This window comes from Mya arenaria, chromosome 9 (genome assembly GCF_026914265.1).
Source record: "Mya arenaria isolate MELC-2E11 chromosome 9, ASM2691426v1".
Lineage (NCBI taxonomy): Eukaryota > Metazoa > Mollusca > Bivalvia > Myida > Myidae > Mya > Mya arenaria.
Genome location: NC_069130.1, coordinates 66,540,552 through 66,684,730, shown reverse-complemented (window position 1 = coordinate 66,684,730; position 144,179 = coordinate 66,540,552). Strand labels below are relative to the sequence as shown.

Below are 144,179 nucleotides of genomic sequence, written 5' to 3'. Positions count from 1 at the left end.
TCAAAGAAGCAATGAAGTTAATGACAATGCAGTGCGCGAATGTCGGTATGTCTTTCTGGATTTGGGTTCAAACAAAGGTGTGCAAGTTCGGAAATTATTTGAACCTAATCTTTATCCAAAGGCTTTAATAATCCCCGTATTCGACCGGGTTTTTGGAAATATCTTCGAAAGGCAAAAATATGCCTGTGCATTTGGCTTTGAAGCGAACCCGAGGCATATGAAAAGACTAAAATTTATTGAAGAGTCGTACAAAAACAAAGGCTTCCAAGTGGATTTTTACAACCTTGCTGTTTCAGATAGGGACAATGCCATAGTAACAATCTTTTCGGAAACAAACTTTAATCTGGATTGGGGAGCAGGAATTTTAGACCAAGCCATCAACAATAAGGCCAATATGACAAGGTATAAGGTACACACAGTGGATATAGTGAAATTCATCGTTGAAACAATAAATCCTTTGAAACCAAAAGCAGTTTTTATGAAGATGGACATTGAAGGCTCGGAGTTTTTGGTAGTGCCTCATATGATAAAGAATAAGGTTTTGTGCAAGGATATCATAACATCAGCGGGTATCGAAATCCACAAATGGGCAGGAAAACCACTGAATATGTCATTAGACATGAGAGAATTAGAGCATAATTTGAAACAACAGGAATGTGTTCCAACAAGTGTTATTCCGCTTGACGATGAAACATATAACATGGACGTAGCAATTAATCCGGATAGCTGATCAATTAACCACCTATCTGTATTATATGCATATACAATTTAGGGACGGATCCAGCATTTGAAATTAAATAATGGCATTTGTAATAACTTGTAGCCCAACACATGTGATCATTTGTTTATTAAATGTTTTTTTTTTATACTTTTGACAGAGATGAATAAAATTGAGAGTAAACTGACATTAAATAGGGGGAATATGGGGCGCAGTGTGGCGAGTGTGACCTTCCAGCAGAAATCGAAATAAATATGCTTTGGTTTAGACATTTTCTATTTCGATCTAACATTAACAATTAATTCAGTTCAACAAATTTTGAGCATAATCATAATTATTAAAGACCAAATATGTTAGGCAAAAAAACATGAGCTTTTCCAAAAAAACAAACATTTGTGTAGACAGAATTGAGAAGAAGGGTTTTAAGCTTATGTTTTGCATTTATTTCTGGATGTGGTCAAAGATATGTTTGTTTGTCAGATATGAGACTTCCATCGATCCAAAGTTTAATAGTTGAAGAGACAAATGACCAACGGAGGATAACTATCCAACTGGAATATTTTGTTGCACGTTATATTTTGGACAGGTGACGAAATAGTGGCAGGTATCCTTAATTTCACCGCATTGACAATAATGACTGTTTTTTTTATTTTTAGAATAGCTGTTTAATGAGATTACTACACTGCATATGCAACCTAGCATGATTAAAACAATATCTGCGGTCACCTTCCTAGTAGAAATCAAGAACATGTTTTATGTTCTTATTTAGTTTGTATCTAAAAGAAGGCACAGGAGGCGATGAACGAATTTCTTCCGGTATGGCTTTCCATGCGGATGAAGTTGATGGTAGAAATAAACTCGTTTACAACTGTAATTATATTAAATGTTCAGGTTAGCTGCATTTCAAAGAATGTACGAAGAAGAATCGGCAACTCTTGATGGAATCAGTGAAGTTAGATACGCTGGTGCTAGTGAGTGGAACATCTTGTAAAATACTTTATATTAGTAAAAGGTTTATGTTAATGTCGCCTTTCCTTAAGTAATTCGATTCCAGGTTCAACATAAAGATTAGTCAAAGATACTAGTCGCTTTACACCGGCTATAATTCTCGCCGCCTCATGTTGAACGATTTCTAAATCGTCCCAATCTGCTTGCGTTAGACTATCCCAGACTATATCGGTTTACTTCAACATAGCTTAAGAAATGTAAAATATATACTTTCATGCAACGTACAAAGAACGTATTGGAATGATCGTGTGTGGTAAATTCGCTGCCAAGCCGTCTGTTTCACGGATTATATACAATCGTGCCATTAACAGGTGCTGAAGATTAGACGCCGAAAAGTTTGAGTGTAACTTCAGAAATTTGAGTATTATTCATGAATTGCAAGAGGTGCAAAGGCATATTAGAGTTTCTACAGAAAAGAAACAACTTGGTTTTCATATGATTGAATGTAGCAAGTCATCTTTATGCCAACATATGCAAAGTTTAGGTAATCAGTAAGTTGCTGAGCAGGAAACACAGGGTACTCAACACTTAATTACAAGAGTGTATCATCTGCGATGAGTCGTATGTCTGATTGTACATCAAAACAAACAATTACATGGATGTAGATAAGAAAGAGCAAAGGCCCAAGAATTAAGCCTTGTGGGTCTACAGCTGGTATTGAACTTGTATCAGTCAATAAACAGACAGAACATTACGTTGTTATCGTTTACTGATATAATCACAGATCAATAACAAACAAGAACCGGTAATACCACGAAGTTTATTGATAAGACCTTCATGCCATACCCGATCAAAGGCTTTCAAATTATCACAAAATACTGCTCTTACTTCTTAACCTTTATCCAGATCGAGGCAAAAAGAATGATCGATTGATACGAGCTAGTTGACAGTGGAATCCTTAGAAACAAAACAAGTTTGAAATGATGTTAAATAGTCGTTTTGACGCAATACATTGAACATGTACGTAGGCAAAACAAATTCAAGAACCTTTCTTTCACCACTCAGAAGGGAAATAAGACAATAATTTTCTACATCTTGGCGATCGGACTTGTACCTTATAGACAAAAATCCATTGCCCCCAACCGCTACCCCCGCAAAGTCTATTTCGATAACTCCAAAGCTGACCATGGATATCAAATCTATACATAAAAAACTAGTATTTGTACAAGCTGACAAAGCAGCCAATAATGTAATCAGAGTTTGACGTTTATATTATGTTAATACCATAATTGAAGAGTTACAATCTTCAAGAACTTACATTTCTAGCCAACTCGATGAATAAAGTGTTATTAAAAATCATATTGATTCTAATGCTACATTTCTAATTTGGTTGAATGATGATCATGAAAACATTCACACTGGTTACCTAAAAGGCATACAAATACGTAAAAAATCACGATTTATTGTTAATTCCATTTCTTGTTCTACTAAACAGGTTATAATTTTACTAACATCCTGCTTAACTGCTATTAAGCTGCATGTGAAAAAATACTGTAGCAAGGTTAATGAGATTTTGGAATTTATCTCTTTTGGTCTATCAATAATTCTTAAGATTTAGTTATTGATTTTGAAAGAAGATGGTATAAGGTCCTATGGCTTAATACTTATGTCTTTTCAACGCTCTATACACCTGTTCCACAATCTTTTGTTACAAACAAATTGACTCCTCTTACCGAAAAAAAAACTTTTGCGAGGGAAAAAACTACTTATATGGCAGTTAATGTTATATTCATAATTTTATCGAATGAGTTAAAGCATGTCATTATGATGAATGTCATCTAAACACAGTTTTTTGACTTTTAAACATAATATGCATGCATTTGGTCTAGAAAATACTTGAACAAATGGCACGAGCATTGTAAACCTACATTGTTGACGACGAGTGTTAAATGTTATGAACTACTTGGGTTTCTATTCAAAACAGCTGTCAAGTGTATTTTACTCATAGTAGAAATTAGATTTACATTTTATTCATAAATGCATGCATGTATATATGCAAATACTCTATACACATATAATTGGAAAGGCAATAAATTTGAAAACAAAAACATGTTTATGGACGGAAAAAGAGCGTTACTGTTATATTAATGGAACAAAATACAATTGAATCAGAGCATTATATGTGTAAGTGACACAAAAGAGGCGAAAGCGTACACAAATAAAATGATATCAAATTAAAGCAACAATTCGGGAACCACTTTGCCAGGGTCTTTTCTGGAAGTTGTCAAATGGTCAAAGTAGTTTAACTAGTTTGCTATATTGTATATATGCAACTAAGCTTGGTCCTCTTCAATAATCGAAAGTGGAACGGTCGACGCATTACAATATGATAGAGTCAGAATAGCAAACCCAAATGCATACAAAAGCAGTGTCAGTAAACCAAATTCGAGCGCAAATAGCATGGCAGCATCCGGATATCACGCTCGAACGTTAACAACATGAGAGTCGGAGAAACCTTAGTAAAACGCATAAAATATGGCAGAGTCGGAAAATCACTATTAAAAGCATACAACATAAAATAGTCAGGAAAGCACGCTCGAACACATTGGCGGAGTCGGAAATTCACACTCAAACGGAAACAGAATGTACTCTAGTGTTTACGAACGAACAGAAAAGCGCGCTCGAACCCATACAACATAACAGACACGAGAAATCTAACTAAAATACAAACAACATGGCAGACTACAAAAGGACCATCCGAACGCATACAGTATAACTGATTCAAGATAGCTGACTTAAAAGCATACAATATAGCAGAAACAGGAAGGCCCATTCGAACGCATATAACATGGCAGTGTCGGAAAACCGGAAAAGCACACTCGAACGCATACAATATTGAAAAGTGAGGTAGGCCAACTCGAACGCATACAATATGGCAGATTCGGAAAAGCACTTTGGAACACACCCAACATGGCGACATCGGATAAGCACATTCGAACGCATACAACATGGCATACAACGCATATAAAATGGCAGCATCGGATAAGTGTGGTCGAACGCGAACCAAATAGCAGCGTCAGAACAGCACACTAAAACGCATACAAGTTGGTAAAAACTGAAAAAAAACTGAAAATAAAACACTCAAACGCATATGTTACCGGAGGTCTAGCTCGGGTTCGTATTATTGACAACGGGTTGCATGGACAAAGCGATTGCAATATATACGTATAATAAATAATTGAATACGATGCGTTATCGTCAAGTGTCAAGCATAGAATGGCACAGATCCACCCTAAACACGCTTGACCAACTGTAGTATTAAGGTGATAAGGTATAGGGTATAATACTGTTAATAACAATGGTATTTGCATGCAGGTATTTAGTGACAAAGTAAGTACTATACTACCTTAAATGAAACTACTTTGTATTATCGTAGCTTAACACCCCAGTTAACACAATGCTGTTCAGAACATTATAACGTATTAAATGTTGATTATGAATGAGGGAAATAATAACTCAAGAGACAATAAAATAGTTGTTTCTTTATTTCAACAGATACAAATAAGGGTTACATGAATCTCAATACACTCAAATAAAACACCCTGTGACACATACAACATTAAAACACGACAAAGCAGACCATATACATTATGACAGAGACATGAAAACACAGTCAAACTTATACAACATGACAAAGACTGGAAAGTGCATTCAATCGTATACAACACGACAAAGAATGGAAAACACACAAAATGACAGAGACTGGAAAACATGGCCAAATGTACACACTATGACAATGACTGGAAAGCACAGACAGAGGTATACAACATGACAAAGACTGTAAAAGCACAGTAAATTGTAAACAACATAACAGAGGCCGGAAAGCACAGACAAATGTATACAAAATAGCATTGACTGGAAAACACATTCAAATGCATGCAATATTACTCAGGCTGGACAAATAGTCAACTGTTTACCACATGACAGAGACTGAAAAGCACAGACAAACGTTAACATCATGGCAGAGACTGGAAAACACATACAAACGTATACATCATGACATAGACTGGAAATCAAACTCAAATATATACAACATGACAGTTACGGAAAAGCACACTCCAACGAATTAAACATGGGAGTGTCGGGTAAGCAAACTTGAATGCACACAGTCTTGTAGGGTCATGAAAGCAAGCTAAAGCGATAACAACATGACAGTCAGGAAATTGCCATCGAACGCAAACAACATGGCAGTGTTACGAAAGCACACTCAATTGCATACAACATGGCAGTGTCGAAAAGGCACATTCAAACGCATTTAACATGGTATATTAGGGAAAGCACACTCGAAAGAGTTTAACAAATCAAGAAAGCTAGCTCAAATGCATAGAACGTAGCAGACTCTGAAAAGCACTCGTGTACGCATACAACACTAGGGGGTCGGGAATGCATACTCGAACGCTTACAACATGTGAGAGTCGGGAAAACACACTCGAACGCATACATTATGATATTGTCAGAAAAGCACACTCAAACGCTGACAAAATTACAGACATAAAAAAACACCCGAAGTAATGTAACATGATAGAGTACGAAAGACACGCTCGAACGCATAACACATTTCATAGTCTGGAAAGCACACTCAAACGTATAGAACTGTACAGAGACCGGAAAAAACACTTAAAAACATGTAATACATACGCTGTGGTGGGCTACAAAACCATCTAAGGACGAAAATATTGGACAACAGTTAATTTCATTGCCCACAAAATGACGACTACACAATTCTCTTCTAAAGGCTACAATGAACTAATTTTACAAAAATGGGTTATAAACAACTAAACGATTGATAGTCCAATAAACTACCCCTCTGATATTTTGAAAATATCACTGTATAAATTAACTGAAAGTATAATTGTTTTCATTATTTGAAGATAGATAGCGTAAGACAAGAGCACATGGTAAGATAATTAAAGGAAACTACGTCGAACATTTGATACTGAGTCGTGTAATCATATTCTGTTTCTAAATGGCAAATATCGACTTCTTTCTACTGTATGCTCCATTTCAAGTTCTTCTTTACGCTACAGGTTAAGGAAGCGGACAATATTCTAAAAACATATCCAAAGTATGAATGCGCTTGTAGTTTAAACATATTTTATTGCATGACAATACATTTACACATTATATGATGATGATAACAACAAAAAAAACAGAAACAGTGCAATGTAACAAAGCTTACGTTTATAAAAAAAAGAACATGCAAAGGGATTGGGCCACGAGTTTTTCCAACATCAGTTATGGCCCTTTCCCAAAATGACACATGAAAATGATTACGTTGTCACATAAACTATGAAACCAAATGTAATATTTCATGCATTTATGTAATGTTCATATACATAGGAATAAGAATAATGTGTCAAATAACTACGATACAAAATAATTCTAATTAATAAATCGTGTAATGCAATAAATAATAACAGATAAAGTAGAAGTTAAGCTAAATGTAAGAAATAAAATTGAAGAGAGAGAGAGCTAGAGATAGATGGGAAAGAGAGGAGGAGTGATCCTTGTGCTTACTGTGGAGTGTGTAAGAAGCGATTACTGTACTTTATATAGTGGTGCACTTCCGTAAATATTACAACATTATAATCATTAGAGAGGTTAGAAGATCCGAAAAGTAGGTTGTTAGTGCTCAGTGAATGAAATTGTCTAGTGCTACGAAAATGTCTCTGCCTTTCGACTATAAATAGTGAGCAGTTAAAGAAGTTATGTTCGGCATTTTTTTTCAGTATTACAGTGACCACATAACGGAGAGTCTCTAAGGTGATTATTAAACAAATCTTAATTGAGATCATTGCAGTTATTTCTTATGCGTGCATGATAAACCGACCAGCGGCGTTCTCCACAGACAAATAACGATGGAACATCAGGCCCTTTAAACCTTTGTTGTAAATTGCGCTTGAAAGACGAGAGTGAAGGCGAGTGTCTTGTGTCTACATCGAGTTTATTTAACAATGAAATGGCAGAAGGAATTGTTAAACGACTGTAGATTTCTAATCTACTATTAAGTGTTACTAAATTTTCACTGTTTCGTAGATTATAAGGGTGAGAATCATTTACTGTCACTGGGTAGAGCTGCGATAGATAAGATGGAAGTTCTCCACTTTTATATTTATAGACTAGGATGAGTTTTTTCATTGTTCTTCTATCCGATAAGGAAATCCATCCAATCCATCCTTTAATCAAGTTTGCAATTGACACAGACCACGTAAGACCTGTAACAATTCTAGCTGCCTCATATTGAACTTTCTCGAGTGTTTCTTTTTCGTTTCTGTGTTGTTATAAGGGAGTGTTGTTGAATTAAATACAAGATGTGGGCGCGGTTTATTTGACAGTGCGCAAAACATAGCTTGAGTTTTTGATTGGTTGAATTGAACAAGCCATTGTTTTGACCAGTCAGGAATGGTTTGCATGTCAGCATTTATAGTATTCTCCATATATTCTGTGCTAGCTGACGAGACAGCAAGGAGACTATCATCTGCAAAAAGTCTAGTTGTACTTTGTAGTGCGTCCGCTATGTCATTAACCTTTATGAGAAAGAGTAGAGGGCCCAATACAGAGCCCTGTGGTACACCTGCTGTAATGGGTTTGAACTGGGAAAAGGATGTGCCAATGAACACTCGTTGACTTCGATTTTGTAAGTAATGGGATATCCAGTTGATTACATTACCGGTAATTTCATACTCTTTAAGTTTAAAAACAAGTCCGCGGTGCCAAACTCTATCAAATGCCTTGGATATATCACAGAAAACTAAGGTAGTTGCTAGTTTATCATCGAATGACTTGCTTATTTGCTTGTAGATATCAATAAGCTGATATGTTGTAGAATGGCCAGGTATAAATCCTGACTGTCTTTTGAAAATAAGATTGTTATGATGCATAAAGTTGTATGCGTGTTTGAAAACGATACGTTCCAAAATCTTTCCTACGCAACTAATCAGAGATATAGGTCTATAATTGGATAAACAGGTACTATCGCCTTTTTTGAATAGAGGCATAACGTTTGCGAGTTTCCATTTTGTGGTTAAGAACATTCAGTTAGAGATCTATTGAAGAAAATACAGAAAGGAGTGCATACTGATGATGGGGTTGCTTTTAGCATTTTGTGGCTTATTTCGTTTGGACCACTAGCTTTGTTAGAATCGAGGTTATCAATAACGTCTTTTATTTCGGTTTCGGTAACATATATATTACTAAGTTCGCTCTGTGTTTTTAGGTGAAACGTCGGAAAAATAACATTGAGATCGTCAACACTAGAGATAGAAACAAAATAATCGTTCAGGGAATCTGCTTTTTCCAAGTCAGTAAACGAATACAAATTATCTGGGTTGTGTAACGGAGGTATACTATTTCCATTGCTTGCATTCTTTTTCAGAAGCATTCGAACAGTTTTCCAATATAAACGCGGATTTGAAATATTAAACTCAACCATTGTATTTTTCAAGTTACTGTAAAATATTTCTTTTGCATGTTTTATCATATTATATAACTTTGTTCCTTATGTTCTTATATTCGGACCAATCGCCTGGGAGGTTCGATAAAGTGGCTTTTTTCTTTAGCTTATCACGCTTGTGTGATAGTTTTCTAATTTCTGAGTTGTAACAAGGTTTATCTAAATTTCGTATAGTTGCAAAGTAAGTTGGGATGCATCTTTCAGCTATTCTGATGAAAGTATTAGTGAACTCATTTGAGACTTCGTCAATACTTCCCTCGTTCAATATGCGCCAATCAGTGCTTGAAATGAGAGCGTTCATTTGGTTAAAATCCGCTTTTTTATAGTTCCATACCTTTCTTTTAATTGAAGAATTTGATACGAAATTACTTTTGATGAATGCGTATGTCGAAAAATGATCACTTATATGTGAAATAGTTTCAGAAACTCCTGTATTTAGGACACTAATATGTTCTGATACCGCGATAGGGTCTAATAAAGTACGAGAAGCATTTTTTACCTTAGTTGGCGTGTTTATGACATTATGTAAATTATTAAGTATCATATTATCTTTAAATTTGTGGTTTAAGGGGTTGAGCTGGTCTTCATTAATATCACCCAAAATAATAATATTCTCACACAAATCAGAAGCCTTTTCAAGGCAAATATTAACACGGTCCCTAAATTCAATTCTAAGATGAGGCTTGCGATATAATAAGCATATAAGGAAACATTCAGTCTTGTATCTAATTTCCACCCGTAGCGATTCGGGAAGATATAATTCTAAATCTAATCTACGCATAGGTCTAAAGGAAGCCGAAACATAAATTAAGAAACCGCCCGAATGGGAAGAATTGTCTTTTCAGAAGAGGAATTCATGATCATCAAGTTGTAGGAAATCATCATTAATATCAGGAGAAAGATGTGTCTCCGTGAAACACAAAATGTCAAAGTCTATAAGCTCATCTTTGATGTAATCTAACTTTGATCGAATACTTCTGATATTTTGGTGAAGAATTGAAAAGCATGTCGCCCGATCACCGTTAGGTGGGCTTGTATTGTTAATGGTAGTACAAAACTGAAAAAAAACTGCTAAACAAAAGTCCTAAACACTTGATAGCATCTGAAATAAATTTCCATTTTACTGAATATTGTAAAAGCTGGTGTAAAAGGGAAGGGGTTGAATTTAATTCCTTAATGCCATGGATGAATTATATATCGTCCCTAATAAACAAGAAAATGTAGTGTTTTTATCAATAATCTATTGGCCCTCATCCATACCCTCCCCCAAGTCTATTTCGATAACTCCAAAGCTGATCATGGATATTAAATCCCTACATAAAAACTGGTTTTCGTTACAGCTGACAAGGCAGCTAATAATCTAATCATAGTCTGACGTTTATGTTATGTATATACTATCATTGAAGAGTTACACTATTCTTGAACTTACGTTCCCAGCCAATTCAATGAACAAAGTGTTATTAAAAATTATATTGATTCTAATGTTAAATTTCAAGTTGTGCTGAATGATGATCATACAAACATTCCAACAATACACTGGTTACCTAAAATGCATGAAAAAAACGTATAAATCAAGATTTATAGTTAATTCCATTTCTTGTTCCATCAAACAGGTTTCGATTTTTACTTAAATCCTTCTTAACTGCGATTAAGATGCATGTGAAAAAATAAAGTATCAACATTATAAGGTTTCCGTGCCAAATACGTCTGACTTTCCAATGTTTTAAACATCTATTCCACAGTATATAATTACAAACAAATTGACTCCTCTCATCAAAGCAACGTTTGCTAGGGAGATAACTACTTATATGGCAGAAAATGACAAAAAAATTTTTTATAACAATGATTGCCAAGATAAATATCTCTATTTATATAAGCAAACAATAGGCATTCCAATGGTTGCTTCTTGCAGACCTCTTTTTATACTGCTATGAAAGTGAATATATGTTGAAAGTCTGGAGATCATGCACTGGTTAAAAAATTCAATAACACTTTTAGATATATTGACGATATTCTAAGTTTGGATAATACGGTATTTAATCGCAACTTAGTAAATGCAATAAAAAGCATTCTGATTAGATCTGCAACTCGAAGTAAGAGAAGATAAATTGAATATCAATCATTATGATAAACGTGATGATTTTAATTTTAAAATAATTAATTACCCTTCTTTAGGTGGAGATGTTCCTAGTTTAACATCATATGGTGGTTTTAATGCACAGTTGATAAGATTCGCTAGAATATGTACAGATGTCAAACGTTTCAGCTCTCTCAGTAAACTTATGTCTGGAAAACAAGAATTCAGATATCATAAATTAAGGATTACTTTCTCAAAATTTGTTTATGGTCATTATAATATTACATCGAATTACAAAAGTAGTCTGAAATAAGCTGATTGCTAATAGTATTTCTCATCCCAATTTTTATGGTGATGTTTAAAAGAAAATTCGTTAAATTGAAATGTTTTCAGAAGCTAGTTCGGCAGATAGACTTAATGACTTAATGAATTGCTTGGATTGATCTACTAGAAAGTCAACCTGTCTTTGTGTGTTTGCTAAGTCATGAACTGGGAAACTACTAATGACCTCTGCGCTGTTACAAGCTAGCTTGTGTAGGCGGAAATTGCCATTTTTCATGAGGTCATCTCATCTGTAGTTCTGCTCATAAGGACTACGGCTAAAGTAGGTAATGGCATCAGTCCGTCGTCTACGTCAAATTGTCAGAAACAAAACTCTTAACATCATTAGAACTACTGTGGACTGTATTTCTAAGACCGTAATTGGCTACAGATGGAGATGGCTTACGCCGAACACATGAATCCTGTATTCAATCATCTCATGTACACGACTGTTAACCTTATACCAAAAGAACCTTAAATATTCTTTCTCATCAACCATGAAGCAGTAAAACATCCTCTCGATGTCACCTGTGTCTACTACAACTTCTTTCCTGAAACGCAAAGAATACAAATTATTTGTAAGATTGGTTTCCGTCATATCGACGTCATTCAAAGACAAACCAGGGTATTTTGCCAAACTTTCAAAAACCCCACGAATCTGATGTGTTTTTTGTGGATGATACACGCCGAAAATAGGTAAGTACTAATGTTCACCGGTTGTCAAAGGTTAAGCTCAGCATGGCCGTTGTCAATAACACCCTTCACAAAGGTAACAAATTGATCTAGTTTCACTGGATTTTTCTTCAAAGACCAGTCCAACTTCTTGGCTCAATCAAAAACTTGCTGACGATTGCATGGTAACTTGGGACGAGGATCCTAAAAGGTAGTCGAGCCGACCAGTCTTATCTTTGACAGAAAGACTAATACCTTCCTGATCTGACCTCCTTTTGAATACACCAGCGCCACTGATCTTTTCAACTTAATGCAAACAGCCTCTAAAAGGTTTACATTTAATAAAAATTATACCACTAGGTAGCACAACAGTTTTGTTTACAGAAACTGTATCACCAAAATGTACCTTTCCAAGACAGGTTTCTTCAATGATGGCCCAGCCAAAACTCAAAGGCTGGGCGTAAGGAGAGTGTCTAGGCCCCAGTCTTTGGTCAAGAACATAATGTACCCCCAACACATTTCTACCTATCAACAAGGATATATCAGCTTAACCATCTAGCTCGGGAATACTGAATGCAATGTCTTGCATGTGCGAACAGTGAACTGCTTTTGTAGGGGTAGCTATCTCATGTATTTTGTTTGGAATGTCCTATTATTCTATGATGTTTGGTAACCTGTAAGAATATTTGCCACAATTAAATTGATTTACACAACGAGATCGTTTACTCTCTGGCCACTATGAACAATGAACCCGAACAATATTTCAAAGTGAACTCGAAATCTTTGACCTCTAACCCCAAGCAAAGACAAAAGTTCTGGTCTAATTAAATTAAAAGATTGATAATCTAACATACATAAAGAAGATATAATTTATAAACATAATTACACTATTTTGTAGAATCGGTAATAAAATGTTTGTAACAAATTGATATCAAATATATCTTTAGAATTATTGCCTATTCGGCAACTAATTTTGAGAAATAAACATGTTTGAAAATGACGTTTGATGAAGCTAAAATATCGTTTTTAATAGGAACATGAACAACAATTGGAATTGAATCTGTCACTAAAAAACTGTCCTAAAATAATACAACAGATAATTAACATTGCATGTTTAGAAATAACTGGAAATTTCAATTCTGTTTAAACTCATACAGCTTTCAACATACTCATAAAAGGAATGTATTAGGAAAACAGCTTTCGTATGTTTTACTACACAGGATATTGCAAGTAGACCAGTCTTGCTTATTGAATTCACACAGAGGTCACAATTGTGGTAAATGAATAACTACCAAAGTCAGCTATGAACCAATTTATATAAACAACTGGTCTAGTACTCCAATAACTGGCATAAATCCTCGTCAATTATCAACGATGTCAGGATGACGACATTGGTACATGTGGCATCTGTAGATTTATTTGAGGTACAACCTGCACAACCAGATGATCCTGTGCAGGCCTGTTTGTTTCTTAAGTAAGAACCGTCTTAACTGCATAAAGAAGAGTTACGGACGACCTTGCGTTTAACAATTCATTTGCTGCTAGAGTTTGGTTTATCATTATAGGCTGTAGTGTACTGTTGTCCACATTTCGATGGACGCTATTTTCTGTTCGGTAGAGATTTTAGGCGATGGTAATTTCAATGCATTTGAACTTTGGATTGAATTCAATCAATAGTGAACATCCGTTGCTGCCGTAAAGACCAGCTAAACAATTAATTCATGCAGACTTGTATATGGGATTTATTAGGCTTCTTCTGGAGTATATTTTAAGGGCTGGTATTTTGATGAAATCTGTATGAATAGCTTATAAGCTTTCTTTTCATATTTCCTTAAACTGTTGGTTCACACCGAGAAAAGCAATACAGTGATAACATAACGTTGATTAGTCTTCAGATAACATAACACATAAGTTGTGAACTGAAAAATAGAATTTGGAATCGGTATGAATACCAGTCCTTCCAGTACACATAAACATTTTACCCAATCCTATGTCACCGGGATGGTGTATAATACTACAACATCAGTATTTGGACTGTAGACTACTGTGCAATCAGAGCCTTTTTTCTTTGCATATGCTGCATGAATGATTATTCTTGTGTCTGCCTCTTCACGGTTGATTTTCAAGTATTTTATTTATTCACATAAATAATCGGTTCATAGGGGAGATTGATCCTCTATCCGCCACTGATAAATACGAATTTACTTCCTTTCAGTTCACGAGTTCTCAACAATATAGTCAATGTATTATGCAATGAATCGGTCCTTGTTCTTGCCTACTGGAAGAAAGGATTTACAATCTTTTGGTATGACATAATCCCTGTTAATATGCAATGCTGTTTTGTTGAACTATCACCACGCCCATTTCTTGCTTGTGTCTTGAAGCTGATGTTACTGTATCTGTAAACAACTGAATGTTTTTTACATTTGATAGGCTAGTAGCTTTTTTAAAGACTGTCAACATGTTTCATGAATACTTCTGATTTGTTTCGAAAGATAAGATGTTCAGAATTTGGCAAAAGAGACTGAACAAAAGCCATTCCATCAAATATCAATGTGTCTGCTTTGTGTATGTCAGTTATCTTCTCTGGTATAATAACCTCCATAGTTATAGTCATGAAGTCTGATTTTTTAACATTGTACTATTTTCGCTAAATTGGATTGTTGAAATAGGCCTGTATTCAAAGGCAAATACGCGTTCTGTTGGTGCTTTTTTGTCATTTACTTCAAGAAGTCTTCGAAACATTACTTCTCTATTTGTATTGTTTGTGCGTTTCACTTTCGTGTTTTTTCTTATTTTTTGCCATTTTCTTCACTTCGCTCCTGGTTATTGGAAGAAAAAATCCCATAACTGGTGTGTTTGAACCATCTAGTTTTGATATCAGTCTTACCGATACAAAAGCTTTCAACATTTTCTCTCCCTTATCGATGCAGCTCAACATATGTAGTTAAATTGCATATGTCGATTGCTGACATGTTGTCTTTGAGGTGCCTTCTTGGTATTGTATGGATCAACAGACGAACTGTCAATCATTGATTCATTTGTGTTCACGTTTCTATTATAGTTTTCTCGCTTAAGTGTCTGCATGATGTGTTTAATTCTTTCAATTTGATGACATATATTAGTTGAGAACCTGGATGCTAATGGCCATGGGGGGAACCATCGTGCCAAAGCACCATCTTTCATTGTTAGACCAATGATTTCGACTGTGCCCTTTAAAACCTTATTTCTGTAGCTTCCAGAATGTAATCCAGCCAGCCATCGTTGAATTTGCCACTCAACAATTGTTCTGTAAATTTGATAAGACCTGTAGAAATCCATCTTCCACCTCCCTTGATAGACTGATCATATTTAGAACTTGAACAGCCATGCACTTAGCGTTATTGCATGCATACATTACCCTTTTTAATTTGTATTCTTCTCTAAAAGGTTTTTATATGATATCTTTCAGTTATTTTTGCAAAAGTTTAAGTTTTAATTGTATTCTTTCAGGAATATTAACTTGATTAGACGTTAAGTCGAACCTATTTCTGCAGATATTTTAGATATAATGGGTATTACTCTTAGCACAAACATGTTTTCAATTATCATTTCGATGTATTAAACAACCGTTTTATGTGTTCTGACTTCATTGATTACTTTTCATAGTCAATATGAATAGCCATTGGGCTCTCTTCTGTGTTCCTTTAATTCCGCCACGACGAGATTCAAACCTTCTGCTATTTTGTTTGACTGAAAAGCCTGGTGGTCTGAAGCACGTGTAGTTAAATGTGCGCGGCTAGTTTCATCGTTAATTTTCATAGAGTTCATGACATTTCATACATTTCTTGATAAACACATGCGTAAATAAACCTTTACTACATAGAAGATCTTTAGTTAGTGAACACCGATTCGGTTTGTTAACATTTCGTTCGACATCATTTTTAGCAAAATATTAACATTTGTTATGTACTTGTTATTATCTGTACACAATAGTGTTACTTTGTATTTAATCATATTTATATATATATTTGTTTTTAAACTGAATCTTCCTAATCAAAGCCAACAGAACTTTCAACAAATCCACGGAATATAAGATTGTATCTCCATGACCTTGCTTCTAGGTCGATGGATTTGTAGGCTAACGTTTTTAAAACGTTCGTATGTGAATTTGTCGCACGAATCACTTGAATAAGTGTATCACTTACACTTGTAATGTTTTGTTAGAAGGAATGTAGTATAACACAACAACTATGGAATAAATTAAACAGTTTTATAGCTTTAATAAATTTCAAAGAAAATAACGCATATTATATATGAAGCCTTAATAGGGATAGTGAAAATCAAATACAATAACAATTGCAATTTTCTTATCATCTCATTGCAATTTACAAAAAGCTCATCCAAGTATAATTATTACACATTATTGTAACACAATGACCCTCGCCAATCTGCTAAGGTCATTACTCGTTTCTTTAGCTACTAAGCGGTCAAAATGCCATAGCGTTATTTTCATTTGAGCTTCATTACCGTTACCGGCAGGGACTAATAAGTTATCCTAAGAAATGATGAAACAGTTAATCTCTTTCTCATATGTTAATAACGGCCCTAAGGCTTGAATAATAATTACCAAATGATCTGCTTTCTGATAAACTCATATATTACTTGGTGCCGTCGAAGATCAATCAGCAACGGCCAAGGTTAACCGCTAATGGCTAATTTTATTACTGTCCAGAGATGAGCTTAATTACCTTGTTTACTAAAATCCTATCAAAGGGGTTTGGTCTAGTCCACTTTGACGTCACTAGATATATTGATTGACAAGCTCCTTTTTGTGGCGATAGCCAGTAAGAAAATTTGAGTATGGTCACGTGAGGTCAAATGTATCACCTGATATCGTTAAACTATTAAGGAAAATTAGGAAACACTTCTGAATGGTCAACTGCAATTTGGGTCTATTGCAAAATATAAAAACATTATCCGGAGCTTAAGTGGGGAGTTTGGAGTCTGCTTCTCGTTAGGATAGTCGAGAATGTAACTGGGTTTAAATCTTCAGGTCTACGGACCGATATCAGGCAGTCTGTCAGCTTAAGATCTCAGAATCAGCTTTGCTCTTCTTTAATAGATCAAATTAATTGGAACTAAGAAACAAATAATTGCTAACAATAAAACGTGTATCATCGGACGTGGTTGTTTTGATTTTATTACTATACGATTGTACGACTTAGTGTATAGGACGCGGTTTAATAGTGAGGGTGCTACAGGACTCAAATTGGTGGACTGGGACCAAGGATCGAAAACACAACGCGAAGGAAGGAGGGATAGACGAGGTTAGTCATTTTAACGTTTCCTTAAATTGGGCTTTACTAATGATATTTTATCCAAAGTTCTTTCTATTGTTATTAAGTATTTTTACAATGGCAGAGGAGTTTCAACAAATCAAGCAACATTTAATTATACAAATTATGCAGGCTCTGGATAGTTTGAATGGAAATTATTTCCGTAAAAGATATATCGGAATGTAGTCAAAACTTGAATGAGGGGTTATTGATCATTTAATTAAATAATGTTAACATTAGACATTTGTTCAAGTTCATATTTAGAAAGAAAAATCGTTAAATTTAGGAAATTCAAAATTTAACATTAGATGTTTAAGGGAACATAATTAATGTGAGTTTAGAGACCAAAAACCTATTCTAGTAGAAAACAACGCGGTCAATACAATAGAACGACATGTTATCAATCTAACGGGTGATCCTAATAGTCGTTATTTTTACAGAACACAAAATTTATCTTTTATTTAATTATATATACAATTCATCGTTGTTTTGTGATACAATTTCATAAACACATGGCAAGGAAAGAAAGGTTAAATGCGAAAGTGCAATATACATTTTGAAAATCAATAAAGTTGAATACATGTTAAATATAAAGTCTAGCAATAATATTATATTTAATAGATATATCGTAATTTAAAGTTATGTTTGCGATGTAAAGCTTTTCCAGACATGTAGTATTTTCTTAATTTTATTATTTATTTCATAATTTTAGATATTCTTTGTCGTTCGTGCAGTATGTTCATTCAATGTGTTATTTATCTTCAATAACCGTTGTAGATTAAAATACGCTATTTCGATCATTTTTTTACATTTATGAACAATTAACATCTGCAAAGATAATCTAGCCTAGCAATTATATTCCTTTGAGTAGAAATTTGTTGATTCATTGAATTTAAAATTAAAAAAAAATACATTTGAGATTAAAATTTAACAACTCAATTGAAGATTTTTTTATGTTGTGTTACCTTTTATTGAAGGAATTAATAGAAACATTATTTTTGGTGATGGTGAGTTAAAACTAAAAAGCATAAAATGTACCTCGTTTTAAGATGTTTTAGAATTAAAGATGTTGATGTAGCTTTAATATCTGTTAAATTGCCGACTCACTCATTCAAATACTTTTACTCCAGAAATCAGAAAATAAGCGATTTTTCATCAGACAATGAGTATCTGTTAGAATCATTAAATGACCACCATTGTTCTTATTAACCTGTTGTTGAAGTCAATTAATTAATTGTGAGATAATAAGAGATAATATGATAAACAAAGTTATCGCTTCCCGAAGAAAGTAAGCGATTACCATCAACGATCGTTATATGTTAGAACCATTACATGACCATTAAATTAGCTTAAGTAAGGCTAACGAGAGGAAAGTCCCTAAATTTATTAACAGGCAAATAATGTTCAAGCGAGGTCAAAGTGAAAAAAATGAGAAACATGCAGATAATTTAAGCTAGGGTCAAACTTTATGGAAATGTCCAAACAGTAGAATAGAAATAGTTGGGTTACAAATAAGCTGATAGTGGTGGGCAAGAGAATAATCCTAAAAGTACATTTAAAAGTAGTTATAGTAGTAACAGTAGTAAAATAGCAATGATAATAATGTTAAGATACTATGAAGCGTCAAGCTCCTTCAGCGAAGAAGATAAATAAGAATTAGAATAATTAGGTAATATCAAATAGAATAAAGAAATTATAGAAAAATAAATCAGGTGCGAAAAGTTCGGCCGAAAATTATGCGTTATCTGGTAACGACCGAAAGTTCCGACATCTTCCATTAGTCTTGTGGTCTTTAAGTAATTAAAAGCGAGTTTTTTTCTTTCTTTAATTAGTAGTGTTTTTAGACTTGCAGTTAATGGAATAGTTGTTGCTGCATTGAGTAATAAAGTTATTGTTGTAGTGAATAGTGTAATGAGTAGTACAATTCTTGCTGAAATAAGAAGTGAATAGGTTGTTGAATAAGAAGTGTAATGAGTAGTACAGTTCTTGCTGAAATAAGAAGAGAAATTGTTTTTAGGTAAGAAGTGCAGATGTTGATGTAATGAGTACTATAGCTGTTGCTGTAGCTAGTAGTAAATTTGTTTTATAGATAATACTTAGTGTTGATGTTGCTGTAGTTTGAAGAGTAGTTGTTGTTGTAGTCGGTGATGGTGGTGTTGTTGTGGATATTGGTTTGGTAGTTATAACATTTTGTTGTTGTTGTTGGATAGACTCATAGTACTTCGCATATACTATTTCGTAGGATAATAAACTTAGAAATTGTTATCGGGTTTGACGCATATTTAAGTTAAAGAAATTTCTTCTCGTATTTGAATTAGTAATATACTTAGAGTGAATTGTTCGGAATTGCCGAACGTGGATTCGTTTTGGGAAGTGGATGGTGTGTTATGAGATAAATAATCAATTTATGTTGTAAGTCATCTAATGATGAGCATTGCTAATTAGCGATGTAAGACGATACTTGACGTCTTCAAACTGAATAGCCTATGAATAGTTGATGGTGTGTTATGAGATAAATACTCAATTTAGGTTGTAAGTCATCTAATGATGAGCATTGCGAATTAGCGATGTAAGACGATACTTGACGTCTTCAAACTGAAAAGCCTATGAATAGTTGATGGTGTGTTATGAGATAAATAATCAATTTAGGTTGTAAGTCATCTAATGATGAGCATTGCGAATTAGCGATGTAAGACGATACTTGACGTCTTCAAACTGAATAGCCTATGAATAGTTGATGGTGTGTTATGAGATAAATACTCAATTTAGGTTGTAAGTCATTTAATAATATGAGCATTGCCTATGAATAGTTGATTATGTGTTATGAAAAAAATTGGTAAAGTGCCACGAAATATATAGGATGTAAAAGATAAGTTATGATGTAATGATTGAATGTTAAACCGTAGGCGAGCACTGGATGCTCCGTATTAAACATAAGTACGATACTAATTGCGATTTGTGTACGATGAGATCATTCAAAAAGTTCCAGTTGGTAATAATTCTGTCAAAATCCTATACTAAAGATATTAGCAAACCTAAATTTGTACATAAAGGACTTGTATTATTACTTTTGGCAAACTTGAACTGATGACATATGTTCTGTTTTCAAAAATGGGTTCTCTATAATTGTAATTATATTTTGACACTCCTGTTGCTATTTGTTATATGTTTGATAAGAAAAAGGCAAATGAACTTTTCAAAATTCCTGTTCTTATTTATAAGAAGCCCATAACTAGGAAATGTATTAACGTGACGTAAGCTAACGTTTCTTCAGATACCGTAGAGGTCCTCGAACTAAGTGTTACCGACGGTAACAACGCTGATGCAACGTAAATGCTGAGAGTGGACAATTGTAAGCCTAGTTCCAACATCTTTGCAGTGCTGGACATATAAATGTGACTGCGTGCAGTGATTCCTATTAAGATGGACACTTGACGCTCATCAGGCAAAATGCCTGTAGTAAATAATAGTTTCATATAAATTCATCGGGCAACCGCCTGGTGTTGACATTATAATAATTGTCTTAAAACCCAGAAATAAATAAGCAGAAATTATATAATAGATAACAGCGAGAACAGTATAATGGTAAGCAATAAACGTATGCGTATGCAGAGTGGTATCTCCTGCCAATATTAACATGAGGGCCACAATGAACATGTACAATCATGTAGTTAAATCAGACTTTATTATTGACGCAGACAAACGGGGTCCAGAGACGAAATATTGTGTGGGCAACGAATTTAAAGAAATAGAAGATAAATATAATGTACGTTCCAGAATGGAACAAAACAAACGAAAACTAATCGATAAACTATGACAAATATGCAACAAAACATGGATAGTTACGCAATGGGAAAACTGAGGCTCACATACACCTTGAGTAAGGAAATAACGTGGAACTTCGCCATCCGATATTCATTGGACGCTTATGGATCGGAAACTAGGGGCGCCTGGGACGATACCGTTAGTAACAATGGGACAACGAGCGGCGCCGACGACAACGACGACAACAAACAAGACGAGGAGGAAACCAATGATACAAATATCTCTGTATTGATTAAATAATACTTGAACGTTTTAATATTGAGGACATCAAAGAACTTATTATGCTGTGTTTTTAAATACTATTTTCTGTGTGCTGTGAATTGGTTGCTGTTTATTCTTTTATTGTTTGTGTATTTTGACTTTCGTGCATATTAATATTCTGCATTCATCTCAATGTTAATGATTTAAAATATTCCAGGAAATATTTTATTTTGGAAAGGGTGAAATGTAACACAATGACCCTCGCCAATCTGCTAAGGTCATTACTCGTTTCTTTAGCTACTAAGTGGTCAAAATGCCATAGCGTTATTTTCATTTGAGCTTCATTACCGTTACCGGCAGGTGACTAATAAGTTATCCTAAGAAAAGATTGAACAGTTAATCTCTTTCTCATATGTTAATAACGGCCCTATGGCTTGAATAGTAATAACCAAATGGTCTGCTTTCTGATAAACTCATATATAACTTGGTGCCGTCGAAGATCAATCAGCAACGGCCAAGGTCAACCGGTAATGGCTAATTTAATTACTGACCAGAGATGAGCTTAATTACCTTGTTTACTAAAATCCTATCAAAGGGGTTTGTTCTAGTCCATTTTGACGTCACTAGATATATTGATTGACAAGCTCCTTTTTGTGGCGATAGCCAGTAAGATACTTTGAGTATGGTCACATGAGGTCAAATGTATCACCTGATATCGTTAAACTATTAAGGAAAATTAGGAAACACTTCTGAATGGTCAACTGCAATTTGGGTTTATTGCGAAATATAAAAACATTATCCGGAGCTTAAGTGGGGAGTTTGGAGTCTGCTTCTCGTTAGGATAGTCGAGAATGTAACTGGGTTTAAATCTTCAGGTCTACGGACCGAGATCAGGCAGTCTGTCAGCTTAAGATCTCAGAATCAGCTTTGCTCTTCTTTAATAGATCAAATTAATTGGAACTAAGAAACAAATAATTGCTAACAATAAAACTTGTATCGTCGGACGTGGTTCAATCAATCAATCAATCAAAATCTTTATTTCCTCCTAAAAGGAGATATGCATACATATGTACAATTATGTATATCTAATTTCTAAAGCATTTCAAAGAAACATATCAGCAATGTGTAATTACAAATAAGTAATAATAATCATAACTATTACAAATAACGTGTGACCATACATAATCCCAATTAGTGGGCATCGTCATCATACAGCAATACAATATGTTCGTAACAATTTACACACATGACAGACAGTCACTAATAAATTGGAACGATATCAGGAGAAAGTCCTTATTGTCATTATTGTCAAGCAGTGGCGCTAAAGGTGCACCCATCAGTTTCATAGTAAACATGGATTCGTCCAATTGAAGTATTTCTGATACAAACTCAATGCCGAAACATGAAATAGCGCACACATATTTAGTTCGCAATTCAATTGTTGCTGCACATTCGCTGACTAGGTGAACAATTTTGTCCGTGGTTTGGACATTACAGATTTGACCAAGTGTTAGAGAGTCAAGTCGACAGCTGCGACACCATTGTTTTGCAACCTCGTGCATAATGTTTCTCTGAGCAGCACGACAACACGTCCTGTACACAATTGACGGAGCGATAGTTGGTTGTAAAATTCTGAAGCGAGCAAAGTCAGAGTCTGTCATAATTCTGTATCTCCACATTTCAGTCTCGTATCTATACACTAATTGCTTGACAGTTCTTTTCCATACATACTTACTCGGCAATGTTGTCGGATCTACTAAAACATTGTTAATAACAGAATGAAGATCGTATTTACAGAGTGTGTTACAAATATCTGGAATAAAACCATACTTTATGGAAGTGTTACAAGATATGAATGACAAATATCTGCGTATAAAAATATTTCGACATGTACTTTTACAATCAAGGCTTAATATCTTGTGTAAAAACACAAGTTTCCTAATAATCACATCGCAGGTAAGCTTTTGCAGTCCAACCATTGCTTCACACATATCTGATCTTGTCGAAATATGAAAACCCTGTATTTTTTTAACAATGAAATGCTGAAATTTGTCAATAGTATACATGTTATGCGCAGTAAGGTTACACCATAATTCACAACCATAAAGAGCTATAGGCTTGATTATTTTCTTGTAAAGATCGGCGCTTACCAAAGGGTTCACTCCGAAAGGGTGGACACCCTGTGCAGCCATAGAAAAAAATGCATTTTTAGCCTTTTGCAGTCTTTCCTGAATTCTTAACGAAAACTTTAAATTCGAATCCTGTCTAATTCCTAAGTGGTTTACATTGTCTGCTTGATCTATACATATATCTCCATAAAGGATTCCTACAACTGGTATCGTCCTTTTACTTGTAAAGGCCACAACGCTTGATTTGGCTACGCTTATATCCATTTTCCAGTCTTTGCAATAAAAGTACACAATGTCAATTAACTTCTGGAGGTAAAGGGGGGTAACTGCAATCAGTGCTATATCGTCTGCGAATGATGGGTTACCTGCCTTGACTGACATGACACTGCTTCCGTAGTTACTGTTCTCGAGTGTGACGAGTAGTTCATTGATGTATACTAAATAGAAAAAAATTGACAAAACTCCTCCCTGCCGAACTGAGCGTTTAACGTTAATGGCCTTTGATGTACTCCCGTTTGTGCGAACTACGCATTTAAGACTGCTGTATGATTGTATTATTAAGCGCAAGAGTTTTCCACATATTCCCAACTGTCCAAGTTTGTAAAATAGACCACCGTGCCACACCGAATCGAACGCAGCTTTCTGGTCGAGACAAGCGGTGTATGCATTACTGCCACTCTCAATCTGTGTATAAACTGTTTCCTGGAGGTTGAATGCAGTTGTAATGCAGCTAAGTCCTTTCTGGAAGCCTTGTTGCTGTGCCGACGGGAATGGTAAATTAGAGGTGGTCACATGGTTGTTAATTCTTGTCAGCAGTATCCGTTCAAATATTTTACAGGCACACGGAAGTAACGAGACAGGTCTATAGCTGTTAGGGTCATTTTTAGCTTTACCCTTTCCTTTGTATATGGGAATAATTATGCTCGATTTCCATATATCTGGGACTTTCTCGTTACGTAACACAGAGTTAAAAAGCTTGATAAGCGCATCTCGAATAATCACCCCACCATGTATAATGTGTTCGTTGAGAACATTGTCTATTCCTGGCGATTTCTGTTTCTTAAGAGTATGTATAACGTGGTCTATTTCCTTGATTTCAATGTTTGCTAACAAGTTTGGGTTGTTTAAATTATCATTTGCGGCAAAAATATTTACGCAGTTTAGTGTTTCAATATCGTTTGATGAAAGCGGGTATTCCTGATCAAATACACTTTTGAAGTAATCCTGGAAGCCGTCTACCACTTTATCGTCACTGTACTTGGTGCCATCAATAATTAAATCACTGCAAATATCAGGACGCTTCCCACTTTTACGCTTTAGTGTTTTCCAAAATAACTTGTAGTCAAGTTCAGCGGTTTTGTTAAGCTCATCAAAGTAATTATTTTCGCTCTCATCTTGCTTTTTCCTTTGTATGTTTCGAAAGTTTGCTTTGGCCTGTTTGTACTGTCGGTATGACACATGGTCATTCCCCCTTTGGCGCCCTGCCGCCATCCACATTCTACGCAGGCGCCTCGCGAAGGTATGTGCGACCTTAACCTCCTTGCACCAGTAGGGTTTAGCCCTCTTGTTAAACTTACTGACCGGCAAACGACGCGCAGCACTGTGAAGCGCTTCTGTGATCAGAGTGTTCAAAAAGTTCGGGTCGCATTTTTCACTTGCTGTTTCTAAAACACATTTAAGTTCACATTGTATAGAGTTTTGATAATTTCCAAACTGCTCGCTAGTACACTTGTGCCATGCAATGCATGGCCCCCTAATGTTTAATGTCTGCGTTTTAGGTTTAACATGAAATGTCATGATAAGCGGAAGATGGTCTGACGTAAATATCTCTTCACTTTCAATTATCTTGAATGATTCTATATGATCTCTGAATGTTGGCTCGATAAATATATAATCCAATATAGATCTAGTTGGTACAAATGTATGAGAATTTTTCGGATTACAGGACAGTAAATTGTTTTTCCGGATGAAATGTGTGAGCTTTCGTGATTTCTGACTCCCTTTACCACCATCCTGAAGAAACTGGCCGTTGAAGTCCCCTGCGGCTATAACGCTCCCCATTTTGCCGTAGTGGCATATGAATGATTCTAAATCACTTAATACTGATTGGTAAAAATCTAAGTCGTTACACGCTGGTACGCACAGAATATATATAGAGGCGATGTGTTTAAACACTTAACTTCTATACCTATGATCCTATCACTAGAAATATTCTCAATCAACTCTATACAGTTAGCTAATAATTTTTTGTACATAATTGCTACGCCCGATTTGCCACACGTAATCGATCCATATTGGTCTGAACTGTTATCGATAGTAACAAATGAGCTATAGTCTTGATATATGGACTCGAAAAAGGTCGCAGACCGTTGTAACAACTTATGCTCATTAATCAAGCAAATATCAATGTTATGTTTGGTCAACATTTCAGACAAAGGATATGCTGACGACATGATACCACGACAATTCCAGCTTAACAAACTAAACATCAAAAATAGTAGTATAAAAGTATAGAGTACAGTAATCATTGGTAACATAGTTAGTTCACAATTGTGTTAAATGTTGCAATATTTATAAACACACTAATGTTGCTCAGTATATGTTTCTCCGATCCCTCCACGATGCCCGTGTATTCTTCGTGTAATCGTAGTTGGGGTCATAGTCGCGAAAAGGTCCACCCTCGTCTTCCTGTTCATTGTTTTCACTGCGTCGATCCCAATAACTATGATCCTTTATGTCACAATGGTAGCGATCATCGTATCCGGAATCGCCCCTATAGTCCGTTTCATGTCCATATGCCCGGAACCCTCTATCCTTGTGGTTGGGGCGGTTATGTCGTCTGTCACGGTGACGTGGCGGATTGCGCTGCTCGTCCCACTCTTCCCTCGTCACCCACTTCCGGTACTTGATCCCATTTGGCCAAAACATGACGTCGTTGATGATAGGCTCCAGTTCTTCTGGCACGTTTATTTTAGCTGATGAGCCATTTTTTCCGTAAAACATACGGACGTGAGAAATGTATACGTTGTTAAGTTGAAAGTAGTCGTAAATGTCTTTTTCTACAGTGTGACTATCAATATTTGAGATATAGTAAAAACGTTTCGGCGTCTTCGGACTGCCGTAAAATTAGTGTCCGCTGCATCTTGTCTACTAGTATTTGCATTGTCATTTCTTGGATCTTTTTCTGGAGTGACACTTATTTCCATGGAAAGACTTTCCGGACGTGCGTGCGCAATTCCGGTCGGCGAGCCGTCGTGCGCCATTGGGACGCTCGTCTGCACTTGTCTTTCATCTTCTGCACGTTTTGAAAGCATAGTCTCGCGACGTTTTTCAGTTGACAACATGTTCTTGTTTGGAACCAGCCTTGTCATAGCCGTGTTTCCGGAGACATTTTCTTCCAGAGCTTCCGAGTGGTTGATGTTCTCGGTCATTATAACTTCTGCGTATGACTTCGACTGTGGGCTGTTAATCACTTTGTCCCCATTAGCATCTGGTTTAGAAATTGGGGTGGTTGCGGTAACGCCGCTGTTGTCTAGGAGCCGTTGGTTAACTGTTGCTATTGAGGACCCAAGCCGTTTTACGTCGGTCTGTAGTATGCTCAGTTCAGAGCCTGCGGTAGATTCCGGCATCCTGGATAGAATACTTCTAACCGTTCCGTTCAGTACTCTGTGGTTGACTGCTAGCTGCGCCATATCCGACTGAATTGAAGCTATAAGCACCGAATCCTTCGCCTGCTGTGCAGATATTTTCAATATTTCTGAGTTCATGTTAGAAAGGAGGGCGAATAGATCGGGCTGAGTTAGTATATCTTTTGACGATAAACAGTCGTTGCTTAAAAGTATTGTGTCGTTTGAATTGGCTACGTTTACAAATATGTCCATTATTTCCCTAGTCTGTTCTCCACAAATAAAGGCATTGAGCACATAACAGTCTTGTGCGCATTTCTTTTCCTTTGTAGCATGAGAAGAGTTCCTACGGTTCACGAGACGAGTGGTCGGGCAATCCGGAAGTACTCGCGCCCGTTCCGCCAGTCTTTTTCTATATTCGTCAAGCCTAGAGTAGTCGTTTCTGCAGAGCCGTAGGATCTTCCGTACATAGTTTTCACGCGCCATTCCCGCAAGCTTTTCATCCGTCTCTTGGAAAAACTGTTGCGGGAGAGGGGCCTGTGAAAGCTCCGCATCCGGGTCCTCGAATGATGCGTCGTATATGGTCGAGCACTGGCTCGCAGATCGTTCGCGCTTAATCCTTAAAATGCTTTCATTCACTAACATTTTCGGATCCGTTTCGTCGGGGTCCGACATCTTGAATGTGCACTAATCCCGTTACGTGAAGCTAACTGTATCTTCAATCATTAAATACAGTTAGAGGGCAATCCTGCCCTGCGGCTATTCAGATAACCAAGCGACGTGACCGCTGGGAAGTCAGCCTATTTTCAGCAATTAACTTTACACCCTAGGCAACTGTTCATTCTCCAATGTGTGTTTACATATTTCAAACAAAGAACTTTTTTTCTATTTTCGTAACAGCTTGCAAGTTAAGTTATAGTTTACAAAAATGTATTTTCGACAAGGTGGAAGACACTTATCTCTACAGTTTTATCCAAAATTTAATCACTTATATCCAATATATCCATGAATAAACACTTTTTTTCTATCCCACGGAATTTCGCTCAACTTTAACAACCGGAAGCGGAAATACATCTATACGATTGTACGGCTTAGTGTATAGGAAGCGGTTTAATAGTGAGGGTGCTACACTATCCTTTGATGTATATTTGATGTTTTTGAAATTATTATTTTGTAACCAAATGTTGTCGCTACACAGGTTATACTTGCTTAATAAACTTTTTTAACCAATATTGGCTTTTGGTTTTGACTTTGATACGATATCTATGCAAGGTTGGGACATGGTTTGATCTGTTTGGGATGTTTTAAAATACCTTTTTTTCTTGATACTTTTTCCTTTTCTTTGTACAATATTTTTGTATTTTTTTGCAAAAATATTTTTTTTTATCGAATTATGTGATTTTGCATACGATGCATCACTCATTGATTTAACTGGACTTATTAGTGATTGCGTTTCACAATGTTCGATCTGAGATTAAGACCTCGTTTGTTTTCTGATATGAACTCACGTTGTATGCCAAAAACACACGTGTAAACTATCGTCCTGCATAAGACACCAACATTATAAAAACAGAGCGATTTTTTCATCGGCCATGCTGTGCTGTTGAAAAAAATGAGAAGGAAGTTTAATTTTTTTACACTTTCTCTTTTTTTTTCGTTCTAACATGCCGCTTTAAAATGTAAAAATGGTTGGTGTAAACTACGTGTATTGAAGGGCTTTAAAGTAACAATATTGGATAGTGTAAATTATTAAGAAGTGGATTGCAAATTGTAATGGGGTATATATAAGTAAACAATTGAGAATTCGCGTGTAACGGTATAGGGATTTTTTTTAAAGAAGTGTACGTGTGAAAATCCCCAGAAATGACATGTCAATGAATAGGTGGTAGAAGTCAGGTATATTATATATATGTTGATGATGTATTAAAACATGTTGCTCTGTTTGATAAATATTTGGACACAATTTTAGATAGTCGAATTCGTTTGGTAATTTGTCTCTTTGGAGCCGAAGAGGCAGAGTTGAAGTGGGATTGGTCTGACGGATATGTAATTTGTCAAGTGAGCTTGCTCTTTAATCTGGGTAAAGTGGGCAAAGAAAGAAAATTGTTGTGATCATCGATTTCCAACGCACTGGCAACATGCACTATCTACATTATTTTTATAAAACAAGTGCTATTTAAGCGATCCGAGTGCATGCGTAGCCTTACATGGTGCAAACTTGACTTTCGATATCCATCGTAATAATACTGAGGAAAAGTTATGGTTGTTTTGTTCAGATTGTAGATGAAAGTTAGAAAGGATGGGGCTGAGTTTCGTCACGTATGGTAGTTCAGGAAGAGATAGTAGAAGGAAGAAAAGAGCTGAAATATGCATGGGATGTAGCGGATATTTCTCGAGTGACAAAGATGATAGGTGATTGAATCTCGAAACATGGGAGGGCATCATTGAAGACAAGTGTTGCGAAGTCATTACAATAAATAGTATGTTAAATAGGATGAGCTTGTGTTTGCGTCTTCTTTTCTTTAGTCGTTCTAGAAAAAATTCGATACATATATTGTTTAAAGGCACACTACATGTTGCACCGGAAATAAATAAACAGCTTTGTTTTCAATTTTCTAAAACTCTGCTTTTTTCACTGATTCAGAACACATTAGACAGCGATAGATTAAAGATGTTTCATCGTCGACCGTGAACGTATATGGCATACATTCAATATTAAATAAGAGCTATAACGACTTGGATTTTGATATTGTAAGCAAATGCCTTCCCTCACTGTTTCCCTCACTATGTTTAGTTCCATTTCAGATATAAAAGGCACAATTACAATCGTTTTATTTTTGATCAAGAACCAAAGTCACAATTGTTTAATAATTTTAATTGGCATAACATTATGAATCTGTAAAACCATCAGGTTTACCTATTTGTTTGAAGATAATACTACATTTGAATTAATTAAAAACCCAATACCAAAGAAAGCACTCCATAAACATCAGAATATGTCAAAAAAATAATTGTTTTGGCGTATCTAGGTGAATACTACAGATAACAATGGTTAAACGTGAGTTTCATCTTAATTTGTCACATATTCTGTGTTAACTGATACAATTCGATGGTTGGGGAATACAGGGTTGTTGAATGATATATATAGAGAAAACTTGGGAGTCACAAAACTTTGACTAAATGATGAAAAGTGTTTAATAAGGACATTTAAGACGGTAATCGGTTTAAAGATGTTCATCGATAAAAGTGTCTATTAAATCCAGCGGACTGATCCTTAACAGAAAGGGATGACACTGTAACAAACAAACACTTTACTTTAGACACTTAGTGTGTTAAACGACAACATTCGATGGTAAAGTTAGATACGTTTATGTCAGTAGCCAATTACAACCAGTAAGTAGTAATTTAAGTAATCTCGGACTCACGAAGGTTCATGTGAGCCTCACTGAATATGATTGTACTGTTCGTGTATAATTCAATAGCTTCATGTTTGGTATTTACTTAAGTCATGCCATAGTCCATGTACATATACTCTTTGAGCCTTCCTGTTTTTTAAAGAGTATTTATTTCAAAAGAGCATTATAAGGATACACACAACTATAGCATAATCGATAAAAAATGGTTTTCTAAGGTTATAATATATGGCAGGTAAACACGACACATATGCACAAAATAATGATTTCGAAAGAATTGGGAAGGAAGCGTGCTTGCTTTTACTATGTATCGCTTATGCCACTCTGTTAAGCTGCATGTAATAGCATAAATGTTGTAATTATTTTTAGATTTATGTCATCGTTATAATTTGATTGGTAAGGTGAAAGGTGAATTACAAATGCATAAAGTAGTAGATGATAAAATGCCCTTGAAGTATGAAAGAAGCCAAAAAGAGTATCGCAAAGAGCAGAAAGCGGCGGGGGGGGGGGTCATAGGTAGGTCAGGTCAGTTGCAGAGTCAAGATTGTTCTAAATTACCTTTAGGAGATCAAAAAGATTTAGTTTGGCAACTGTTGTGCTGAACGTGATTCAATAACGTTGAGTTGGTCGATTCGGTGGCGTTTTCATTGGATCCGAACAATAGAACATAATGTGACATAGGCCTACTAGCAGACAATTGGTCGAATATGTGATGCTTGTATGCATGACATAGGGGGCAGGGGAAGAAGAAATGGTAGACGTCCTTTAATTACACCACATTGGAAGAATGGAGCTATTGAAAATGTTTTGAAAACAAATAAAGATCACGACAGTGCATCCCCAGCCTTGCATGGGTGGCACTCAATTTGAGTTCACCCTCATAGTAGAAATGATGAACTGATTGTTTATTCCTGTCAAGGTTGAACTTGAAGTGCATTTCATGACGGTATTGTAGTAAGTAGAAATGAAATCCATAACAAATGAGTTTTACAAGAAATATTACGAAGGTTAACAAAATTTTGAAGATTGCAAGAGGTTGTATCTCAAACTCGGGACGGAAAATGTAAAGTGAGATAGGCTGGCGTAATCTTGAAAAAAGGTTGAGTTTATGTTTTTACCTTCTCTCCTTCAGATTTTCAAGTCCTGTTTCAATATCAAGATTTGAAATAAAACAAGTCGTGTTGGACTGGAGATGAATCGCACTGTCTCATGCTGAAACTTCTCTAGGTCGTTTTCGTCAGTTGGCCCAAGATTGTCACAAACCACATCTGCATATTCTTAAATAGGAAGAATAAATGATTTACATATAACTTTTAGCAATTTACAATCAAGGAGGTATTTGAATGATCTCACGAGGTTAGTACGTTGCCAGGCTTTGTTTGTTTTACGGACTGAATATGCTCATGCCATGAACAGTTATTGGAGATTGTGACGCCCAGATGTTTATGAGTAGTAACTTCCAATTATCCATAATGCTAGATGGATGTGCCTGTCTGTTTGGTTTTCGAGATATGTGAAGTGATTTGGTTATTGCTGGGTTAAATGATACAAGCCACCTTTCTGCCCATATATGGATCTTTTTCATGTCAACTTTAGTTGCTGAGCCGCAAAGAAGGGGACATGGACAATATACATGGTAATACCATTTGCAAATAGAAGTATGGGTGAGTTTATTTCACGAACAATATCGTTTATATAGACTAAAACGGGTAAGAGTCTAAGGATTGAACCTTGTGGAACTCCGGCAGATATTGAAACTGTATCTGACATTGTACCAGACGAGACAACGTACAGTTTTCTTTCAATGCGATAATCAGTACGCCATAATAATAGGGAACCGGAAATACCACTTACTTGAAATTTAAATAGAATAGCTTCATGCCATATGCGATCAATTGATTTTAAAATATCGCAAAATACTGCTCTGACTTCTCTACCCTCATCTAAGCATGGCAGAATGATTGTTAAATTGGTACAAGCTGATTACCGATGAACAAAACTTTGGAACAAAGCCTGAATGAAATGGTATTCGGAAGTTGTTATGACATCAGAAGTTGACCATGTTTTTATGCAAAATTTCTAGTACCTTTCTTATAAAAATTAACCGGGATTTTGGACGGTAATTATGGACATCTTGAGAATCTGTCTTCTTAAAAATCGCACGAACATGTGCCAGTTTTCACTCTCTCGCTTAGGTACCTAAACAGAACGAAGAGAGAGTTATTAAGTTCTCGAATGGGCTGTGCAATTTCGGTTGTTATATCCCTTAGAACATAGCTGTTTACAGAGTGAGGTACTGTTATACTCGTTACAAAATAACATTTTAGTCCAGATGTATATGCAAATTGTATCAAATATATAAACATTTCCCCATCTTTTGGTCGTTTTCTCGGATTTTGTGTTTATAAAACAAAAACATGTGCCAATTTGTAATATCTACGGACGTGTTAAATTTTGACCTTTTGTAAATTCGAAATATAATATTTTGTTAAGTGTTTGGATTTGTACATGTTTTATTTCAGCATTTGTGGAGTTTCAGTAAAGGCGTTGCGTATTTATTCGGTAGCATAGTCGTTTCAGAAAGATATTTTTTATTGTATTTATATATTTATGCCCGAAAGGTTTACAATCATTAATATTAAATCTTAAGATAATCGATACCAATATTAGAAAGCGTTTTCATGCAGTCTGATAAACATGGAAAAGTCACAAACATATGGAAAAAAATGTATATTGTGTCGTATCTTAATTAAAAGGGTTGTAGTGTTATTGTACTTTTTATATTTCCCTAAAACACGTCTAAGTTTGACGATCTGTGACAATTTCACGTAAAAAATCCTTTTAATAGAAGTTGCGAATTGCGATATGCGACATTTTACAACGTTCGGAGGAATTCGGCAATTTTTTATAGCACCCCGCTTTGCGCATGCACTTTTGTTATGCGAGGTATTCCGAATACGCTGTATTCGCGGAAATATTGACATTTCGTAAAACGGTTGATTTGTTTGATTCACATGTTGTGAGCATCTTTATTTAATTAATGACGAAGTTGTCGTTGCGGGCTGCAGAAGTAGAACAAGGATAGGTGACAATGTACACAATGTCCCAAGTGTTAGAAAGAAAGCGGACAGAAATACATGGTTGTCGAATGTCAACAGATTGAACTTTTGTGTAAACCACTAAAAATGTTGTGTGTAATAAACATTTCACCGGAAGTGCTACCAGAAAGACGTCCGGATTGAATATAAGGGAAAATCCAATATGATCTTGTACCAGGCTCAGTGCCAACTATTGTACAAAGAGGAGAGGTAAGACATGTATGTTACTTCTTATAGTTATAGTTTTTTTTTAAATATGCGTTGTGTGTTTTAAGTTATAAATATGATTACCTAAATAAAATCCATGTAAAGTTTCATGACATGTACAAAGTAAACAGAACATTGATATGATAAGATTATTGTCACATTGTACTAATTTTATTTAAAAAAATGATGACACTTGTAAATACTTTTTATTGGCAAACCTTCAAAAAATGCCATGTCTATTCATCGTATGTAGAATTAACATTACACATGTTGATAATTATATATACTAGGATAACTTTGTAACAATTGTTTGCCTGTATGTGTTTATACATAGCACTAGGCTGTGGTAAGTTTTTCGGTTTTTACCATATATGGAATATTAAAATAGTCACGTGGTGTGGGCATGCGCGGTGCTACACTACCGTGATGCTGACTGTAACAAAAATGGCTGCCTAGAAGAAGGAAATGTGTTGCCGGTAACGAGACTTACGCATACTTGGTTGCATGTTTGTATGAAATCATGAGAAGATAAGTGGTGTTAAATGTGTGTAATTTAAATACTTTGTTGAATTGAGTTTAGCGTCGTAGCCAAGGGTGAAAATGGCATCGATCCAATTCCAAAATGATAATTGATGTTTTTCATTTGTTAGTTCTTTTTTGTTTTTACTTTGACTACATACAGGCTAAGGATACAAATCCGTACACTTTTTAAGTGTTTTTTTTCACACTTATCTTTTTAGTTGTAAGTTAAAATTTCGTATGAAACATCTTTGGTTAATGTGACAACAGATTCCCGATCTAATATTTTTTTATGTAAAAAATCGTTCATTTTATGGAAAGAAAATCACCATTAAAATTATGCTATGGAGGGCACATATACTGTATACGTGCATGGTAATACAATTATAAATCATACGTATGCTATTTTGAATAAACACTACTGTAATGCACCAGTCAATTGTAACCACGGCCCCCCTAGGTCCGGGGTGGGTGGGTGGGGTATATACCATAAATAGCTGGGGAAATGGGCCAAGTTTTTACCTTTCAGGTGGCCCCACAGTGCCAGGTGAATGCGGTGGTTTTGTCTTCGCTTTAAATATACCTAGGGTCCCTGGGGGCGGGGGCATTTGGCGGGGATCTTACCATCTGTTCGTGCCCGCAGGGCGGGGATTTTAGCTGGGGTTGGCTGGGCCGAAAGTCAAAGTCCCCGCTATCCCCCAGAAAGGGAGGGGGGCGTGGTTACAATTGACTGGTGCATAAGCCTCACTCAAGTTATTTATTGTTTCAAATGTTTTTTGGAACAATTGCAATTCAAATGTTAAGATTATTTATATTTATAAATATCTTGAAGTTAACATAACCACAAAACCTCAAAAATGCACATGAATCTTCTGAGGTCATTCCCGCGTGTGCTACATTATGATTTTTAAGCGTATTTACATTAAATGGCATTTTTTTTTTAAAGTACTCAACAAACAAGATGAAATTAATGACCAAGGCAAGCCCTGTATTCCTCAAATAATGCACCAGTCAATTGTAACCTGGGGGTATACCGGGGATAGCCGGGGAAAAGGGCCGTGTTTTTACTTTCCAGGTGACCCCGCAGGGCCAGGTGACCGTGGTGGTTTTGTCATAGGGCCATATTAAGCCGATATTGGGCGTTATATAGAGTCTCTGGGGTGCGGGGGCATTCGGGCGGGGTTTAAACATCAGTTTGTCCCCGCAGGGCGGGGACTTTACCCGGGGTTGGCTGGACCGAAAGTCAGACCGGGGGGGGGGGGGGCTGGTTACAATTGACTGGTGCATAATAGATCGTGGTAAACAAAGGCCAATGTTTTAGTAGGTGATCAGTATTTGTGCCCTGTTTGGAAATATACCACGTATGGTCAACCAGTAATGTCATAATTATTCTTTAAGCTGCCCTTCTATAACTCCTGTTTGAATTCTTTTCATCTCAGTAAGTTATTGTGGGGCTATTAGAACAGGTTATATGAAAGTTGACGTCACGGTATGTGAATTTCATCACCAACATCAGAATCTTCTATTTAGAAGTTAGAGCCACATTGTTGGTTGCTTGTCATGTAATGGGACAAAATAAAACAATTTATCATGAGGAAATAGTTGTCAAACATTTAAAATGCTCCAAAAAACTGATGTTTACAACCATGTACACAGGAGTTAAAAAATGAAAAAGACATGTTTGTGAATTGTCACAGTAAATAAATACTGCCGGTAGATATCTATAACTGTCTCCGATGCCCAGTTGTAAAGTTGTCCGCCTAAGGAGTTGGAGGTCAGGGTTCAAACTCCCAAGCCACTTCTTACTGAAATACTTTAAAAGTTAATACAAGTACATGTAGCTCCCTTGTCTGGTGCCTGGCAGTGTAGTGCTTGAAAAAGTGGTGTATTCAGTACTGGTTTAGTCTAGGTAAGTTGCACCCTGTGTATCAGTGCTTCACACCTAGCCCGTGAAGGAACTAAGGGGTCTCTTCGTAAAAGAGCTAGGGTATTGCACCTGGACTCTTGTTTCCCACATCTGCCTTTTGCTACATCTTTTTCTATTTTTTTCTATTTTATAAGGTGTTTGTCTGAAGGTGTTAATGTTAAATGAGTGGTTGATGTTCTCGGTCATTATAACTTCTGCGTATGACTTCGACTGTGGGCTGTTAATCACTTTGTCCCCATTAGCATCTGGTTTAGAAATTGGGGTGGTTGCGGTAACGCCGCTGTTGTCTAGGAGCCGTTGGTTAACTGTTGCTATTGAGGACCCAAGCCGTTTTACGTCGGTCTGTAGTATGCTCAGTTCAGAGCCTGCGGTAGATTCCGGCATCCTGGATAGAATACTTCTAACCGTTCCGTTCAGTACTCTGTGGTTGACTGCTAGCTGCGCCATATCCGACTGAATTGAAGCTATAAGCACCGAATCCTTCGCCTGCTGTGCAGATATTTTCAATATTTCTGAGTTCATGTTAGAAAGGAGGGCGAATAGATCGGGCTGAGTTAGTATATCTTTTGACGATAAACAGTCGTTGCTTAAAAGTATTGTGTCGTTTGAATTGGCTACGTTTACAAATATGTCCATTATTTCCCTAGTCTGTTCTCCACAAATAAAGGCATTGAGCACATAACAGTCTTGTGCGCATTTCTTTTCCTTTGTAGCATGAGAAGAGTTCCTACGGTTCACGAGACGAGTGGTCGGGCAATCCGGAAGTACTCGCGCCCGTTCCGCCAGTCTTTTTCTATATTCGTCAAGCCTAGAGTAGTCGTTTCTGCAGAGCCGTAGGATCTTCCGTACATAGTTTTCACGCGCCATTCCCGCAAGCTTTTCATCCGTCTCTTGGAAAAACTGTTGCGGGAGAGGGGCCTGTGAAAGCTCCGCATCCGGGTCCTCGAATGATGCGTCGTATATGGTCGAGCACTGGCTCGCAGATCGTTCGCGCTTAATCCTTAAAATGCTTTCATTCACTAACATTTTCGGATCCGTTTCGTCGGGGTCCGACATCTTGAATGTGCACTAATCCCGTTACGTGAAGCTAACTGTATCTTCAATCATTAAATACAGTTAGAGGGCAATCCTGCCCTGCGGCTATTCAGATAACCAAGCGACGTGACCGCTGGGAAGTCAGCCTATTTTCAGCAATTAACTTTACACCCTAGGCAACTGTTCATTCTCCAATGTGTGTTTACATATTTCAAACAAAGAACTTTTTTTCTATTTTCGTAACAGCTTGCAAGTTAAGTTATAGTTTACAAAAATGTATTTTCGACAAGGTGGAAGACACTTATCTCTACAGTTTTATCCAAAATTTAATCACTTATATCCAATATATCCATGAATAAACACTTTTTTTCTATCCCACGGAATTTCGCTCAACTTTAACAACCGGAAGCGGAAATACATCTATACGATTGTACGGCTTAGTGTATAGGAAGCGGTTTAATAGTGAGGGTGCTACACTATCCTTTGATGTATATTTGATGTTTTTGAAATTATTATTTTGTAACCAAATGTTGTCGCTACACAGGTTATACTTGCTTAATAAACTTTTTTAACCAATATTGGCTTTTGGTTTTGACTTTGATACGATATCTATGCAAGGTTGGGACATGGTTTGATCTGTTTGGGATGTTTTAAAATACCTTTTTTTCTTGATACTTTTTCCTTTTCTTTGTACAATATTTTTGTATTTTTTTGCAAAAATATTTTTTTTTATCGAATTATGTGATTTTGCATACGATGCATCACTCATTGATTTAACTGGACTTATTAGTGATTGCGTTTCACAATGTTCGATCTGAGATTAAGACCTCGTTTGTTTTCTGATATGAACTCACGTTGTATGCCAAAAACACACGTGTAAACTATCGTCCTGCATAAGACACCAACATTATAAAAACAGAGCGATTTTTTCATCGGCCATGCTGTGCTGTTGAAAAAAATGAGAAGGAAGTTTAATTTTTTTACACTTTCTCTTTTTTTTTCGTTCTAACATGCCGCTTTAAAATGTAAAAATGGTTGGTGTAAACTACGTGTATTGAAGGGCTTTAAAGTAACAATATTGGATAGTGTATATTATTAAGAAGTGGATTGCAAATTGTAATGGGGTATATATAAGTAAACAATTGAGAATTCGCGTGTAACGGTATAGGGATTTTTTTTAAAGAAGTGTACGTGTGAAAATCCCCAGAAATGACATGTCAATGAATAGGTGGTAGAAGTCAGGTATATTATATATATGTTGATGATGTATTAAAACATGTTGCTCTGTTTGATAAATATTTGGACACAATTTTAGATAGTCGAATTCGTTTGGTAATTTGTCTCTTTGGAGCCGAAGAGGCAGAGTTGAAGTGGGATTGGTCTGAGGATATGTAATTTGTCAAGTGAGCTTGCTCTTTAATCTGGGTAAAGTGGGCAAAGAAAGAAAATTGTTGTGATCATCGATTTCCAACGCACTGGCAACATGCACTATCTACATTATTTTTATAAAACAAGTGCTATTTAAGCGATCCGAGTGCATGCGTAGCCTTACATGGTGCAAACTTGACTTTCGATATCCATCGTAATAATACTGAGGAAAAGTTATGGTTGTTTTGTTCAGATTGTAGATGAAAGTTAGAAAGGATGGGGCTGAGTTTCGTCACGTATGGTAGTTCAGGAAGAGATAGTAGAAGGAAGAAAAGAGCTGAAATATGCATGGGATGTAGCGGATATTTCTCGAGTGACAAAGATGATAGGTGATTGAATCTCGAAACATGGGAGGGCATCATTGAAGACAAGTGTTGCGAAGTCATTACAATAAATAGTATGTTAAATAGGATGAGCTTGTGTTTGCGTCTTCTTTTCTTTAGTCGTTCTAGAAAAAATTCGATACATATATTGTTTAAAGGCACACTACATGTTGCACCGGAAATAAATAAACAGCTTTGTTTTCAATTTTCTAAAACTCTGCTTTTTTCACTGATTCAGAACACATTAGACAGCGATAGATTAAAGATGTTTCATCGTCGACCGTGAACGTATATGGCATACATTCAATATTAAATAAGAGCTATAACGACTTGGATTTTGATATTGTAAGCAAATGCCTTCCCTCACTGTTTCCCTCACTATGTTTAGTTCCATTTCAGATATAAAAGGCACAATTACAATCGTTTTATTTTTGATCAAGAACCAAAGTCACAATTGTTTAATAATTTTAATTGGCATAACATTATGAATCTGTAAAACCATCAGGTTTACCTATTTGTTTGAAGATAATACTACATTTGAATTAATTAAAAACCCAATACCAAAGAAAGCACTCCATAAACATCAGAATATGTCAAAAAAAAATTGTTTTGGCGTATCTAGGTGAATACTACAGATAACAATGGTTAAACGTGAGTTTCATCTTAATTTGTCACATATTCTGTGTTAACTGATACAATTCGATGGTTGGGGAATACAGGGTTGTTGAATGATATATATAGAGAAAACTTGGGAGTCACAAAACTTTGACTAAATGATGAAAAGTGTTTAATAAGGCATTTAAGACGGTAATCGGTTTAAAGATGTTCATCGATAAAAGTGTCTATTAAATCCAGCGGACTGATCCTTAACAGAAAGGGATGACACTGTAACAAACAAACACTTTACTTTAGACACTTAGTGTGTTAAACGACAACATTCGATGGTAAAGTTAGATACGTTTATGTCAGTAGCCAATTACAACCAGTAAGTAGTAATTTAAGTAATCTCGGACTCACGAAGGTTCATGTGAGCCTCACTGAATATGATTGTACTGTTCGTGTATAATTCAATAGCTTCATGTTTGGTATTTACTTAAGTCATGCCATAGTCCATGTACATATACTCTTTGAGCCTTCCTGTTTTTTAAAGAGTATTTATTTCAAAAGAGCATTATAAGGATACACACAACTATAGCATAATCGATAAAAAATGGTTTTCTAAGGTTATAATATATGGCAGGTAAACACGAGACATATGCACAAAATAATGATTTCGAAAGAATTGGGAAGGAAGCGTGCTTGCTTTTACTATGTATCGCTTATGCCACTCTGTTAAGCTGCATGTAATAGCATAAATGTTGTAATTATTTTTAGATTTATGTCATCGTTATAATTTGATTGGTAAGGTGAAAGGTGAATTACAAATGCATAAAGTAGTAGATGATAAAATGCCCTTGAAGTATGAAAGAAGCCAAAAAGAGTATCGCAAAGAGCAGAAAGCGGCGGGGGGGGGGGGTCATAGGTAGGTCAGGTCAGTTGCAGAGTCAAGATTGTTCTAAATTACCTTTAGGAGATCAAAAAGATTTAGTTTGGCAACTGTTGTGCTGAACGTGATTCAATAACGTTGAGTTGGTCGATTCGGTGGCGTTTTCTTTGGATCCGAACAATAGAACATAATGTGACATAGGCCTACTAGCAGACAATTGGTCGAATATGTGATGCTTGTATGCATGACATAGGGGGCAGGGGAAGAAGAAATGGTAGACGTCCTTTAATTACACCACATTGGAAGAATGGAGCTATTGAAAATGTTTTGAAAACAAATAAAGATCACTACAGTGCATCCCCAGCCTTGCATGGGTGGCACTCAATTTGAGTTCACCCTCATAGTAGAAATGATGAACTGATTGTTTATTCCTGTCAAGGTTGAACTTGAAGTGCATTTCATGACGGTATTGTAGTAAGTAGAAATGAAATCCATAACAAATGAGTTTTACAAGAAATATTACGAAGGTTAACAAAATTTTGAAGATTGCAAGAGGTTGTATCTCAAACTCAGGACGGAAAATGTAAAGTGAGATAGGCTGGCGTAATCTTGAAAAAAGGTTGAGTTTATGTTTTTACCTTCTCTCCTTCAGATTTTCAAGTCCTGTTTCAATATCAAGATTTGAAATAAAACAAGTCGTGTTGGACTGGAGATGAATCGCACTGTCTCATGCTGAAACTTCTCTAGGTCGTTTTCGTCAGTTGGCCCAAGATTGTCACAAACCACATCTGCATATTCTTAAATAGGAAGAATAAATGATTTACATATAACTTTTAGCAATTTACAATCAAGGAGGTATTTGAATGATCTCACGAGGTTAGTACGTTGCCAGGCTTTGTTTGTTTTACGGACTGAATATGCTCATGCCATGAACAGTTATTGGAGATTGTGACGCCCAGATGTTTATGAGTAGTAACTTCCAATTATCCATAATGCTAGATGGATGTGCCTGTCTGTTTGGTTTTCGAGATATGTGAAGTGATTTGGTTATTGCTGGGTTAAATGATACAAGCCACCTTTCTGCCCATATATGGATCTTTTTCATGTCAACTTTAGTTGCTGAGCCGCAAAGAAGGGGACATGGACAATATACATGGTAATACCATTTGCAAATAGAAGTATGGGTGAGTTTATTTCACGAACAATATCGTTTATATAGACTAAAACGGGTAAGAGTCTAAGGATTGAACCTTGTGGAACTCCGGCAGATATTGAAACTGTATCTGACATTGTACCAGACGAGACAACGTACAGTTTTCTTTCAATGCGATAATCAGTACGCCATAATAATAGGGAACCGGAAATACCACTTACTTGAAATTTAAATAGAATAGCTTCATGCCATATGCGATCAATTGATTTTAAAATATCGCAAAATACTGCTCTGACTTCTCTACCCTCATCTAAGCATGGCAGAATGATTGTTAAATTGGTACAAGCTGATTACCGATGAACAAAACTTTGGAACAAAGCCTGAATGAAATGGTATTCGGAAGTTGTTATGACATCAGAAGTTGACCATGTTTTTATGCAAAATTTCTAGTACCTTTCTTATAAAAATTAACCGGGATTTTGGACGGTAATTATGGACATCTTGAGAATCTGTCTTCTTAAAAATCGCACGAACATGTGCCAGTTTTCACTCTCTCGCTTAGGTACCTAAACAGAACGAAGAGAGAGTTATTAAGTTCTCGAATGGGCTGTGCAATTTCGGTTGTTATATCCCTTAGAACATAGCTGTTTACAGAGTGAGGTACTGTTATACTCGTTACAAAATAACATTTTAGTCCAGATGTATATGCAAATTGTATCAAATATATAAACATTTCCCCATCTTTTGGTCGTTTTCTCGGATTTTGTGTTTATAAAACAAAAAAATGTGCCAATTTGTAATATCTACGGACGTGTTAAATTTTGACCTTTTGTAAATTCGAAATATAATATTTTGTTAAGTGTTTGGATTTGTACATGTTTTATTTCAGCATTTGTGGAGTTTCAGTAAAGGCGTTGCGTATTTATTCGGTAGCATAGTCGTTTCAGAAAGATATTTTTTATTGTATTTATATATTTATGCCCGAAAAGTTTACAATCATTAATATTAAATCTTAAGATAATCGATACCAATATCAGAAAGCGTTTTCATGCAGTCTGATAAACATGGAAAAGTCACAAACATATGGAAAAAAATGTATATTGTGTCGTATCTTAATTAAAAGGGTTGTAGTGTTATTGTACTTTTTATATTTCCCTAAAACACGTCTAAGTTTGACGATCTGTGACAATTTCACGTAAAAAATCCTTTTAATAGAAGTTGCGAATTGCGATATGCGACATTTTACAACGTTCGGAGGAATTCGGCAATTTTTTATAGCACCCCGCTTTGCGCATGCACTTTTGTTATGCGAGGTATTCCGAATACGCTGTATTCGCGGAAATATTGACATTTCGTAAAACGGTTGATTTGTTTGATTCACATGTTGTGAGCATCTTTATTTAATTAATGACGAAGTTGTCGTTGCGGGCTGCAGAAGTAGAACAAGGATAGGTGACAATGTACACAATGTCCCAAGTGTTAGAAAGAAAGCGGACAGAAATACATGGTTGTCGAATGTCAACAGATTGAACTTTTGTGTAAACCACTAAAAATGTTGTGTGTAATAAACATTTCACCGGAAGTGCTACCAGAAAGACGTCCGGATTGAATATAAGGGAAAATCCAATATGATCTTGTACCAGGCTCAGTGCCAACTATTGTACAAAGAGGAGAGGTAAGACATGTATGTTACTTCTTATAGTTATAGTTTTTTTTTAAATATGCGTTGTGTGTTTTAAGTTATAAATATGATTACCTAAATAAAATCCATGTAAAGTTTCATGACATGTACAAAGTAAACAGAACATTGATATGATAAGATTATTGTCACATTGTACTAATTTTATTTAAAAAAATGATGACACTTGTAAATACTTTTTATTGGCAAACCTTCAAAAAATGCCATGTCTATTCATCGTATGTAGAATTAACATTACACATGTTGATAATTATATATACTAGGATAACTTTGTAACAATTGTTTGCCTGTATGTGTTTATACATAGCACTAGGCTGTGGTAAGTTTTTCGGTTTTTACCATATATGGAATATTAAAATAGTCACGTGGTGTGGGCATGCGCGGTGCTACACTACCGTGATGCTGACTGTAACAAAAATGGCTGCCTAGAAGAAGGAAATGTGTTGCCGGTAACGAGACTTACGCATACTTGGTTGCATGTTTGTATGAAATCATGAGAAGATAAGTGGTGTTAAATGTGTGTAATTTAAATACTTTGTTGAATTGAGTTTAGCGTCGTAGCCAAGGGTGAAAATGGCATCGATCCAATTCCAAAATGATAATTGATGTTTTTCATTTGTTAGTTCTTTTTTGTTTTTACTTTGACTACATACAGGCTAAGGATACAAATCCGTACACTTTTTAAGTGTTTTTTTTCACACTTATCTTTTTAGTTGTAAGTTAAAATTTCGTATGAAACATCTTTGGTTAATGTGACAACAGATTCCCGATCTAATATTTTTTTATGTAAAAAATCGTTCATTTTATGGAAAGAAAATCACCATTAAAATTATGCTATGGAGGGCACATATACTGTATACGTGCATGGTAATACAATTATAAATCATACGTATGCTATTTTGAATAAACACTACTGTAATGCACCAGTCAATTGTAACCACGGCCCCCCTAGGTCCGGGGTGGGTGGGTGGGGTATATACCATAAATAGCTGGGGAAATGGGCCAAGTTTTTACCTTTCAGGTGGCCCCACAGTGCCAGGTGAATGCGGTGGTTTTGTCTTCGCTTTAAATATACCTAGGGTCCCTGGGGGCGGGGGCATTTGGCGGGGATCTTACCATCTGTTCGTGCCCGCAGGGCGGGGATTTTAGCTGGGGTTGGCTGGGCCGAAAGTCAAAGTCCCCGCTATCCCCCAGAAAGGGAGGGGGGCGTGGTTACAATTGACTGGTGCATAAGCCTCACTCAAGTTATTTATTGTTTCAAATGTTTTTTGGAACAATTGCAATTCAAATGTAAAGATTATTTATATTTATAAATATCTTGAAGTTAACATAACCACAAAACCTCAAAAATGCACATGAATCTTCTGAGGTCATTCCCGCGTGTGCTACATTATGATTTTTAAGCGTATTTACATTAAATGGCATTTTTTTTTTAAAGTACTCAACAAACAAGATGAAATTAATGACCAAGGCAAGCCCTGTATTCCTCAAATAATGCACCAGTCAATTGTAACCTGGGGGTATACCGGGGATAGCCGGGGAAAAGGGCCGTGTTTTTACTTTCCAGGTGACCCCGCAGGGCCAGGTGACCGTGGTGGTTTTGTCATAGGGCCATATTAAGCCGATATTGGGCGTTATATAGAGTCTCTGGGGTGCGGGGGCATTCGGGCGGGGTTTAAACATCAGTTTGTCCCCGCAGGGCGGGGACTTTACCCGGGGTTGGCTGGACCGAAAGTCAGACCGGGGGGGGGGGGGGCTGGTTACAATTGACTGGTGCATAATAGATCGTGGTAAACAAAGGCCAATGTTTTAGTAGGTGATCAGTATTTGTGCCCTGTTTGGAAATATACCACGTATGGTCAACCAGTAATGTCATAATTATTCTTTAAGCTGCCCTTCTATAACTCCTGTTTGAATTCTTTTCATCTCAGTAAGTTATTGTGGGGCTATTAGAACAGGTTATATGAAAGTTGACGTCACGGTATGTGAATTTCCATCACCAACATCAGAATCTTCTATTTAGAAGTTAGAGCCACATTGTTGGTTGCTTGTCATGTAATGGGACAAAATAAAACAATTTATCATGAGGAAATAGTTGTCAAACATTTAAAATGCTCCAAAAAACTGATGTTTACAACCATGTACACAGGAGTTAAAAAATGAAAAAGACATGTTTGTGAATTGTCACAGTAAATAAATACTGCCGGTAGATATCTATAACTGTCTCCGATGCCCAGTTGTAAAGTTGTCCGCCTAAGGAGTTGGAGGTCAGGGTTCAAACTCCCAAGCCACTTCTTACTGAAATACTTTAAAAGTTAATACAAGTACATGTAGCTCCCTTGTCTGGTGCCTGGCAGTGTAGTGCTTGAAAAAGTGGTGTATTCAGTACTGGTTTAGTCTAGGTAAGTTGCACCCTGTGTATCAGTGCTTCACACCTAGCCCGTGAAGGAACTAAGGGGTCTCTTCGTAAAAGAGCTAGGGTATTGCACCTGGACTCTTGTTTCCCACATCTGCCTTTTGCTACATCTTTTTCTATTTTTTTCTATTTTATAAGGTGTTTGTCTGAAGGTGTTAATGTTAAATAAAGCATTCGGGGTTGTTTATCTTCCAAGTCTAATTTCAACATGTAAACATGACGGTATTTTTCATGGTCTCTGCACAATCGCTCTGAATATGACAATTCTGTCTCATGGAAGTGGCATGCAATGCACCAGTTATTGGTTACCACGCTTTTTCCCCCCATACCTGGGAATTTGTTGTTACAATTGACTGGTGCAATTTAACTTGTGTGATCATCTTTTTCAAAAATTTAATATTGTCACTCTTCAGACAGTTTGAGGGACGAATTTCTCATAGTATACTATACATGACAAACAGAATACTTGAAAAAAAATGTCTGTTTTTCAGCCTGTCTGTGAATTTGTAAAAATTCACAGCCGAAAAATGACAGGCGTGAGCCTTGTATACGAGAAAGGCTAAATACCCTCTAGGGTTATAACATTGAAAAGTCAAAAGTTAGTAATAGTAATCTTTTCTTTTTTTTAAAAAATGTCCACACACACTTCAAACATGAATAATATTGATATCAAGTCATAGGGTACCTATATATTGCTTTTAGTGAAACAATGTTTATACTCCTTTTCACTAGCTAACGACCAAACTAGTTCGTTCAAACAGTTGCAGAAATCCATCAAAACAGACACATATTTTGTAAACAAAAACACTATTTTATACACCTAAATCATACATTTTGGTGTCAGTGGTATTCATTATATGACAGTACTGTTTTATTAACAGCGTTGATACAAATCCAATACCTAAAAGAATTAAGTACTCTTACTGGAGCATGATTTAGATATGAAACTATTAATCTTTTAAAGGGACACCGCATAATACAATTGCACACAATTAAAAATATTGTCTTGAATTTACATACCTTTTATATATTGTTGTGAAAAAAAAAATGAATTACAGATCAATACATACCCTGCTGTAAAAGTCAATAAAGTGGTCCAGTGAACTCATGGTTCCAATACTCAATTATGGGAACTATTATTGCTTTGTCTTTGGGTACAATTAGGTTTGGTGTTTCTATACAGTGTCAGCAGGTGCTCTAAAATGGCAGCCAAAGGAATGCTTTTCATCTATATAATTTGCATATATATATAAATATCACAGATTTGGTTAGTATACTGAAAGGCTAGTCATGACATAGACACAGTGAAGGTCTACTCTGCTGAAAGTCACAGCAAATAGTTGTAGCCCGGAATAATAGCTATTCTGGTTAACCCAACAAAATTAAACCGTTGTAATATATACACGTTACTTTGGAAACAATAGAGTCATTGGACTGTTACATGCATTTCAATAGCTAGAAATTCACCTTTTATTTGTTCCGGCATGGAAAAACTCAGTTATGTTAATTCCGGGCTATATGTATTGCTACAATGCTTTAAAGTTGAGTTTAAGATATGAAATGATCACAAGACTTGCAATGTCATATCATTCCATGCTTTTTTTTAACTGGGAACCCATTATGTGCTATTTCTAAACAGATAAACTGTGCTGATGTCAGTGATGTGACATAATTGTTGTGTTTATCTTCATTATAAATGATCTGCCTCATGGTAGCTCACAAGGACATTTCTATGCTGTTTTTGGGAAGTTACCGGGTTTTTTTGACCATCTGATGTCTGGACAATTATCGAATAGAATGTGTAACGCTTTGATATAAAAAAAAATGTGTCGGAGACCGGGTTCAAACCGCGTGGCCAAATTTGAAACCCAGCATCTTACTTTTCTTTCGTGAGAAAGCCCCTTGAAAGCCAATGTTTAAGCCACTTTCACTGATACTCAGTACCTTGATATTTTGTAAATTGACTTAAAGCTGCTGTCTCACAGATTGAACGTTTTGACAACTTTTTTTTTATTTTTTGTCTTGGAACGAGCAGTTTTTGGCGTAAATATCAGAAAACCAGTGATAAAAGACTGAAGACAAAAAATCAGGTGGCAGATTTTCATATTTCCCCTCCAAAATTGATGTTTATGCATTTTTTTAAACCGTTTAAGCCATAAAACATTAAATTTGGAATGGAAATATGAAAATCTGCGATCTGATATTTTGCCAACGGTCTTTCAACATTTCGTGTCCGGGCTTTAACTTACTTATGCATTAATGGATTACCATTTTCCTTGGTACAAATGTTGTCCTTATTGAGACGATGTGCAGTGAACTTGATCCGGGTCCATATTTCAAATGCATTGATGGGTACCATATAACTTTTTACAAATGTTGTCATTGAGATGATGCGGAGTGACCTTGACCCAGGTCCAAACTTCAATGTTCAAGGTCACATCTGACATTTAAGGGCCATAGTACACATGCTTGTGTCTGGGGTATAACTTGCAGGAATGGATTACCATATTACCTGGTAGCAATGTGTCCTCATTGGGATGATTTGCAGTGACCTTGACCCGTGTCCATAACTCAATGGTCAAGGTCACATCTAACATTTAAAGGTCCTACACTTAGTACACACAATATGAATAACAAATATCGTTATGTTCAGATATCCGAGAATGTTATTTCAGGTTGTGAGAAAAAAACAAAATATACTTAAAAAACAACAGCAGGGGATATAGCTGTCCTTTGGATTGCCTTGTTGTACATTCAGGCACTGATTTAATTGTGTCTTTGAACAGATCTTGAAATGATGCCCCACCCCAATTTAATATTATAGTTGTAAAATTTTGTTTTGAATTGTTACAGGCCCATTGTCCGCATTTCCAGAATGGTGCAAGCCAAAGTATGTTCAGGATGGAACATCATAGGAAATATCCAGGGATATGCTCACAAAGGCAAGGTTGATTTTTACAGAAGATTACATTTGGAGCCAATTATCAATATGAGTTCTTTTCAATGGATTATTTACTAGTTTAGGTACTTACTTTTGTGTTAAGGCAATGACTTATTTGCATCTATGATAACAATAAATATTTGACATGGAAAGCCAAAATATTGAAAGCAATTCAATGGTATAGTTTCAAAACTATTTTATCCCATCAAGCCTTAAGTGAAAATGAATGGACACTGCAATTTTGTGAAGAATATGAGTTTCAAAATGACTTTCAAAATACAAACAATTTCTCTATGGTCATATAAATATTATTTATTTTCTCTTAATTGTGCTGAAATTGGCCCGTTTCAAGCCATGTTTCATGAAGTTAGTGATAACAATGATTAATAGACATGTATCATTCCTGTATACAGTGCATCAGAAGGGACAGTACACACCATCTTTCATTCCCACCATTCTTTGTGAAGAGGAATCCAAATGTTCTTTGGCCTGAGTTCTTATGGGTAAGTTAAAGTAAACCAATTTATCTCACTGATTTCTGAGGTGTATTTTTTATGCCCCCGAGAGTGAAAAAAATTAAAATCGCACTGTCCTTACCTGTGTCTAGCTCAACTTCTCGTTTACAGTTATGTTCAAAGCTATCTGAAAGTGAGATTTCTATATTTGATTTGACAAAATCAAAGATGGTTGCTAACTTTATTGAATCACTCCTATGCATTTATATTCCTTGATGAGCATTGTCTCTTGTGAGGATAGTAACTGGCTTACTGCTATCCTAAGAATGCTTATCATTTATGTAAAGTACTTGTATGTTTTTCTCTTAAGTTTGCTTGTAAACTTTGGGAAAAAAATCTGCATGATAAACTAGGCACACTCTTTCTCCCAAATAAGATTTATCACAATTAATACAATTGTTTTTATATACCAAATGTATGAAAAAATGTTTAAATCTATGGTTTTCATGTATAAAGTACCAAGTTTAATTAACAGAAAGGTGCAGAAATCACAGTATTTCAATGAGACCATAGTAGATCACAGTTAATCTTTAGCACTCACCATAAATGTATTATTTAGGAAGAAGATAAAGTTTTATCACTTAGAATTTATTTTTGTTTATACATGCGTTTGTATTGATTTTGAATAACAGTGTTACTTTAAACATTAAAATATATAGTAGTAACAGAATTAATCTCCATAGAATTTGAACTTAAATGGCTTGCATTAATTCAATCTTTCTTTTTTCATTTTTTGATGAATTGATCACATTGTTGGATCAAAGAAGACAAAAATAAAAACCTAAAATTCTGATACAAACAATAATTGCACTCAGATGTAGTGCAAATCAACTTTTATTGACTGACCAACATATTTGCAAAATAGTACTGGTATATTGCCCTCAGTATACGATCAATGTATACAAGAGGATGTTTTCCGATGGGATTTAGATGCATTTGTAAAAACGTGGGAAATACAGGGGATTATGAATGAGATTCATACCACACAAAATTGAAAATGGTTTTACAGTAGGTGAAAATTATAACCTGTCAAAGCTGATAATATATTTGATTATTACTGGTAGCAAAAATGTTACAAGTAAACCACATGTATCTATTTAACAGCTAGAGTAGATGTGTCAAGCTAATTCAAATATTTTGTAATGATGTGTAATGTCCACTTAATTTTATTTTAAACTACTGATACCAACTTTGTTGCATAAAGAAGAAAAGGAAAAAAAAGTTAATGACTGTTCTCAGCTTAAAGTCAAGAAGAGGTACTAGTATATAACTCTGGCTGATCTTTAGGGGATGGGGTATAACTGGAGTTGCTTGAAATATAGCATATATTTCATCATTCTCGTACACTAGTGATAATGCAATGTTTAACCTTGTCTTAGATTTATAATTATCAATCCTCTGATGAAAAAGAAGGTATTTCATTAAACAACAGATTAAGTACTTTGTATTTTTTCACACGCAACAAGAAAAATCCCACCTGTTGTCTGATTGACAGAGTATTTTTATTCCATACATTTGTTTATTTCAGTAATTGACAATGAGACTCAAACCAATGTGTCGAAATATTGCCAAATTAACTTTGTCTGCTTACAAACTTGAGGATTTCTTATCAAATCCTTAAGTTTCAGGTTGCCTTGTTTATGTGCTTTATATGGATAAATATATATGTTGGAAGAACTTTAAAGATAAACCTAATGTTTATCATAAAACTATGGTATTATATTTGTTCCAAATAGTGAGATAAAACAAGAGTGTATAAACCAATGTTTTATCTTTGAATGCATATTCTATCTGACAAGTATTGTTTCTCTGCAGGTGCCTTGAGCCATCCTAGGAGGCATCCCAAGTAACAACATTAAGAACGTATAAATGTTTGAACTGTGCAGACTTCTTGTTGTGAGAATAAAAGGTACACATACATGTAATGACTTGCAAATATTTTTCAATTAGAATTGTGATTATCATTTTTGTCCTTTGAAGAGAACCTTTCATCAAAAGTAATAGAAGAACATTGGATAGTTTACTGTCATAACTGCATATAATAATAACTGAAGTTAATATTAATTCATTCCACCTTCTGCCAAGCGGCTATGATGTGCTAAGCAGACTAAAAAAATTCAGCCTGCAGGCAATGAGATAGAAATGGAGAGAAGGGCATAGCAGCTTGCACATGTCAAGGATCTGAAGCGCATGAAACCCCTTAAACTGAAGATGATGGTGGGTCCCTGATGCAATGTAAATTATATGGAATGTTTTGTATATAACCAGTTATTCAATCATCATCAGTGCTGTACACAGAGTATTAAGTATATAACATTTCGATTTCTGTATCTTTCTTCTTCTGATTTATATGAACCCGAGCCGATTTCATTGAAGTAGAAGTTACTTATAATTGCAACCTCCTTAAATGTATCGTATATTAGTTTAAAAACAAAAGTTCAGGTCACAGCCTTTTCCCACATGCCTGAAAAATGTGTTGTTTACCATTGCGTGATTCTGGGCCTTGCAAAAGAATTACCGGTACTATAAATGAAATAATCATGTTTTTTCTATGTATATAAATTTCTTCCAAACGTCTTTCTTTTAAAGGATTGTCATAGGCACACAATTTTTTGAATGATTTATGTCCCATTAGTTTTCTCATGTTTTCAATGCAACTACATGCTTCAACACTACATAATTTGACTACATTCATTGTAAGAAAGAACACTGGATTAAAAATTCAAAATGTATGAACACTACTTTCTTAATTTATTTTTCATAAAGAACATGAAGAATCTGTGGTAGGAAAACAAGTAGTATTATAAACTTGTTGTAATGTTGATATGATAATTCTGTATGTCATTTCATTCATGTATTCAATCATTTACTTACAAAAGGAATTTTTTTTTATTCAAAATGCCTTATACATGGCGCCGCTTGTAAACATGTATCTTGAACAAAAATGTGCGATGCAGCTTTTGCATTGATATTGGGTGTGCTCCAAACAAGAACTGAAACAGGAATGTAGGGCATAGTTTTATTTTATTACATGGCATATGTGTTCAGTACATAATCTAGTCAAAATCTGATTACAATTTTTGTAATACAGTTAACTCCACACATAATAACTTCAGAAAGAACAAATATTATGTGCCCAGTTTTCATGATGAATTCTACAAATGTGCAGATTAATGAAATTTGGACAGTCTCTCATATATATGCTTATTTATAGTATTTGTTTTTGCTGTCATGCTTATACTTTAAAAGCAATGACATTATGGTTTTTTTTTAAATCATTAATGGGAAAAAACATAAATATACAAGAATAATTAATTTCAATTAATTTTCTGAATCAGTTCCTGAAGCCTAGAGATGTCAGCACTCGCAGTCAGCCGCTTTATCATCCATTGCTCCATTAACCACATCCACCTGGTCAACACAATTCAAACATACCAGGTAATGGTAAATTTAGAAATGGGCTGAATTGACCATTTAAACATGTTGCGTCATTTAATTTGAATAACAAACGTTACAGCAATTAAACCCAAAGAATAATATGTTTATTAACTGGATATTTAATTCCTAACAAGTTTAACATGTTAAACAACCATGAGCTTGTGCAAACATTAAATGTTGACTGAACATTACAAATCATAAACTTTAATTATTCAACTAATGGACTGGTATATTGTTTAGTCATTTAGTCTTATGCGATGGTAGTGTGTACGTAGTATGTGCCTCCGTGCATCTGTAAACAATTCCTCGTTAACAGGATGCAGCCTTCAGTTTTGATTGTATCTTGATGAAACTTGTACAGTATCTACATATCCATAAGAGCTCGGTTCCTTTTGAAAACCAGCCAGATCCGCCCATGCATGCCTAGATTATGGGCCTTGATAGTATAAAAAATCAGTGTGTCAGTAAGCAGTTGCTCGTTAACATGATACAGCCTTCAGCTTTGATTGTATCTCGATGAAACTTGAACAGTATCTACATATCCATAAGAGCTTGGTTCCTTTTGAAAACCAGCCAGATCCGCCCATGCATGCCTAGATTATGGGCCTTGATAGTATAAAAATCAGTGTGTCAGTAAACAATTGCTGGTTAACAAGGTACAGTCTTCAGTTTTGATTGTATCTTGATGAAACTTGTACAGTATTTGGATATCCATTAGAGCTTGGTTCCTTTCGAAAAACCTTGAAATGATAAGATTATGGGCCTTGATAGTATGAAAAAAATGAGTATTCAGAATCCATAAGGAGTTGGTTCTTTTCGAAAACAGTGATGTTGACCACACAAACCCAGCCAGTAGAACATAGGCCTCTAGTTTATTATAAGTGCATGTTTGTCTTCATAGCATCATTATATATTTCTTTATTACATGAAGCTAATTTGTATGTGAAGCTTTGATTTTATGCACTCTTTTCAGATACAGACTCAGTTAAAACAGATATGGGTGCAAGTCATGACACTTTTACAGGTAATGTTTATTAAACATTCAGTATTTATATATATATATATATATATATATATATATATATATATATATATATATATATATATATATATATATATATATATACTGAATGTATATATATATGTATATATATATATATATATATATAAATACTGAATGTCTAATAAACATTACCTGTAAAAGTGTCATGACTTGCACCCATATCTGTTTTAACTGAGTCTGTATCTGAAAAGAGTGCATAAAATATATATATATATATATATATATATATATATATATATATATAGCTAGGTATAAGCTTTGCCTATATATGTTAAGTTATTCAATTTGTTTATATACTATACTCTAGGTAAGGAAGACACCCGCTCAAGCATGTCGAGAGAGTGTCGCTTGCGCAGTTTTGCATAACATTGCCATGTTGTTTGGTGAACCTGATGTTGATGACGGCGATGTGGATGAACTTCCACTTATAGCCTATGTTGGTGGTGAAAATGGATTTGCCATCCGTGACCATATTGCGCATATTGCCTACTTTGGATAGGAACATTTCCTATTGGAAGGAAGCATGCAGCTGATGCTATGTTGTTGTTTTGATGTAACAAGTTTATGTTACGTGTTCTATGCATTTCTGTTAACTGATCCACTTACCCTATTTGTCACAAACTAATGGAATTATGTCCATGTCATCCTTCCCCTTAAACTCTGTCTGCAAAGCTTTAAACAGCTTCCTTTTCTTCCTAGACGTTGCGATCTCTTCCATCAAAAGCTCCATCTCCAGTTCAACATTTTTGTTTTGTCCTTCGAACCATTCCAGTTGAGCTGTCTGCACCTTTTCCTGGAGAGATATTCTGCAAGGATACCATGTTAATTGAAAAAAAAACATTAATTAAAATTTAACATTATTGTATCTAATAACTAAATAAAACAACATTAGCAGTGTTACCCATCTATTGCTTATTCAGCTTGTATTTGAAACCCAGGTTATTGAAGGTAGCATCATCTTCATATCTAGACGAAAACATTCAATGCGATAAATACAATGTTTTTATTCTATTCACGTCTTGTTGCATAAATATACAGCTACATATTTCATTCCAGAGTTCAAATAAGTTAGTTTTCCATTTTAAAGTTAACAATTTGAGGATTGCATTCTATTTGGGAATTCCTTGCCGGTGGACTGGCTTCCTTTGTCTAATTCTATCGTCTGATATGAGAAAACAAATTAAGATATAGAATTAATACACATAGCATATAATTTCTTACGTCCAAATCGAACAGTGCACGTCTCTCTGCTTCTGACTGTAAATATACAAGGCATACGTTGAAGTGTACTATTTAAGAATAGGGTGTGATTACATGTTCACTCTTTAATGATCAATTATTGATATATAATTCAATTTTAATTGCTAAAAATTAAGGTATTTAATTCATAAATGTATACATTATATCAACATGATAATTTACCATTGAATAAAATAAACATACATCTGATTCTGGTATGACTTGAATAACCACATCACCATTTGGCAGCTCATCGACCTTTAATTCTGAAAATATATGTTATGTTTATTTTTTAAAGTTACATCGATGATAGATGAAATAAAGTTGAATTGAAAGGATAAAATAAAACCTATTGCATTTAATGTGCTGTATCGAAGCAGTTCAATACTAATAACCGTCTCAAAATTTGGATTTTATTTAAACAATGGGTTATGGTGACCTCAAATATCAAGGGAAGGCACTATCATGAAATATAGAAATGCTTGATTAGCATTTTAAATGAATAAATTAATAGATCTAAACAAAATGATATAAATGCTTGCAAAAGATATTCTTAACATGTATCACATTTATTTGTTTACAACTGTTTGTGATTTAATAATTATTTTATCGTATTAAAAGTTTGTGACATTCGAATTTTAATAACATAAACCGGTTAAACCATTCTACAATCAAGTGGCACATGAATCATGACAGAAGTTTGCAAGCGCTGGAAGAAAAAAATCGCTTTACTGGATAATATTTGAAGCTGCGACACGTAGCATGTATTTGCAAAGGTCTGAACTTATGTCATGGACAATTGACTATGGTAAATTATCATGACATCTTTTCATTATTCAAGGATTTGTCATATTCACACTCCACATGGAAACAAAATAGAGGTAGGAATTCCATTTTCTATTTTTAGAACATGTCGAGTTCATTTGTGAATCTTTTTAGCAGGCGAAAATATTTTCTAAGCATTTGATAGTGTAGAAATTTATCTGTAAATAGACATGATACTTAATGAATTAAGTAGTACTTGATGAATAAATCTATAAATAAACAATGAATTAAAAAGTCTTGTACCCTTCTCTGCTGCAATGGTGGTTTCTAGCCCACAAGAAATCCCACTGAACCCTGGGTCTGCCTTATTGATGTTAATAAGGCGGAACACCTCCTCGGGCGGTTTTTCCGATGGTGGTCCACCCCCTGTTCCCTTCAAATGCTTTCTTTGTTGCATTTCTGTTGATTTGCAACCCGGTTCAAGTTGTGAAATTTGTTTCTCACATTTTTTCCTGTTCTTATCCCAACTCCAGCAAGTGAAATAGCATTACCAATACAGTCCCACATCTTTTGTTTCGCATCTTGTGATACCTTTGCGTTATTTAATTTGTCCTTACTTTTTCATATTCAGTTATGAGAATTTCCCTCTCATATGCAGTAAAGTTGCAACCTCTTTTCTTATTTTTTTTCTGACAATGACAAAGTGTTGTCTGCTTGGGCAGCCATTATGTGTTTTTTTCAATGCATTGTGGGTAATACTTTATGCATTTAAATGCATTGTGGGAAAAAGCAAATGCATTATGGGTCAACCCCATTATACATTTGTCGCTTAAAATTTAGCGATATCTCTAAATTTCCTAGCGATATCGTTAAATAGTTTAACGATTATTAGTTAGCGATAGCGATAACAATAGTCTGAACAATCGGAATTTTAACAATTTGTTAGCAAGCGATAAATAAGAAATGTAGCGATTGTTAGTTTGACGAATCGCTAATTTCTAGCGACTTTCTGAACAATCGGGCCATTTTCTCTCTTTCTTCTAAAATTTACATTTTATCTAAAATATGCACATATTAACATTTCACTTAGCAAGAAACAAAGACTCAACCGCATATTATTAGGGTTACATACTACTGATTGGTTGATGATAAAACTTATCACTAACGAGAGGGTCACAATTGACTTTAAATTTTCAGCAGTATAGAGTCGAAATTTCAAAATACAATAACTCGCTACAAATATTCATCAAAGTCATCCATATGCGTTAATTTTCTACACAATATTTTAGAACTTTACATCATAAACACTGAATTATCCATTATCTCCATTTCCACAACACACATTTACCTTAAAACATCATAAATGATGATTTTCTCTAACCACTAAAAATAATACGTCCGTCATCGCCGATACGCTTGAACACTATTCACGTTATTTATGGTAAAGCCTTGTTTTCGCAACAAAAGCAAACCTTAATAACGATGCATGGTAAAAAGTAATAATGCAACTTTTTGTATTCCTCAAAAGGCAACAAATCATTCACTTTTTGTGCAAATCCTAGTTAAGAGTAGAGCTTGTAAGGTTTCATGTGCTGGTTTGCTATATATACCAGTTCTTGGTCACATAAATTACATATTTGCCGTATCTATGGAAAAACAAACATTTAAACTCTTTAAATTAGTTAATTGTGCAATCAGAGTTAAACTCTACAAAACGTTAGGTCAGTAAGAAATTTTAACATGTTTAGAATAATCATTCGAATATAATCGTTTGCAAAGGAAAAAAAATCAACGAATTTTGGAAAACATGACATGTTTTGTTTCCAATTCAAAGACATAAGTCACCGATGTTTTGTAAGTTAAATTGGCATGCATTATGTTTAAAACCACAAGCTAAAATAACAAGGCTTTACGATTTCCTGTCCAAGCGTGTATTTTAAGTTAACAACTTTTTATGGGTTAAATTTAGGGGTAAGGGTAACCCTTGCAACCCAAAAAGTGTGGCAATTATAAAAAATATTACGAAGCCAGATTTGATTATGTATCGAGGTCAAGACGAACATTTCATACATTTGCAGTAAATAAATTGATCAATCAATGTGTAAACTCTAAAGATTCGATGATAAAACATCAAAGATGTTTGTTGTAGAATGACAACTCAGACAAAATAAAAAAGGTACAACATATTAACAACTAAAATATTTAGTCAAGAACAAATTAAAAACGTGTGCGGTTAGATTTTAAGGGAAATTTATATTTCGAGACAAACGAGTGATTAAAAAACTATATGACGTGTATCGCAAACATTGTGAAGAAAGCTGTATAGCTCGAAAATTGTAGAGCCAATATCAAATTTGACCCAAAACACTGTCCCAAGCATTTTTTCAGGAAATACAAATGCATATACGAAATTCCTTTTTTTATAATGTATATGGGATTTTGTTTTAATAGCATATTGTTTATCATCAGCATATATTGTTTGTAAGTATTCTTTTTAACTGGTGATGTACACCAATTCGGTGTGTTTTTACATGTCCCAAAATTGAAAAGTTACTTCCAATCTTTATATTAAAGAGTTGACATCATATATGGTTTAAAATGTTCTATATTTTGATAAATTTAATATATTATGGTAAGTTTAACCAACAGTTTTCATTGCGTGTACCACATTTAATTGACTAAAATAATGTTGAAAGTATGTCCATCAATCCAACATTTATTTTGTCTTTTAAATAATGAACTTGTGCGTAGAACATTTTCTTTAGGTTGAATACCCTTAAATTGTTCTTCAAATGAAGGTAAACTTATCCAACTAAGGCCGCCAGAGTGTCACATGCAGAACAGAATTGTAAGCAGGAAAGATTTGGTAAGTTATTAGCTAGTGGAGTGTCTTTGAATACTGTCTTTTTAGGTAACACATTATTTCATAATAATTTTTATTTGAATTATTATTTGGAGTTTGTTACGGTATGAGCTATTGCATCATACTTATTCCATGTGTTTAAAGTTGTATACCCTTTGCTATTTATAGAATTTTGGCATGATAACCCCCCAGTGTGTCCTTGCAGTAACAGTCCTTACAATATATATATATAGCTTTATTTCCCCCATTTTTTGGAGATGTACATGGTATATGGTAATACATACATAAGCATGAATATTTACAAACACAATACAAATTTGATAGTACATAGTAATGAAAGAAAGGCACAGTAACATAAATTGCGACACGTTTGTTTTATACGCATTTAGTTGGTCTCGTTTATAATTTAGCCGCTGCATACAAGTCTGATCTTACAAACGATTAAGAACAATGATAATGCATCGGCTAAAATCAATAGACTGTTTCCTATTAATTTAAGCAATATTTCTTCGAAAGCGAAATAGAAGGCTGTTTTAGGATTAGCTCATTTTGTCGAGTGGCATTGTCATTGGTGAAGTGCACGCATCTAAATGCGTCTTAATTTAGCACAGTTGATAAGGAAGTCCGGGTATAATTGTACATCGAGTACCTTTATCAAATGTTCGTCGATTTTGCCAAGTGTGTATATAATGAAGGACTGTCTCGATATCGTACTAAATAAGTCATACATCGGTCCACTCAATTTTTTAATCGCCTCCAGGAATAAAAGTCGCGAATAGCTATTGTTATTTGAGCAACACTCGAACATCAAGTGCTCGAGCTCATGGCTGCATTGTCGATGGCATAAACGGAAATCAATCGGCTGGTCTGGGGGACGCTGGGAACAAAGACATGCTAGCAGCTTCATGAGGGAGAGGCTGTCGGGACGAGCTCTCGCGACGGATCACACTCTTGATAGGCACAGACGCGGATGGATCTGTTTAAACAGATCAAAGTCAGAGCTTGTGTCCATTCTCGCTTTCCATGCATTCACTTCGTTGTTGTAGACAGCTATTTTGCAGACACGTTTCCAGATGTACTTGTTTGAGAATGACGCTTTGACTAGGTTCAATATATAAGGTGAAAGTCCATATAATTTATTTATATCAATTGTTGCTACTAAAATGCATTTAAAGATATGATAGTGTTTAATCTACTTTCTGATCGTAAATTGAAGTGCACATTTTTAACACTTCGTTACTTAATGGACAATTTAATTATTGCAAGGACAAATTGTTAGACTTGCAAATAACAAGTTATCATATTTTCCAGACAATGGCGTTGTCAAATTCTGAACGACAGCGACCTTTTCGGGCTCAGCGAAATGTTGATCCCGATAAAAGAAAGAAGTACCTACAGAAAGGCCAAGATAGATACCAAAGGGATTGCAACAGTGAAAAGATAAAGCCTATTAAGGAACTATCAGAAAGAGAAAAGCGGACTATTAGAAAGAAATGGAAATCTCAGAAGAGAACAGACAGATCAAGAGAAAAAGAGGTCAAGGATATACTAAACAGCATCCATATCCCCCATCCTCACCGGAACATGAATCTGCTGAAATACACATAAGTAGTAGACAAAAAGAACAGCAAAGGAAGAAACAACGACGAGAGGAATCAAAATCATACAGACAAAGGCAAAAGATGCAACTCGAAATAAGTACCACCTGAAAACTGAAACGTATAAATCAATTGGATATCACTGCCTCAAGAAGAATAAAGTCAAACAACAAAAACTCACTTAAAGAATAAGTGGCAAAGTGCATGCCTTCTACATCAGAAATGACAACTCGCGCTTGAAAGATAAGACAAAAACACTAAAAACGATAAGGAAACAAAAAATAGTTTTGCTATTTGATATTAAAACATTACATAAGAATTTTTCGTCCGAAGCAAAGACAAAAATTAGTTAAAGTGTATTCTGTAGACTCAGACCTTTCTTTGTTGTTTTTCCTCGACATAGTGATCGAAACACATGTATGTGTAGGGTGTAACACTACTAAGCTAATGGCAGTGCCATTAAAGAGAGTAAGTTCTATTAAAAGTGCTGATCTTAATACATGCCTTGGTAAAATAATATGCAGTACGAATGAAAAGGATTGTATGTACGGGGAATGTAAAGCTTGCAAAGAAAGATCAATGGATGTAAACAAAGATGTTTTAGGTGATGATGTCCAATGGTTTGAGTGGAATACTAAACGGGAAGTGAGAACAATAAAGAAGGGTAAAGATGGTACCGAAAAGGCCATACACATAACTGAGAAAGAAATGAAAAATGGAAACGTCAATGAATCGGTCGAAGTTTGTGGATCAGTTAAAAAGATGCTCAAAACATATCTTTTGAACTTACAATCAATATCAGTATTTTGCCGAAAAGAAGAATGAAATAGTGGAAGATGAATGCTTATTACATGTAGACTTTTCGGAGAATTATGTGTGTGGATATACTGCAGATGTCCAAAGTATTCATTTCGGAGCTTCAAAAAGGCAAATTAATTTCCATACAGGTGTAGCTATTGTGAAAGATCAACCACAATATACGTTTTGTACAGTGATTTACTAGTGCATGGGCGTGAAGCTGTATGGGCATATTTAAAACACATTCTTACAGAGATAAAAACGAAATTTCCTAAAATAGTAAAACTTGAAATTTTAAGTGATGGACCTGTCACTCAATAAAGACAAAAGGGGAATTTCTTTCTCGCTTCAGTCAAAGGAAAAGAATTTGGCTTTGATGACATAAAGTGGTCCTTCTTTGAAGCAGGCCATGGCAAGGGCGTTCCTGATGCAATAGGTGGAGCTGTCAAAAGGCGGGCGGACAATGTCCTCAAATATGGAGGCGACATAATCTCTGCAGCAATTGTTTTTACTACACTTTCAGAGGATTTTAATGTCAAAATGTATCTAGTGAAAGAAGAATGGATCGAAGAAAAAAGGACTCTGCTGATCAATATTGTTTTGAAACCGGTATCGGGCACCTTAAATTTCCATCAAGTCATTTGTGACTTCAAGGAAGGTCAAATAACCTACAAACACCTAAGTTGCCTTTGTAAAATTGACAGTGAGCATATAGGTCATGAATATGTAAAAGCCATTATTATAGATGATGCATGTAAAAAGAAATGTGCTTAATCAAACACTGCAATTGCAAAAGATGGATAAAAGGCAAATATTGACAAAAGGTGTAAGATATATACAAACACTAAGAATTCAAACAGTGAAAGCTCACACAAGAGCAGGAGAAAGCAGAAGAACAGTACAGAAAACAATTCAAAAGTGAAAAATCTGAATATGCACAATACAGCAGATAAAAGTGCAGGTCAACATTAAAACACAAACAACAATGAATAATAAGTCAACAACCAGAACTTTCTTCTACTCAAAGATAAAGAAAACTGTGCAACACTGAAAAAGTACGACCAAAGTAAAGAGGACAAGATGTCATTAATTATAAAAATGTCCTGCAAAATTTAAACCTGTGTCAAACATTTGACGAAATAAAACACCATCTGCAAACTATTCCAGAAATAGAAGTATCAGTTAAAGCTGATGAAATTAATGTGTACCAAACCAAACTTGAAGTTGACATTGAATCTGTCGTGGATATTCCAGATGACTTGAAAATGCCAGATTATGTTGAAGACTTATACGCTGTAGAAGTAAACACAAACGGGAACTGTTTGCCCTCATGCGGAAGTGTTTATGCCTTTGGAAATCCAGACAGGCCAGAAGAAATTAGGACCAGAATCATCAAGGAGTTGTTGGAAAAAGAGAGCTACTACTTAAACAATGAAAATCTTGTAAAGGTGTCTGAAAATAATGAGTAATAAGTACAAAGAATTCGTCATTCCAATATGCGTAATACTCTGATTACTGTTTTCCTGAAATGCATCTGACTCAAACTCTTGTACGTGACATTTTTCAAAAGGAATTCATGTCATTGACAGAAAATAAATCTTCCATGGGCATTTGGCAAGTGTTTGTGCTGTCCACCATTCTGAGATCACCTATACGTAGCATTTATCCGATGAAAGGAAATGAAAATATAAGAAATTATCTAATCAGACTGATAGGGCCAAGAATATAACCAAAGTCAAATCCCATTTATATTCTGTAGACAAATACGAGAGATGACATTACAACAGAGCACTGGCTTCCTAACCATTTTGTTCCCTTGCTGCCTTAATTACAAACATGGCATATCAAAACAAAATCAGGACATTCAAACCATTCAGGACCATGACCATAGAGAGGATTTTGATGGCAGTGTTCAGGATTCTTTGCCTGCCGATGAACAGAACTGAAAGATATCAGTAAAATTTGAAAAACAAGAAAGGTCAAAGGATGAGATAGACAAAGTAGGCAGTATGCATGATTATGAAAATGAGCAAAACAGTGGTGAAGGAAAAGAAACTGATGAAATTGATTCGTCTATGACTAATCATGGTATCAATAATAACACACTTGACAATGATTTAACCTACAGACAAGATAAGACAACTCAGGAAAATGAATGTGCAAATGAAAGTAGAGTCGACATTGAAACAAACATTGTACTACTAGCACATAAATCTAAGACTGAACATACAATTGAGCTTACTGGGGAAAAGGCGGGGAAAGAAAATTCAAAGGAAGATAATTCTATCAAAGTAGACACTAGAACTGAACACCACATGAACAATAACAGAAATGACAATAATCAAAACAATTACCATGTTGAAACAGCTGCGGACGTAATACAGGTGAACAATGACCAAGTCAATGAAAGAATCTCTGACAATGTAAGTTCAAATGTTGAACAGAATAATGCAAATGAATTACATGTCGATAACAATGTCTGTCAAATTGACAAAAATGAAGAAAGGTATTTTGTACCTCATATAAAGGAATGTCTTAACAGATATGTTATCGTTAATGTCCACAGCAAACCTTACTCAGGGCTTGTCCAGGAAGTTCATAATGAAGAAGTGGAAGTGCTATGCATGCATCAAGTTGAAAGAAAAAGGTCAACAATTTGTTTCTTCTGGCCAAAGAAAAGTGATCTGTCATGTCATGATAGATGATAAACTGTTTGACCATGCACTATGTGTTTGCAAATCAAGCATGTGCTCATGATACTTGGGTACTTGGGAGACACTATGGATTAACTGTTATAACATAGATGAGACACTGTTATGTTATTTTGGTATAACTGTTATAACTTAGATGAGACATTTTGGTTTAAATGTTTTAACTAAGAGAAGACACTTTGTTTATCTGTTATAACTTAGTGAAGAGACTTTGGTTTACCTGTTATAACTATGAGAAGAGACTTTGGTTAAACTGTTATAACTAAGAGGAGAAAATTTGGTGTAAAAGTTATAACATAAAAATAGAAACCATAATATTATGACATGTTGTGGATTAAATGTTGTCGTTCCATTACTTTTAGTTTGAAAAACTTTTAAAAACTTAATTAGTTCTTTCAATGTTATATATTGTTTTTAAAGGTTTTCATGACTTCATTCTAAAAGAGTATCTATGCATAAGCAAGCATACAAAAATGACTTACATGTAAATAATTATAGCATATTAGTCAAACTATAAAATAATTTGGATTTCAAAGCCTTTTGAGGATTTGTGAATATTTTAAGTTAAATGTTCTTATTCAACTACATTCTTATTTGTCATTTATTCTATAAAAAGGCACATTACTTGTTTGTTTTTTAATTAATCATTTACATTCTTATACCTAATAATATACAGGTATGTCACTGCAGTAACTATATGTTTTCTTAATAATCTTAAAAGAAATCAAATGATTTGAAATTTACCATTGACTTTATCACCTTTAAGTCGGGTATATTACTGATATCTGGGATGAAAAAATGTATTATTACAATCAGACTTGCAACAACATAGTTGTCTTTATTAATGTCACATACTTTACAGAATCTTTGTCTTTGCAATAACGAGCATGTAAGGTTGAATAAATTTCTCTCATTTTGATGTTTAGATTGTTTCTACTAAAAAGCGTCATCGCATAATTCTTACTTGTAACATTATTCAGAATCTAGTCAATTTCAGATACAGAGATACAGAGATAGTTTATTCACTATAAGCTTAAAGCCCATGAGTATTACATATTTCAAACGATAATATAGAGAATAAAACATTTCCGGTATGCACAATGATAATACTTTTCTTACAATTTTCATCAATTTCTATATCAGACACATATATATTTTCAAAACGATTAAAAATTGAATGTGAGATGATGCAATCCAATACAATTTTCAACTGAATATATATATTATTTTCAACAATAAATTTACAAGTGAAAATGTTAATTTGGTTGAATAATGATTTATAGAAGCATTGCCTTATTCGAGGATTTTTTAAGATATCCATATCATATCCGATATATCTTTACATGTTACTTTTGGAGAAAAGTGTTAATTATAGTATGTATTTTATCGTATTTTAAAACTATTAAATATATAGCACGATAATTTGCGTATAGTATTTATGTTATTCGTTGAAAGAAGTTCAGTGAATTTCATAATATTTGGGCGACGCCAGTAATATCGACGTATGTATGATTTCCGTAATTCATGATATAAAGGTCATTCTAAGAGAAAATGAAAATCGTCCTCCAGAGTGTTACAAAGTTGACATTTTCTTTCATTTCTTGGGGTTATGTGTGGTTTATGCCATCGTCCCATTTCTATTTCGAGTCTATGGGAAGATAACCTAAGCCTTGATAGGGCGTTCCTGTGATGTTTGTTCTGGATATTGTCTAGGTATAGCTGGAAGTTAAAGTTTGAGAATAATACATAGGAGGAAGCTATCGAAGAGTCTCTCAACTCTTCATTCCATTTTTGCATAAATATATCTCTCGCTCTTTGTTTGAAGATATATAAAAAGTAATTAATGTTTCCGACACCTTGATTTAGCCAAACGTCGTTAAACCCCATTGATTCTAACATAATTTTGACTTTATATGCCCAATTGAATTGACCGATATTGTCTTGTATATCTGATATCATTGAATTGTATAAAAGTTTTACGTATTTTCTGTCATTCGACATTGTCAATCAAACCAGTATCTGATGATAGACGTCATTCGATAAACATAGAGAGGGGTTCTTCCCAATTCTCCGTAAATAAAGTTGTTTTGTGTTGATAATTTTACTCCAAGTAAGTTTTAAAGAAATGAAGATGATTTTTTTCTAGTGAATCTGCTCTTAGGAATCCCCATACTTCTGACCCATAGTTGAGTATAGGTAATATAAGTTTGTCGAACAATGAAACGATGTGGCTTAATTTGATGTAAGTAAATTTAGATAAATATTTCTTTAATTTAAAAATAGCTTGAAGGGCTTGGCCTCCAAGTGCTTCAAATGTACCGCCGGTAGAGAATGTGATTCCTAAATACGTGAATTTGTTAACAATCTCAATTTCACAATCTCCGTAAAAGAATTTGATATTATTTCGTAATCTTCCGCCTTTTCGGAATACCATGACCTTAGTTTTATTGACATTTACAACCAGTTTCCAGATTTGACAGTAATTTCTGAGAATATTTAGTCCGTTTTGCAGTTCTACTTCTGAATTTGCAAATACCACTATATCGTCTGCGTAAAGCAGTAACAAGAGTTTTAATGTGTTTAAATTGATCCCCTGAAAACCTTTGAGTATAAATTCTTCCTTTAAATCATTAATGTACATGGAAAATATAAAAGGGGATAAACAGTCCCCTTGTCTTGTACCAAGTGAGGAGACAAATGCCTCACTTACTTCATTTTTTAACTTTATGCTTGATTTAACATTACTATAAAGCGAGTATATTTTTTCATCATATTTCCACGTATTCCGTATCTAATAAGTTTGTAGAAGATGTTACCTCTCACCAAAAGGTCAAAGGCCTTTGTAAGATCTACGTAGCAGACATACAGTTTCTTATTTTGGTTAAGAATATGTTCAATGACACCATTAAGGACATAGATATTGTCAACTGTTCCCATATTTTTCCTAAATCCTGCTTGCGCTTCAGTATAAATGGAAAAATTTTCGGCCCATGTATTAAAACGATTACTTATTATTCTTGTAAAAAGTTTCCCTAAAGTACTTAGTAAGGTAATTCCCCTGTAATTTTCTGGGAGGTTTTGGTCACCCTTCTTAAATAATGGTATAATATAGCCTTCCGTCCATTGACTAGGGAAGTAGCCTTGTTTCAATGTATTATTAAATAGAGCACTGAAATAATTCGATAAGTAGGAAAAACCATATTTAAGAAATTCATTTTGTATTGGGATATTTAAAACATATTGGGCCGTAATGAGATTAATTTTCTTTCCAATAACAAAGTGTGTCTTTACAATAACATAGGAAAAGTTTTTGGTGTATGTTTTTTAATGCATTAAATACAAAGTTAGCTTTGATGGATAAACCGTTTTATTGCTATGTATATTACATGTTTGTAATTACTTTGTAGTTGAACAGTTTCAAATAAAAAGAATAAAACACCATAAGCCCTAGAGTTTCCTTTCAGTAACACAATATAGTCCTTGCAAAAACAAATATGTCCTTGTTGTAACAGTCAAGTTACGTTGGATTTCTTTGTAGTCTACATAAAATACTGTAATTGATCATTTATGAAACAATTCAAGACACTAATATGTGATCAGTAAAAAAAGAATCATCTTTATATGTCAGAATTTTCAAAACCTAATGCCCTTTTCTGCATCCAAAACAAAACAATACAGATTAATGGATCAGTGGCCAATCATTTTCCGGACAACAAAGGTTCAGAAAGAAAATTTCTTGCAAACAGTGGATTCATTGCTATGTAAATGTATGAATAATCGCAGTATTTTAAAGGGTTGATTGAATTGAATTATATTGATTGCCACTTAAACACTTGTTACTGCAAGGACATGCATTGGGCATTGGTAACTTTCCATGAAACAGTTTTGATAAATATTGGTTGAATTAAGGGTGGCCTTGAATAAATGTGGCTTTCTTATATGTACAAAATACAGCTGAGATGAAAAATCAAAGAGAAATACAACTTTCAATTTTCAAGAAGTTCCTTTAGATTCATACCAAATTTGATACTGGCTCTGTAACAAACATGGATAATGTCCCAAAGGTTAACATCAATTTTTAATTTGGTGAAGACAATTTGATAATTCGATGAAGAGAACAAACAAAAAATGTATTGCAACAGTAAGGGTGGAAAAAACACAACATTCAAAACATACCTAAAAATGATATATTATTTTTTATAAGTCGACCAAATTGAACAAGTGTTTAATAAAATATTTGGCGCTCATCGTACAGTTCATGGCCAGCAATTAAAACCATCACCAAGGAAAATTCCATGAAAAGAACATTCAGATAATTGTTGCCAAACCCACCCTTAATTCAATATTCTCTTTTTCATAATTTCAAAATAATGATGTTTCAGCTAGGTTATCAAAAGAGCGTTTTTTTCATTGACACTTTTAAGCCATTTTTAAACACAAAGTGATGACTTTAAGTTCGGAAATATGTGTACACATGTGACGTTCCGTAGCAATTACACATTTAACATAAGCCCTGATGAGCTACAAGCGAAACCGGACGGCTTATTAAAGAAATAAAATACCCATGTGATGTTACTTTTATTATTATATAGATTCTTGATTAGAGTATTTTTAAAAATATGTCTTGAATTATCCCACGTCTTCTCGCAATCAATGTAGAATCTCGTCAATGCATGAACAAGGAATATATGAATCCAGTGCCAATTCGCTAATTACGAGCAATAAGTATACTATATGAAGTCCCTCTTTTACCTTACAACTATGTTGCCTACAAGTATCATTAGACTGATAATTTAAATGACACTTCTATCAGTGGATGTAAATTGTTATCGACTGTTGATTTGATCTTTTCTGACAGCATACAGTTGCTATATATTAGAATCATACCGACACTAAAAATGAGGTCAACAAGTTCTTGAATAGAAAAAGAGAGTAAAATCTGAATAAAATCCTGAAACTTGACATTTAGTTACGACGTCCCCTTATTTAAGTACGAGCAATACATAAAAAGTCGAAATGTTTATAGAAACTCAAAGTATATGCAACAAATGGTGAGGTACATCAATTGCAGCGCGAAATGACATGGCAAACGTCAGATAATTGGATCTATTTCGTTTCCCAAGTTCAGAAAACACTTACAGTCAAACCTGTATCACGTGGCCACCTTTGGGAAAAAGAAACAGTGGCTGCTTACTACAGGTTGCCACTCAGTCCAGGTTGGACTTTTCTGACACTTTGGCTTTGTTCAAACAGAGGTCGATTGTATATCTTAACCACCACCTTAACCCACAATCAGAATCGTCAGTACCATTAAAGAAGGTTGAATACAAATGTAGACAAATCATGCTTATTGCAAAATTACAAATAGAATGCAGTAGTTAAAAGCTAATACATAGCACAAACAAAAACACCGGAAATGATTCCACACAACTACATGTACATTTTTAATTTCAATTCTCAAAGTCATCAGCCATTTTCGTTTGTTTAACTTCTGCCTCTTATGTAAAGTGCATTTACATTGAGCAGACATTATCATGCCAAGCATGTCACTCTGTGAGTTAAAAAAAACATGAATACACAAGTTCATTGAATCCTCGTTTCCTGCAATTTTCTTCTGTCTTTTAGTGTTTGGATTTCAATTGTTAGCATAAGCAAGAAATTGATTTGAGACCGTTTACAGTTCTTCTTGCACTAAGGCCGTTTCCTTAATAATTTAATACACTCGACACGTTTTTTAGAGTCAAACACTTCTGATTTGCTTTATTGTCAGCCATAACCAAAATTAAAAGGAAATATCACGAACAATGCAATGTAAATATCCCGTTCGTAGAAGTATAAAGCCGTGCATACGGAATTAATACGGAAATGAATACACATCGTAACTCGTTTTACATCATCAAGTGACAGTGCAAACTGTAAATTCATAATTATTATAACCGGCTTTCTTTGTCGGTATTTGACAATAAACTTCGTAATTATTATAATATCTTCATTAAGTGTGCAATTGTGTATTCTCGCATGAAACATATATATCACTGTGTGGGAATGGACACCGGATATAGCTCAAAAAGTGAGAAGTAAACATACCAATATGCTGTTGTTATTCTAGACCAGAGGTAAGATCTTGCTGTGTTAACGATTATCTACCGTATCCACAAATGAAACAAGTGTTTGAACTAATAGCTGAATGCTAAATTTGGCCTATGATGTGCTTTATAAGGCTTAAAAATTAGCAGACCATGAAAAATGTTACTTTAAATCTGTGGTGATCACCTCAAAACTCACAGAATTTCGACAAGTATTGTAATCTTAGGAAATATATCGAATAAATAAAGAAATCTGAATCGAAGGATTTTACAAGCATAAGCTAAACTATGTTTATTGTAAAAACTGGCAATGCGACTTTTAATCTGTTAAAGATATGCCCTTACAAATGTCCATGATACTGTACCGGGGATAGCCTTTTGTGTACTGGGGATAGTTTCAAAGTTGAGCAATGTGTACTGGGAATAGCATGTAAAAATGGACCAAGATGATCGTAACACAATAACAGTATATATACAATACACATAATATTAAATGGCTTCGATATTTCATTCTTTAGATTTTGGAGTGCTGGTCCTTGATATGTCTCTTTGTACATTCATATGCCTTTTCAGGTTGCTTTTGTAGTCTGTTGAATAGGTACATATGCTGCACACAAACTTTTTTCCATTATCCTCAGTCACAGTTACCGTGACAAATCCATGGATGCATCCGTCAAATCCATTTTTCAAATTATCTGCAAAAGTGAGAGTACAATGTAATGACAAATTATTGAATTAACTTAAGTTATCAATGAGTTTGGTACATGTCCTCCTAAATGAAAGTATACATGTGTATGCATGCTGCTTATATTTCAAGGTTGGTCACAATACTTAGTTTCTCGGTGAAGTGAACGAGCTGAGACCATTTCCTGTTCTAAGTAATAGCAACATCGATCTAAGCTTTGAAACAGCTTCAAGTGAACAAAATTTGATCACAATATATTATTTATTATTGATGACTTAGTGTGCAAACACGTTGCAAAAATAGCCGGGACTTTGACGTTCGATCCAGCCAACCCCGGATAAAATCCCCGCCCTGCGTGAACAAACTGATGGTTAAACCCCGGCCAAATTCCCCCGCACCCCAGAGACTCTACATAATGCCCAATCTCCGCTAAATTTAGCGCTATGACAAAACCACCGCAGTCACCCGGCCCTGCGGGGGGCACATGGAAAGTAAAAACACGGCCCTTTTCCCCGGTTATCCCCGGTATACCCCAGGACCTGGGGGCCGTGGTTACAATTGACTGGTGCCCGATATAATAATAATAATAATAATAGTTTTTATAGTATACCGAACCTTTGATATTACCATTAAATAATTTTAAAGCGCTGTAGGTGTGTTTTATTAAACAAAGCTAATGAAGTTTTCTTGCGACTTTTCTACGTCGTTGTGAAAATAGCAAGCCGCACTTACTAGTTGTATGACGCCACCGGTCAATATTATATTTATGATATGGACAGCTGAGCTTGCATAGAGTTAAGAAGACGTAACCATCATCAAAGTCTCGTTAATATAAATACATCGCAACTATCCTCAGTACAGTTAATACCTATCCCCTGTGCAGTTATTTATTTGCTTTAGCTATCCCCGGTACATCTTCAGGTCATCAAAAAGGATGAATATCTCCATAACAACAAAACATATCGTATTGATATCATAAACAATATTAGATGGTGTAATTATAATAAAATCGCTCGATTCAGTTTTCGTTCTTATTTTCTATTTGTTGTTTTATGTTTGAAATCGTACTACATAACTGAACATTTGTGAGCGATCATGTACCATTCGGCGAGAATTTTGCTATTATACAAAAGAGGAGACACATTTCCATTATATATAGTCGTGTATTGCACAGGATTGATCTATTCGAAGCTCTTCGAATTTGATAAATATCACTATAAAATAAAATAATAATAACAAAAACTTACCATGTGTCAGAATCAAATGCTTATTGATTGATCATTTTTCGAGCTATATCCGGTGTCCATTCCCACACAGTGTATATCGTCTAATCGTCAATCATACGCATTTTTCTAATTCATGAGTAATTAAATTCCTACAGAGAAGAACTCTATAAGCTATGCTTTCGTACCAATCCATTTCAATATCAGAGACAACTTGTGTGCGTGTAGTTTGTTTGTATATGTTGAATAAAATATGTTTAAATCAAGTCTGTCAATTCTGATCGATACATTCGCCGATGTGTTATAAACATGATTTCTTGATAAGTAAACACGCATTGTAATCGTGTGATGTTATTGGCATTTTTATTGGGCGACGGAAATATCCGACGCTGTCGTTCTTTTTCGTCAATTTCAGTATCAAGTAAAGCTGTGTATTTGCAAAAAATACTTGCGGAAGTGTTAATGACAAGGGATAAGTGGCCGATAATTAGTATTTTTTATGGCTTCACGGGGACAAATATTAGTGACTGCGGCCGTGTTAGTCAGTTGGCCGCTTAATACAGGTACTTTATATAGTAACAACGTACGGGGGGATTCGGAGTGGCCCGATAAGGCATGTGGCCCTTTAAAGCAGGTGACCGTTCAACCAGGTGGCAATTTGAACGCTATTTATTTTACAAATAGTAACACATGTAATATGTACAGAAATGAACACAAAATTCGAAAAACAAAACAACAAAGGCCTTACTCCCGACCAATATAACATTGTAACAAACTTCCACTTGAAAACATCAACTTATAAAGTCAAACAATTATTGTTTGTTTATAATCAATTTCAAGTACTCAACGAAGAGTGTTATACATCTTTTAAATGAATGAATTGAGACCAAACAACTGTTCAACAAAATTTACAATGTTTTATCGTCAACCCTTCTGTTACGTGAAGATATATGATGATAGTAAAGAAAGTGAATCCGTTGCTTTACAAATATCAAAAATTCTCTTAAGAGTAAACCAAACTTCTACAAATAATCATGCTCTAACGTCACTTTTGACGTCGCATATGATCTCATTTTTAACAAATATTTTATGTTCCAAAAGTTCACATACACAGGCTAGAATCCGAACCTCAGTCACAAGTATACAATTCACGTTTTATTGACCGTTCGAAGGCGGTACCAAACAATCATTGATAAACACAGCTAGTATTTCTATACATTATGTATGCACTGATTTTTTTGTGGATTTTTGTGTTGTTTATTCATGTTTCTTGTTTGTGAGTTTTTTTTTCTTGTGGTCTATGTCTTTGGCGTTTAACGGAGTTTATGTTTAAACTTTTGGTTACTGAGCTTGTTTATGTTAATGAAATGTCTAGAATTTGAAGCTCAGTCATGTATGTATAATGTTTCATTATCATCATTGTCTTGACACCGGTTATTTAATATCTATATTTCTAAAAGACGAATTATTCGATATAAAATTTGATAAAGAAAATTGAAAATCTAAATAGAGAGTTTGAAGAGTTGAAGTATATGTATCATGTTTGATAAAAATATATATCACTATATGCATTGCCATGATGCGATAAAACATTCAATATATAAAAATATACTATTTGTAGTAACAAGTGAAACATTTTTTTTTCTTTTTCCTTTGTACAATATATGTTCTAGTACTACACTGCCCTCTTAAGATATTAAACTAGTAATTAAATACGTGTAATTCTCTCTATGTTTGTATGTATGCTGTTCATTGTAGTTTTTGCTATGAATACGTTAAGGCTTATAGCGTTTAGAAATAATACATGCATTAAATGTAAAACATTCATATATAAGATGTGCATATTCAAGAAGAATGATAATGGCAATTCATTTCACCACACTTCCTATCTACAAAAGTACATTTTCTGTGCTTTTTCTTTTGTTTTTCACTTAATATGATTTTTAGTCATCACAGTATTTTTGTAGTACTAAGTGGTTTTCATTTGTTTGCAAACTACGTAAAAGAGCGTGTTTGTACTTGACTTTCTATATAGGTAGCAATAATACTTTTTGGTCTTTACTTTTTAAATATTATAATCAGCACAGTTTATTTGGTATTGTTAAGTGGGTTTCATTCGTAAGCATACTTCGTATAAAAGAGCAAATTGTGAACATGAATACCAGTTATAACAACCATGCCTGTAGATGTATGTACTTCTAATGTTAATGGCATAGGTTCTCGATCTAAGCGCGAAGAAGTTCTAAGCTGGTTAAAAACAAATAACTTTTCAATATGCTTGCTACAAGAAATACACTTTTCACATACAGTAAATAATGTAAATGACTGGAAGAAACCTTGGGCAGGCCAGTGCTTTCTTAGTGGAGACAGTACAAATAGTAATGGCGTGGGAATTTTCCTAAATACAAACATCAATAACACAGTTGAAGAATATAAAGAAATAATACCAGGCCGATTACAGCTTCTAAATATCAAAATAAATGATATGAGTATAATAGTTACTAATGTTTATAGTCCGAATTCAGATGATTTAGAATTTATACAAACTTTAGAAGAACATATTGACCTCTACAAGGATAAAACTCTTTTAATAGGTGGTGATTTTAATACTGTTTTAGACCCTAAAGTAGATAAACTAAACTTAACGGTAACATAACAACGCATAGACATTGCAGGAGACAGCTTAGCATGATACTAAAAAGTTATGATATGTGTGATATATGGCGCGTCAAAAATAAAGACAAACGGAGGTACACATGGTACTCTAATAGCAAACCAACATTTTTTTGTAGACTTGATTACTTTTTGGCATCGAATGAACTCTTTAATAAAGTTATCGCATGCAAAATAAAACCCTGTTTAAAATCTGACCACTCACTAGTAAGCATACAAATTAATTTAAATGAAAATAACCGAGTTCCAGGATATTTTAAATCTAATAACTCATTCCTTGCAGATAACAACTTTCAAAATCAAATCAAGCGATGTATAACAGAGATCGTAGAATTAAATAGAGAATCAAACCCATGTACACTAAGGGAAATAATTAAAGGCCGCATCCGTGATGAATCTATAAAGTATTCAAGCAATAAAAATAAAACAACAATAGAACATGAAAAAGAAATTTTGAAAAACATTACTGAAATTGAACAAGAACTTCTGGAATCGAACAACGCCGAAATACTGGATAAACTTAATCAAGAAAAAGAAAAACTAGATAAAATTAATTAAGAAAATTTTACAGGTATATTATTACGGTCTAAAGCAGAATAGATAGAAGGTTTTGAAAAGAACACAAAATATTTCGCTAATTTAGAAAAGAAACGTGCACAGCATAAAACAATCACACAATTAAATATTGATGAAAATAATGAAACTGATAAACATAAAATATTAGAGTATGTAAGTCGTATTATGTATCTTTATACAGACAGGACGAAAATATAGAAGAATCTATTAATTCACGATTTCTGACAAACATTACAAACACTATGACTAAAGAAAACATGCATCCCGAACATTTATCAGAAACTGAATGCTGTAATGCTCTTAAAGATATGAAACTTGACAAAAGCCCAGGGTCTGACGGTTTGACTGCAGAAATTTACAAAATGTTTTGGAATGAAATAAAAACTTAACTAAACGACTCACTCATTTTTTCATTACTCAGCTACCAAAACAAAGCGTAATAACACTTCTTCCAAAAAAAAAGACAAGGACACAAGTAACATCAATAACAGAAGACCTATTTCCTTATTAAACATTGACTATAAAATAGCTTCAAAAGCAATTGCTAATAGGATAAAACCCCTGCTAAATAATATTATCGGTACTGAACAAACAGGATTTATAAAAGGAAGATATATTGGGGAAAATGTTCGTATTTTACAAGAAGCTATTAATTTTGTAAATGAAAATGATATAAATGGCCTCATATTTTTTCAGACTTTAACAAAGCATTCGACAACTTAGAGTACAAATTTATGTTTGAATGTCTTGGAAAATTTTATTTCAGTGAAAATATAATTAAATGGGTTCGATTGTTTTATAAAAATGCAATGGCTTGTGTTACCAACAACGGTTATCTTTTTGACTTTTTCAACATTAAAAAAGGTGTACGCCAAGGATGCCCATTATCTCCGTACTTATTCCTCATTTGTATAGAAGCGCTTGCTGTTGAAATCAATACAAACAAAAATATTAAAGGTATAAATGTACATAATACAGAACTGAAACAAACCTTATTTGATGATGATGCCAGTTTCCTGATGGATGGAACACAAAAATCATTCGAAAAACTAATGATTAGTCTAAACGATTTTGCAAAAGTTTCAGGGTAATCATTAAATTAAGTTAAATGTGCAGTTTTACGATTAGGTCCACTTAAATACGATGACATACCTTTTGTAAGAAATATAATTGGCAAATCACCCAAACATCTGCGCTAGGCACTGATAAGATTTTAGAATTTGAGGCATGTCTTGAAAAATGGAAAAAATGGAATCATTCGTTACTTCGCAAAATCACTGTAATCAAAACATTTGCGTTCCCAAAACTTCTGTTTCCACTAACTGTTTTGGAAACACCATCTGAAACACGTTTTAAAATGATACAAAACAAAATGTACAAATTCTTATGGAATGGAAAACCCGAAATCTTCAGTTTGGAGAAGATCTAATTTTTAAAGGTTGTTTGGATCCGAAAAGCACTCAAAATCTTAAATTAAAATCTGTTATTCTTCGAGAAGTCATACAATCATGGGCATTGTTTACATACAAGACGGATACTGCGATCGTAGCAAAGGAAATCATATGGAACAACAGCAAAATAAAACTACCAAATAATGAAACATTTTTTTACAAAGAATGGCATAATAGGGGTCTTAAATATTATGTTTTTATTGCCGCATTCATATTTTGCTTTGATTAAAATATTTTTAAAAATCTGTCTTGAATTGTTAAATAGTAAAGTGCCGGTCCAGGAATCTATATAATAATAAAAGTAACATCACATGGGTATTCTTTCTCTTTAATAAGCCGTCCGGTTTCGCTTGTAGCTCATCAGGGCTTATGATAAATGTGAAATTGCTACGCAACGTCACATGTGTACACATAATTCCATACGCAACATCGATTGTGATATCATCACTTTGTGTTAAAAGTTAAAGTGTAAATGAAATAACACCCTAGTAATAACCTAGCTCAAACATCATCAAAATATTAAATTTAGGGTGGGTTTGGCAACATTTATCTGAACGTTCTTTTAATGGAATTTTGATGAATGGTGATGGTTTTGTTTGCTGGTCATGAAATGTACGTTTATTTCTAAATTTGTCTGAACAACTTCTGTGTTTAATTTTCATCTTGATACGAACTATATTGAAGTTTGTTGAAAACCATGTTTGTTACCTTTTTCGAGCTTTTCAGTTTTCTTCAAAAATATAAATTTCCCTTATAAACTAACCCCACACGTTTTTACTTTGTTTTTGACTAAATACTTTATTTGTGAATATTTTGTACCTTTTTCATTTTTTCTGAGTTATCCTACAATAAACATCTTTGATGTTTAATCATCGAATATTGAGGGTTTACACATTGATTGATCATTTTTTACTGCAAATGTATGAAATGTTACCTAGATATGAATATTTATGCGAAAAGCTACAGAAACAAGCTCAGTAGCAAAAAGTTTAAACATAAACTCGGTTTAATGGCACTTTGTAATATTTGTTGCCAAACTTTTCGGGTCGCAAGGGTTACCCCTTAAAAAGTTGTTAACTTAAAACACACGCTTGGACAGGAAATCGTAATATATTGAATGCCTTGTTATTTTAGTTGGTGGTTTTAGACATAATGCATGCCAATTCAACTTACAACACACGTGATGACTTATGTTTTTGAATTGGAAACAAAACTTTTCATGTTTTCCGAAATTCGTTGAATTTGGCTCCTTTGCAAACGATTTGATTCAAATGAATATTCTAAACATGTTTTAAAATTAATTACCGACCTACTAACGATGTTTTGTAGATTGCTGGTTGATTTTTTGATTGCTCAATTAACTAATTAAAATAGTTTATATTTTGGTATTTCCATAGATACATCAAATATCCAATTTATGTGACCTAAAACTGGTATATATAGCAAGCCGGCACAACCGAAACCCTACAAGCTCTACTCTGTACTAGGAGTTGCACTTAAAGTGAATGATTTGTTGCCTTTTAAGGAATACAAAAGGTTGCATTTTTAATATACTATGTTTATTAATGCATGTTATTACATATATATCATACTTCCAAATGCATCATATATGTATAGCACGATTTAACAAATAGACATAACTATCGTTCTAACTTGTTCGCCACTATACACATTTTTGAAAAATGTTCGAGGCTAAGGTAACATAGACAAACGGACTCAAATGGACTATTACTAATAAGAATGATATCATAATGTAACAAGAAATACATCGTTCAAAATCATTTATTATAACCTGTTTTTTCAGTGAATTAGTACAAACAGTAATGGGGTTTAAACTCTTATAAATCAAAAAGCTAATATAGACATAAACACATATACTCACTTTTTAGAAAGTGAATGCACAGCTTTCGACATTGAATTAAGTCACCATACTTAAATAATATGGGCCTATTAAATACGAACATATACTATTTAAATCTTTACACAACGTTGTACTAAAAATGATAAAAAAACCTTAATTATAAGCAAACAGACATCAAAGTTTACAAACATTTGCCTACGGTGTCAAATATCACGTGTTTAACATCTTCCATTAATATTAAATTGATGCCATATAGTTAAAGGTTACAGATAGATCAACGATGAAAACTATGTTAAATATCTTTTTATATTATTATTTAATATTCCACATAATACAACACAATAAATCATATACACACTAAATGTAAAACATATGGTGTTATCATGTAATTCTTATTTAAAAAGTAGCACTGGCCATACACAAAACATAAAGACTTTTATATTGATAGAGAAACAGATAAAAAAGATTTTAAAAAAAGACAAGACAAACAAACATTTTTGCTTAAACCAAAAAATAATTAATTAAAGAAGCATTAATATACTTCGAAGTAGAAAGAAAAAAGACTGTACTAGACAGTTTTGCTTAGTGTATTTGTACGTGCCATTTCTGCTCATGCTGTTTTAAATATCTTTATCAGAAAAGAACACAGCAGAACAGAACAGAACATTAATTGTTTATTTTAACATATACTGTTCATCGTCGTTAACAAGCGTGTTTTAAATGAGTCCAAGCTCAATTCATTAATTTACAGAAGATTAATGTAACTGGTCGTTGAATACTTTTTTTAATGTGTTAAGGCGTTACTCTTTATACTTTAGAGTCCTTTATTCGATACTTTTGACAATTCTAGTTTGTTTGTTATTGTGTTTACATTGTTAATTACTGCAATAAAACCATTGCTCTTTTATCACTGAATGTTGTCGTATTGCAAGTTATACCTGCCCAATAAACATATTTAACAAATGTTGACTTTTGGTTTTGACATCAATACAAAAATTGTGTAAGTAACAGATTTCGAAAATCTTCTAATGTTTAGAAATACCTTTTTTCCCTCGAATTATGTGTTGATATTTCCTTTTCTTGTAGAAACATTTTGCAAATTTTTAGGTTCTAAAAAAAGGCTTTCTTGTGCACATAATATATGACTTATTAACTTAACTCGATTTGTTTCTGGCGTTGTTTCACAATTCAAACCTTCATTCTTATCTTATATGAGTTTTGTACACGATAACTTAGCATATTACACAAAGTCAATTATAGGTCTTGTATTTGTCATCGAATGATTTGATGTTACACACTATGTCTGCCAAATTACACTTACAATACACGTATTTACTTTTAGTCTTTAGTCTTTGGATACCTTTAAGTGATATGTATTCACTTTCACGACGTTGCGATAAAGATATCTTTAATTAAATCTTCAGTTGTTACTAATTATGTATGTTAGTTATCTTATCAAGCACGTGCTATTTAATTTTTTTTGACCAAGACACGAAAATTAACCCATTTTCTATCATTACTGTGCAATTGTTGGAACTATTTACAATATGTTACGCACTGAAGTGCAGAAATATGTTAGGTTTTATCAATTTGTGTGGTTTTACGCACTGCCTTCCCAAATAACTAACTACAAATGTGTTCAATATCGGTACTGATGAAAATACGATAAAAAATGAAAGATATTGTTTTGTGTGACTTTATAACATATTTTTGTGATTGTGTAACATTATGATATTATTCACGTTATTTTTATGATATAATTAGCTTTTATTAAATGGATATTTTCTTTATACTGAATGTTTTTAATTATAGGGCAAATTTGATTGTCAATGAATGCAAAAGTGGTTGACCGCCGACTTTGTACAAATGCGCTTTGGGTTGTTAACCTGTCACATTTGCCTCATATTCATAGTATTTAAGTTGGATCATTTTTCTATGTGAAACAAGAGAGGGCCGGGGTCCTTTTTGGACTGGGTTTTGGGGTGAGATTAGAACGTTACGTTGTATTTCGAACTGCATATTTATATTTAGAAAGAACGTTTAAGAATTAACATTGGATCAATTGTTGTTTAATAATTTAAAGAGTTCTAACAATTTTGAGTGGACACGCTCCGTAGTGTTACGCTACAATTTTTCCACGTTTTCCGCTTTGCAATTTAGTGCTTTTCTATGTTTTTGTTTTGGTTGAGACGCAATGTGTTACAAGAAACAAATTAACACTAAAAACCCTAACAATGACTCCAAACCCATGTAAATCAAAAGATCTGAAAAAGGAAATAAGTATATAAACTGACGTTCTAGTCTATTGGACTTTATAAAAAGTATTATTGTTACAAATGGGCATTTATTTTTAGGCTGTCCGAAAGTTCAACCATCACAATATTGATTTAATATATTCTTAAAAATGGTTATATTAATGCATACATAGACAGTCACAAATAACACATTGCGATAAGTTACCTGTTTATTGCATTGAAGACATTCTACATCGTTAGTTCAAAGTACAGGAAGACAATACTATATGATATTCACTATATAACATTATGATAGCAATAACAACTTAAATAAATAATTGTATGTGTTATTGTTAAATGTTTTATCATTTTAAAGGTTATATCATTACAAACTCAATGCATATCTTTTAAAAAATCCATCAAATTTTGACATAATTATGGCCCTTTTGAATTTTATATTTTTATAAATCTTTCTGCGAAAATAGGTAAAATTTAAAAGCATCTTAATATAAATGAAATAAATAATGTAAAACAACACATTTTGTTTATTTTCTAAAAATTGAATACACATTTCTAAATATCAGAGCTAAAACTATGTTTTAAGCAGAATATTTCACGATAAAAAAATTGATGGCAAAATGTTTATTTTTAGGATATTTTATAAGGTAACAGTTACAGAACACTACTTTTCTTACATTCACTGATGCACTTTTGCATTTTTACAATGAAAAGTATTATAAATATGAAGAATAAAGGCAAACAAAAATTTAGTTGCTATTAATATAATTCAATAGAAATTTGAAAAAAAAATGCTAAGTAACATTTTTGTTAAAAAGGAGAATTCTGTAAGTATATCTTGCATTGATTTGCCTGACAATTGTTAAAAAGGTGAACTTCTCACCATCAAGCAATTCTAAACACTTTAATATAAGTATGACATTATCAGCAAATTTTAAGGTTGAATCATAAATATAATTGTATACACAGTATGACCAAATGAATAAAACTTTACAGAAACATTTTATTGTCTGAAGCCGACATGCTAAAAAATATCACATTGAAAATACTAAGATATTGAGACAACAATGATAATTTCCCTACAACACTAGACTCTGGATATCATTGTAACTGTTTAAAACATTTGACTCATATTCTAAATTGACATGGTAACTATAAACACGAATACATCCTACTAATTGCTAAGAAACAAACAACAGATCAACATTTTTGTTTCATACCGAATATAAAATACTTAAGTGTTTAATTATTGGAATCAAAAAGTGCATATATTTGGAATCAAAAAGCGTATACATGTATTTGTAACCATTCATAACATGTTAAATTTTACACATAAAAAACAACATTTAATAGGAAAACATTTTCACTCTATAATCACTCAAAAAATGCAGGAACTGTTTAGGCTGTATTTGGAAGTACAGTTACTTCTAATTGCCAGAATATTAATCCACTTTGCGCTTAACTGTACTACAATATTGCAGAATTAAAAAAGATAGTCTGTGTGACACTTCATAGTATGACTGCTGCATGATACAATCACCGTCAAATTCTAAAGAATATTGTCAAATTACACCAAGTTGATTTTGTAAGGCTCAATGTTGGAACTCTTTTGCCTTTTTTTTTCTCGGAAACCATCATGAGCCTCAATATTGCCGAATTTAGAGGGGTGGATTCAGTGTATATGGCAACATACATATATAAATGTAAACATACAATGTAAAAAGGTTTTAACACAATTGATTAAGGGAATTATTCATGTTACCAGATATGATCATAATAAAAGTGACATACATTTTTGTCAAATTATTGTATAACAGACTACTTTTATTATATTTGTTTTCCTTTTCAACATATTCCTCATAAAGGTCCACATTGAATTTTTAATAAAAACAATATATAATTTAAAAAAGTACACACAATTAGGTTACTGATTCTGCATCAGTCAGGTGAGAGTGAAACTGAAAGTAAAACGAAACAGCTCGGAACAAAATGTCAAATGAAAAACATGTATTTGTCAAAATATATAAAAAGTGTCATTATACAAAATTTATGTCAAAGTTTATGAAGTGTTCTCATGAATTTACAATAAGGTATATATATCCAAAGAACATTAAACAAGTAGCATGTACACGAGTTATTCTCTATGATAAATCTGCATCATTATTACCTCAGCTCTGCAATCTTTCCCATCTCTCTGAGTGGATTAATTTGAGTAACATGGATTTATAATATGGCTTTATATCTCACTGAAAGGAAGAAAAAATGAAAACAATAAATGAAAAAACTGACCATTCATGAATTGACAGACTTACTAATGTTTTAAAATATATACTCACAAGATGTAATTAACAAGTTGGAACAGCCATTCATGTAATACGATGTTAAAATCAAAATTCAAATGAATAATCACAACATTGAGTTGAAAAATAATGACATCAGAGTTGAAACCCTTTAATAGCAATTGAACTCATATCATAACAGGAATTCCAATTAATTTAAAAAAAAAAAATTATGCTTGCAAAAAATAATATATTTTACAGAGAGTGCTTTTAGAATGAAAGTATAAAGAACATAAAAATGTTTCCTAAAAGTAACATGTTAAATCATTGATGTGTTGAGATTTGAAACGTTCCCATCATTTCATCAAAGTATTAGGTATCCAATTAACTGTTTCGAATATTCAAAACTGCTTACTGTCATAGTTTTAAATGTGAAATGCCAGCCTGTTTTTTTTCTTATTAACCCTCTTAATTGATATAACCAATAAAACACTTAATAGAAACTTTGCGTGGTAATTTGCTTAAGGATGCACTCTTACTCTCAAATATGAATTACCACAATTAATACTTGTTTTAATATTCCAAAAAAGGATGCATAAATGTCGAGAACAATCATTCTTATGAAGGATACCGAGTTAAATTTAAAGAAATGTGCATAAAACACTGTATTTCTACCTTACGAGACTATAGTTTATCACAGTAAATATTTAAGCAGTCACCAATCATTTAATACTTTTGCGTTTTCTGTTATTAAATACAGGGCTACAGATTTGTTTTCAGTAAATAATATTTTCAATAAATGCATTATTTAGTAAGTATTTAAAGGTTCACCAATCCAAAACAATGTTTGTTATGCATGTGTATGTACTGATTTTGTATAAGAGTGTCACTTTAATTGAATTTTGGTTGTCGAGCTCAATTATGTTATTAAATATGGATTTGTCGGGAAATTCCATTTGCAGAAGCATGCGCATAAACATCAAAGAAATTCAGCTTGACATATTTTAATTGATTATTTTAAATGGGTCTAATAAAAAACAATAACCGCCATATCTCCATTAACAGGGCTGTACTTCGTAAGATGAAATACCAAAAAAAAGAAAATTGTCGAAAACTGACATAGACTTGGTATCGATGTGTACAATGCATTGGCTAGTCGATGTTATCACGTGATATTACAAAGTTAGGTTAAATACTCCAACCATTTAGGGTAAGCCTTCGTAGCACAGTGAATACAACACTGAACTGAAATTTTGGCGACACCGGTTCAAACCCGGTCTCCGACTCGATTTATTTTTACATTTTTGCAGAGGTAGGTATTTTAGGTAAACAAAAACATACTTCCTTGTTAATTCGGATATTCTCGGCTTTTAAGTTTGCATGTCTTATAAGTCATCAAATTGTTCTTGCTTTTGGCCACTCTCAGAAAGGATAAGTTTATAAATAGCCCTTGCGGACAATGCGACAGATTACTGAATCAATTGGATTCTATCACTTTGAAGATGAATGATTGAATTTTCAGAAAGTCGATGATGCATTGGTGTTCTCTTTCGATTTTTACATGTTAAAAATCATCATGTTTGATTATTCATGATTTCTTTGGTACGATTTTCGACAGTTAGTATAATTTTTTGCGGGAGTTATATCTATTGGGGTGAGGGGTGGTATAAGTATTGTGCAGAATATGAAAGCGTAAATTACAAGTCATGCTGTTATTGCTACTTATGAAGTAAACTATACCGCACTAATGCATTACAAATAACCACTATACTTATATATAATCTAACTTATCAGTACCTGCTCATACGACTATAAGTTTCGTTTATTTTATCTCTCGAGAACTATTACATTTGCCTACATTTCTACTTTCTATTTTATTGTATTCAATTAAAATAAATCCTTGCCTTTGTAAATGTTTTTGTAGCAATTTCTAACTTTCAGTGCGGTCAAGAACCGTAATTGTTTTATGTTTTCCTATCAGTGTTATTCAAAGGGAATACCAACACGTCATTTTACAACAAAATTGAATAATGAGAACCTAAATCGCCATATACATGTTCTAAAAGCATTTTAACTATTATAAACTTAGTGAGAGAAGAAAAAATATAATATTGTTTAAATACTGCAAAAAGTATCAAATTACACGTAATTCCAGCGCTCTCTTTGATATTGAATATGCCATATAGCTTCAAGTTTCCGAAGGGTCACCGATGCATCGCAATAAATGATCGTTAATAATAGTACTTAGGAATATCTCTTTCTTTGGTAATGGATATACGCCATATATTACAGAATGTTTTGCTGTAAAAACTTATTGTTATCAATGGTGTTTTTATGAATTAGATCTGATGTAGAGATGTCACATTTTCGATTATGCCTCTTTAATGTCACAATAAATGATAATCCTTATTTAAAAAGTTAAATTGAATCCTAGTTTTGAACATTACAAAAAAATCGTTCATGGTTTAGAAATAAATTTTACAAGTTATGCAGTAGGCTCATTTGCGAAAAAACGAAAATGTCGGACGAAATGTATAAACATATTACAAAAGTGAAAGTATATGGCTTTTTTCATATACTACTTATTTATCATTTTTCTTATATGCCCAAATGACTGGAAACCAGTGAAATCAAACTGTTGAGACAAAATCAGATTTTTCATACCTATTTTTATGTTCCCCTTTATTATATATCCATTATTATATCAGTTAATCAAAAGTTAGTATTTAATATTCATAGATATTATCAGGTACTGTTGCTAGGCGTGGCAAAGAGACAAGTTCCGGATGAGCTGCCTACAAAAATAAATGACAGCAACTGGTACTCGCCGGTCCAATACACCAGCGATTGAAAAGGACAGCGGTAAAGTTCTAGCGAAACAGAAAGAAGGCATGACAGTATGTAATTTGTACTTGACTGTTATAATTCATATTCTTCTTGATTCTTTCAACAAAAATGCATTTGTTTAGTGCTTGTTCTTTTCCACATAGGTAAAGTAGGGTCTGAATTTGCGATTGAAATATGAATATGTTAGCATCATATTGGAATAAATGTTATTAAGCTGAGCGATAATGCAAGTCAACCAGTCGCTTATTTTAGTTGCAATGTTGTACTTGTAACTAAACATTAAGTAAAGTAGATATAGATAATTTTATTAAATGTCATGTGACATTTTAAGATAGTTGTATATAATGTAATACTGCTGGTCAGTTCCTGATATTTGCACTGAGAAATGGATACTTCAGATCTCACGTTCATGATTGTACTGATTACTGCTTACGTAATCTTGTGTATTTTCAGCTTTCTGAGTATTGTCATATGGTTTCAAACAACTAAACATGCATGCAGTCACACACAGATGGAGCGAATTGAGTTGTTGGCAGATATGAAATATGGGCAGTGATCTTGTATTAAACAGTTGTAAGGTATTTTAAATGCTGGCAATGTGTGTCTCTATAATAAGTAATAAAAAGTACTCTTGTTGAGGTGAGTACTGAGTATTTCTAAATACTTTACCGAAAATTTGTGCTGAAGTAGGTTTGATTTAAATTATCTCATACCTGGATATTTCTTATTTTAAATCTTATCCTAAGTATCCTTGATTAATGCCACTGGCGTATGATATACATTTCCTCTATAAGGATTTTTGACGTTTTGAACGAAGGGGTTATAGCCCTTACCCGTTTGATGAGGCGAGGTATCCTTTATAGTATGAGAATAGAATGAAAAATTCATTTTTAAAGATATGCATAATATCGACATGTTCTCGTCTACTATCGCTGATGAAATATGCTTTATATATACTATAACCTAGAGTGGCAAATATTAGGTTTAAATAAAAAATATTCAGGATTAGTAATATTATATCCAATTACAATATATTCAATCTTTCTTAAATTCTTGTTTACCCCGTATTTTGAAAAGACATTTGAAAAGATCTGCCAAACAGAGTTGACTGCTAAACAATCTATGAAAACATGTCCATATGTCTCACACGTGTTGCAAATATTACAGTTTGGTGAGTTAATCATACTCCACTTATGCTTTATAAAGTTGCACGGAAAAATGTTGTTTAAAACTTTATATTTGAATTGCATTATTCTGTTGTCTGGTATGGCATATATAGTTCTATAAAATGAATCCCAAGCTATTTGTTTCCAAAAGCGATGGACATGAGGTTTGATAACCTTGTCCTTAATCAAATACGAATATATATCCTTGTTTGTCAGCTGTATAAGTGATTTATCATTAATAGTAATATTTTTATCTATTGACACTCTTGATTTTTTTATATTTCGCTAGAGGTTATTCGTAACCAATTTTTGGTGAAAACATGTTTTAAAATATTTATTTCTGATATCCAATTTTGCCTATAGCGTAGTTTTTGAAATAGTTTTTCCCCACAAATTACACCGTCTTCATTTAGTATATCATTTACATAACATATGTCAAAATTAATCCAGTTAAAAACATGAGTGATTTGTTGTGAAATTTAATAAATTTGTCATCCCAAAGAACTTGGTTCCTGATGTCATAAAAACTCTTTGGAGATTCAGGTTCAAACTAATTTATCCTTATCCAAAGAGAAATTAAATCTCTATACAAGGGAGATAATTGACCTATTTCAATGCTTTTAGGACTATCTAAATTCATAGAAAAAACTAGAAAATCCTTACCAAACTTTTGCATCATATACTTAGGTATAACTTTCCAATGAGCTTTTTCTTCTGAAATTAAAGTTTTCACCCATTTTATTTCTATTGAGTGAATGTAAGATTCTAAATCTATCATATTTAAACCACCGTTCATTTTTGCAGCAATAAGCGTCCTTCGTTTTATTATTTTCATTTTTGTTATCCCACAAAAAGCTAAATATGATTTTGTTTAATAGTTTTATCACATGATTCGGAACGACCAATGCATGAAAGGCATATGTGAATTTCGGAATAAGTAGCGTTTTTATAATTTGCATTGTTCCATAAAACGTTAATTTTTCTTTTTGACCAAACTTGTACTATCACTTTGCATTTTTCTACTTTAGAATCCCAATTTAAAGATGCGCACTCTCTCGGATTGAGACCAAAATAAATCCCAAGTGCTTTTATTGGTTTATTTGACCAGTTGATCATCCTTATTTAAATTCGAAGGCCAGAAAACCTGCCTTTTATGTCATTTTTAATATTTTCTTTTCGGAAAAAAGCTCTTTCCAGTGATACTCAAGTGATATGTCCGTTTTCATCCAACTTGCACATATATTTATGCTTAAAATGTGCCTGAAACCTTTGTCAACCTTGTTTAGAAACAATCAATTGGACTCAATTTTGATACAGCACATTAATTAAAAATGATTTCCATCAACTGAAATCAAAACAAACAACTGCGAAATTTAACTTGTTAACACATATTTTGAAATGAGTCGGCTGCATATCAAACGGTACAATCTGTGACGCCAGAGCACAAGCGCTGATTATATCAAATGCGCGTGGGAATGGTTTGTATTTAAATCGGTCAGTCGGATACTGTATTTAGAAATAACAACATAACGTCGTTTTTTACACTTCCCTATTCTGCACAATGCTAATACCACTCCTCACTTCAATGGATATTACTCCTGCAAACATTTATACTTACTGCTGAAAATGGTAACAAAATAATCATGAATAAATTATCCATCAACTGTAGTACGGGTTTAATCTAATTTTGTGAAACAAAATAAAACGAGCAAAATGTTTCACAAGCATTTTTTGTAATATGTCGTTTTTTCTGCCGGTCTTGGGACGTTTTGACTGTCATTTTATACTTTCGATTCTGGATATTTTAAGAATTGTTTTGATTGTCAATGACTTTACAAGGATACATTGACGTCTCCTGCATCGGTGAGTATAACTTTAATGAATTATTATGTATATTTTCTGCTTTTATTTTGACAAAAACTGAAACAGGGGATAAAACATGCTGAATTATAGGTCCAAATCGAAAAAGAACAACAATGCATTATCGAATTTCTGAAAATTCATTCATTTATCTACACAGTAATACTATCCATTTGATTCAGTAATCTGTCGCATTTTTCCGCAAGGGCAATTTATAAACACATCGTTTCTGAGAGTGGCCGAAAACAAGAACAATTTGATGACTCATAAGGCATGCAACCTTAAAAGCCGAGAGTATCCGAATTAACCAGGAAGTGATTTTTGTTTACTTTTTAAATGCCAACCTCTGTAAATAGTAATTTATTTTGAGTAAACATTGAGTTAGGTTTATGCATATCATTGTTTTATTAAATTTAGAATGCTATTTATAAGGGGTTGCCAATTCTTTTGCATGAACATCGGTCAAATTTTTTTATAATTTGAATAAATAAGACATTTGCAATATTGTGATTGGTTTTAATGAAATAAACAGACCGGGTTCTTTAAGGATCTGGTCACTTTCGGTTTTAAAAAATGTAAATAAACTATTGGAGAATTGGCAGTTATTTTTTATTAAGCCATTCTATATTATTAATTAAGAATCTGTCAAGCTGTAGTTTGTTATTGTTTATGCGCATGTTTCTGCAACGGGCATTGACCGACAAATTCATATTAAATAACTTAAAAGAGCTCAACAACCAAAACCCAATTAATCAAATTACAACTCCAAGTTTCCATTTAGTGTTTTATTGGTTAATAAGAAAAATGCAGGCTGGCTTATATAGGCATTTCACAATTGAAACTAAGAAAGTAAGCATTTTTTTAATCTTCTAAACAGTTAATTGGATGCCTACCAATTTTAATTGTTTATAGATCATACATTATCACCAAGTAACTAATACTTAAATAATAATTGGAAAGTTTCAAATTTCAACATATCAATGTTTTAATGTGTAAATTTCAGGAAACATTTTTATGTTCTGTATGGTTACTTGGATTCTACAATCACTCTCTGTAAAAATTATTCAACTTTTCAAACATTATTTGTCTTCAGATTTATTGGAATTCCTGTAATGATAGGATTTCAATTGCTGTCATTAATTTTCAACTCAATGTTTTGATTATTCATTTGAAATTATTTTAAACTTCACATTCCATAAATGGCTGTTCTTCCTTTTTGACTAAATATTTTGAGTATTTTTACACATTAGTATGTCTGCCAATTCATGGGTGGTCAGTTTTGTCATTTATTAGTCTTTTTTCCCTTTTTTATTTAATCTTTTCTTCCTTTCAGTGAGAAATAAAGCCATAGAATACATTCATACCACTCAAATTCAGCCAGTCAGAATGATGGGAAGGATTGCAGAACTGAGGTAACTTAGAACTATGATGCATATTTACCAGAGAATATCTCATAAACATGCCATTTGCTTAATTTTCTTTGAAATCATACCTGAAGTTATTGAGAACTCTTTATAAACTTTGACATTTTGTATGATGACATATTTTATTATTTGTAAAATAAATGCTTTTGACATTTTTTTGAGCTGTAAAGTTGAATTGATTCTTAAATTGATTCTGGTAAATACCAAACTGTGTATAGACATCAAACCTCATTACATATATATATATATATATATATATATATATACTATGTATACATATATACATAGTTGTCCCTCTCTGAATAATACATAATTATCTATGTTTCTGTTTACTTTCAGTTTCACTCTCACCTGACTGATGCAGATTCAGTAACCTAATTGTATGTACTTTGTCAAATTGTATTTATTTGCTCTATTAAAAATATAATGTTGACTTTTTTGAGGAATAATTTTGAAAGGAAAAATAAATTATTATAGAGAAAAGGTAATTTGTTATGTACAAAAAGTGGACAAAAATGTTGAACAGTATGAAATTTTAAATTAGAAAATCCTTATTTCTCTCTGTATGTATGTCAACTTTATTAAGACAATATTAAGACAATATCTGGTAATATAATGTATTCTCTTAATTAAATGTGATAAAACCTTTTTACACTGTATGTATACATCTGTATATATGTATGTTGCCATATAAACTGAATGCATGTAGTTTCTTTTGTGAACATGTGTATTAATTGAAATCAACACATTCCTTTGTTATATTTTCAGGCTCATGATGGTTTCTGAGAAAAAAACAGCTTGGTGTAATTTGACAGTATTTTTCAGTATTTGACAGTGGTTCTATCATGCAACAGTCATACCATGAAGTGTCTCACAGATTCTCTCTCAATTCCTGCAATATCCAAGGTTAGAGTGTAGTAAAAAGAGGATTAATTTTCTTGCAATAAGAAGTATCTGCACTTCCAAATACCCCTGTACAGCATGAACAGTTTCTTCATTTTTTTTGAGTGATTATAGAGTGAAAATGTTTCCATATAAAATGTTTTCTTTTTATGTGTAAAACTTGTCATGAATGGTTACAAATACATGCATGGACATTATGATTCCAAATTTATGCACATTTTGATTCCAATAAAGTATTTTAAATTTGGTTTGAAACAGAAATATTGTCCTTATGTTTGTTTCTAAACATTATCTGGTATTATTCGTGTTTATAGTTTCCATGTCAATTTAAAGATTTACCACAATTAATACTTTTGTTTTATTATTCCAAAAAGGATGAATAAATGTTGAAAACAATGGTTCTAATGAAGGATGCCTACTTCTACTTGAAGGAAATGTGCATAAAAGACAGTTTTTCTACCATTTGAGATCATAGTAGATCACAGTAAATATTTATGCATTCACCAATCATTTAATATCTTTGCTTTTTCAGCTTAAATACACGATTACAATATTTTTATCAATACTTAGTATTTTCCAAAAATGCATTATTAAGTAAGTTGTTAAAGGGTTAACAGTCAAAGTATATGTGTGTTATACATGTGTATGCATTTAAACAGTTGCCATGGTAACTATAGAGTCTAGTTTTCTTAAGAAACTGTAATTGTTGTCTAAAAACCTTTGTATTTTCAATGTGATACTTTTTAGCATGTCCGCTTCAGTCAATAAAATATTTCTGTTATTTGTTTAACATTTGGTCATACTTTGTATACAATTATATTTATAATTTAACCTTGAAAATTGCTGACAATCTCATACTTATATTGAAATATTCAGAATTGCTAGATGGGTTGAAGTTCACCTTTATTACAACTGTCAGGCAAATCATGGCAAGATGTACATAATTCTCCTTTTTAACAAAAAGCGATGTTTAAAGCATTTTTGTATTTTTATTGAATGGTTACCATGGCAACTAATTTTTTGTTTGCCTTTAATCTTCCTATTTATAATACTATTAATTGTAAAAATGCAACAGTCAAGCAGTGAATGGAAGAATGTAAATGTTCTTTGTCTTTTACCTTTTTCAAGCTCATTCTTCAAAATATAAAGGAATTTTAAATTTTTTTAAAAATGGACGTTTTTTCATCATTTTTTTAAAGTAAAATAATTTGCTTAAAACTTTGTTTAGGTTCTGATATTTAGGAATGTGTATTAAATTTATAGAAAATAAACAAAATGTGTTGTTTGACATTATTCATTTCATTTAAATTCCGAAGTTTTGAATTTGACCTATTTTGCCAGAAAAATTGATAAAAATGTAAAATTAAAAGGGCCATAATTCTGTCAAAAATTGATGGATTTTGAAAAAAATGTGCATATTTGAGTTTGTAATGACGTAACCTTTAAAATGATATATCACTTTAATATACCGCATTAAATTATTTTTTTACGTTGTTATTGCTACTGTATTATCCCATTCTTCTTCCCCGATTTCGTCTAGTCTGGTTAGAAAATAGAAAAAAAATACGATCGGAAATAAGATATGTAAAATAAATCAATAACCGCGTTACCTTGTTCTATTATTAACCTACCTCCACATTAGAGAGCTCATAATTGACGAGAAAATCGGCGATTTTCCTCAAGCAAATTGAGTTTAAAATTGACTCTTTAGGTTGAACATTATCACAGAATTGGAGTAAGAGAAGTGCTGGACATGCTTAAAAAATCGACCCCGTCTTATCAACGAGTCTATACAAAAAACAGATTCAATGGGCAACATAGTCGGGGTAATAGTCGAAGGAAAGGTAATGATTTCAGACATATTACAATGCTGTTTATCTAACTTTTTTGTGAATTATGAAACCCTTACATATAAGATAGTTGATCCGATGCAGCAGAAAATTGCATTATCCTGTTATTTGAAATCGAAACTGAAAAAAAAAATCCTATCGATCGATTATATTTCGCCATGTGACTGGAAACACAGGTACTTTGTTGGCCTTAGTACAAATTAAATCTATGAAGAAGAAGAAGATCTAGTTATGCAAACAAAGACAAGATACATAGCATAGCAGAATTAACAACATAACAAGTATAATAATATACTGGTACAGCAAGATGTCATCTGGCATAGTAAATTTACATAATATCTTCAAATAGCAATATGAAACGTACTTGAAGGAAGAATTTCATGTCGTACGGGACAGAAAACATGTACTCGATTCAAAACATACAGGTAAAAGCACGTCAGTCATGTGCTAAGTGGCGTCTTATTATAAAAACCTTGATAGTAAATGTGGCAATATTTTTTAATTCAACTATCAATCAATTGCATAAATTTGAAGAAACTTGGATTACGCCAAAAGTAGTTGTTAATATTTTTTTTTCCTGATATCTTTATAACTATTGCATTCCAACACACAATGAAATTCATCTTCCAATACCCCCAATATATACATTTGCTTTCGTGATTTAGTAAATTTCGGGTATACGCCACATGTCTTTTTCCACAGCTAACCTGTGTGACGACAAGCGTAATCTAGATAGAGCTTTTCTGTATTTTGGTATATTTACAAGGTTGAGGTACTCGCTAAATTTAAAACTAAAAATGTTTTTTTAAAACATTGACCTAGATGATTCATGTATAATTGCATTTATATTTTGGACGAAATTGTCTCGAAGTCATTGTTTAACTAGCATTAGAAATAATTAAGTACTCCCTACTCCTTGATTTAACCTAGCCTCGTAAAAACCTAACTGGGAAAGTAATACTTGCACTTTCGAAGCCCAATTTATTTTGTTAGGATTTGCAGCAAGTGAATTTTTTAACATATTATACACGTATTTAATGTACTTGTTATCTCCACACATACAAAATTTTAACCAATACTTAATAATGGTATAATATCTTCCATTTACTAGATTAAATCTTCCTGTTTCACCATAAATAAAGCCGTTTTGCGTTGATATTTAAACGCCAAGCAACCTTTTGCAAAATGCTAAGTGAGTGCGCTCAACCTGAAATCTAGAATTGTGCTATACGTTTATCAAAAAGATCAAGAATGTGTTTTGGTAAATTATCGGTAAACTTAAATAAGTACATATTCATTTTAAAAATAGCCTTTAGTGCCTGGCCTCCTAGCATTTTATCAATTTCATTGAATGAACCTCCTTCGATGAATAAAATGGTATTTGAATTTACTTACAATTACTATCTCTTCATTCTTATATTTGAAAGACAAATTTGTGGTAGTCTATCGCCTTTTTAAAAAATAAACATAACTTTAATTTCTTTTGATACTTTCAATCAACTTCCATCTATTAAATTAATCAGCTTAAAAATTTAATGAATTCTGTAGCTTCTGTGCACTTTTCGCGAACAAAATAATATCATCCGCGTACAATAAACAAATTATTTCAAATCTCCTAGTTCGATACCTTGCACTCATTGTAGAACAAATGTCTCCTCTATGTCATTTACATACATACTTAATAAAAAGATGAAAGGCTTTCACCTTGACGTACCTCTAAATCACATGTGAAAGAATAACTTAGGTTATCATACAGTTTGACTTTTGACTTAACATTCTTATACATAGATTTGAGTATGTTACCCTTCACCCCACATTTTAATAGTTTAAACCATAAAACATCTCTTTCAGCAAAATCAACAGCCTTTTGGAAGTCAACAAATGTGCAGAACAGTCTGTCGTTGTTACTTAAACACTTACTAATTGAACAGTTTTTTTAATTATTTGAAAAACGTTTTTGCTCTAATAAGCTTAAAACACCGCGCAATGGTCCGCCAATATATTTGGATCCCCGACAGAGAATGATGAACACATATTGATTAAAGATTGGCTACCAATGACGTAATCAATTAAACTTCTACCTGTTTGTCCAACATAAGTGAATTTACCTTTTTACCAATGGGATCTTGACCTACACACCCGTTCATTATTATTAATTGACTCTCTCTGCAAAAAACGATTAAATATGTTCCATATTGATTTACATTGCTATCCTGGGATTCAATATCAGAAATATAATAAAAATCCTCCCACAAAGAAAACTGAAACAAAACCATGAAGATTCCAAAGTTTTACTTTATGTTACGATCATTTCTTGCAAGAGTCATTGCTGTTGTTATGGAGCTATATTATGTACATTTATATTTTGAAGATATTGAGGTATACACTCTCATCGTTTTTAAGTTATAATCTCCTTAAAAACTCATCAATCAACCGAACACATTATTACGTAAATAGATACTTTGAGCACAAGTAACTGTTTTCTTACTAATCCAAAACACTTTTGATAACGATAAAGTTCATATGTTAACCACCAACCCTTCTATAACTTGAAACTGTATGGCTTACATTTGATCAAGAAGAAAGACATCTTGTAAAGTACTCATGATTACGAACAATTAAATATGTTTCATCGGTGACCATTCTGTAACCTGAAACTATATGGCATATATGAAATATCAATGTGAGAGCTTGAATAACGTGGAAATTGATACGTTTAGCAAAACTTTATACAATGTTTGCTTCTCGCACTTAGCTGATTTCTATTAAAACACTTTTGGCACATGTATGACGATAAAAGCATGAACCTTTTTAGTTAGACTCTGGTTCTCATTATTCAAATATGTGTAAAATGATATATTGGTATTCAATTTAAATAACACTGATATTGACACATCAAATCATAACGGCACATGACCATGACCTTTTTAGTAAATGATACAAAAATATTGACATAGATCAAGGATTAATTTTAAATAAATTATATTAATAATTGTTGGTTAATTCAATACTGATGAAAATAATAATCCAAATGATAATAACAAAAATGATAAAATAATGACATAAAACTTGTGAAACACTAATTCATCACATTTAACGGGTGGCCAAAAGCAATTTTTTCCAAAGAATATAACCAAAGAATATATATATATATATATAATAACAAGCTTAAACCAGTACTTGATAATTTTGCATTGCCTAGACCGCTGCGTTCACTATTGACATCTTGACACTTCCTGTGCACCATTTCAGCCTTTACGGCTGCTGCGAACCCCCATACTTGGCCACAGTAGCACAAAATTGATGTCACATATGAATCAAACAGGTTTATCATAATGTTTAACGGCACTTCAATCCCCTTTGTAATGCTGAACAACGAGTGTAAAGATTTTGCCCCTTTAGACGCTAAGGCACCTATCCCTTTTTTTTGAAAGACCTGTTCGAACTGAACATGAACCCAAGATAAATAAATTCGTCCACCACATCGACCGCTGTGCCATTATAGGTCCAAATGAAATTATTCAAAGCTGCTCGTCCCCTCTTTTTGAAAACAATTATTTTTGTTTTCTCTATATAAGCATGTAGTTTCCACTTGTCGCAATAACGTGATACTGAGTTTAGATGGTCTTGGAGCCCTTCCGGTGTTTCACTCAACAACAAACTGTCGTCGGCGTACAATATATGGAAAATGTTTATTTCGTCAACTGATAATCCAGAAAACACGTTATCTTGAAGTGAGTGTTCCAAGTCATTTAGGAAAATGGAAAACATTATGCAGGAATTTATCTCCCCTTGAAATAAGCCTATGTTATTTGCGAAGAGACATTTTCACAGTATGTAACACATAATTTTACGTCATTATACATATCCCGCAATATGGCAAACATCTTGCCGTCGACTCCCGCTTTAATTAACTTGTACCACAATGGTACTCTAGAGATAGAATCGTATGCCTCTCGAAAGTCCACAAATGCAGCATTTAACGGTGTCTTGTCAGTAAGACATCTTTCTATTAAGGCATATAAAACAATAACAGCATCAGATGTTCCGTGGTTTTGCTTAAATCCAAACTGGGCATCTGAAAGTTTATCATTTGCATTAGGCCATTTAAACGCTCATTTATAACAGTAGTGAATAACTTCGCAAGACAACTTTGCAGAGTTATCAGCCTGTAATTGTTGGGGTCGTCAGCAGGTTGTTTCTTTAAAAGTGGAATAATAACTCCGATTGACCAATTTATTGGGTACACACAGGTGTTAAATAGTTCTGCGAATGGATGGACAAAAATTTTACTGTCTCTAAAAATACTCGTTTAACAAATTATCTTTACCAGCTTCTTTGTTGCGTTTCAGTTTACTACACGCTTTCTGGACTTCTTCGAGTGTAATTCGATAGTCGAGTTCTACATATGATGGTTGGTCGATTCGTTCCCCTTCGTTAAATCCTTCCACAAATTCAACTACATCTGGCTCATCGTTCGCCATTCCCTGCGAGAGTTGTTCAAAATGTTTAAGGATGTACTCACTTTTTAATGTATCCGTATCTGTTTTAGAATTGCGCGGGCCTTTAAATATTTCCAGAACTCGCGTGGTTTTAGTAACGCATTTCATTCATCGACCTAGCTCTATTCCTGTTAAATTGCCGTTTAACCTTTCTAACATGGTATGTGTAGTCACGTTTGTGTTGTAGGAATTGACGTTTACAGTAGTCATTTCTGTGACATAGACATATAAAAGTCTGTAACGACCGCTTATGTAATGATTGCTTTCTTCGGCATTCTACGTCAAACCATGTTTTGATTTTCTGTGCGCAGTGTATGTTACGTTACGTTGAAAGTACCCGTTCGATTTCGATGTGATTATTTCACTCGGACCGTTTACTTTTTCATCAATACTCTTGTTATCGTCATTTATTAAGGCATTAATTTTGTTTAACTCACGTTTAATATCGCCACGGAAACTATCTCTGTACTCTACATCCCACTTATAAATAACTTTCTTTTTCAACTATGGATCTGACTTATCTACAACTATTTCAGTCTCTAACTTTGACAATGTTTTATGGGTAACGCAGTTAGAAATTTAGAATTTTATGGGTGCATACAGTAAAGAAAACTTAATAAAAAATAATATTGATTTCAATGAGAATATTTTAATATACCTCAATCGAACAAAGTACGTACTTCTCCTCAAATGCAGCCTAATAAATGTAACGGAGTGACGTGAGTACTTTTTGGCAATTTATGTTCATTTTTAAGAAGCTACATTGAGGTTATTCATACTATGACATACTCTACAAAGACTTAAAATAAAAAAAAAACTATCCAACGGATGACGTTATTAGTGTAACATGTACATTTTTTCAGATATTCAGTTATCTATCTATTGACAATAAGTGTTAATAATTGTTGATAAATGTCAATTAACACTAAGGATAGTGTAATTATGACACTCTAAAGATAAATTTGGTAAAGGTAAATTTGACACTAAAGATAAGGTTATAAGACAATAATGATATTGTTAGTATTTCATGTTGTTTTTTTTTAATGTATGCTATAATGTCATTACTGAAAAGGAAAGAATTACTTCAAAAGAAACAAAGATCTGCAGCAAAAAAATAATAATTTGGTAATTAAAAACATGACATTTAATTTAAACTAAGCGCTAATCACCATAACAGTTTAATCGATTAAAATTTGAAAATGAATTTTATCAATTGACATTCCCCAATAAATTAGTCAAAATAAATTAATTGCTTAAAAACAATGACACCGTCGTATTGAATAAAAGAGTTGATTATAATTTGATTGATTTAAATAAATACAAAATTGATACAAAAAATGCTTACTCAAAACTAAACAACGACTTGTTTAAACAACTCTCTTAGATGGAACCACAGAGAAGAAGTAAAAAGCATTCTAATATAATTAAAGCTGCATTATCACAGTTCTGCTTTTTGATAACTTTTTTTTATTTCTTGTTAAATAATGAGCAAATATTTGCGTTAATATCAGCAAACCAGTGATAAAAGACTGCTGATAAAAGAGCAGGTCACAGATTTTCTTATTTCCGTTTTAATATTAATGTTTTTAAATTCATAAAACATCAATTTTGAACTTAAATATGAAAATCTGATTTTGTCAGCAGTCTTATATAACGCGTGTCCATGCATTTTTGTATAAAACGGCTTGTTCCAAGATTAAAAAATGAAAACGTTGTCAACACGTTTAATCTGTGTTAGTGCAGCTTTCAAGGTTAGTGCGTAACAAAATATACAATCATCCTGATAAATAAATTGACTTTTTAAAATTAATCTTAGGATCAAAATCTGTCTGAAATAAAAAAAAACCCACATAATTTACAAGGGAAAATGAATTATACATGAATTATTTAATTTAAGGGCAATTACTTGGGACGAATAGCAATAGCGTTACAAATATTATTTTGATAATATATAATGACAATATAGTGCATCAAAGAGAAATTGTGTATTTACTAGAAATAATAGATTGATGGAAAAGTCTGCGTGTGCTTTTTGTGGATAACCTAAACTAAGTTGGATTAGAATGAATGCGAAATGCGGTCAGAACGGTAATACTAAAGATGTAAAATAGACACTCATTTCGCGATGTTGCCATTTCTTCCACAAAAGGGATACACACTCCCAGGCACTAGATACCAGGTAATCAATTGGGTAGTGGACAACCAGTCAACGACAATGACAGAATTATAAATCATTTTGTGATAAAACAATGTAAAATAAATTAATACTTAGTATGAAATAAATATTTTGGAGAAATCTTTGCAAAGTATTTAATTGTCAAACCTGTAACTTGTGCAATATACAAGGTTTAGGGTAAAAACCTGAAGTGTGTAGTTACGCAAACTTAAGTCTAAAGCTTACATTCTTGTCATGTAGGAATTCTTGCAAATAAGATTTATACTCTTTCACGATTGAAGTTAAGCGCTCAACCATTTGCGAAGGTCTCATACAAAAACAATTCAAATATACATGTCCCCATACTGTACAGTGATTTGAATAGATTTATAGATACTTTTAAGAAGGCAACAACAAAATATTGCAAACATATACAAATGAAAATGTCAAAATTTAATACATATATCTTAAGGAAATTTCGTCACATATCGTTCAGGTATTTAAAGCGATAGAAAACATAATAAACATTGTCACGATGTTGTTGTTTAAACCATATTTCATTTTATACATTGAATGTATTCGATCTTCGATGATTTGACGTTTTCTCAACGTTCGATGCAGCAAAGTTCGATTTTGATCGTGAAATTTTGTTTGTTGCACCGGTTCCATATTTATATGACCAACAATGCATAGCTTATCAAGAATAGTGCTGCTTGCTTAGGAAATAAGTGGATGCCTAGTAATTTGATGATAGCTATCGCTTATTCTAGAGAAGTCAAGGCATTATCTGTTGTTTGTTCCCGGGGAGAAAATGGAATTCGACTAATTTGGAAGTCAAGTGTTGTCAAAGAAGTAATTGCTTGCTGTCGATAAAGTTTGTCATAAAAGAGATGTAAAAAGTACAGGTATGACTCAAACTTTATCAAATGCCTTTTAAAAATACGCATTTATTTTAATTAGAACAGGTTTGCTGTCGAATTTGACGAAAACCAACACCTCCCTTCTGTAACAAACTGTTCTACATGACTTTTTTTTAACAGAATGGTTAATTTTGCATTTCAACTATTTAAAGATACTTCATACTTTTATACACAAAATAGTTGTGAATATTTGTCACTTCAAGAAAGAAAGCAGCAGATAACTACTTTAAGAAATAAAATTTACTGGGAAATTGTCCTACTTGAAAATTTCAAAATAACCTCCATACGTCAATAAGGGATTGTTTTAACCAGATTAACGTTTATGATATTAGTAACTTTAAACTCAAACTATTTTTCAAAATGGAATATTCATATGAAAAACTACAGAAACAAGCTCAGTAGCCGAAAGGTTAAATATACAACTTGAAAACTGAAGTAAATAGTTGAAATAAAAGATCATATAAATTTAGCAATATTTGTCGGGAAAACATATACATCTTTCTTTAGTTGAATAAACAAATCATATAAAAAAAACTACTTTCTTGAACCTTCAAAAGCAACTCTGCACTTTATCATGTTCTACCTAAGTTTTTAGGTGACAGGTATTTTATCCTTGACCCACTCCTTCTGGCTACCATGATATTGCACATTGCATGATTATTCCAAATACTAACCGTTTGTATCTGCAAACTCTTATATAAATTATCAATAATACTGAGCAGTATTCTTCCATCTTAGTCTGCCAAACAGGAGATGTAGCAATATTTTTTCTCCTTGATTCCTTGACAGTACAACTGTTTTCATCAAAAGTTGTTGGGTCATTATTACGATTTCACGTTTCCGGATCAAGACACATTTCTTTCGAATTTGTCATGTTGACAATGATCGCGCAGCTTACCCAATTTCAGATTGATCGGATAAATTATTTTAGTGAGTTTATGATCTGTTGCTGTGTCTATATGTTTGTGTCGCTTGTTCATTTACGTTTTGGCCCTTGCCATGTGTCCATTAACAGGATTTATTTTTAAACGTTCGACTACTGTAGAAACTTAAGTTACTGGTAAGCTTATAAATGTTATTGTCCGTGTGCGTAAATGAGCCGCACATGGATTTTTCCAATGTTCATGACTTTGTTTTGTTGTTATTATTGTATATAATTGATGAATATAAAAGCTACATATAGAGTTTCCATTATAATAACCATATAATTAGGATTCATGGATTTATATCAATTTATATAAATTTATATCAAATTATATCGATTTTATATCAATTAAAGCTAAAACTAATCACGTCCAATATTTATATTGTCTTTAATGATATTCAACTTCATAATTTACTTTCTTGCACCAACACAACCAACTCTGCATTTTATCCTGTTCTACTTAAGTTTTCAGGTTACAGGTATTTTATCCATGATCCACTTCTTCTGGTTAACATGACATTGCAAATTGCATGACTATTCCGAATACTAACCATTTGTATCTTCACAATCTTATGTTGATTATCAAAAATTTTGAGCAGTATACTTCCATCTTGGTCTGCCAAACAGGAGATGTAGCATCTAACTTTGAACAATATTTTTTCTCCAAGATTCCTTGACAATACGTCTTCAACTGTTTTCATTAAAAGTTGTTGGGTCATTATTGCGATTTCACGTTTCCGAATCAAGACACATTTCTTTTGAATTTGTCATGTTGACAATGATTGCGCAGCTAAACCAATCTGAGGGCTCAGTTTGACAAACACTGACTCTTTTTATATCCGTACTAAACAGACATTCTTGAAGAACTGATCTTAGTTTAACTGGAACGTTTTAAATGCCCTCAAACACGTTTTTTTGTAATGTCACTGATTTCCTGTTCAATGATCGATCAGTTGTTCAACCAATCCGATGTAAGTCCTTGTAATTGTTTCAAGAATTGTAGCTATTTTCAGATTGTTCGGTTAAATTATTTTAGTGAGTTTGTGATCTGTTGCTGGTGTTTTTGTGGCTTGTTTATTTTCGTTTTGGACCTTGCCTTGTGTCCATAAACAGGGTGTAATTTTAAAAGGACGACTACTGCAGGAAGTTATGTTACTGGTAAGGTAAGCCTATTGTCCGTCTCCGTATGTGAGCGGCACAAGAATTTTTCTATGTTCGTGACTTTGTTTTGTTCTTGTTATGGAATATAATTGATGGATATAAAAGCCACATATATATTTTCTTCAAGACAAATCGTAAACAAGTGTGTATAACGTGATTTGGCAAACATTATATGTAAACCTAAAAGTATAGATGGAAAACAACAAAGTTCTTTTTAGCAGTTCGAACAATTTCCGAAAAACGTAAAAAAATAAATCAAAATCTATGTTTATGGTATCTACATCAATACGAACATTTAGCAAATGTGAAGAAAGTAAATTAGGCCCTTATAGTGCGTTAAACGATACAACCTGATAGAAACACAACAATAATCTATATTGCAGTACGAACAAAGGTGGAAACAATCGCAAAAATGTTGGGAAAATGACATGAGGTTTGTTTTCGTAAAATATATGTGTAATGTGCAGTATGTAATTCCTAACAATTGAATAAAAGGGTGTTTATAAAGGCGCGTAAAATGTGAAATATATCCCTAAATATATGTATATATACACAAAATAGCATTTAACTGAATAGTACGGTAAATTTTGCACGCATAATATGTAATACCACATAATTCGATGACAGATCAATTCAAACATTTTCGCAGCACAATAAAAGGGGAAAATATTTTCTTAATTTAGTGTATACGTCAAAACCGAACAATTAACACGTGTGCAGGTAAGGGTTGTTTTGCAATCACGTGAGTACAACAACAAAAGATGGCAGTCAAACAGCTGCGATCTTTTTACATCTCCAAAAATGTTGACCACAATTATAAAAAAAATGAAATTAATTTTATTTGGTATGTATCGATACAAACCCAAAATATTGGAATTGAAATCAACAAAAAACGTTTCCACTGATTAAAACATTTAAAATAGAAAATGCAGCTTGTAAAACCACACAAATTTTAATAATAATAAAGTGTTTTATTGCAGCAGGAACAATCTAAGCACAATCACTAGCAGTATTAAAATGTCACTAAATTTAACTTGAATACATCAAAGTATAAAGTCAAGAAATTATAATATTGTTTGTATCAACTCCTAGTACTCAACTCAGTTGAAGACACCTTCTGTAAATGGATGATTTGAGCCCGAATATCTGTTCCAACTCATACAAAATCCGCTTTATAGCGATCAAAATAAAACTAGTTCATCGTCAACCCTTCTGAAACTTGAAACTATATGACATATTTTTAATATAAAAGAAAGTGCCTAAATTACGAAAATTTGATACTTTATACACATGTTTAAACAATAAAATGTGTGTTTCTCTTACTATGTTTATATTTAATTAAATTCTTTACAAGTATGCTGCAAGAGTAAAGCATATATACTACAATTAAATAAATATTTGTTCATTTGTTTTCATTGTTTGAATATTTGTTCATAGATAGATTGGTTTTGAAGACACCAATACTAACATATCTAATCTAATGGCTTTTGACAATAGTGCGTTTTAAGTTATTGTCGCTTATTCATAAACAAAAACCATGAATATCTTTTTTATAATTGCTATAAATAATTAGCAAATAACTTAATAAAGACAAGTATAAAGTAAAAATGGACAAAAGTGCAATAGTTTTCGGAATATGAAATGGACGTAGCATATATTCGGTTATGGAGGTATTAGGTAAGTTTGATTTGGAATAGATGTCCATTTTTTATAATACGTGTTTGATTGGAGTAATCTAGAACATATGTGTGTTTTGAAATTGGTTATTTTCAACCACTCTGTATCCGATATTTTATGAACTAGTTTTCATTTTATTGAGATGCAACTATATACTGACGTGATATATTTTGATGACATAGTTCTATTTGGCATTTGTATTCTCTTTTGGTTTCAGTTAAAAAGAAAGTCCTGTTTGTTCACTTACATTCACTGAAAGGTCAAGACTAAATATTAAAACGTGTGTAACCAGTTAATTTGTCATGAATAGTTTGCAAACCGACATACACGCCTACTAAACGCAAGCTCATACGTCTTCATATTATCGGTGGTGCAAATTAAATGAGCTGGAAATACTCCCACGGTGCAGCTCTGGCTTTTGTGTTTTGTACACACGTGAGTATATCTTATAATTTTATTTATCTTATTTTTTTTTATTTAATGGACATAATTCTAAATTCGAAGAATATAATTCCGTGTATGGTCATTTTATTATTATAGATTTGCTACGATTTCGTTTTAATATTGTCCAAACTGTGGTGCATTTAAACACGTGTAATTTGATACATGCCTGAATTTTAACTATCCATCGGGACATATAAACGCCGTAAAATATTTTGAGGCCAGGACATAAACTTTTTATTTGTAGTTCTTACACCAGAACATATTCACTCTTAAGGGAAATAAGCACGTATAAAAAGTGGTGGTGCTGTTACTCTGACAACAGTGCTGTAAAGATGTGGTGGCGCTATCGAGTATGATTTGCGCTCAGGACTCTTAAAATCCCGAAATACCAGAGTTTGTTTTGGAGACTTTGTGTCTGAAAGAAGAGGTATTTTACAGTAAAAGATACCGACACGCAGACGTCTGTTAATAGTATTCACGTTATTTAAGGTATTTGTTTCTGTGGTTTGTCGCATAAATATTGTAGGGTTTCAGATGTGCCGGCTAACTATATATACCATTTTTATGTCACATAAATCTGATATTTGCCGTCTATGGAAATATAAAAATTAAAACTCTTTAAATTAGTTTATTGAGCAATCAGAGTTAAAATTCTACAAAACTTCGTTTATATGTCAGTATTAATTTTTAAAGCATGGTAGGAATATATATTTGCCTCAAATCGTTTGTAAAAGAACGAATTTCAACGAATTTCGGAAAACATGATAAGTTGTGTTTCCAATTCAAAAACATAAGTCATCACGTGTGTTGTAAGTTAAATTGGCATACACCATGTTTTTTAAAAGCACCAACTAAAATAACAAGGCATAAATTATTTTACGATTTCCTGTCCAAGCAGGTATTTTAAGTTAACAACCTTTTAAGGGTTAAATTTAGGGGTAAGGGGAGCCCTTGCGGCCCGATAAGTGTGACAATTATAACAAATGTTACAAAGTAAGATTTGTTTTTGTATCGAGGTCAAGACGATCATTTCATACATTTGCAGTAAATAAATTGATCAATCAATGTGTTAACCCTTAAGATTCGATGATAAAACATCAAAGATGTTAATTTTAAAATGACAACTCCGAAACAAATCAAAAAGGTACAAAATATTAACTAAAGTATTTAGTCAAGAACTAAGTAAAACAATATGCGGTTGAAGAAAACTGTAAAGCTCAAAAATTGTAGCAAACATGGATAAATGTCCCAAAGGTTAACATCTATTTTTAATCTGGTGAACACAATGTGAAAAATCGATGAAGAGAACGACAAAAAAGTCTTTATAGCAACAGTAAGGGTGGAAAAAAATACAAAAATCAAAACATACCACAAAATTATATTTATGATAGCATTTAAAAATTATTTGGCGCTAACAGTGTGTGAAGCCTCAAGTTTGAAAGACAAAACAACAAAGGTCTTGATTGTTGTGCGAACAATGTTGAAAGTTGTCAGCAAACTTCAATATATTTCGTATCAGGATTAAAATTTAACACATAAGTTGTATAGTATAACACACACAAGTTGCGTAGAAACACGAAACATGACAGTCGATGACAGATCAATTATTTATAGCAGCACACAGAAACGTGAATATAATTACAAAACCGAAATATAATTCGAAGAGGGTATTTTTTATTTTTGTGTTAACAATATTAGTATGTCTATCATAAGATAGTTCATGAATGATAATAAGGTAAATTAGAAGATTTGATTATAAACTAAAGGGACATATTTAAGAGCAAACATATATGAATCGTACAAAAAAACGATAACGTCAGATAATAGGTAATTGTTTGTGAATTGGATAATATCAAAATAGAAGTTTAAATAAAAAGATGTGAATTTGTCTACGTCAAGATCAAAGCTTACCACTTGTGAAATTTGGATATATGCCATATGATTTTGCTATCATTTGAAAGCGCTTATTGTTTACATAAATAATGTTAATCTTATTAAGCACAGAAAACACATACTAAAATGACTTAAGAAACTTGCTTAACAGACCAAATTTACACCTTAACTTCCACTTGTTTAATGAATTGCCTTCCGGCGATTGCGATTATCATCCGATGAACGCAACATCATCGGATATGTTCGGGTCGTGGGTCATCGCATGAAAATAATATCATACATGCTTAAGGATAATTGTTTATCTTCTTATTATTTGTATTATGTCAGCAAGCCCCGAAAGAACTTAAATCAACGTGTAAGAAAGTGTAAATTTATGATATGTTAAATGAATTGTGGTCAGACGTGTTTTAGTTATACGCTTTAAATTGAGTTCGGGAGCACCTTTAGGAAATGCTTTCTATGGGAGCAGACCATCCAACAGTCCATTCAGCCCCAACATCGTATTTGTACGGAAGAAGGATAGAAGGATTCGCTTCTGTATTGACTATCGGAAACTTATTTCTCGAAAACACATGCATATCACCTCCCTCGTATAAACTCCACTCTGCGTTTTCTCGCAGTCACTAAATATTTAACAAAGTTGTACTTAAAGTAGGTTACTGACAGGTTGTAATGGTAGATGCTGACAAGGAGGAAACAGCCTTCCAGGTCGGAAATGTGGGATTCTTTGAAGTCAATATTATGCCTTTCCGCTTTGCAATGCACCAGCAACCTTCCAGTGATTGTTTCCATGGGTGCGATGAACCTCAAGGAATGCTTGACATATCTTGATGATGTAGTCGTATTTGCCTCCTCTTTTGATCTGAACCTCGAGCGACTTGAAGCAGTCTTTCACCAGTTGAAGTCCTGTAACCTCAAGCTGAAGGCATCAAAGTGTGAATTTCCGCAGAAGGAAGTGACCAACTTCTGCCATGCGGACTCTTCCAAAACAAAAGCTGTAAGGAACTGACCAATCCCAAAGACCATTAAGGAGGTACGAAGTTTTCTCTGGTCTATTGAAAATTTTGCATCAATAGTTCGACCGTTGAACAATCTCCTAGTTTGAACCTTTGGCAGAAGTCGAGGAAGCCCGTCTTCAGCTGGGAAGCTGCTTAACAAACAGCGCTCGATAATGTCGTTGAAAAGATGTTCTGTGTTCTAGTCTTGGCATATGAGGACTACAGTAAGCCTTTCTTGGTCCACACAGACACTTCATCAAGTCGCTTAGGTTCTGATCTTTATCAGGCATATGATAGTTTTGAAAAGGTTGTGGTAACATTCCGCTGACCTATGTTCAACCACCGCAAATCTCAATGCTTGTGGTAAGCGATGGGTTGCAAATCTGGCAAACTATTATTTCAAGATTAATTACTGTTCAGGTGAGTTGAACATTGAAGCTGACGCCCTTTCAAGACGATGTCCTGTAATGCCGACTCAGTCTGAGGAATCCCAATCTTAGTTTTCACAGACAGTAATATCTCTGAAGCAGACAGTAAACCAAGATGTAGTACAGACTCATTCAAATTTAGTCCGTGAGTATTATTATCTCATACAATCTAAAGCTGTTTGTCCGTATCAGAGAGGCAACTCTTCGGAAACGACTTGAATCATTGACCTCTTTAACAGATGTTTGATATTGAATTCTTATACTCAACATCATATAATATTTATGCATTATCCTTTTTCTTCCTAAACAACTACCTTAAATTCATGATTAATAATGTAAACAAATGAAAGTCATCAAGTAAAAATTATGAAATAGCACATTTTATTTCTTGTATCTACATCTATTTGAACATTAAGCAAATGTGTAGGATGTTGATTCGCCTCACATAGTGAGTAAAATAAAAACAACTTAACGGTGGTCGTTATACCGGTACGAACAAAATGGAAAACAATCACACAATGTTTGGAAAATGAGGTTTTTTTCTCGGGATTTAAGTTAAATCAAAAAGTAAACATGTATTGTTTTTTTCAAGATATTTGGCATACACAATATGTAAATACTACAATTCGATTACAAAGGTCTTTAATGAAGCGCGTAAAATGAGAAAATATATCCTTAAAATATATAAAAGCCACAAAATATGTATCTAAAGACAAAGGAGCAACACAAATGATTACTTGAATGATAAGTTAAATTTGGGACACTTTATTTATGTTAAATCACTTAAACTGATAACACAGCACAACAAAAAACATACCTCCTAGAAAAAAACCATGTAGAAATGTAATTATTTTTATTATTGTTCGTTTCGAAATGCAATGAAATCACAGTGTTTTGTTACATAGGCTCATTAGTTCTAATCAATGGTTGAGAATAGTGACTGTTTTGAACAATTATGTTTACCTTACCGTTGAATGAGTATCGTGTTTATGTTGATATATTATTGTTATTCTTCAGCAGGCTACTTAATGCACGGTCAGATCCCCCTTTCTGATTACCGCTATGGTAAAATTATTAACGCATAGAGAAACAACGAAAACACGATCATACCGGATACGTGTATGAAGATGAATCACATTTCTACCAACTTATATTTTCAGGTATTGAAAAGAATGATCCCTACTTGATTTCAAACGTAGATGTGCGTGTCTATTCACCTTGCAAGGGATTTGTTTGCTGCGTTACAAATCGGTGAGCACTAATCACTTTACTTTTGTTTCTGGAAACCGTTACGTATAGCCGAGGATAATCAGCAATGCTAGCTTTTCGCACTTATTTCACAGGGAATAAACTGTCTTTAACGAGTTTTCTATTGACAAAACGTGTGCAGTTATTTTAATCAGATGCATACAGTTATGTTTATATGGTATGTATACAATGATCATTGTTCATTCATTCTTGCCAGATGCAGGGAACTTTGGTTTAACAATTTCGGTGATTTTATTAAAACGTTTTTTAATTCTTTTTTTTAACTTTGAATTTTTTTATTTGTCATTGAATCACATTTGAATATTTCATTGCTGAGCATACACCCTACGCTTTGTCTTGGAGAAGAAATGCGTCGTAGATTTCACCATCATTTTATCAATACGAATTGTATAAGTAGTATCATTTTGAAGTCAGCCGATATCTCCTTTCTTTCATTGAAGTTGGATATTGTATGACGGTTGGTGGTTTGTATATATTCACCATGCTGTTTATGGGAAAGAACAAACAACGATGCCAAACGCAAATGTCGGAAAATAAACATAACGCACAGTTACGTTTGAATAATGCCTATGCACGTTTATAATGATGACGAATAGGAACCATGGTTTTCATGTCACTTTGAGCTGTATATAGATGAATAGTAAAGCATAAATAAAGCAAATCGTGATTTTATTGGATGCAGCGACAATAGTTCTAAGATTAAATCGTTTAACAAACAAAATAGAACTCTCTTCGTCTATAGTCGAGAAACAAACAATCCTATTATAGCATCAAATACCATCATTGTGCAAGGAAATTCACTAAAATATTAATATCTTACTCTTCTAGCTTTTTGTAGGAAATAAGCCGTCAACCGCTTCCGCTTCATAATCCTTGCCCTTGTGTTGTACAAATTATATCTCTAATATTTCAGCGTTTTCCATGTTTAAAACAAATTTTCAATTGACGTGCATAGTAAGTATTCAACAACTTTTTCTTAACGAAGTATACAAAGAAATATCTAAAAAATAGATAGGTTAGATATTTTTTTCAATCTAAATGTCAATTTAAATGATAACGTTTAAGATGTCTGTAAATTAATAAAAAAATAACAAAGGCAATCATTTACGATTTATTTGTTCAAAATAATCATGAATGAATTGAAAAACGGAAGCACATTTAAATAGTTATAAATCATTTTTCCGATACACACATCAAATTTAAACATTCAAATAGATGACGTTTGGCTAATTTAATTGTTGTGATAAATAAAAAAAATCTTTGATCCAAAATCACTCTCCGCAACATGTGACACATCCTGTCTATTTGTTCCGTTTTTTATACATGTGTTATTTGGTCATTAGGCACAATCACAGTTGGTATGTAGTAAATTCCATAGCACGTATCAGTCTATTTAAACTATAAATGTTGTTCGTACACAGAGTTCTGTTATCCACAGCACACCTAGAATACCTTTGTATGTTATATAATGTTAAGAGTAATCATCTGTTTGTTTTACATTATCTGTATTCATCATTGTTATCGTTTCAATGGTGCCTGAATTATTTTTTTTCCGTCATTCTTAACAAGAACGACAATTATCATACTGTGTTTACTGAAATGATATCATTCGCACTAGTTTCACCGATGCAAGGGTGATGCATGGAACGAACTACGACTTAGTGAACAACAACTGAAACTGGTAACCTTTTACTTCATGTGTCCCATTTTCATTTGATGTATATTTGTCATGGCGGTTCGCGGTTTGTAAATATACACCATGTTGTTCTCAAGAAAGAATTTGACAAAAATGAACAGTCATAGGAAAAATGACGTCAAACCGTCTGACGTCATGAACAATTGTCCGTGTTCTATTACAAAGATGAGTAATAGGAACCATGGCTTTCACGTCACTCTGCCCTGAAAGTATACATATAACAATCGTGATAGTATTGGTTATACAACCGTCCTTATCTTTTAGTCTTTAATAATTAAAATACTACTTTCCTGTGAGCGGGGCTGCAAGTAAGTATGTGTATGTTTAATTGATGTGTCATTAGTTTGCAACCAAATATTGCAAACAATATGATAAAAGCTTTTTGGGGGTTTAGGTTCCGAGTAAAATGAAGTGTAAATGGCATTTGATGATCAATGCCTTTAATGCATCAGTAATCCAATCATATTGTATGCAATTGTGCCTCCAACATGAATGACGCAACGTCATTGAAGCATGTTATAGGTAACGGGGCAAGATATGACCATGCTATGGGATTTAGGGGAGCCGAAAACTATATTTTGATTCGAGATTTTCTCTCACCCGATATATTTCCTTTGCCCCGTATACCCAATATCGGGCCACCTACTAAATCCGTAAATTATAAATACATACCTACGAGGCGAAGATGCATTTATTAACAACTATTTATATATAGTATCAGTTATCGGTTGTTTAAGACACATGTATTGTACTAAAATGATACAACCGAACATTTTGTTTTGAAATCCAATTTATATAGTCGACGATTGATATTGTGTGTATACATATTTGAGGTTTGATTCCAAATTGTTTTAAAACTATCCTACCATATTCAATATGGATTTTCTGTTCTTTAAAACTTATGGTAATATGGGATCGATAATGTTGTCTTTAGCTCACATATCGGGACACAAATCGTACTTTTAGCAATTGTTCTGTCTTATGCTTTAATCAAACTTGAAGTGTTATACTGCAGCAAAACAAACTAAATACACAATCATAATATAAAACAATATACAAATATCCTAGTTGTAACATAATAATGGACTAAACAAAAGTTGTATTGGTCAGTGTTGCGAGCAATCAAATAACCATGTTGGTCAATTAAAATCATTGTCATTATGGACTGAAAGATTTTATGACCAAAATGTTTGTGGCTTGTAATCCACACAGATTAACGATATTAAAATTCCCTTTGATAAAACAGTAACTGGATTTCATAAGGTTGCAAGTGTTAGAGATCTGAATATATTCTCCCGTTCTAAGTGTCAATCTATCCCTTTATTTAGGTCAGCCTATGTCCAAGGTTCGAAACCACTTTTATAGTAAAGTGCTTTGTAAGCAACCAACACAATTTTCGTGAAAAACTTGTAACATTTGTCAATCCAATCAATTATGAAATATAAATGATTATATACAATGAAATATGATCGAGAAACTTATATGGTAGACATCTAAATCTTTTTTTCACCCCAAGGGTTTTGTAGAATATTTTTTATGATATGTGTAAATGAATAATTTTCTTCATAAATATTTCGGAATGTCATTTTGAAATAGTTGTGTAAAGAGTGAACAAAGGCCGTCATTTTGCGAACTATACCCTGCAAAATAACGTAATTCAAAAAAATGATACGGATAAACATTTAAACAGTTATGAACTGTTACTGTCTATTTAAAAGAAACCCATCACATATTTACATTGAAATGAGTGCCGTTTGTCCGTAGTTTTTGATCTATAGATATCCTATAACACACATGTATTGTGTTTTTTTTTCATTTATTCGAAATCACTCTCCTCAACTTGTGGTAGATCCTCTCCATCGTTTGCGCGTTTTATAATCATGTGTCTTGGTCGTTTAGGCACATTATTTATGAAATTTGGTGTGTTTGTTAATTTTATTTCACATCGCTCTCAACTTTAATTATAAAAATGTTTTCTGCTCACAGTGTTTTGTTATCCGCCACAAACATAAACCACCTTTGTATGATAAATTATGGTATGAGTCATCCACTTTCCTTGCACAATGTCTTAATTCAGCATTGACTCATGAGTGTCTGAGTGTTTTTCGTGTTTTCTGGCTTCCCAAGCAGGAAGAAGAATATTATACGTGTCTTTTCTTAAACTACATGGTTCGCACAACGGTGGATTTGTTTAAGACTTCAATTCGAAGAACTGGCGTGTTTTGTTTTATTTGAAAAGGTTTTGCATATATATATATATATATGTATATATTTTTTTGGATATTTGAATTCAGCGTTAAACCCTATAATATAGAAATGTATAGCTCGTCACATAAAAATTATAGGGTTTGGTGCTGAATATGAAAATACGTTATGAAAAATTTGAATTTTATTATTGTGTATAGTTCATATATTTGGATTATTCAGTTTAGATTTCTATTTAGATATAGCAGAAATATTATGCTTCTTTATGTATAGAAATTTATACATGAGCAGTAGCTTTTTAAAAGAATATATTATGATTTCTACCATCCCAAATTAAGCTTATTATTCATATTGTTCTGTGATTTTTTTGTAATAGCTTTGCATTTTTTTTTAATTCATCGGATACTTGGGTTTACTTCAGTAGACGGCGGGTGGCAATTATTGGATCCAAAACGTTTAGATATTGTTTGAATAAACTCCAACGCGGCTTCCGTTGCAGTGCCAATACGTTTAAAATGAACTTAAACAACTGAGTATGGTCTTTTATTTTTTTCCTATTTGTACGAGTTAATTGAATCATCGTTGGTATACTCAAAACTAGTATCTCGGACAAATATTGTCTATGCTTAAATGGAGTATCATTGGTTATTCCGACTTATTATTTATCTGGTATTTGAATTGCAAGAACAGAAATAACTAATATTCACAATATAAAAGGACAAAAAGCAAAGAAAAATCAAAATTTTCTTTCTTGCCCAAAACACGGGAACAAGTTAAACTATAGCACGCCTTTGTTTGCCGTCCTTCAAAAGGTCGATCAACATTGTTTACATTGTCAGTGTATGTACTGCTATTTGATCATGTTTTTCATCATTCAAATATTTAAAGCCAAAGCAAGTTATAATATATGTAAATCGAATACGTGTTTTTTTTTTGTTGTTTGAACAAGTATTTCGAATTATAAAATACTTTGAATGACGATAATCCTTTATCATAAAAACACATGCATTGCAGGATAATTATCTTGAACAAAGCTGAAACACTATTTTGTTCCAAATTGACGTATTGCTAGATTTATTTATTGATCTTATTCGGCAATTGTATTATATAAATTAGCATTTGTTTTCTTGTGTTCGTTTATAGTTCATTGTATGTGTAAATTCTAGGGAATCATACTTGACAAGTGAATTCTTATATGGTATTAAACAATTGTTTTTATTTGTTGTAATACTCGACCGAATTAGCCTGAACTCTGTTAGCTGACATTCACAAATTAATTATTTTCAACTATATTATAAGATTATTACGTGTCGGTCAATCTTATTAAATACGTAGTACAATTAAAACATGGTTATTGATTTATACTTAATCGGTAACCAACTATCAGATGCTTCAATATATAAATTCAGGGGGGTACACGTATTCCAATCTGCAAGGGTTTAAGTGAGGTTTTAGAGTTTGATATGCAAGATGGCGGCGAAACCATGACGAAATAGGATTTTTGGAACCTGATTTCGCTTGGTAAGTGGTATAAAGTATATATTTCAAACATATCATGACGCGCATTCGGCTCTACAATTACTATGCCTCACTCGGCTTTTTATTTCATCCGTTTAGGTTACGGAATAAAAAAGTTATTGAAGGAAAACCTTCGGCCAGTCTGTTGTTTACAAATGTGGGAAGCGAGAATTTGATACTTTTTATGACGTTTAAGTTCCAAAAACACATATTTTTGCAATGGTTTCTGCTTTAACATTATTAAAATGTGGTATCTTAATTTCATGACAATTCCTTTGCTGTACAAGAGCCTTCATGGTATTTTTTTTTGGTTTAAGAACCTAAATGTGTGCTGAAAATAGTTCAACCACCTTTTAACATATGCACTGAAAGACACTTTTATAAATAAAAAAAGTGTGTGACAAATTAAACTTGTGACAAACGTTCCATAATATTATGACAAACTTTCAATTATATCATCCTATCACGTGTTGTATACAAAACAAACGTTTTATACATGCATGCTCTCCTTTGTCAGTTTGACTCTAGGAACAAAACAAATTGGTTTGGTCTAAAGTGTACAGCTATTGATATTAACCTTGCCCTCTATAACTCTTCTGTTGGTATGTGCTGATATCAATAATCGGTAGAAAGAATATGGTCTTAATCGTAAGAAAGAATTAAAAAATGTCCGATAGATTATGATAACAATTTGAAACTATGCAGATCATCAACTAAAGAAAAAGTGTGCCCCACTGTATATCGTATTTAAGACGTTCGCGCTTTTGTTTGGTTGAAACTGAAACTCTTTCGAGGTGTGACGGTAACTCTAAATTTCTTGAATTGCCTGGTACAGGGCTTGTCCGTTTTCCGTTTTCAAGAGCGGTTTAAACTCAGAGATGATATCTTTTTGTATCTCGGCATATCGTTGGCCCTATCAATAGAAGCATGACGTTAATTCGAGTGTTAATAGTAAACAATATTTTCATTTGATTACTGGTTCTTCTGATGTGACCATTATGAAATAGCAAATATAAAATAGCCATCAACTGTAATGGTCTGAGTTTGTTATACATGTAGGTTGTTTTAATTTCTATTTTTATCAGTTGGTTGTAAGTACTTATAATGTAAGAAAAAGAAAATTAGACAGTTTTAAATAAAAGACAAATAAATCGCTTTAAAAATATTTTTATAGAAAGTATTCAACACGTGATAGTTTAATATAATGGAAAGTTTGTCATAATATTATGGAACGTTTGTCACAAGTTTAATTTGTCACACACTTTTTTTCATTTATAAAAGTGTCTTTCAGTGTATAAGTTAAAAGGTGGTTGAACTATTTTCAGCACACATTTAGGTGGTTAAACCAAACAAAAATTACCATGAAGGCTCTTGTACAGCAAAGGAATTGTCATGGAATTAAAATACCACATTTAAATAATGTTAAAGCAGAAACCATTGCAAAAATATGTGTTTTTGGAACTTAAACGTCATAAAAAGTATCAAATTCTCGCTTCCCACATTTGTAAACAACAGACTGGCCGAAGGTTTTCCTTCAATAACTTTTTTTATTCCGTAACCTAAACGCATGAAATAAAAAGCCGAGTGAGGCATAGTAATTGTAGAGCCGAATGCGCGTCATGATATTTTTGAAATATATACTTCATACCACTTACCAGGCGAAAACAGGTTCCAAAAATCCTATTTCGTCATGGTTTCGCCGCCATCTTGCATATCAAGCTTCAAAACCTCACTTAAACCCTTGCAGATTCGGAATACGTGTACCCCCCTGAACTTGGTAAAACACTTGTACCTTGATATATATACATTGATTTTGTTGATTCTAGCTTCTGAGTTAGAGCTTCACATTAATAGAACTCTAATAACATGTTTCGATAATTGTTTTTTATCTGATGATTTAAAATATGTCTTACAGCTATGGTTGGATTTAACTGTATTTCCTTTTTACACTTATCTGAAATATCCACCAACAAGCCTTGCTTTTAAGCTATATTGTTTCTGTATTTTTGCGTATAAATATTTAAACATACAGCCGAACAACATATAAAGTGTGCATGTTTACTAATTGTTGTTACATGAATATGTATTTGAAATTAAATACTTTGTCAGTGCTAAATTTTATTTTCTTGGTTTTTGCTTAATAATTTAGTTTCATCTGCATGACGAACCAGATTTATAAGAATAAATTATGGCTTCCCCTCCATTTTTCACCAATTTCTCACTTATCATTTAGAGTTATTTTCTCTACAATACACACGAGAGGTTGCAAATTTTATTTATTGCATTGTAAAACACTGTATAAAACTTAACATGTTCAAAAACCGACACAATCAAATATCTGAGATCACAAAAAAAGAAATCAGTGATCGATTAAGATTTTCCCAACACTCGAGAATCACTTACAAGATAAGCGGAATCTTATACAACGTATATTTACATAGTGTATGCATTTTATAAAAAAAACTGTTATGTCAGTATCTGTTGTGACCTACCAAAATTCTTTAATGAACATCATGCAGTAACTTGGCTTGAAAAGACATTATTGCAGAGCTCACGTTGAGTAGGAAAATGCCACTCATTATTTTAAAAAGTATCGCTTTAGCCCACAAAGATTGTACTTAAATGAGAAAATTCGAGTTTTAAGCTTAACATTTCATTTGATCAACAAAAAAGTTTAAAATACAAGACATTTTAAAAGAAAGAACATTTAATACTTTGAGCAAAAAGGGCAATTTTATTTTTCATGCTGAAATAACAAAAAAGCAAACTCTGTAATGTAACTGCCAATCGTGTTTAAGCCCGTCTGAATACCCTGTACGCGACGAGGATGATGGTCTATTTTCTACCAGTTTTGGTCTAATGTAATTAAGAATTTTATAATTGATGGAACGACCTCAATACCTCGTGTAACATGTGCTCAAAATATCTCAGTTGTTAAGTTAAAGTCATCTAAAACATTAATAGAATAAACACTTAATACATTTGTCAATGCCATTCCAAAAATTGTGACTAATAATAAGGGGTTCTGAGAAATAAATTTACCGGTATATCGTGATGCGGATGTCACAAATTAAGAATTAATCGGCACATTGACAAGTAACAACAGCGTTCTGTTTATAAAATGAAGATACTTCGAAATCTATAAGCATTTTAGTGTATTTAGGCACGTTTATTTTTTTTGTTTCAAAATGCAACTACACAAAAAACGTCTTCATTTTCTGAATTATTTCTATAACGTCAATATTTGTCCTGAACCTTTCTTGATAACAAATAAAGCCTTGTCTTTGCAAACTGTGAATTAGACCTGAGAAGACCCTACTAGTGTGTGGCTTGACTGATCAAGTCTTATAAGTGTAGTTACTAATGTGTATACTTACTCCTTGCCGGATCCTACATGTTAAATTTCATCATAATATCTTTAACTGACTGTTCATTCAACGTCTAATGGAACTGCTTGAAGTGTTTTGGAAAAATTAATGTGTGCTGAAATTGCTTCCCTCTTGATCCATTCCGGAGTTCTAGCATTGCATTTATATTCGCACGCTACCAAATTTCAATGCTATTAACTTGTTTTTTTTCTGAAATTCAAGGAAGAACAAACATTGACACAAGATGAACAATAAGGCCATTGATTTCTATGAATTAAACACTAACCTGTTGTTATGGAGGACTAATGGTATACTATATGAAAGGGGAAGTAACTGATAATTGTGTTCACTTCATACGATAATGCAATCGTTTTTCTTTATCTTACTGAAAGATGTTTGTGTTAAAAGTATCAGAAAAAATAAAAACAACAAGTAGCAAATCTTTCTTCGGGATTGGTATGGATTACGAATAACCATGTCTGGACATAATTGTGATTTGCCTTACAATAATTGCCAAAGAAGAAATTTAAAAATTGCCGACCTAAAATGACAACAGAAAATACATTAGATTATCCTATATCACCTGAAAAGTTAGTTTAAAAATATATCATTAAGTTATAATTATATTTATAATTATATTATAACTTATTACCTTACTTCGCAGACTTTAAAAGTAATTTTAATTTAACAAGCGATAAACAACAAAACTAATCCTATCAATCTGTGATAAAGACAAATGTACTCATGGTATAACAATTTGATGCAAAGCTATGACTAGCCTAATACATTGATTTCAATACGTTTGAATGCATTTCCAATATATTTCTTTAAATTGATTAATATCACTGTATTTCGAAAAACCAAAACGATAGAAAATATCCGTAAAAAGTACTTGCAAAGAAGGAAACATTTTTTAAAATGTTTTGCAAACGTGGCAGTGTTTTTATTTTAGCCACATTTGATTTTATGTTTTATTTTTTTGAAAGACCACAAACACAATTGTTCATTGTTTCTTTCTTTATTTAAACAGTTTTAACTATTTTAATTCCAATAACAATTTACAGTAAATGTCCTTAGTCCTAAATAGTGTATAGTAAGTAATTAATTTATTTCCGCATGTTAACACTTTCTAAATATTATAATCTAACAGTTTGTCATATATCCAATTTATAGTTGATAGTCCGATGTTATAATCCTTTTAAAATTCTTTTTATTTAACTCCTTCTAATTGACTTTGAACTCTTTTTAATTCTAACTCTTTTCTAAACGCCTAACAAAGTCCTTTTATACTATTATTTAACGCCAAAACTAACATGAAGGGCACGAGTATTGTGGGTAATACGAATTCGTGTGTGTGAAAAACACCGGTAGACTCATAGCGATTAGTTACAAGGTCAACGGTGCAAATAAAAAATGTTATACTCAAACGATGTTACTGTAATATTGTAAAAAGCTTAAGATAATACAAATTAAAGTTTAAACATATGATAACCATATAACATCTGTATAACATAAGAATCAATCTCAAAAGTATTGTATATTTAACCAACTCATATTAAAATAAAAGTCTGGTATTTCGCGTTGTTCGCGACAGCTAAAGAATCTATTCGCATTAAACACAATAAAAGAACTGTTACGATATAATCGTCCTACTATGTTTGTATGGCTATTCTTGAATTCAATAAGTACCTTGTGTATGATTTTCATAACAATTACTTTTTAACGAAATATGATAGAGATATTGTAAATTTACTTTTTGCAAACACTGATTGTCCTTGGTATGTGATACAAACAAACGAGGTATATGAGGATTGTTGAAATATAAAGACATTTTTTATGCCAGAAATTACCCAATCATATCGAAACCACTAGCATCATAAAAAATCTTATTGCGGGAAATGAAGGATAAGGCAACCGGTATTCCTTTAACAGAATATGTTGGACGTCGGTCATAGATGGTACGACAAAGTTATCAAACACCACTGCCATTAATCAGCTTCTGCACAGACGGTGACGACATTTTGATAAGTAACCTTTTTATTGTATTGATGACATTCTACACCGTTGATTAAAAGAACAGAAAAACAATACCAAATTGTATCCTATGGATGACCTAATGAAGAAAACTTTATTGCAGTAAAAAATAATAAATCATCACTATACTTTCTAAGCAAATTTGATCGTACTTGCGCAAACAACTATTGCGTTTCTCTCCGTTTCCATCTCTATTTGTATAGTATTGAATTATCATTCAATTATAAATATCTTTTTTTTTTTAAATAAATCCTTGATTTATGTAAACGTATTTATATCATTTACTAAAAATGTCATGGTCAAGTGCCGTTATGGTTTTATGTGTCAGTATCAGTGTAATTTAAATTGCATACCAATATATATCATTTAACACATATTTGATTAATGACAACCAGGGTCTAACTAATAAGATTCATGCTTTAATCGTCATATATGTTCTAAACGTGTTTCAATTGATATAAGCATAGTGAGAGAAGCAAACAGATCATTTTGTATAATTTTGTGCTAGAAATATCAATTTTCACGTTATTCAAGCTTTTACTTTGATAGTTCATATATGCCATATAGTTTCAAGTTACAGAGGGGTCAACAATGATACATATTTTAATTGATTGCTATCAAGAGTACTTGACAAGATGTCTTTCTTCTTTATTAAATGTAAACCATGCAAATTACATTTATAGAAGAGTTGGCGGTGAACAAGTGAACTCTATCGTTATCAAGAGTGTTTCGGATTATTTAGCAAACAGTTACTCGGGTTCACTTAATCTACTTACATAATTATGTGTTCGACCGATTGAAGAGTTTTTAAAATAGATTATTACTTAACATGAAAATGATCAGAGTTTATACTTCAATGTCTTCAAAACATAAAATACCTCCATAACAACAGCATTTTATAAGTGACTCTTGCATGAAATGGTGTTGTTTGCAAAAAAAATGATCTTAACATAAAGTAAATGTTGTTGTTGTTTTTTTCAATAAAATTTCTACCTTACCTGCCTTATAATTTTAGGGGTGTTACCCTTAAAAAACATTTTATGACCATTTCAGTACAGTGCTGTGGTTTGGTCTTTTATGGTGTAGCAAATTGACTAGTGTTTTCAAGAAAAGTTTTGTCTACAAATTTACAGAAGCCACATAATTCATCTGTTGATATTTACTTTCGAAATATAAAAATTGTGGGATCTTCATGGTTTTGTTTCAGTTATTTACCTGTTGTTTTTCTTTTTGGGAAAAATCTGGTGTTTTTGTATAGATTCGTTTCTAAGACTTGGTCGATATTTAAAGCAAGTCCAGCGCTTCACTTACTCCAAAACTGTGATAATGTTCAAGCCAAACAGTCAATTATCAACCTAATTTGTTAATTTGCTTGAAGAAAGTCGCCGATTTTCTTCTTAACTGTGAGCGAGGTTAATAATCGAACAAGGTAACGCGGTTATGGATTTATTTTACATATGTTATTTTCGTACAATCAAAGGTTCATTCATATTAATAGTGAATTCAAACATTTCGGTCATGACTTGAAAGGTCTCGGTTATTGATTATTACTGATTCTTTTTCGATCGAATGGCATTTTCTAACCAGTATAGACGAACTCTTGGAAGTAAAATGAGATAAAACAGTATCCGACTGACCGATTTAAATACAAACCATTTCCGCGCGCCTTTCATCTAATCACCACTCGTGCTCAGGCGTCACAAATAGTACTGTTTGATCTACAGCCGACTCATTCCAAAACATGTGTTAATAAGTTAACTTTCGCAGTTGTTTGTTTGAATTTCAGTTGATGGGACTTAAATTAGGCGAAATAAATAGAAATTGATAATTGCGGATAAATTATGGTAACGATTAATGAAATGTGTATTGAAACCTGGCAGTTAGCCTGCATGATACACGCAAAGCCTAATCGTTAGAAAGAAGTTAGTGTATTTCGGACATGGATAAATAACACCGCGAACAATATCCGAAACTTTCAAGATAACGGCAGCAAAATGTGTCTTCTGTGATAAATAACGCGTATGGACCGAGAACAAGCGTTTGCCTATTATAAGATATTGGACAGGGTGAAATGTTCGCCGACCTCCGCTAAAAAGTTCAATGCTGTTGAGAAAAGATCTTAAGCATATATGCCCGAAAAATGCGGACATTCCACAGACAGTATTCACACCGCCATTTTGTTTTGCTGTTGACAAAGCGTCTCTGTCATACATATCAGGAATGAAAGTTTATTCTCCGGATCGCATAGGATCCGGGACAGAGAAACAACGAACATAATGACGATATATATAGTTTTGAACTTTTAACATTTATGCCTTAAAAAAATAGGGTCGGCGAGGAAAAAAATAAGGTCGGTCGGGTTATCGGAAAAACAGGGGTTTTTTTTGGCCTTAAGTAATGGGCAGCATCAAAAAAAGGCCTGCCATAAGTCCATTTGATTGTTTCTAAACAAGGCTGACAAAGGTATCAGGCACAGTTTAAACATGTGCAAGTTGTATGCAAACCGACATATCACTTAAGTATCATTTAAAACAGCTTTTGCGCAGAAAAGAAAATATTCACAATAACATGAATATACATAAAATACAGGATTTCTGGCATACAAATCGAAATAAGGATGATCAGTTAATGACATTTTAGCAATCAAGGACAGTTCAAATTCGTATTTGGAAAACAAGTCATATACAATAATATACATAAACATGACATGATCATTATGTTTTAATATCATTTTACTTTAACATTTTAAAAATGATTAGAGATCCTTGATAGTTTATGCAGTAGTTGTGTTCATCGACGGAACCCGACCTGGCACAAAGCCAGTGCTTTGTCCATATGGATCAGGGAAAGTTTCCCGGATTCTCCATGCACCACATGAGGGAATTCTCTCTTGTCACCAGCCCCAAAATAACCATGCGTCAACAATACAAATTATCTGTGAGCCTGATGGTGGTTGGATCATCGCAGGTCCTCCCCTTCAGTAAACACGAAGATATCTTGCCTCATCAAACGGGTTAGGGCTAGAACCCCCTTGTTCAAAACAAGGAGGTCAAAGTCCTTTAAGAGGAAAGGTATATCATAAGCCACTGGCATTAATCGAAGATACTTAGGCTAAGATTTTAAATAAGAAATATTCAGGGATGAGCTAATTTACAGCATTCTTACTTCAGTACAAATTTTCAAGCAAGTACTCAGCAATACTCAGTACTCACCTTAACAATAGTATCAGTATTTTTAATTACTTGGTATAGAGACAAACTGTGCCAGCATTTAAAATATTTTACAACTGTTTAATACAAGAAAACTGCCCATATTTCATATCGTCCAACAATTCAATTTGTTCTATCTGTGTGTGACTACATGCATGTTAAGCTATTTAAAGCATTATGATGATACTCAGAATGCGGTTTTTTGAAACTTCACAAGACTACGTTAGCAGTAATCAATAGAAAATGAGTTATCAGGTATCCATTTCTCAGTAAAAATCTCAAGAACTGACCAGCAGTATTAAATAATGTACAATTATTTTCTAATGACACATGACATTTAATAAAATTGTTGATCTATAACTACTTTACTTAACGTTTAGTTACACTAGTGTCTTAGATACATGTTGAATTTTAGTTTCGAAAAGATTTTAAAGCAGTATAAGAAAGACAAACTTCCCAAAAACTCTTTCTCTTTTTGTTGTCATGTCCCGGCAGTTGTCGCACACATACCAGCGTGGAGTTTAATCCTTTTCTTGGTCTCGTGGGCACCATCTCCAGGTTGATTGCCCGGGGCTGCTAAAACAAGCAGCACACGCACTGGCTCCGTTTCGATTGGCCTCGTAATTGCTGCCTGAAGTTGCGGCTTTGTCAGTTTGCTCACTTGTTTCTAAAGATTTTAACAATATAACACGTACAAAATTGCAAATTAAATAGGCGACTGGCTGACTATAATAATGCTACCATGGTCATATTTCGATCGCAAATTCGGACTCTATTTGACCTATATTATAAAGAACCCTAAACACAAAACAAAGTCATTTTTGTTGAAAGAAGCAAAAAGATTATGAATTATAACTATTCAAGTACAAATAGCATACTGTCACCTATTCTTTCTGTTTCGCTAGAACTTTTCAGCTGTACTCTCCGATCGCTGTTTTTTTGGACCGGCGAGTACCAGTTGCTGGGTTTCTTTCTTTTGTAGGCAGATCTTCCGGAACTTCTCTCTTTGTAACGCCTAGCAACAGTACCTGATTATATCCATGAATATTAAATACTTACTTTTGATATAATAATGGATAAATAATAAAGGGGACCATAATGAGTAATAGTATGAAAAATCTGATCTTGTTTCAGAAGTTTGATTTCACATCATGTATAGTGACATTGAAGAGGCAAAATCAAAATTGTGACATCTTTACATCAGACTTAGTTCACCAAAAACACTATTGATAACATTAAATTAATTATGTTTCACCACAAACCATTTTGTTATATATGGCGCATATTCATCACCAAAAGAGGTATTCCTAAGTACTAATGTTAACGATCATTTATTACGATGCATAGGTGACGGAAGCTATGTGGCATAAATTCAATATCAAAGAAAGAGCTTGAATTACGTGCAATTTGATACTTTAAGCAAATATTAGTACAATATGATATTTTTTGTTTCTCTTACTATGTTCATAATAGTAAAAATGCTTTTGGAACATGTACATGGCTATTAAAGCATACATTGCATATGTCAGAGGCTGTTTAGGTTCTCATATTTCATTTTTGTTGTAAAATGAAGTGTCGGTATTAACTTTGAATAACACTGATACGAACACATCAAACAATTGCGGTACTTGACCAGATGGAAAGTAAGAAATTACTACAAATACATTTACAAAAAGCAAGGATTTATTTTAAATAAATGTCATTATTTAAATTGGATATAATTTGATACTATGGAAAAGAAAGTAGAAATGGAGGGACAACTAATAGTTCTCGAGAGATAAAATAAACGATGGTTATAGTCGTATGGGCAGGTACTGATAAGTGAGATTATAAATAAGTATAGTGGTTATGTGTAATTTATTAGTGCAATATAGTTTACTTAATAAGTAGCAATAACAGCATGACCTTGTATTTTACGCTTTCATACTGCACAATGTTAATACGATCCCTCACTCCAATGGATATAACTCCCGCAAACATTTATACTAACTGCTGAAAACGGTACCAAAATAATCATTTCATTCTGCGAGTCAATATAAAATGGGTTTAAGTTTTACAAGCATTTTTATTTTAATTTGCCGGTTCCTGACGGTCTTGGGACATTTTGACTGAAATTTTATACTTCCGTTTTCGGCTATTTTAAGAAACGTTTTGATTGTCAATGACTTTACAAGCATACATTGACGTCTCCTGCATCGGTGGGTATAACTTTTATGAACTATTATGTAGTGTTTCGGTTTTTATTTTTTTTTAAACTAAATCTCGGGTTCAAACATGCTGATTTACAGGTCAAAATCGAAAGAGAACACAAATGCATCATCGAAATTCTGAAAATTCAATCATTTTATCTACAAAGTGAAAACATCCAATTGATTCAGTAATCTATCGCATTTTCCCGCAACGGCTATTTATAAACTCATCGTTTCTGAGAGTGGCCAAAAGTAAGAACAATTTTATGACTCATAAGGCATGCAAACTTACAAGCCGAGAGCATCCGAATTAAACCAAAGAAGTAATTCTTGTGTAAATAGTAAATTATTTTGAGTAAAGATTGAGGTAGGTTTATGCATATCATTGTTTTATTAAGTTTAGATAGCTTTTTCTTACGTGTTGTCAATTCTTGTGCATGCAATTTGGTCTAATGTTTTATAACTCAGGTACATAAGTCAATTGCAATTGTTTATATTTTCAAATTGGATATTGTGATCGTTTTTAAAGAAATCAACAGACCGGGTTCTTTATCTATCTGGTCACTTTCAGTTTTAAAACAAGTTTCTGCTTCAATTTCAAAAAATAGTAAGGCATATTATGATGAAAAGTGAACTTTATCATATTACAATTTTAATACAACAATCAGGTGACTGCGCAAATATTTTTAATGCTAGACAAGATGTGTGCTTGAATGCTTAAATACTAATTAATGACTAAATGGAAATTTGACAGTTATTTTTATGTGTTCCATTCTAAAACGTAGATAAAAATCTTTTAAGTTATAGTTAATTTGTTCAGCTCCATGCCTCCTCCAATGCTCCCAATGCCAGGACTTGTGCTTGAACTGCTCAAAAATAAACTAATGACTTTATGGAGATTTATTCATTTTTGATTTTTATTAAAGCCATTCCAAATAACTAATTAAGAATATGTCAAGCTGAAGTTCTACAGTGTTTATGCGCATGCTTCTGTCAATGGGATTGCCCGACAAATCCATTTTTATTAATTTAAAAGAGCTCGACAACCAAACCTCTCTTAAACAAATTACAACGCCAAGTTTCCATTAAGTGTTTTATTGGTTATATCAATTAAGAGGGTTAATAAAATAATTCAGGCTGCCTTATATATAGGCATTTCACATTTAAAACTAAGAAAGTAATCATTTTTTTTAATCTTCGAAACAGTTAATTGGATGCCTTCCAATTGAAATTGGATATAATTCAAAATTGATCACTAAGTAACTAATACTTTGATAATGATGGGACAAATTCAAATCTCAACACATCAATGATTTAACATATTACTTTCAGGAAACATTTTTATGTTCAGCATGCTTTCATTCTACAATCACTCTCTGTAAATATTATTCAACTTTTCAAACATCATTACTCTTTTCAAATTGATTGGAATTTCTGTTATGATATCAGTTCAATTGCTGTCATTTCTTTTCAACTCTGCTGCCATTTTTTTTTCAACTCAATGTTGTGTTTGAAATTATTTGAAACTTCATATTTTATTGGCTGTTGTAACTTATTCAACAAAATCTTGTGAGTATATATTTTAACAATTTAGTAAGTCTGTAAATTCATGCATGGTGAGTTTTGTTATTTATCGGTATTTTTCCCTTCTTTTTATTTGATCTTTTCTTCCTTTCAGTGAGATATAAAGCCATATCATACATTCATGTCATTCAAATTCAGCCACTCAGAGAGATGGAAAGGATTGCAAAGCTGAGTTTTACTTTCAGTTTTACTCTCACCTGACTTATGCAGATACAGTAACCTACTTGTATGTTCAAATTGTATATTTTTTTTCTATCAAAAATATAATATGGTCCTTTATGAGGAATTAGTTGGAAAGAAAAGATAAATTATAGATATCATAAAAGTAATTTGACATACAAAAAGTGGACAAAAAAGTTGAACAGAATGAAGTTTTGAATTAGAAAATCCCTACTTATCTCTGTATGTATGTTAACCGTATTATGATCATATGTGAAAACATGATGTATTCCCTTAACTAATTGTGTTAAAACCTTTTTACACTGTATGTTTACATTTTTACATGTATATTGCCATATGCACTGAATTCATGTAGTTGCTTTTGTATACATGTGTATTGAAATCAAAACATTCCTTTGTTATATCTTTAGGTTTAAGAAAAAAGGCCAAAAAATTCCAACATGGAGCCTTACTAAATCAACTTGGTGTAATTTGACAATTAAAATTCTTCAGAATTCGACGGTGGTTGTACCATGCAGCAGTCATACTACGAAGTGTCTCAGAGATTTTTTTTCTAAATTCTGCAATATTGAGGTACAGTTTAGCGCAAAGAGGATTAATCTTCTGACAGTTAGAAGTAAATGTTCTTTTAAATTAACATTAACCGTTCCTGCATTTTGATTTATTATAGAGTGAATATGTTTCCATATTAAATGTTGTCTTTTATGTGTAAATTTCACATGCTATAAATGGTTACAAATACATGAACGCACATTTTGTTTCTTAATATATGCACGTTTTGATTCCAATAATTAAACACTCAAGCGTATTAAATTTGTTTCCTGTTGTTTGTTTCTAAACAATTAGTAGTATGTATTCGTGTTGATAGTTACCATGTCAATTCAGAAAATGAGTAAATTTTTAAACAGTTACCATGGTAGCCAGAGTCTAGTGTTCTAGGGAAACTGTCAATGTTGTCTTAAATTTATTTACCCTTAAAATTTGATGACAATGTCATTCTTATATTTAATTGTTAAGAATTGCTTAGTGGTTTTTAACAATTGTCAGGAAAATCAATCCAAGATATACTTACAGAATTTTCCTGTTTAATATAAAATGATGTTTCTTAGCATTTTTTATTTTTATTGAATGGTTACAATAGCAACTAATTTTTTGTTTGCCTTAAACCTTCCTATTTATAATACTATTCATTGTGAAAATGCAAATGTTCATCAGTGAATGTAAGAAAATAAATGTTCTGTAACTTTTACTTTATTGTTAGCTCATGCTTCAAAATATGCGGCATATTTAAAATTTCCTAAAAATAACAAAAATAATTATCGTGAAATATTCTGCTTAAAACATTATTTTAACTCTGATTTTTAGAAATTTGTATTAAATTTATAGAAAATAAAGAAAACATTTTGTTTACATTTCTTATTTCATTTAAATTCAGAGGTTGTGAATTTGACCTATTTGGCAGAAAAAAAATATAAAAATGTAAAATTAAAAAAAGCCATAATTCTGTCAAACTATGATGGATTTTTAAAAGATATGCATATTTGAGTTTGTAATGACCAAACCTTTAAAATGGTATATCACTTGACAATACCACATGAAATTATTTATTTACGTTGTTATTGCTATCAATAGTTTATATAGTGAATAATATTTGATATTGTTTTCCTGTACGTTTAATTAACAAAGAATAATGTATTTATTGCAACAACCAGATTACTTATTGCAATGAGTTATTTGTGACTGTCTATATGTGCATTAATATAACCATTTTTAAGAATCTATTAAATCAATTACATAATGGTTGAACTTTCGGACAGCCTTAAAACAAATGCCTATTTGTAACAATAATACTTTAATAAAGTCCTATAGACTTTCGAACGTCAGTTTATATACATATTTTTTCCCTTTCCATATCATTTGATTTTCATGGGTTTGTAGTCACTGTAAGGGTTTTCAGAGAAACTTGCAACAAATTGCGCTTCAACCAAAACAAAATGATGAAAATAATAACTAAATTGCAAAGCGGAAAACGTGAAAAAAATATATATAATAAAGTCAGAAAAAGTCTATGTCTTTTATTTTATCGTATTTGGTCAGTACACAAATTGAACATACTTGTAGTTAGATAATTGAGAAGACAGAGAGTAATACCACACAGTTTGATAAAACCTAACACATTTCTGTGTTTCAGAGCGCAACAGTTTGTAAATAGTCCCAACAATTGCACAGTAATGATAGAACATGGATTAAATTTCGTGTCTTGTTCAAAAATAAAAAATAGCACATGCTTGATCAGATAACTAGCATACACAGTATGTAACAACTTAAGATTCAATTATAGATATCTTTATCGAAACGTCGTAAATGTGAATACATATCACAAAACAAAAGACTATTAGTAAATACGTGTATAGTAAGTTCTATTTGACAGACATAGTTTGTAACATCAAATCATTCGATGACAAATGGCCAATGTCGTTTTGTTTTCGCAATGCTTGTGGCTAAGGCAAGACCTATAGTTGACTCGTGTGTAATGAATTAATTTATCGTGTACAAAACAAACTCATATAATGGAAGAACGAAGGTTTTAATTGTAGCTCGAACATTGTGAAACACGGCCACAAACTAATCGAGTTAAGATGATAAGTCGTACATAATATGCAAAAGAAAGCCTTTTTTCAGAACCTAAACATTTGCGAAAGGTTTCAACAAAAAAAGGAAATATCAACACATAATTCGAGGAAAAAAAGCTATTTTTAAACATAAAAAGCATATCAAAATCTGTTACTTACACTTTTTTCGTATTTATTTCAAAACCAAAAGTCATCATGTTTAAATATTTTTATTGGGCAGGTATAACTTGCAATACGACAACATTCAGTGAAAAAATCAATAGTTTTATTGTAGCAATTAACAACACAATAACAAAAGGAATAGAAGTGATAAAATAATCGAAAATAGGACTTTATAGTATAAAGAGCAACGCCTTAATAACGTTAAGTATTCAACGACCAGTTACATTAATCTTCTGTAAATTTATGAAATGAGCCTGGACTCATTTAAAGCACGCTTGTTAACAACGACGAACTGTATATGCTAAAATGAACAACAAGTTTTCTGATCTATTCTGCTGTGTTCTTTTCTGATAAAGATATTTTAAATAGCAGACATAAGCAGAAATTGCATGTAATGAAATACGTTTAAGCAAAACTCTCTAGTACAGTTTTTTTTTCCCTACATTTTCGAAGTATATTAATGCTTCTTTATTTAATTTATTTTTGGTTTAAGCATTGCCTTTTTTTTGTCTTGTCATTTTACATCTTCTTTTATCTGTATTCCTATCAATATAAAACTCTCTCATTTTTATGTATGGCAACCACTCCCACTTCTTAAATAAGATTACATGATAACACCATATTTTTTACATTTAGTGTGTATATGATTTATTGTGTTGTGTAATGCGGAATATTTAATAATAATAAAAAAGGTATATAAAATAGTTTTCATCGTTGACCCTTCTATTACCTTTAACTACATGGCATCCATTTAATGTCAATGGAAGAGCTTAAACACATGAAATTTTACAAGGTATGCAAATGATTGTAAACTATGGTGTTTGTTTGTTAATAATATAGGTTTTATTTGCATTTTAGCAGAACATTTTGTAAAGATTTCAAGAGTGTAGGTTCGTACTTATTAGGCCCATACTATTTAAGAATAGAATGGTGATTAATTCAGAGTCGAAAGCTGTGATTTCTCTATCTAAAAATTAAGTATAAGTGTGTATGTCTATATTAGCTTTTGTATTTGTAACAATTCAAACTCCATTACTGTGTGTAGTATTTCCACTGAAAAAATAGGTTATAATAGAAAGGTTTGAATGATGTATTTCTTATAACAATATTATATCATACTTATTAATAAAAGTCCATTTGAGTATTTGATTTGTTTCTGTTTGTCTATGTTACCTTAACCTGGAACATAAATGATACATGTATTTGTGTTTCCATTTTACAAACTTATAAAGATGTCTGAATCCTACGACAGTTTCTAGTCATAACAGAAAAGGGTAAACATGTATGAAACAAAAGCGAATGACATTTGCAAAAATGTGTGTAGTGGCAAATAAGTTAGATCGATAGTTGTGTTCATTTTTTAAATTGTGCTATACATATATAATGTTTTTGGAATTATGATGTATGTGTAATAACATTCATTAATGAACATAGTATTTTTGTCATAATTTTGACAATGGTAATAAAATACAAGCTTACACACATTTATTTTTTGTCCGTAACAATGCAGTTGGGAAGTAGTAATATTTATATTCAACAAAACGAAAGTTCTTGTTAACTATTGGGGAAAAAACATTTTCACTTTTCAATTAACTATCAAATTGTTTACATTCATATACAAATTCATAGGCAAATGTTTATAACGTTTGATTTATATTTCTCTCTCTTTGATAGCAAATTTAAAGCTCCTGCAATTTATTACGAATAACGCATATACATCACAAGTAACGGACATTCTTTGATTAATTTTATTAATTGAATATTGTGTGTTTTTACAGATATTGATAAGGCAAGTTGACATACCATGGTCAAACTGAAAAACCATCATCAAAATTAATGAATAAACAACATAAGAAAATTGTATAGTTAGAAATGCGTTTCATCTATTTAAATGAAACATGATTAGGATATGTGACTAGGTCTAGGTAAAGTCCGGTCGTGAAAAATTATTGATTTAATTTATTCGGAAAAACTCTAACAAATACATAGTTGAAAGCTATGAAGTCTCAATTATTACAATTAATTGAAGATACATGACTGGAAAATCGCTGAAAACAGAAATTGTATTTTAAATATTACACATAAAATGATGTCACAAAATTGCATATTGATCGAATTTTAACTTTGGATAAACAGTTTGATTTTGCAGGTATAGCTTGACAATCCAGAACAATCGGTTACAAAATAAAAAGGTGATATGATTGCAGCAATGTAAAAATGAAAGCAATCCAAAACTGTATAATGTTTTCGCGAAAATATTTTTGAAGACTTTGAAGTGTACAAGATTGTACAATATTTAAAAATATAATCAATTTAAGTACTCACTCATCAGTCGCAGACATTTTATGCAAATGAATGAAGTTAGCCCGAGCAACCGATGTAATTCATCCAAAACATCCGTGATAACGATAAAGTAAGCATTTTTCAACGACAACCTTTCTGTAACTTGAAACTATATGGCGTGCAGCCAGTATCAAAGAAAAGGCTTGAATAACGTGAAATTTGATACCTTTAGCAAATGTTTACACAATTTAACTTTGCTTCTGTCATCATGTTTGTGTGAATCAAAATACCTTTGGAACATGTATATGACGATTAAAGCATAAAATTAATACGTAAGGGGATTTTTATGTGCTAATTTTTTAAATGTTTGTAAATTAATGAATTGGTATAAGTACAGCAGATTTGATAGTAAATCTGACACCATATCGGTATGTATCTGTAAACACAGACTTCTATATATCAAAAGAAAGGCTTAGTCTGTAGTTTATAAAGATGCAAAATTTTCGAGTGGCAAATTTCACGATATCTGGCTGGACTACACTCTGGAAGCTACAAAAAAAAGTTTTAAAGGATACAGGCGGAATCATTGGTCTAAGATTTAAAGAAGGTGCTTTGGCACATTGGTTTCTCTCAGCACCATTAGCATCCAGATACTAAACTATGTGCCGCAATGATTTCTGTCACCAAATTGAAAATAATAGACCACATCATGCAGACACCAAGGCGAAAAAAACTAAAATAGAAACGTGAGCACAATTGTATCAGTGTTTGACAGTTCGTTTGTTTAAGACAAAACGTTTACTCGAAGCGGCGTGTTGTCGGAAATCAATAGCATATATGAACCCTAAGGCTTAATTGTTCTTGTAGTATTGCCAGGAAGACTCATTCTCAAAGAACTTATGCAAAAGACGATTGATTGGGATAAACCTCTCTCGGACACCAAAACGACGCAATAGGAAAACTTGAAAGTATCTACCGAGAGTTTACAGAACATAGAAATACATTGGATGTACTTACCTGTTTCTCTGAGTGTTACCAGGAGAAAGGAGCTGCTACATGTTAACTATGCTTCAGAAAAACTTATGCTGCAGCTGTCTACTTGTTAGCGATGTCAGATGACGGTACATGGTCTAATTATTTATTCTTGGAAAACCCAAGGTTGCTCCAAAAGGTGGACATAACAATTCCCTGATTGAAACTTTGTGTGGTAGTTTTGGCTGTAGAAGTATTTGATATTGTTTCTGTAAATGTGACCGTCCACTTTGATATTGTCTCATTTTTCACTGACAGCAAGGTTGTTCTCGGATACATTCAAAACAAAACTCGTTGACATATGTTGGCAATAGCGTTGACAGGATTCTGCGGAGTTGTTTTTATAACAAAACTGATAGTAACCAAATAGACTGTGCTACTACAAACTTCATGAATTATAGTTGATAGTTTATGGCTTCGTGGTCCAGTTGCAACAATGCTAAACAGGAAGATGTACCGGAATGTTTTCCTTTGATAAATCTTGATGTTAACAAAGAGATTTGTGCTAAAGTGAACACCTTCGTCACTACCACGTCTGAACGTTTTTCATTTAGTTCTGGATGTAGCAGAATAGTCGTTGTTATTGCTCTCTTGAAAAATGTAGCTTGTTCTTATCCAAGTCGTTTGTCACCTAGTGCTCAATCTCATGACTTCACGATAGACACAGAAACGTTCATTCAACAGCAAGTACAGAACAATGTAAATAAGGAAAGGTTACATTGCTTCATAAACATAAGACAAATTCAGAAGGATAGTTGTATTATTATGGGTTTTGAAGGTGGGTGTTAGGTTGAGAAAAAATAACCTGTCGAACCTTGAAAAACATCCAGTGATTCTTCCAATAAAATATCATATTTCAAAACTTAAAGTGTATTATTTTCATAATCAAGTCAATCATAAAGGGAGAAATATAACCGAAAGAGCGCTACGGTCTGCCGGTCTCAGGGTTGTCGGTTCCAAGAAGTTGGTTTCTTCCATAACATCTTGTTACCGTCAGATCGCTTTTCTCCCGGTCCACCCTGTCCTTATATTGTTGTAGATGCGTTCGGACCTTGGGAAGTTGTGATTCGTCGGACGAGAGGAGGCCATGCTTGTAGTAAACGTTGGGTTAATATGTTCACATACCTTGTGATAAGAAGTTGCATATAGAGGTTGTCGAGTCCATGAGTGCTTCTTCTTTCATAAATGCAATGCGTAGATTGATTGCAATCAGAGGTAAAGGAACAAGTTTTGTTTATGGACAATAAAGTAGTTCGATTTTCCTAATTCCTTCTTCCTTCTTCCTTAAGAATTTAAAATAAATAATTGTTTATGTTGATATGCATAAAAAAAAATTCTTTGTTATATGTTTCGTATTTTCATAACAATTAAACAACTTTGTGAATAAAATAATGCACAAGAACTAGTTCCCTATTCCTAATTCAAACCCGAATAAGGAATAAAAACTTTTCAAGTAATGCATTTTTGTCAAATAACTATGCATTGTCTATTCCAGAGAGTTTTAGTGCTTAAAGTGCTTTTAAAACGCCCCCAAATCCGAATAAGTAACGAAAAATACTCAATTTCAAAGTGCTCTTGAAAAGACAATGCATTTCTTTAAACGTTTTAATAGACCACTCCTGCACAATTATTTTATCAAAAAGTGATAAAACGAGTAAGTGATTTTCTTTACGTTTTCAAGATTTATGTTCCTTATTTTGAGTTTGGTACGTTTTTAAATCACTTTAAGTACTTAAACTGTCTTAAATAGAAATTGTATTTCTGTAAACTTTTTATGTAGACCACTTCTGCATATTTATTATTATTTATATAAAATATGTTTTACTTTAAAAGTTGAAAAATCACCGTTTCTGTTCCTTATTTGAGTTTGAATAAGAAATAATGAACTAGTTCCTAATTCCTTTTTGACTTAGTGTGCGTTATGAACTACTTGGAACACTCCATCCCGCTCAATAAGACAACGCATTTATTCAAATTATTTGATAAGATCAATGTGCAATTGATATTTCGTCGACAAATAGCATATGAAGCACTTAGAAATTGAGTATTTTTTCGTAAATCCTGATCTTTATTTGTTTTTGAGCGTTTTTATAGCACTTTAAGTGCTAAAACTCTCTTGAATGGACAGTGCATTTCTTAAAATCATATAAAGACAACTTCTGCAAAGTGTTTTTGTCGAAAAGTGATAAAACGAGTAAGTTAACTTTTTGACGTCTTCAAAATTTCTGTTTCATATTCGGAGGTCGGTACATGATTAAAGCACTTTCAGTACTAACACTCTCTTGAATAGACACTGCATTTCTTTAAACTTTTTTATGAAGACCACTTCTGCATAATTATTTGGTCAAAAAATGTCTTTCTTAAAAAGTCGAAAATTCACCGTTTCTGTTCTTCATTCCTTATTCAAATTACTGTGCGGTTTAAGTACTTGAAACACTCTATCCCTTTAAATAAGTTAATGCATTTATTCAAATTGTTTAATAAGATCATTTTTTATATTTCGTCAAAAAACGAATAAATTAAGCACATTGAAATCGAGTTTTTTTTCGTAAATTCTGTTACTTATTCGGATTTTGGAGCGTTTTCAAAGCACTTTAAGCACTAATATTCTCTTGAATAGACAATGCATTTCTGTAAACTATTTATGTAGACCACTTTTGCATTGTTATTTTCAAAAAATGTATTACTTAAAACATTTTTATTCCTTATTCGAGTTTGAATAAGGAATAGGGAACAAGTTCTTTATTCCTTATTCGATTTTTTTTCGTGCATTATTTTATTTACAAAGCTGTTTAATTGTTATGAAAATACGAAACACATAACAAAGAAGTGATTTGATGCATATCTACAATTATTTATTTTGAATAAGGAATAAGAAACTAGTTACCTATTCCTTATTCGAAAAAGGAATAAGGAATAAGGTGTAAGGAACTTACTTATCGTCCATGTTTTGTTTGAGCAGTGGACGAGTTGTCTTTATAAATTGAGTATTTCTGTGTCGAAGATATTATTTTCAAGAAGTTTCTTTCTGAAAAAGGTTGTCTGCGGTTGTTCAATTTTTCACAACCGCCCCCCCCCACTTACCACTTGGGAGGCGTCTAAGAATTGTAGGAATTGATGATAATGATTATCAGGACTATTTTAAATGCCATGTTGTTATGTGTTTCTGCCCAAACCTAAAGCTGGTGACTTGTTACCTTGAAAGATAAAGACGTTCATAGAAACAATTGGCCTCTTTGTGTTGTTTTCAGGGTGTTTCCAAGTAGTGCTCACAAGGTAAGAAAGATAGAAGTTAAGACTTTCTAAGAAGGCAGGTGTCAGACATATCTACGCCCTATTTCTGACTTTATTATGCTGGTTTCCGAGTATTGAGTATACTGTGGCAACCCTTTAAGATATTTCTTTGAAGGAATCATGACATTTACACCTGTTTTAATATGAGACTGTATTGTGGAAATATTGATAAAAGACCATCGATCATATTTGTGCAAAGATCTTGAAAGGTTTGTAAAGACGATTTTTAATTTATTAATATTTTAATGCTTTTATACTTTCAGCTAATTTATACAGTGATATTTTATAAAATATCAGATGGAGGAGGGTATTGTGGACCATAATCTCGGATACATTCAAAAGATATTTTATGCTATAGACGTTTAAGAATTCCGTCTGGACTAGTTCCGAAATATAACCAATTGTGCGCTGAATTAGGGTTAGGTTTAAGGTTATTATGTATGCATATCCATACCAAACTTATCCAGTTTTGTGATATTTACCGATTTTATTTTACCCCATAATGTTTAAACTTCATTAAGTATATGTATATAGATTTTCAAAAAATGAGGGACGATTGTTTTGTCTTCGAGGTGATACAAAAATAATCTATGTGACATTTTTCGACAAGTTTGTGATTTGTTACATATTATAAGTATATCTGTTATTAAACCATCACATGTTGTCGTTTTACACTATGTTTCGGAGCATTAATGTTACTACACACGTGTCAATTTTTATATGGATATACATACAAAAACATATTTATTTGAGTGACATTTTTCGACTTTAATGCGCTTTCCTCTGCAATGGTTTTTGTTGTTTAGTCATCCATTTGATTGGTATTACTCCCTGTGATTGCAATTTGTTTGACAATCGAGTTATGTTTTGCTCGTGTCATTGAAGTTACTACTACCATCGTTCAAAATGAAACACGTACTATTCTAACCACCCTCTTTGTCAGTGTTGCCTCTGTCGTTTCTGTTACCACTACCAACGCCGCTGTTAAAGCTATCGTCATAATCGTTACCTCGTCTTCTCGCAGTTCCCATCCGTCGGTAAAATAATTGAACAAGTAAACTATTTATTTCATCAATTGCATACATTAAACTCTCTAGTATAGTGTAATCAAGTCCCGCTGCTCTTTCTTTTTGTCAGTATTAAATATCATATTCTTTTATCTCATCCAAGTCTTCATCTGTTTCAACATCTATCAAATGTTCATTTATGTCCGCCGCTTTATTAGTATTTAATAAAGTGTCTTACCAATTCTTTGGTCGATATGTTGTTATGGTTGTCTCGACATTGTGTTAAACCATCAAAGTCGATAACCTGACATCATTATAATACTTTATAGTAAGAAATATCTAAAACAATCATATCCTAAAAGAAATGGATATCTTACAGCCTCAGGTGACAATAATGCGTGAACTTGTGTGTATAAAATGAATTGGGAAGTCATAATATGTCAACTATCAAATTGCTATTTTAAAAGTGTTAAATATGTGGGTAAAATCACAAAACTCGAAAAAAATGTCGAACCTAAGTCGAAACTCAAATTTAACATTGGTCTGGATATCATAACTTGAAAACACTCGATGTAAGAACAAAAGTTGCTTTAATTTAAGCAATAAAAAAGGTTAAATCAAATACCAGCAAAACCAATTAGTCAACAGGATAATTTTAAAGACATTGAATCATGACGTCAAATCAGTTTTAAAAGCTATAATCAATTTTATAAACTTATCAATCAGTCCTACACATTGTCTGTAAATGTACGAATTGAGCATAAGCAACTGTTCTAATTTATCAAAGCACGCTTGATAACCAGAAATCAAATATGGTTCACCTGTCCATAGCATGAAACTATAAAGTGTACATTCAATAACAAAGAAAGAGATGTGCGAAGTACTCTTGATGACGAACAATTAAATATAATTCATAATAGTCCAGTGACCCTATGGCTGAAAATGCAAATAAAGAAGAGAAAAATTCACTGAAATAATTCTTGCACATTTGTGTTGTTTGATATCTGCTGTGTGCGGAAAAAAAAGTGCAAAATGCTATTAAGTCACATCATAATGTTGTTAAACGTGATTTTGCATCAGAGTTAAAAATTGTTAACATAAGTATGAATTTCTAGAATTTGTCTGTATCAAATGTGGATTTAGCAATAAAAAAACCCAAAACAACTCTATTTAATAGATATTATACAGCATCAAAGCATACCTATTATTAAGTCACATCATAATAACTCTATTTAAAGGAGAAAAAATGCACTAAATTAATTTTGGCACATTTGTGTTGTTTGATATCTGCTGTGTGTGGACAAAAGTGAAAAATGCTATTTTTGGGGTAAAAAAGTTAAAAATTGTAAACATAAGTATGAATTTCTGGAATTTGTTTGTATCTGGATTAATAAAACCCCAAAAATACTCTATTTAATGGATATTATACGGCATCGTAACATACCTAATATTTAGCCACATCATAACGTTGTTAAACGTGATTTTGCACGTTAATTTTTTTTTGTTATTTGTCTTTATCAAAATATCATCTAGCAATAGAAAAATCAGAATAACTATATTTGTTAGATAGTTAACAACACCATATCATATCTAATGTTTAGACTCATCATATTTTGTAAGTTGGGATTTTTGTGGTAAAAAGTTAAAAAAATGTAAACAAAAGTATGAATTTCTTGGATTTGTCTCTATCAAAATTGGATCTAGCGATAGAAATATCGGAATAACTATACTAATTAGATATTGCACAACACCATAACATATCTATTGTGTAGACTCAGCATAATTTATATTGTTAATTGTGATTTTTGGGGTAAAATGGTAAAAAAGTAAAGTATGAATTTCAGGGATTTGTCTATATCAAAATTAGATATACATATATAGATAACAGACAAAAATATATGTATTAGATAGTTTACTGCAACATATTATATCTAATGTATAGACACATCATCTGTTGTGAAAAAGGACGTAAAAAGTTAAAATATGTAAGCAAAAGTATACATTTCTGGTAATTTTCTACATTGAAGTTCATTTTAGCAATAAACTGTATCTAATAAATAGTATACGCACCATAACATACCTTATATATTGACATTAATTAAATATGAGTTTTGGGGAAAAATGTTTGAAAACAAAATAAAGTGGGAATTTCTTGAGTATGCCAAGAACTGGACGAAATTATACTGACCTAAGTCACTGTATAAAACTGCTCTACAATAAACTTAAGTTGCAGATTATCATAATATGAGAAAGGTGATTATTTGGTTAAAGTGTCATATACTAACTATAAATTAGCGTGAGAATTGTTTGAATTTGCCAAAAGTCATAATGGAATTTAGCGTTAACATATCAGCTCAGTTAAAATAATAAACAGAAGCTAAAATTTCTGGAATAATAATAATAATAATAATAATAATAATAATAATAATAATAATAATAATAATAATAATTATTATTATTATTATTATTATTATTATTATTATTATTATTATTATTATTATTATTATTATTATTATTATTATTTAAACTTATTTATCGTTAGATGTATAATCAATCTTGGCAAGGAATTGAAGTCAACGTCATACAATGTTTAATATAACGGCGTCTCTTTTTGCATCAAAACCAATGACGTTGATATAAACAGAAATATGATATACACACAACAACTTGGACTAATAAACTTTTATATGATATTTAATCACGAGGACTTAGTTATTGCGCAGATGCTCATGTGGAATGAACATATGTTAATGTGAAGTCTGAACGTGTTGGGGGTTTGACGAGTGGTCGGCGTATGAATAAGACTTTAAATGCTGTTGGGATTCTGTGGTGACCTTCATGCTGTGACAAAAACAAAGATAAGAGTTTGTTACACTGCACTTGCAAGAAACATAATGTGAAGCAGATACGTAGAGTATAGCCAGTGTAGTTGCATTATATCAGGGTAATGCTAATGAAGCAAAACAGATTTGTGAAAATGTGGTAGATAGAGTGGTTGGCAAAACTATGAAAGAACTCACGTTTAGAAAGAAAGACACCGTTGTGCTTATGAATGACAATGCTTGTGTCAAAAGGATGATGAAGTACTATGTGTTAATTATAACAGTTTGGGGGTATTTCTACAATATGTATGCGTAAAGCTACAGAAACAAGCTCAGTAGTAGAAAGTTTAAACATTAACCTGGTTTAATGGCACTGGGTAAACGCCAAAGACATAGAACAAGTTCAAACGGGAAAGGAAACACTGTTTAGAACCCGTTCAAAAGGGTTTGGGAAGAAATGAGTCACAAAGTACTATATCAAATGACAACTGAAACAGCACCAGTTCAGGCTCATATTATGAAAGTCGTACAGTGCGCTTGTCAAACTGTCTGCCATAGAGTAGCATACAGCTGCAAGAGGGTTGGATTAGATTGTGTTAAGCCTGCTTCGCATGCAAATGTTGTGGGGATGCCATCGGCGTTTTAGGTTTCAATAAGCCACTTACATTGCTACTCTAATAATTTAAACACAAAGATCAATGTATGTAAAATTAACCAATTATGTTACAAAATATTTACAAATTCACTTTTAGAATAAAACATAAAATGTAAAAAGTTACATATTTGAGGCTTATATTCATTGTTTGTGATCAAATTACAGAAATCAACATTTTCGTTTTTGCTTTCATTACTTTTTATCTAATTACAACATGTCCTGTTTGATCTGATAGCATACAGGTTTCCAATGTTATTTTCCACGAAATGCAGCTCATGTCAGTTCTGATAAAAAGTCATTTTTGTGATATAATTGTTCAGTCGTTGATCCAGGTCGATACTATGCAAATAACAGAACTTCGCAAATATATTTCCTCTTTTCTCATTTCTTATTTGGTTAATATTTCACATAATATTCAACCATATGAGCTGTTTCTATAGTTTAAAGTAAATAATTTTTCCATACTTGGCAATTGAACATGTAATTGATAGATTTAAAATAGTCCATGTTTTGTTATGTTTCACCCTAAAAATCGCACTGCTTACAACACGATGATTTCATACTTTAGGTATGTTATACTTTAATATAATAATATAAAAATCAGTAATTCTGGTAATTTTGTTGAAAATTTGACCAAATTATTGACAAATCCAGAAATTGTCATTTTGTCTAATGTTTTAAAGTTTCACACAATACGATCTTTCTATACTTAAGATTTACTATAATGTTACACCATTTAAATAAGTGAACGCAATAGTTCTCGAAAGATGAAATGAACGAAGCTTGTAGTCGGTTGATGTGGTCAAGATTGATTAGATAAAATAGTTTGTTATGTATAAATGCAATAAAGCTTTCTTCATAAGGTCATAGAATGGATAGCATTCGGTACTGTTTTCCTATACATGAACCAACCGTGTAGGATGTCATGAATCCAACAAAAAGTTACTTATCCCAATGTGTTTTCATTATTGTCTGTTTCGTAGCTGATAAATAGTAATGTTCCGTATGCTCGAATATAACCAATTTTTTTGAAGAGTGGTGTCCCCTTGACAAATACACACCTTTTTGTAAACAAATCTGTTTTGGTGATTTAATAATGAAAAATAGAATGGAGTACTTTTCTTTTTCTTAAAATAAAAAGGACACTTAGTTACAAGGTAACAATACAATCAACATATTGCTTTGAAAACAGTAAAATAATGACTTTGTAAAGCATTTCGTTAGACCATTAGATCGATGTCACTGATGCGAATCGATGTTGTAAAACAGCTTACGTAACAATTGGTTATCGATAAAGTTAGTTCAGTCTAGCAATATTATACTATAAGTATAAGAGAGGGTGAAAGCAGTCTGAGTGAATTCGATAATAGCACAAATAGTATCAAACATTGTCGACAAAACGACGCAAAAAGAAAGGGAAGAAAGAAAGAAGCAGACACGGGAATACTGGTGAGATAGACGAAGCCTCAGAAATGACGGAAAACCCCCCAGAAAAGTCCACAGAAAAACAAGAAATAGAAACTGTTTTAGAAGACGACGATTATGGAAATCTTACGGATTCTCTCTATTAATAAAAGTCAAGAAGAGCTGAAACATAAAACTGAAAGATTGAATGAAGTTGTATGGAAAAAAACAGGCGTTTAAAGATATTATTAAAGAGATAGTGAGTGAGGAAAGCGTTTGACGACAAGATCGATAGATTAGAGACCATATTATTTGATATCGAAAATGAAATGAAAGTCTTCGAAAACAACTTCAATCTGACAAGAAAAATCAAATAGTTGTTGGCTTATTACTGGAAAAAGAGTGAGGTTGTGCACACAAACTGCTTTAAACCACTAGTAAATTTACATTTTACCGTTCCAAGGCGGTACCAATCCTTGATAAACATACCTGGTTTTATATATATATACAAAACTCCACAAACAGCACAGTGCATACATACTATATATATATATATATATATATATATATATATATATATATATATATATATATATATATATATATATATATATAAACAGGTATGTTTATCAAGGATTGTTAGGTACCGCCTTGGAACGGAAAAATGTAAATATATATATATATATATATATATATATATATATATATATATATATATATATATATATATATATATAGTATGTATGCACTGTGCTGTTTGTGGAGTTTTGTGCTGTTCTTCCATGCTTTTTGTTTGTGATTTTTTGTTTTTATGTGCTATGTCTTTGGCGTCTACCCAGGGCCTCCGGGTTTATGTTTAAACTGTTTGCTACTGAGCTTGTTTCTGTAGTTTTTCGCATAAATATTAAGAGCATACGGTGTTTACACAAGAAGGTAAAATAAACGAACTTGAACAATACTCTAGAAGAAACAATGCTCTCATTTCATATTGGCCTAGTTATTTGTCCATGGTTAGCTGACCGAGGACAAATAACTGAGCCAATATAAAATCACTTAATTAATAAGTATTTTATTATTTAACTATTACTATTTTGGTTAAAAACATTCTCATAACTTACCTTAAGTCCACATTGAAGCCGTTTTTATCCCTTATTCATTCATGGTGTCTGCATATACTTATGAATAAAGCATTTACATTGTAAGGAAGCATGTCTTTTCGTCTTAATTTGGTAAATCGTTTGCCAAAACGTCAAATGTTTCACCTTCGTCGTCCAATTTGTCGCTGTACAAACTCATGATACTATCAAAACAGTAGGAAAACTGAAACAAAATGGCTATCTTTAAAAATATTTTCCAGCGTATTTCTCATATAAGGCGAGTTTCTACAGCCAATGAAAATGGCTATTTTTTCAA

At 32.9% G+C, this 144,179-nt stretch overlaps 2 protein-coding genes and 4 long non-coding RNA genes across 6 annotated transcripts in view; 5 read left to right on the top strand and 1 right to left on the bottom strand.

Annotated features, from left to right (window-relative positions):
* The window catches only part of LOC128203023 (uncharacterized), a 2,658-nt gene extending 238 nt beyond the window's left edge, over positions 1 to 2,420 (top strand). The window contains exon 1 of the mRNA XM_052904262.1: positions 1 to 2,420. This exon is cut by the window's left edge and continues 238 nt beyond it. Within this exon, the coding sequence (XP_052760222.1) occupies positions 1 to 730 (730 nt within the window). The 3' untranslated portion in view covers positions 731 to 2,420.
* A 60,861-nt stretch (positions 2,421 to 63,281) lies between these two features.
* Positions 63,282 to 63,977, top strand: LOC128246294 (myb-like protein D). Its single transcript, XM_052964487.1, has one exon. It carries the CDS (start codon positions 63,282 to 63,284, stop codon positions 63,975 to 63,977), a length of 696 nt encoding a protein of 231 aa, XP_052820447.1.
* Positions 63,978 to 81,256: 17,279 nt separating this feature from the next.
* On the bottom strand, positions 81,257 to 95,743 carry LOC128203022 (uncharacterized). The gene is made up of 3 exons (XR_008255843.1): positions 95,688 to 95,743; positions 82,958 to 83,036; positions 81,257 to 82,748 (listed from the first exon to the last, which is right to left on the bottom strand). It is a non-coding gene; the product is annotated as an uncharacterized LOC128203022 (long non-coding RNA).
* On the top strand, positions 88,880 to 91,601 carry LOC128203021 (uncharacterized). Its single transcript, XR_008255842.1, has 4 exons — positions 88,880 to 88,945; positions 90,276 to 90,354; positions 90,706 to 90,746; positions 91,135 to 91,601. It is a non-coding gene; the product is annotated as an uncharacterized LOC128203021 (long non-coding RNA).
* An 8,336-nt stretch (positions 95,744 to 104,079) lies between the features above and the next one.
* LOC128203020 (uncharacterized) lies at positions 104,080 to 129,500 on the top strand. Its single transcript, XR_008255841.1, has 3 exons — positions 104,080 to 104,459; positions 104,677 to 104,894; positions 127,389 to 129,500. It is a non-coding gene; the product is annotated as an uncharacterized LOC128203020 (long non-coding RNA).
* A 3,260-nt stretch (positions 129,501 to 132,760) lies between these two features.
* Positions 132,761 to 137,871, top strand: LOC128203019 (uncharacterized). The gene is made up of 3 exons (XR_008255840.1): positions 132,761 to 134,799; positions 136,836 to 136,860; positions 137,142 to 137,871. It is a non-coding gene; the product is annotated as an uncharacterized LOC128203019 (long non-coding RNA).
* The last annotated feature ends 6,308 nt before the right edge of the window (positions 137,872 to 144,179 follow it).

Coding starts and splice junctions, on each gene's coding strand:
- LOC128246294 (XM_052964487.1), top strand. CDS start 63,282: ATGCATGATTATGAAAATGAGCAAAACAGTGGTGAAGGAAAAGAAACT.